Source organism: Bubalus kerabau, chromosome 19 (assembly GCF_029407905.1).
Source record: "Bubalus kerabau isolate K-KA32 ecotype Philippines breed swamp buffalo chromosome 19, PCC_UOA_SB_1v2, whole genome shotgun sequence".
NCBI lineage: Eukaryota > Metazoa > Chordata > Mammalia > Artiodactyla > Bovidae > Bubalus > Bubalus kerabau.
In genome coordinates, this window is record NC_073642.1 from 68,288,871 (window position 1) to 68,426,884 (window position 138,014).

Sequence of the window (138,014 nt, forward strand, 5' to 3'; positions counted from 1 at the left end):
GTACAGTAATACTCATGACCCGGTTACTTACAATTAAAAGAATGAAAACTAAAGTGTCCTTCAGTAGATAAATAGATACATAATGGTACCTCCAAAGTATGAAATTCCATGGAGCCACCAAAAAAATGAAACAGGGACTTCCCTGGCAGTCCAGTGGTTGAGACTCCATGCTCCCAATGCCGGGGGCAAGGGTTCTATCCCTGTTGAGATGCCACATGCCGAAGATATGGCAAGAGCTAAGACTGTCACCCAAGCGTCCTCTCTGGTCCAGGGAAAGATTATAGAGCAGCACACAGAGGAGTCAAAAGAGAGCATCTCAGAGAGTGAGGGCTTGGGAGGACGTGCTCACGGTGATGAGACAGGGGTCGGGGGGTTGCCTTGCAGATGGGGGCGACTCCTGCCACCAGGACACTGTCACTGAGAAGCGAACGGAGAGGAAGCAGAAGCAGCCCCATGAGGCTTCCTCGGCTCAGAGCAGGAACCGAAGGCGGCCAAGGCAGCCCAGGTGGCCCAGCAGAGAGGCAGGCAGGCCTGCATGTGCATGGCGGGTCTTGGCTGGTAGGCCCAGAGACTCCCTCTTCCCTGCCAGCCACCGCCTGGGTCCCTGGGCCACGGCGACCCCGCCAGGGGTTCCTGAGGTTTCCTACTTCCCGGCTCACTAGGCCACAGCTCTTCCTGAAGGGTGTTTCTCTTCCTTTTTCTCAGCCTCCCAGCTGATGACGTGGAGAACTTTGAAGGTCAGGGGCATGAACCCGTCCTCTGCCAAGGGTGGACCCGAAAAAAGTGCCCCCTGGATGTATGTGCAGGAAGCAATGGGGTGGGGAGTGGGGGCGCAGGGTGGGGCGGGGCAGCGACCCAGGCCTGGTTTGTGAGCCCCTGTGCTGGTCCCCCCAGGCACAGCCTTGCAGGAAACGCCTGGAATGTTCTCTGCATCCAGAAGCACCCGCCCCCACCAGCCATCCTCCGCAGCTGCCCACGCAGGATGCTCCGAGGGCTGGGTGAGGGCACGAGACCCGGGCCGACTCTGGGAGCCCAGCTCCCCATCTGAAAGGGGGCTGGAGACCCTGACTCGCAGTCACGGGTGCAACCTGCTGCCACACTGGGCGCCTGATGGCAGCTTGCCGGGTCACACGACCATGCCGGAGCTAACGACGGTGATGCTGGTGGGAGACGAGAGACGGAGGCGGCCCCCTCTCCCCCCGCCACCCGCCACTGGGGCCAGGAGTCCCCCACCCGCCACTGGCTGCCACGCATATCTTCCCGAAGGTGGGCTCTGGCCACAGCTCTCTCTTGCTTCCGTGGCTCCCCACTCCCTCAAGGATAAGGGTGCCCTCTTGAGCCTTTAATCTAGGAGCTTCCCTGGTGGCTCGGTCGGTAAAGACTCCGCCTGCAATGCAAGAGACCTGGGCTCCATCCCTGGGTCAGGAAGATCCCCCTGGAGAATGAAATGGCAACCCACTCAGTATTCTTGCCTGGGAAATCCCATGGACAAAGGAGCCTGGTGGGCTAGAGTCCATGGGGTCGCACAGAGTCGGACACGACTGAGCAACTCAACCACCCCCTCCCAGGGCCTACAGCGCTGCCCTGCCAGAGGGAGTTTACTCGCTGCTGGTGTGGAGGGCCGACCAGGAAGTCAGGGAGAAGGCGTGGGGTGGGGTGGGGTGGGGTGGGGTGAGGGTGGAGGGGCTTCGGGGGAGACTTCAAGGTGTCACAGCAAACACTACAAGCACTCTACATGCCCGATGCACAGCTCTTTACAGACTAACCTGCCAAGAACCCAATGAAGCAGGGGCAGGAGTCACCCCATTTTCCAGAGGTGCAAACTGAGGCTGGGTGAGGTGAAGTAACTGCTGGGACATGGCAGGGCCTGCTTCCGAGCCCAGACAGCCTGCCCTCTGCTGTGCTGCCTTCCCTGCCTCCTTCTAGCCCAGGCTGGGGTGAGGAATGCCAGCCCCAGTGCCGTCTGTGTCCAGCACTTCCCACAGGGCCTCGCACTTATCTGCACACAGCATGTCCTCTTCCCCACTGCAGACAAGGAGATCGCAGCTCAGAGTGGGTGAGAGGCCTGTGTGGGGGCACACGGAGTGGATGGAGGGGCCAGGCCTTCATCTAACCCCTGGGAACTTGCTACCAATGCATCCCAGACCTGAGGACCCAGAATCACCAGGCCAGGGGCCGCCACACCATTCTGTTCCACAATCAAGCCTGGGGACTGCCAGGAGCTGTTTTCCTCCCAGGGCCTCTGCCCTGGGCCCTGGTGGGCACTCACTTCCCACCTACTCCCCTCAGTCCCCCAGAGCTGAGTGAGAAGGAGAGGGGGGAGCCCCGGTGACCTCTGGGGGGACATCTAGTTTGGACACAGCCCAGCCAGTCCCCGCTTCACGTGATTGAGTCCGAGGGATGATCACACCTGACAGCCAATCCCTCCTCCCTGCTGCACGTCCCCACCTCCCAAAGTTGTGAGGAGTAAGGGAGGTAATGGGTGGAGTGGGCACAAAGGACTCCTCCTAAACCACCTCTCCATCACCATTGTTGGTGTTGCTCAGTCACTTAGTCGTGTTCAACTCTTTGTGACCCCATGGACCGCAGCACACCAGGCTTCCCTGTCCATCACCATCTCCCGGAGCTTGCTCAAATTCATGTCCATCGAGTCGGTGATGCCATCCAACCATCCCATCCTGTGTCGTCCCCTTCTCCTCCTGCCCTCAATCTTTCCTAGCATCAGGGTCTTTTCTAATTAGTCAGCTCTTGCATCAGGTGGCCAAAGTATTGGAGCTTCAGCTTCAGCATCAGTCCTTCCAATGAATACTCAGAACTGATTTCCTTTAGGATTGACTTGTTTTAGCTTCTTGCAGTTCAAGGGACTCTCAAAAGTCTTCTCCAACACCACAGTTCAAAAACATCAATTCTTTGGCATTCAGCCTTCTTTACAGTCCATCTCTCACATCCATGCAGCTTCCTCAGTTGGTAAAGAATCCTCCTGCAATGCAGGAGACCCCGGTTCGATTCCTGGGTTGGGAAGATCCGCTAGAGAAGGGATAAGGCTACCCACTCCAGTATTCTTGGGCTTCCCTTGTGTCTCAGCTGGTAAAGAATCTGCCTGCAATATGGGAGACCTGGGTTCAATCCCTGGGTTGGGAAGATACCCTGGAGAAGGGAAAGGCTACCAGTTCAGTATTATGGCCTGGAGAATTCCATGGACTGTATAGTCCATGGGATCGTAAAAAGTCGGACACTTCTGAGGGACTTTCACACTTTCACATCCATACATGACTACTGCAAAAACCATAGCTTTGAGTAGACAGACCTTTGTTGACAAAGTAATGTCTCTGATTTTGAATATGCTATCTAGGATGGTCACAACTTTCCTTCCAAGGAGCAAGTGTCTTTTAATTTCATGGCTGCAATCACCATCTGCAGAGATTTTGGAGCTCAAGAAAATAAAGTCTGTCACTGTTTCCATTGTTTCCCCATCTATTTGCCATGAAGTGATGGGACCAGGTGCCATGATCTTTGTTTTCTGAATGTTGAGTTTTAAGCCAACTTTTTCGCTCTCCTCTTTCACCTTCATCAAGAGGCTCCTTAGCTCCTCACTGCTTTCTGCCATTAGGGTGGTGTCGGCAGTATTACCATTAAAATCGCTATTTTTACGGTGGAGCTAACACCCGCACCCCCCACCTTCCGCGGCTGCTAGCGGATCTCAGGGATAAACTCCCTAGAGCAGCCTTCAGGACCCAGGGCCGGGCCCCCTGCTGACTCCCCTGAGTCTGGGGGTCTCAGCTCACGGGGCCTGCTGCCTGGTCACCCCTCCCAGCAGTTCTTCCGGCCTTCCCCCACCCTCCCGCCCAACTAAGGAAGGGCCAGGAGCGCGGGGTCCTGGGGCGCGGGGTTAGGGGGCCTCTGCTCCCACTGGCGAGGTGCGCCCGGAGCAGCGGATGTCACCCTGGCACTCGGTGAATGGACGCGGGAGGAAACGGTGGCCCCGCGGCTGAAGGACCAGCCGGAGGTGGGCGTGGCGTTGGGAGAGGGGAGACCGGTGTCCGGGCCTGGGCTTGCAGCTCCGCCGGGCCTCCGGGCCTTGAACCCTGCAGAGCTGGGTTCCAGAAAGGAGTCCGGCCCACACCTGCTCTCCACCAGCCCCCACCTCGGTTTTGCTCAGGACTTGCTCCGGCAGTCAGTGCTTTGCCCCCAGGCGAGTAGCGGGGGCAGTCACTCCGGGGCTATTTTTTTTTTTTTTTTAATTTTAAATTTTCTGTCCGCGCACCTTGTGGGCTCTTAGCCCCCTATCAGGGATTGAACTCACATCCCCTGCAGCGGAAGCGGAGAGTCTTAACCACTGGCCTGCCAGGGACATCTCACTGTAGTCGCTTTTAGAGTCCAGCTCCGGAGAACCAGTAAACTGAGGAGAGGGAGCCGGGAGTGGGCAGTTTCCACAAGGTCAAGGACTTAATGTCCATCCTGTTAGCCCGCAGTGACTGGTTGCCCCTGGGGCAGGGATGGTGGGGGGAAGCAGGGGGACTCCAGGGTTCCCCTTGGAAGGCAGGAGGGGCTGGGAAGACTCAAGTCCCGGCTTGGGTTCTGTGGTGGGAACCCTGAGGCAAGCCATTTCCTGCTCTGGTCTCTGGTCTCTGGTCTCGGTGTCTGAGCCCCTTGATTCCAGGCTGCTGCAATGTCTGGAGGACCCACCGGACTGGCCAGCCCCGACCAGCCTGTGGCCCAACAGTGTTAAATGGATGTGTGGGGAGAGGTGTGCCGCCTTGCCTGCTCGAGCCCCACACCCCAGGACAGCAGCCTAGCCCAGGGGTTTGCAGCAAGTCTCATGTGCCCACTCAAAGCAGAGCCCCGACTCGCAGCTCTGTGACCCCGGGCAGGTTCCTCAGCCTCTCTGTGCCTGGTCTTTTGATGTGTAGGATGAGGTCATAAGATACCATCTCACAGGGTTTCCGAGATTACATGAGCTTGGCAAAGCACCAAACCGTGCCTTGTACACAGGAAGAGCCAGGCAGGCTCAGCTAGAATATCGCTGGACTTGCAGAACATTTCAGTGCTGTACAAACATGTACATGCATAAAAGGGCACAGATTTTAAACTTTCTGTTTATTACACAAAGGGGCTCAGGACCGCAGGAGAGGCATGTTCGATCCCTGAGTCAGGAAGATCCCCTGGAGGAGGAAATGGCAACCCACTCTTGCCTGAAGAATCCCATGAACAGAGGAGCCAGGCGGGCTACAATCCGTGGAGTCACAGAGTCAGACTGAGCTTAGGAACTAAGCACACACCAGGCTCAGGACAGTCACTGCTCGTAGACCAGCGCGGCTGGGCTTCCTAGGTGGCACTAGCGGAACCCACCTGCTGATGCAGGAGATGTAAGAGACGCAGGTTGGACCCCTGGGTCGGGAAGATCCCCTGGAGGAGGGCATGGCAACCCATGCCAGTACTCCTCCCTGGAAAATCCCAGACAAAGGAACCTGGTGGGCTACACAGAGTCGGACACACCTGAGCCAGGTAGAACACACGCACCTGAAGAGCAATCTGCCCCTGACCTGTGAAGCAGAAACTGCAGCTGAGCTGGGGTGGCCACGTGGGGCAAGACCTGGAGCCTCCGGGGTGCAGGCCTGCTGCGTGCTGCCCTCTGTTCCTGGCCGTGGGCGAGCCCTTGAGAGGCTCTAGAGACTAAAACCCAGGACCAGGAGCCCTGCCCAACCCCATCCTCGCCCTGCGGACAGCGTGAAGAATTGTGGTGAGGCAGAAAGAGGGGCAGGCGCTAACACCGTCCCTTCTGCAGGCGGAGCACCGTGGCCGGGATGACCGGGTGGCCCCTGCGGCGGTGGCCTCAGTCAGCACCGCGGTGGCCCGGGCTCTGGACCCCCGCAGCGTCCCTTCGCCCCCTGGCCCGCGGTGCCTTCCCCTTCTTGCGTGGCCTCTCTAGCTTCCATCCCCCCGCCACCCCCCCCACGCCCCCCACCCCCGTCGCAGGTCACCTGTCCTCCAGGCACGGCGGTGGAGCCGGACCCCAATCGCCCCCTCTCCTCCCTAGCGGAGCTCCCTGCGCGGGTCGGGGGTGGGGGGCGGGGGCCGAGCAAGCACCCCAGGGCTCTGAAATAGGGAGCCAGCCCTTCCTCGGCCAGAGGGCGGGGTGTCAGGGCGCCGGGCCCTGGATCCCGTGCGGCTCCGCCTCGGGTTCCCAGGCGACCCGCGCTCCCGGAGCCTCGGTCTTTCCGGATGGGCCAGGGCGGCGGCGCTAAGAGAGGAAGGAAGGTTAGCCCGACCCCCGCTCTGGCTCCCGCAACCGGAATCCCCGCCCCGCCCCGTGGAGGGAAACGGGGGCCGGGACCCGGAGACACACGGGGAGACAGACTCCGGGCAGCCCACGTCCAAGCCGAGAGCGCGTGGCCGGCGGTGCTGGGCGCTTCCTCCGCCGCCCGCCCCCACCGTCGGAGGCGGGCCAGGCCCCAAGCCCACAAGCGAGCAGCGGGGGCCGCGCAGGGAGCCGGGTGGGAGCCCGCGCTCGAGAGAAGGCCCGCGGCCCCAAGGACCGCCCCGCCCGCACCCCAGAGCCTCGGGGCCGTCGGCCTGCTCGGCGGACGCCTGTCTCAGGACCCCAACCTGCCCGGACCCCGCTCAGGCTCGGGGCAGCCGCAGTGCAGGTCAAGGAGGGCAGCTCGGGTCTGGAGGCAGGCCCGGGTCCCCCCCACCCATCCCCACTGCAGCTTCACTGGGAGGACAGGTTCCCCCAGCCCCCACTTGTCCCCGGGGGATCTGTCCCCCACTTGTTCTGGCGCGGCTCTCAGCCTGGGTGGACACGTCACAGGCCTCGAGGGGTGCTGTGATGGGACTGATGGCCACGTCGGCAGCTCCTGGGGACCTTGAGCCGCAGGGAAGGGCGCCGGTGCCTCCAGGGGCTGCCTCTATTGGTGTGATTCCCTTATAACTGCATTTAAAAGGCTGAAATCGGATTGTTTACGTTAAAGAGAAACGTCCAGAAACATTGTGCAGTCAGCCAGTCTAATTTAGGGGCTGGGGATTCAGTGTTGGAGCTAGACAGTTGGAAATCCCTCCTCAGGGCCCTTCCCTCCAGCTCCGGCGAGGACCTGTCTCTTGCCTCATTGTCAACCCATCCCCAGGGCCGGTCCACTCCTCCCTTGGGGTCATTACTTAGGACCCTCCACCCAGCAGCCCACCGAGGGCAGAGGGACTCCGTCCCGGTCCTGCCTCTCACAGAGGATCAGCACCTGAGAAAAAGTATAGGAACAAGGTGAGAGTGAAGAGTTCATCACTCCATGGTATCTGACTCTTTGATCCCAGGGACTGTAGCCCGCCAGGCTTTTCCAGGCAAGAATACTGGAGTGGGTAGCCACTGCCCTACCCACAGGGGATCTTACCAACCCTGGTATCGAACTTGGGTCTCCTGCATTGCAGGCAGATTCTTCAGTCTGAATCACCAGGGAAGCCCTGGACCACGGTGCTCACTTTAAATTAACACCGGAATTTCCCTTTGCTCTTGTTTTGTGGTCTGGGGTGTTTTACTCCAGAATTGACACAAGAGGGCGCCAAGAGCAAGCCTCCCTGTCCCAGAGCCAGGCCTCCACCCACTCTGAGTGCCCCCAGCCACGCGGTGCCATCACCTCCATTCAAGCTTTGGAGGGTGCGTGTAGGGGAGGGGACCGGTAGGAGGAGAACTGCAGCCTCTCCGAGGCCAGGGAGCCTCAGGGATGGTTGGTCCTTACTCTTCATTTGCACAACATTCTCTTACTGCATTGGCAGGAACACCACGGCCCAGAGCAGGCAGGGCCTCCCAAGGGCACACAGCAAAGGCAGGGCGCCACCGGGACACACAGCTCCCGCCTCCAGATCTGTCTGTCCCTAGTGGAGAAGGGCCCACGTGGAGGGCAGCAGGGAGGGGGAGAAGCAGAAGTGGAGGCTGGAGGCAAAGACCGGCCCCAAAGATGGCCGCTGTGGGCTCAGCTCTGGGCCTCCAGGTGTGTCTTTAAAGAGGCTCCCCGTCCCCATTCCACTGCTCCTCCACCAGAGTTTGGAGCCTCAATGGCCCTGAGCACCTCCCGAGGGCCCTCTTAGGAGCCCTTGTTGGCTAACACCTTGGGTGAAAGGCAGCACCTTGGGTGACAGCTGACACCCTCGTTAACAAGGAGGGAGAGAAAATCCCGCCCAGGTGGAAAGGAAGTGACATGGCCTTTTGGGGGATAGGGTGGTGGCGGGGGCATGCCAGCAGGCACTCTCCTGACACAGGGTGCCAGGGTGTTGTGATGCTGTGGTTGCAGCCAGAGCCTGCCCCAGCATTGCTTCATGACCCTAAAACAGCACCCACCATCCTTGAGGTTCAAGTTCTGTCCAGTGAGGAGGTGGATGTGTGTATGGGGGTCCCGTCTCAGCACGTAGCTAACTGGGAGGCCTGCCTGCCTAAAACCCTCCCAGAGCTCCCTGCTGTCATCAGGGACCAGTCCCTCGGCTGCTCCTCCCAGCATCGCATCGTCTCTGCTGACCGCTTTTCGCACCTCACCTCTTTTCTCACCCACGTCATCAGGCGGCCCGTGCTGCAGCCGCCTTGCCCAGATCAGGCCTCTGCTGATCCTGCCCTGACGCCGTCTCCCTGGGCCTCCTCTTTGGAAACTTGTGCAAAGAGCTACGGCGGCCACCCCATGGCCAGAGGGGGGACACACCGAGATTCGGACACAATATACATTTTTACACTGATCATTCTCTGTCTGACCTGGTCCATTTTTTAAAAATTTTTTATTTTATTGAAGTATAGTTGACTTACAATGTTGTGTTAATTTCTTCTGTAGAGCAAAGTGACCCAGATATCCAGATGAATAAATATATATATATATATATATATATAGCATGGTAGGGTGGCAGAGAAGGCAATGGCACCCCACTCCAGTACTCTTGCCTGGAAAATCCCATGGACGGAGGAGCCTGGTGGGCTGCAGTCCATGGGGTCGTGAGGAGTCGGATGTGACTGAGTGACTTCCCTTTCACTTTTCACTTTCATGCATTGGAGGAGGAAATGGCAACCCACTCCAGTGTTCTTGCCTGGAGAATCCCAGGGACGGGGGAGCCTGGTGGGCTGCCGTCTCTGGGGTCGCACAGAGTCGGACACGACTGAAGCGGCTTAGCAGCAGCAGCAGGGTGGCTCAGACGGTAAAGCGTCTGCCTGCAATGCAGAGACCCAGGTTTGATCCCTGAGTCGGGAAGATCCCCGGGAAAGGAAATGGCATATATATATTTTTTCACCATGGTCTGTCACAGAACATTGACTGTAGTTCCCTGTGCTACATAGTATGGCCTTGTTTCTCCATCCCAGATGTAATAGTCACCTCTGCTACTCCAAGTTCCCAGTCCCTCCCTCCCCACCCCCACAAACACAAGGCTGTTCTCTGTATCTGTATTTTTGTTTCACACCTCTGTTGATTTGTATTGTATTTTAGATTCCACAAATAGGTGATATCATATGACGTTCCCTTTCCCTATCTGACTTACTTCACTTAGTATATAATCTCTAGGTCTATCCATGTTGCTGCAAATTACATTATTTCATTATTTTTGATGGCTGAGTAGTACTCCACAGTATATATATATGTTCTTCCAAGGTGGTGCTCATGGTAAAGAAACTGCCTGTCAATGCAGGAGATGTAAGAGACACGAGTTTGATCCTTGAGATGGGAAGAGCCCCTGGAGGAGGGCTTGGTCAACCCACTCCAGTACTCTTGCCTGGAGAATCCCATGACAGAGGAGCCTGGTGGGCTACACTCCACAGGGTTGCACAGAGTTGGACACGACTGAAGTAACTTAGCATGTGCACACGTGTGTGAGTGTGTGTGCGTCTTCTTTATCCATTCCTCTGTTGATGGACATTTAGGTTCTTTCTATGTCTTGGCTATTGTAACATTTCCCTTTTTTGAACCATCAGACTGAATTCATCAGACTGAATATAGATGGGATCTGTTTCATCTTGATGATTCCAGAATCCCGCACTAGCACTGAGTAATAAGTGTTTAATATTTATGTTTAATATTAACAGTTATTAATAAATAAATCTTAGTTTATGAATGCATGGACAGAAGACGAGTGAATGGGTGAAGGGAGGAGATGGGTGGTGGAAAAAGAGAAGTGAGAAAGATTTACTCATATTTATGTGTATGGATAACACAAATATAAGGATGATAGACAAATGCATGGCAGAGTGATGGATGGGTAAGTCACTCAGTGGATAGATGGCTGGTGGGGGATGAATGACTGGATGGGGAGGTGAGCTAAGGGATGGATGACGGAGGCAGAAAGTGTGTATGGGTGGGAGGCTGGTGTACAGATAGTGGTTGGCTGGGGGCTGGAAGCATGGTAGATCCTGGTGCTGATGCTCAGAAGATGGTGGATGGTGGATGCAGCTATAATGGTACTTAAGTGATAATGAGTGGATAGATTGATAGATGGAGGGCGGGTGAACTTGGACACTAAATTGGGACTGATTTATACTGAAATAATCTATAGATAGTGCATTATAGGCAATAAGTGGTGAGTGGTGGATGCTTGTTCAATAACTGAATCACGGGATTATGGATGGATGGAGGATAAATAGGGGATGCTGGTCAAGGATCTAAGCCACAGAGAATGGATGGCTAGATGGTATTAATACATACATGTGAATGGATACATGATTGATGGATGGACCGTGAATGGTAGAGAAGTAAATGGTGGCTGAATGGTGCATGGATGGCAAATAAATCGATGGTTGCTGGGTCAGCAGATAATGGGTTGTGTGCTGTGGACATGTAGATGGAAGGTGGATAGTGGACAGAGAGATGTCAATTAGGTGGTGAATGAATGACGGCTAAATGACAGATACATCTTGGAATATGGATGCATGAAAGCTGAATGGTGGATGGGAAGATGGTGGAGAGATTGCAGATGGATGGTAGGTGGTCAGCAGCATATTATAAGTCAATGGTTTAATGTATAGAGGGAGGAAGATTGGTAGATGGCAAATGGGTGGTGAATGGATGATAAATGAAGATGGTATTGAGTGAGTAGTGAATAATGAATGGGGGATGATGTGCAGATAATTACTGGGTGGTTTGTAATGGTGGATAGATCTCAGTGCTGTCTCTCTGCTCTGTCCCCAGCATCTAAAATAATGCTTGGTGTACAGAGGGCACTTGATGAATTCTTCTAGAATGGATGAATACGGATAGATGGTGGATGATACATGAATGGGTTTTGAATGAATAATGAATTATGGCTGGATGATGTATGGATGGATAGAGGATAGTGTGAGATGGGCAATGAATGGATAGATGGGTGGTGAACAGAGATAAGAAGTGGGTGGATGGTAGATGGTGGCTCATAGACATATGAATGGGTTAGGGATGGGGCGTGACTGGTGACTGAATTGTGGATAGATGGATTGTGACTCAGTGGCAAAGAATCCGCCTGCCAATGCCAGAGTTTGATCCCTGGTTCGGGACAATCCCCTTGAGAAGGAAATGGCAACCCACTCCAGAATTCTAGTCTGGGAAATCCCATGGAGAGAGGGGCCTAGCAGGCTATAGTTCATAGGGTCGAAAAAAGTCAGACAAGATTAGTGAGCAAACAACAACAAACTGTGACTGACCGGCTGGAGGCTAATGGGTGAGTGGTGAATAAATTCAGGCAAATGGACAGCAGCCGGAGATTAGTGACTGAGAACCAGATACGTGGGGAAGGAGTAAATCACCCATGGATGGATAGACAGTTGTTAAACACTGATGGAAAGCTGTTAGATAGTCAGTGATGGTGGGTAGATGGATGGTGAATTATTAGGACTGAAGGGTATTTTCCTGGTGTACTGATGCTTGTAGGTGGTGGGTGTGGTGGTGAATGGATGGATACATTTTGTTGTTGCTGACTCTGATCCCATGGACTGCAGCACGCCAGGCTCCCCTGTCCTTCACCATCTCCTGGAGCTTGCTCAAACTCATGTCCATTGAGTCAGTGATGCCATCCAACCATCTCATCCTCTGTCATCCCCTTCTCCTGCCTTCAATCTTTGCCAGCATCAGGGTCTTTTCACCCGAGTCAGTTCTTCCCATCAGGTGGCCAAAGTATTGGAGTTTCAGCTTTAGCATCAGTCCTTCCAGTGAATATTCAGGACTTATTTCCTTTAGGATTGACTTGTTTGATTTCCTTGGTGTCCAAGGGACTCCCAAGAGTCTTCTCCAACACTACAGTTCAAAAGCATCAATTCTTCGGCACTCAGCTTTTTTTATGGTCCAGCTCTCATATACATACATGACTACAGGGAAAAAACATAGCTTTGACTATACAGACCTTTGTCAGCAAGGTAATGCCTCTGTTTTTTAATATGCTGTCTATATGGCAACCCACTCCAGTATTCTTGCCTGGAGAATCCCAGGGACAGGGGAGCCTGGTGGACTGCCGTCTATGGGGTCACACAGAGTCAGACACGACTGAAGCGACTTAGCAGCAGCAGCAGGTTCGTCATAGCTTCTCTTCCAAGGAGCAAGCACCTTTTAATTTCACAGCTGCAGTTACCATCTGCAGTGATTGTGGAGCCCAAGAAAGTAAAGTCTATCACTGTTTTCATTGTTTCCCCATCTATTTGCCATGAAGTGATGGGACTGGATCCATGATCTTAGTTTTTTGAATGTTGAGTTTTAAACCAGCTTTTTCACTCTCTTTCACCTTCATCAAGAGACTCTTTAGTTTCTCTTTGCTTTCTGCCATAACAGTGGTGTCATCTGCATATATGAGGTTATTGATATTTCTCCTGGCAATCTTGATTCCAGCTTGTGCTTCATCCAGCCCAGCATTTCACATGATGTACTCTGCATATAAGTTAAATAACCAGGGTGACAATATACAGCCTTGATGTACTCCTTTCACAATTTTGAACCAGTCTGAACTAAAATGGACTGGAATGGGCAAATTTAATTCAGATGACCATTATATCTACTACTGTGGGCAGGAGTCCCTTAGAAGAAATGGAGTAGCTCTCATAGTCAACAAAAGAGTCTGAAATGTGGTACTTGAGTGAAGTCTTAAAAAATGACAGAATGATCTTGTTTCGTTTCCAATGCAAACCATTCAATACAAGTCTATGTACCAACCACTAATGCCAAAGAAGCTGAAGTTGAATGGTTCTATGAAGACCTATCGGAGAAGGCAATGGCACCCCACTCCAGTACTCTTGCCTGGAAAATCCCATGGACAGAGGAGCCTGGTAGGCTGCAGTCCATGGGGTCGCGAAGAGTTGGACGCGACTGAGTGACTTCCCTTTCACTTTTCACTTTCATGCATTGGAGAAGGAAATGGCAACCCACTCCAGTGTTCTTGCCTGGAGAATCCCAGGGATGGGGGAGCCTGGTGGGCTGCTGCCTATGGGGTCGCACAGAATTGGACACGACTGAAGCAACTTAGCAGCAGCAGCATGAAGATCTATAAGACCTTCTAGAACTAACACCAAAAAAAAGATGTCCTTTTCATCATAGGGGACTGGAATGCAAAAGTAGGAAGTCAAGAGATACCTGGAGTAACAGGCAAGTTTGGTCTTAGAGTACAAAATGAAGCAGGGCAAAGGTTAACAGAGTTTTGCCAACAGAATGCACTGGTCATAACAAACACCTTCTTCCAACAGCACAAGAGAAGACTCTACACATGGACATCACCAGATGGTCAACACCGAAATCAGATTGATTATATTCTTTGGAGCCGAACATGGAGAAGCTCTATACAGTCAGCAAAAACAAGACCAGGAGCTGACTGTGGCCCAGATCATGAACTCCTTATTGCAAAATTCAGACTTAAATTGAAGAAAGTAGGGAAAACCACTAGGTCATTCAGGTATGACCTAAATCAAATCCCTTACAGTGAAAGTGACAAATAGATTCAAGGGATTAGATCTGATAGACAGAGCGCCTGAAGAACTATGGATGGAGGTTCATAACATTATACAGGAGGCAGTGATCAAAACTATTCCCAAGGAAAAGAAATGCAAAAAGGCAAAATGGTTGTCTGAGAAGGCCTTGCAAATAGCTGAGAAGAGAAGTGAAAGGCAAAGGAGAAAAGGAAAGATATACCCATTTGAATGGAGAATTCCAAAGAATAACAAGGAGAGATAAGAAAGCCTTCCTAAGTGAACAATGCAAAGAAATAGAGGAAAACAACAGAATGGGAAAGACTAAAGATCTCTTCAAGAAAATTAGAGATACCAAGGGAACATTTCATGCAAAGATGGGTACAATAAAGAACAGAAACAGTATGGACTTAACAGAAGCAGCAGATATTAAGAAGAGGTGGCAAGAATACACAGAAGAACTGTACAAAAAAGATCTTCATGACCCAGATAATCACGATGGTGTGATCACTCACCTAGAGCCAGACATCCTGGAGTGTGAAGTTAAGTGGGCCTTAGGAAGCATCACTACAAACAAAGCTAGTGGAAGTGATGGAATTCCAGTTGAGCTATTTAAAATCCTAAAAGATGATGCTGTGAAAGTACTGCACTCAATATGCCAGCAAATGTGGAAAACTCAGCAGTGGCTGCAGGACGGGAAAAGATCAGTTTTTGTTCCAATCCCAAAGAAAGTCAATGCCAAAGAATGTTCAAACTACAGCACAAACCCACTCATCTCACATGCTAGCAAAGTAATGGTCAAAATTCTCCAACCTAGAGTTAAACGGTACATGAACTGAGAACTTCCAGATGTTCAAGCTGAATTTAGAAAAGGCAGAGGAACTAGAGATCAAATTGCCAACATCTGTTGGATCATAGAAAAAGCAAGAGAATTCCAGAAAAGCATCCAATTCTGCTTCACTGACTATGCTAAAGCCTTTGATTGTGTGGATCACAACAAACTGTGGATGGATGCATGGTGGATGGAACTTGCACGGTGGAAGTCAGGTGGTGGGTTGTATGGGACAGTTGGTGGTTTATTGGTGGTGGGAGACGCATGGCAGATGGCTGAGGTTGGCTGGTGGTTGGATGGTGATTGGATGGTAGAAGAGACATGAATAGATGGGCATAGTAGATGACAGTGCCTGGGTAGCAGATGCTGAATGGTGGATTGTGGGTGTGGGCTGGGTGCTGGATGTTGGGTAGATGATGGTGGATGTGAGGTGCGGATGGTGGAAGGCTGGGTGGACCAACAGGCGTGCATCCTGGCCTCAGGTGTCAGGTCTACACGCTGGGCTGAATGAGACTGTCCCTTTGGGGGACTGGAATCAGGGATGAAGAGGGGACTGGTGTGGTGACGCTCTCCCTACACACACACACTGGCCCTCACACTCGAGTGTGGTCCTTGTCCTCTACACTCCTCCTTCCAACTGGAGGGTGTCCTTGCTCTGATGTATCTAGTCACCCTGAATTCCACCCCCTCGAATTCCGGAACCTCAAACTTGAGGCTGTGTGCCTCGAGTGACCAGGATCAGGTTCTGGGGGGCTGCGGTTTTGGCAAGGGGGGAGATGGCGCAGGGTGCTACCTGGGAGCTGGACCTGGGTGCGCAAGTGTGGACGAGGGGCCGGGCGAGGGAGCGCCTGTGGGCGGAGAGCGCGCGGGAGGAAGGCGGGGACCCAGCCAGGGCGGGCGGACCGGCGAGCGGCCGAGCAGACAGTGCCGGCCCCGCGCGAGCACCCGCTGGCGGTGAGTGTGAGCGAGACGCGGGGCGCGCCCGCTTCCCACCCTCGTCCGGCCCACGCCCCACGGTTCGCGGTGTCTGGGAGAGCAGGAAGGGGCGAGGAGTGTGTTTGAGTCGGCGCTCCCTGGAGAAGGGGAGGTGTGGGAACCACAGCCAGCCCTTGGCTGCCGAACGCCGGGCTTTGGGCTGGAGCAGCGTCTCTGCGGGCTGGCCCGCCACACCTGGCCGCCGCTGCAGGTGTGGGTGGCCGAGCCTTCGCTGCGGGGATGCCCCACTGGTAGGGGCCCCTGGTGCCAGGCTGCGGGGAGGCAGCCCTCCGGCGTCTGCCCGCCGCCCCCTTGGCTCCACCGTCTGTCTCCATCAGCCGCCCTCTCTCCTCCTGCGTCTCCATCACCTCTCACCTCTTTCTGTCGTCTCTCTGAATCTCGCCCTCTAGTTCTGTCATCCCTCCGTCCTCTCTGTGGCCCGCGCGGTTCTTTCTGCGTCTCCCTCTGGTTTTTCTCGCATCTGGATCTCTGAGTCCACTTTCCTGGGATTGGTCCTGGCTGCCCTGGGCTCCAGTTGAGCTTCTGCGATCCTGGGGTGGAATCCCAGGAAGGGGTGACCCGGAGCCTTGGGGCTGGGGGAGGGCTCTCACGTGCTCTGGGACTCGGTGGAGGCTCGGGTGGGTATGTTGGCTGACCACTGCCCTGGAGGCCCCGGGCTGCACGTGGCCCACCCCCCACTCCCCAGAATCCCTGGGTCCCAGCGGGACCTGAGCTGACCCAAGCTGGGTTTTGGTCAAAGGAACTCATTTCCTGGAATAGCTGCCCCCCACCTCTTGCTGGGTGTGCACAGCACCCCTCCCCCACAACCAGCAGGGCATCGGGAGCCTTGCAGCCGGCTGGCCAGCGCCCTCCCTCTGTCCAGCGCGCTCCCAGCACTCCTGCCCCTTGTCGGAGGCCTCCTGCTGCCTCCCAGCCAGTGCCCAAGTTAGCTGCCTGCCCGCCAGACCTAGCCCAGCCTGGTGCAGGTGGAACGTCTTAGTCTGGTGCCCAGCAGTCCTGGCAGGGCCCCTCTTCCCAGCACCCTCGCTGTGTGGTCTCTGGCCGGGCTCCCTGGCGCTTGGGCCTGGCCTGAGGGGAAGTGGCCACAGGCAGGCAGTGGGTCAGTCTCCCTTCAGCTGTGGGGGTTGAAGGCGGGGCCTCGGGTGTGTGTGTGGGGTGTCTGTTCTCAGGGAGGAGTGGACCCTCCTGCTGCAGCCTAGGGCCCCCGACGTGGGGCCTGTCCAGTGCCTCCCTGATGGTGGCTTGGGCGGGCAGCTGCAGCGGTGGAGGCCCAGCCTGGGCAGTGGCTGTGGGCCTGGGGTAGGGTGGGTGCGGGCTGGGGCGGTCTGGGGCTTCCAGGAGTGGATGGGGCGCTACATCCGGGCCCTAACATGCACCCTGCTTCTGCTCCTTGTTTCCATGCAGCTGGACGGCGGCTGCAGCATGAGTGGCCCCCAGCCCGCTGCCGCGCCCAAGCTGGGCCCAGACAAAGAGGCCGGAGGCCCGGCAGCAGAGGTACGTGTGTGGTTGGGGACCTGCCGTCTGCCGCTCTCAAGCCCTGGCCTGTGACAGCACGTGCCTCAGTTTACCCATCTGGGTGGGGGAGGTGGTTGCCCCTCCGCAGGAGTCTGATGCACGCAGTCATTGAAGGCCCAGCTCTCCTGACTCAGGGAGCACCCCAGCCAGCCCTGGGGAGCCCAGGGCTTGCGCCAAGGTCATTCTGCTCTCTGCTGGGTGAGGCCATGCCAGGGTCTCCTGCTCTTGCCTCAGCTTCTCCAGAAGGTGTTGATGGAGCTAACAAGGGAGGTTCTTGCCCAAGAGGCCCAGGCCTGCCGCTCTGAGTCTGGAGTTGGGCTCTTCTCCTTGTCGGAGCCAGCGGGCCACTGAGGGGGCCCAGCCCAGAGCTGTACGAGGGCCTGTCTGGAACCTGGGGTTGCCCTCCTGGCAGGGGGTGGGGGGCGGACGGAGAGGCTGGACACCAAACTCCACTGGCAGATCTTCCCGTACCATCTGGGCAGAGGAGTGGCCCTGGGTGGGGCCCGGCAGGGCTTCCGGGAGGAGGGCAGGAAGGAGACTGGCAGGGTTGGTGGAAAGAGGGTTCCGGGTGGGGGACAGGGAGGAGCCCCTGGACAGGCAAGACCAGCAGTGGGGCCCAGGAGATCCAGTCACTGGGCCATGGTGGGGTCGCTGGTCTTGTCTCTCTGATCCCACAGAAGTCCCAGACTAGTGACACACTTCAGGATCTCTGTGGTACTTTGTTCAAAGGCTGACCAGACAGTGCACTGAAACACGTGTTCAGATGGTTCTGCTGGGCCGGGGGCGGGGAGGTGCGAGGGCCATTTAGCAAAGTCCTGCCAGCTGTGTCTTCCCCACCTCGACATGCCTTTGGGGAAGGCAGAATGCACAAGCAGCCGGCCTTTTGGGTAAGAGGTTGGGGACCAGCCCAACCGACTGGAGCAAAGGCACAGAGGTGGGTTGGCGCAGGAGAGTCAGGGCTGCAGGTCTGCGCGCAGCACAGGGCGCCTCGGGGCCTCTACCTTGGAAGGCCTTGAATGGGAGGCGGAGATGCCGAGGGCTCCAGGAGGGCTTGGGAAGGCAGCCCCCGCACGCTCTTGTGGGCACTGAACAATGAGCCCGGAGAAGTTGCTCAGGTTGCCATGGCAACAGCTTCCCAGCTCCCCTGAGCTGGGAGGAGGCCAAGGGCCTGTAAGAGAGACCCCAGGAAGGGGCCCGGCGGGATGTGGGAGGCTGCCTGCCGGGAAGGCGCAAATGCCCTGAGCTTGCTCACTGTGTGAACTTGGCCTTTCACACAACAGGCCCTTCTGTGAAACGGGCCTAAGGGCCGAGCCCAGGTGGGATCTGTGTGGCCCTGGCGCTGAGCGCCCCAGCTCCAGGGGTGGGAGGGGGAAGGCCGCGACCCTCTGGGGGATCCCATGGACAATGCAGGACAGGCGTGGCAGGCCGTGGGGAGCTCAGGCCTGCTGTTGCTTTGACCCCCTGCCCACCCTCCTTGCAGGCTATGGTGGGTGCCCGGGAGAAGGGCCCTCGGCTGGGCCAGCGGCTGCCCTCGATCGTGGTGGAGCCCAGCGAGCTGGGTGTGGTGGAGAGCGGGGAGCTGCGTTGGCCTCCAGAGGGCTCCCAGAGGGGGTCTGCACAGAGCCAGGCTGCTGCTGGTGAGTGAGGGGCGGCCCGTAGGGATCCCGAGAGAGGTCCGACACCCGGTCCTCCACCCCTCCAGCCAGCCTGCACCCCACCCATCCACCCGCCCCGTGAGCTTCTGCCGCCTGGGCACTGCCTGGCCTGGCCTTCCCTGCCACCCTCCCCACCATCTGCACAGGCGTCTCCCTCGTCCAGGTGTGTCCCCAGGCCTGGCACACAGGTGCACCCTTGCTCTCACCTCTCAACACCCGGTCCTGGCCCCTTTCCCCTTCCTCTCACGATTCATCACCTTTGGGACAAGTGTGCATTGCCCACTAGGGCCTGGAAGGGGTAAGGGTATGGGTGCAAGGCGGGGTGGGTAGGGGTGCAGAAGCTGGTGGCAGGCTTCTGTCCTGGTGTGGGTGCCCTGGTTAAAGGCCAAGGGGCTGCCAGGGCCATGGAGGTTTCTGGGAGGAGGATGTGTGGGCAGGAGAGGGATCAGCCAGGAGCCAGTCTGCCGCATAGGAGAAATAGCCGGCCGGGCCCCCGGGGAGGGTGCTCGAGGGGTGAGCCGTGCCCTGGGCAGTTTTTTCCCCTGAGCCCCGAAGGGTCAGTCCCGGGGGATTCGGCCTCAGATGGGGCTGCTCCTCCCTGCCTGCCCTCTTCTCCTCCGCCGTCGGCCCCTGGCCCAGCCCTGCAGCCCTCGTGGTCTGCCGCTCCCCGAGCTTGGGCCCAGAAGAGCTTGTCTGCACCTTAACCGCCACCTTTCCCAAAAGTCCCCTCAACCTCCGGCGGGTCTGCCCGGGGCCTGCCCCTTGGGTAACCACTGAGACCTGGGGTCTGGGAAGGACCCTGGGTCTCCACCCAGTCGGCCACCCCCGAACTGGTAGCTGTGCCGGGGCTCAAGGTTCTCCTGCTCCTGGAGCCTGGTCTTGCCCTCCCCCTGCACTGGGAACCGCGCACCCAGTGACCCCCCCTGCCCCCTCACCGGCGGGGAGCTTGTGGCCTGCCCACTCTCACACCTCTCCTGGCAAACCTGTCAGAAATGCCTGCCCCGCCGACACGGAGGCCTGCATGTTTCCTCAGCCCCCTCACCACGTCCACCAGGAGCACCGGGGGAGGCTCCAGCTGACGCCAATGGCGAGCATGCCAACTCCACGGGCCAGGCCCCCTGCGCCCAGCCGTAGGACAAGGACCGGCCGGATCCTGCCGTCGCCAGGCTCTGACAGCTGAGAGGGGGCCTCCGCCCCAGAGGGGCTAGGTTGACCCTTCAAGAGGCCTGGGCCTGCCCGGGCACCCAGTGGGCACAGCCGACCACCACCCCTCCTGCCTCACCAGGTCCACCGCCCACCCCCCCGCCCCCTCCTGGCCACGGCCCAGGGTTTGGGTCACACCCCTCCTGCTTCTCTGGAGGGAAGCACAAATAAAGGCTCTTCCTGGTGGTCAGTGGGCACACTGGGTGGGGATTCCAGGGGCTGAGGACAGTTTGGGTCCTGCCAGTGGCCTTCCAGGCGAGGGTCTCTGCTCAGAGCCCAGGCTGCCAGACCAGAGTGACCACTGGGTGTCCCACACTGGACGTGGGGGTGGCTGATGCGGCTGTCGTGTCCGCTCCTCTGGTGCCCTGCCGAGACCCTCCGCCCCGCTTCAGCTGAGGCTGAGACCAGCGTCCTCCAGGTGGCCTCCCCACCTCTCCTTGGGGCCTCCAGTCCTGGCTGGCCCCTGAGGGCAGGACTCCTCCTGTCACCCCTTACCCACTCTGGGTGCAGTAGGTCACAGGAATGGTACATGGGTGGGGTGCCCTGTCCCAGGTTGAATCTTGCATAGTCCCATTGTACAGATGAGGAAACTGAGGTGCCTGAGGCTAGTGCTGGCCTCAACTAGCGCAGGACCCCTGAAGTTGGGAAGCCCTTACCTACCCAGCCAGCCAGACAGTCCATGTGGGAGACCGGGTAGCACCTCTTCCTGAGCCACATGAGGGGCCTGTCCCTCCGAGGGGTCCAGCGACAGGGCTTCTTGGCTCTGCTGACTGGTCAGGGTGGACCTGGGGTGCGGAAACCTGATCACTGCCTGGGTTCACTGTCCAGGTGTGCCACCCTCTCTCCCATCACCCCAACCTAGCCCCCTGCCCTTGGCCAGCCTGACCCAGGCCTGAGGAAGCTCAGGGCCTGGCAGGGGGAGCCCTGAGTAAATGTTAGATCAGTAAATCCACAGGCCCAGTGGGTGGGTCAGGGTCAGCATGGAGGAGGCAGAGGGAGACACAGGCCCCTCTGTTCTCTCCCGGAGGCCTTGCTAACCTCCAGGATGAATAAAGCACTTTCCAACCCGCCTGCCTTCTAAAAATAGCCCACCCCCACCCCACCCCCCAAATGCAGGAGAGGTGGGAGGCGGAGGTGCAGAAGTTTGCCTGGCAGCCCGCTTTAATTTTAAACCTGTGGCCAGTATACAGGACCAGGCTGGCTCCTCTTGGGGTGGGGGGTTGGGGGGGTTGGGCTGTCCTTCAAGGTCCCTCCCGTCCTCCTCCGGCCCTTCCTGTCGCCTCCACAAGGGGGCAGGTGGCAGACATTTCACAGAAAGCCTTGCCAGGACTTGCGGACACGGGGGATTTGGGTCCAGGGCTCGAGCAAGCCGAGAGTCATTCCCAGGCGGGGGTTTCCGGGTGTGGAATGTGTGTGTGTGGCGGGGGATGGTGCTGAGATTTCATCCTCGCCCTTCCCGGGCAGGGTGTCACAGCGACTTTCTCGAGGTCCCGCGGCTGATAAAGAGCCGGGCTGAGGCGGAATTCCCGGTGCGCCTGGGACCTAAGCGCCAGCATGCCCGCAACGCCACCCTCGAGCTCACCACCGATCAGGGCAGATCTGGGGAAGAGACGCCGCCTCAACTGGGGGTCCCGGGACCCCGTCGTGCCCCGGGAGCAGGGGAACGGGGAAGTCAGGCCCAGGGAGGCAGCCCGGTGGGGCGGGGCAGAGCAGCCTTACCCTGTGGGCCTGCCCTGTAGCGACCAGAGCGGGCTGAGTCCACTCGCATGCCGACTGCCCCGAGAGAAGCCGTGATAGGTGCAGGGGGCGGTGCCAGGCGTTATGCCCCGTCCACCGGAAGCTCCGCCCCGTCCCCACGGTCCCGCCCACCGTCAGGCCGGGCCAGGGACACCTAAGCAACGCAGCGTCCGGCTTCGGCTCGAGAGATCCAGGCTCGGAGACAGACACTGTTCTTCGCGCAGGGCCACAGCCAGTGAGGGGCAGAGACCGGAGCCTCGGTGTCCTGTTCCCAGGCAGAGCTCTGTCCTGGGCCCCGCAGCAGTGAAGCTGGAATTCGGGCACTTTGGGCCTCTATATTCAACTTCACTTTGACTTTTCACTTTCATGCATTGGAGAAGGAAATGGCACCCCACTCCAGTGTTCTTGCCTGGAGAATCCCAGGGACGGGGGAGCCTGGTGGGCTGCCATCTATGGGGTCGCACAGAGTCGGACTCGACTGAAGCGACTTAGCAGCAGCAGCAGCAGCAGCAGCATTCAGCGTGCGCTAGCCTGGCTCCTCCCCAGGAGCCTCTAGGGCGCGGGCTAGGCCTCTGGTGGTGTGGTCCTTGTCCCTCCCCTTCCAGTTTTGGGCGCCAGGTGGCTCTGCCGAGGTGAACCTACTGGATCCCAACAGCAACCTCGTTTTATGGAGAAATAACCTGAGGCTGGGTGCTTCCCTGGTAGCTTAGCTGGTGAATCCACCTGCAATGCAGGAGACCCCAGTTCGAGTCCTGGGTGGGGAAGATCCCCTGGAGAACGGTAGGCCACCCACTCCAATATTCTTGGGCTTTCCTGGTGGCCCAGTCGGTAAAGAATCCGCCTGCCACGGGGGAGACCTGGGTTCGTCCCTGTGTTGGGAAGATCCCCTGGAAGAAGGCATGGCAACTGACTCCAGTATTCTTGCCTGGAGAATCCCCATGGACAGAGGAGTCTGGTGGGCTACAGTCCATGGGGTCGGTCGCAAAAGAGTCAGAAAGGACTTAGCAACTGAACAGCAACGACGACCTGAGGCTGACTCAGGATTGCCTCTCTGAAGGCGGTGCAGTCCAGCATGAGGCAGCAGGACTTGTTCTCATCGTTGGGTCCCCAGCTGTGTGCCCCTTTCCAACTGCCCCCTAAGCCCAGCCTTCTCCTGACCCAGGCCAGAGCAGCCCTGCGCCCCAGGCTCCTCTGAGACAAGGCTGGGACTTTGCTGAAGGGATTTTACTGAGAAAGTTGGGGAAAACCACCTAGAAATAGGACAGAAGAAACATCCCAGCCTTGTGCTGAAAAGTGGGCACAGGTTTGGGCAGGGGTGGGGTGCAGCTGGGAGCTGTCTGGGAGAAACCACCCCCCCCCATCCTGGGCTCTGAAGTGGAGGTGACCCACAACGGGAGGTCCCAGCACCCAGATGAGCCTCGTTGAGCTGGAGAACAGGAGGGGCGGACTGAGGACCTTCCAGTGCCCACGCGTGGCCCCATGGGAAGACCCAGGCCTCATAGGCAGAGACCTGGACTTGCCTGCCATGTAGCAGGTTCCTGTGCCTCTCTGAGCTGGTGACCCAGTGCAACATGGGTGGGGACCAGCTACCCCACAAAGTCCAGGGCCCTGGGTGGTCTCCTCGGGGACCCCTCCTTCTGTCAAGAGTTGTCCTTGGCCCTCTGATCTGTTAGCCTCCGACCGTTGGAGAGACGCATGGGACAGGAAGCCAGCAGGCAGGCTAGCCTGAGCTGGGGGATGGCTCACCCCAGTAGCCGGTGCCTCACAGGCTTGAGCTGGGACTCTGATGGCCTTACCTCACAGAGGGGAACCCAGGGATCTAGGATCTAATGACTCAAGAGGAAACTAAGGGCTTCCTGGAGGAGGTGCTGGCAGCTCCAGGTACAGCATGGTCTGTCTGCAGATGACAGCAAGGTCCTGCAGCATCTTGGGTGCCTTCCAGTCTGCTGTGGGCTGGATTTTGTCCTCCAAACTTCCTTCTGTTGAAGTCTTAACTCCCAGGACCTCAGAATGGGTTTGTATTTGGAGATGGGTCTTTAAAGAGCCACGGGGTCGCAGAGAGTCGGACACAACTTAGGGACTTGTCGGACAACCACGACAAGTTAAAACAAGCCCATTTTAGTGGGTCCTGGTCCAACATGTCCTATGGGAAGGGGCGGTCAGGACACAGACCCACAGAATGATGACCATGTGAAGACACAGGGAGAAGACGGCCAGCCGCAGCCCAGGAGAGAGGCCTCAGGAGAAACCAGCCCTGCCATTACCTTAATCTGGGACCTTGCAGCCCCCAGAACTTTGAGAAAATGAATGTCTGCGTTGGCAGCCTTGGGATGCTCCACAGGCTTGTGTCTGCTCTCTCCAGGACGCTATCTGGAGCACCTCCGCTGCTCTGTGCCATGGCCCTGTGGCTCCAGCCCGAGTGAACAGGCCTGGATCTGTCCTCCCTGGATTTTCCCTAAGTTTTTTTCCCTAGGACGCCAGCAGCGGAATCCCCCCAGGAAGGTGTGGGGCCTGCCTCTTCTGGGAAGTCTCAGTGACCCTTCCCACTAAATGTCTTTAACTGGAGCCACCGTGGGGAAGTGGGCCACATGCTCGTGGCTGATCAGTCTCAGGCCCACCTCCACGCCTTCCCTCACGGGCTGACCCCTGCCATCCCTCCTCGTCCCTGACTGCGAGCCTGTCTGTCCTCTGGGGCCCTGTCCTTCTCCCAGCTCCTGAAGAGTGGCTTACAATGTTCCTTCTGATGTCGCTGTGTCCCTTCCCTCTTTCTGGTCCCCCATGTCTGCCCTCGGGGCTCTTAGCACCAGGCAGGGCACAGGGGCTCTCAAGATGAGCTTGGCAGGGCATAGGGCTGGTGCTGGTAACTCTGCCCTGGAGGGAAGGGTCCTTCTGGGCTTGGACACCGTGGGCTGGGTGCCCACTTCCAGCCAGTTGGCGCCTGCTCCTTCGAGCCTCAGTCTGACCACAGGAGGGACAGGCTGTCCCAGCCGTCCCCAGCAAGGTCGGCTCCCTACAGACCCCAGAGTGCTGCCCCCTCATCCTCTCCTTTACCCTGAGAAATTGTTGTTGTTTAGTCGCTAAGTTGTGTCCAACCCTTTTGCAACCCCAGGGACTATAGCCTGCCAGGCTCCTCTGTCCATGGGATTTCCCAGGCAAGAATACTGGAGCAAGTTGCCATTTCCTTCTCCAGGGGATCTTTCTGACCCAGGGATTGAACGCGTGTCGCCTGCATTGGCAGCTTTACCACTGAGCTATGGAAGGAGCAATGGAATATTTCCTGCTGTATCAGTAAACAAGGGTGTCACAGTCGACAGGAATTGCAGCCCTCCAGTGTGAACCTGTGAGCCCTAAGGGGACACAGGAAGGAGAAAAATACCTGCTGTCTAGCCTACAGCTGTCAGACGACAGCCACCCCCAACAGTGAGTCCTGAGAAAAGGAAGGAAGCTCAGGATGTGAAGATGCAGAGGACCCTGACAGCTGAGGTGCAATGAAAGGAGTGATTTCAGTGACAGACTCTTGCGTCTTCCCACACACAGAAAAGTGCCGAAGTCTGTGACTTGAGATATCTGGTTTTCTTTGACAATAGTGTATTGGTGTTCAGACTACCACCTTTCATTGCAAAACTTCAATATAACCAGTCCCCCGCTCCCCTCCTCGGAGCAGTTCTCTCAGGGTAGTTGACGTGCTGCCTCCCAGGCTTGAAGTCCTAAAACTTCCTACCAAATGGCATGCAACTCTCAACTTTTAGGCTGTGAATATTTTTTAAGCCGACAGCCACCAGGGCCCCTGATCTGAGCCTGGGCTGGGCTCCCCACTGCTGCAGGAATCAAAGGTTGGCCTGATTGCCTCTGAGCAGGGCGGGGGTGGGGGGGGACATCTGAAAGTGAAAGCGGGGCTCCTGGTGGAGGGTGGGGCTGGGGGTGGGGCGGGGGCAGGCTGGTGTGACCGCAGCTGGAAAGCCCCAGCTGTGGGTCAGTCCCCCTGGCTGTTCCAGAGGCCCCATCACCTGGGTCCCACTCTGAGGGCCCGGCCCCGCCGGCTTCTCCTGGTGGCCCTGCTCTGCCTGGGGCCCAGCGTCTACTCACCCCGCAGGTATGTCCACGCAGGTAGAGGAGGAGGGCCTCTGGGGTGTTGTGGGCAGGAGGCGGGGATTCAAGGGCTTAGGGAAAATTCCGGTTCTGCCAGTGGCTTTCCAGGCTAATGGCTTCAGCTTAGAGCCCAGACCAGAATGCCAGCTCAAGTCATAGTGAACACGCGCACACACACACAGAAGCAGACAGACAGGGACATGAAGACACGCAGACAGATGGAGACGCACGGACACAGCCACTCACAGACCGTCTGAGGCACACACACCAGGGGACACCAGTCACAAAAGTGGCTGCACACCCACGGGCGGATGCGCCTACATGAAACTGCTTCTCTGTGTTCCTTGGGCACCTGCCATGGTTGGACGCTGGGTCAGCCCCACTCCCTGCCCTGGGGGGCTCCTGGTCAAGGGGAAGATGCCCCCGACCCTGGAAGTGCCCCTCCGTCATGGGAGGAGGCATGCGCAGGTCAGGAACCAGGCGCGGAGCAGGAGGTCCTGACTGTGGTCTGGGGCTCAGGGGGTCGGGGAAGGCTTCTTGCCGGAGGAGCCACCTGAGCTGAGCCGTGAAGGAGCCACGAAGCAGCTGGAGAAGGTGAGGGTGAGGTCGCTGTTGGCAGAGAGGACAGTCTGTACAAAGGTGCGGAGGACACGTGAGTGTATCCGAGTGATCAGAGTGGGTGAGCGAGTGAGTGAGAGACAGAGTAGAAGAAACTGGAGGGGCCAGGTACAGCCTTGCATGCCGAGCTAAGGAGGAGTGAGTGCCTCTCCTGAGGGGGATGGCAGTGCGGGGTGGGGACAAGGGCTCTATTTGGTGGCTGTACTAAGGGAAGCCTTTAAAGTTGGTATTTATTGATTTGTTTTTGGCTATGCTGGGTCCTCACTGCTGCAGGGCTTTTCTCTGCTTCTGGCCAGTGGGGGCTGCGCTCTCGTTGTGGAGGGCAGGCCTCTCCCATCTCAGTGATTTCTTTCCTTGTGGAGCAGAGGTTCTAGGCACGTGGGCTTCAGTACCTGCCGTTCAGGGCTCTGGAGCACAGGCTCAGTAGTTGGGGTGCAAGGGCTCAGTTGCCCCGCAGCATATGGGATCTTGCCGGATCAGGGATCGAACCCATTTCTCTTGCATTGGCAGGTGGATTTTCTCCCACTGAGCTACCAGGAAAGCCTCAAGAAGGGAAGGCTTTTACGTGCCTTTTTGTTGTTGTTGTTCAGTCGCTCAGTCGTGTCCGACTCTGCGACCCCATGGACCGCAGCACGCCAGGCCTCCCTGTCCTTCGCCATCTCCCGGGGTTTGCTCAGATTTATGTCCATTGAGTCGGTGATGCCATCCAACTATCTCATCCTCTGTCGTCCCCTTCTCCTCCTGCCTTCAATCTTTCCCAGCACCAGGGTCTTTTCTAATGAGTCAACTTTTTGCATCAGGTGGCCAAAGTACTAGAGCTTCACCTTCAGCATCAATCCTTCCAATAATTATTCAGGATTGACTGGTTTTGATCTCCTACAGTCCAAGGGATTCAAGAGTCTTCTCTAACACCACAGTTCAAAAGCATCGAGTCTTCCTTTTTGTGGTCCAACTCTCACATCCATATATGACTACTGGAAAAGTCATAGCTTTGAGTATACAGACAATTGTCAGCAAAGTAATGTCTCTGCTTTTTAATATGCTGTCTAGGTTTGTCATAGCTTTTCTTCCAAAGACCAAGCGTTTTCTAATTACACGGCTACAGTCACCATCTGCAGTGATTTTGGAGCCCAAGAAAATAGTCTGTCACTGTTTCCATTCTCCCCATCTATTTGCCATGAAGTGATGGAACTGGATGGCATGATCTTCGTTTTTTGAATGCTGAATTTTAAGCCAGTTTTTTCATTCTCTTTCACCTTCATCAAGAGACTCTTTAGTTCCTCTTCACTTTCTGCCATAAGGGTGGTATCATCTGCGTAGCTGAGTTTATTGATATTTCTCCCGACAATCTTGATTCCAGTTGTGCTTCATCCAGCCCAGCATTTCACACGATAGACTCTGCTTAGACATTAAATAAGCAGGGTGACAATATACAGCCTTGACGCACTCCTTTCCCAATTTTGAACCAGTCCATTGTTCCATGTCCGGTTAGAAGTTTTTGAAAATAGGCTTTTCTGGAGTTTCAGATAGCTATTTCTAAGCAGGTAATCATAGCATCTCCAAATAATGACATTCTTATCAGGTCCTTCCCAATATTTATACCTCTTATTCATTTTTCTTGTCTTATTGACTTAACTAGTTCCTTAGGCAAATGTTGAATGCTCTCAGAACACACATGCTTGTCTTCTTCCTTATTTCAGAAGAATCTTATCCAGCAGAGAAGGGCTTTAAGGGAGCTTTATATTTTGGCAAGACCCCCGACCCCTCTAAGGAGATGGAATCCAGGGGGTCTAGGAAGGAGTACGGTCAGGACCTGTGACCAGGTGATGGGGGGAGGTACGAGGGAGACGCCGTCCTCTGCCCCAGCTGGCTACTTTGGAGCTTTGAAGGATGGGGTGCTGGCCCAGGCCCTGGAGAGGTGGCAAGATTGGGACTGTGATGGGATACCTGGGAGGGGCTGCTATAGGAGGGCAGGCCTGGGAAAAGCAGGGGGAAGCTGGGGTGGAGATACCCAGTGCTGAGGGGAGCCCAGACCTGACTTGGTCACAGACAGGGTGGCCTCAGCTGGGAGCTTCGGGTAAGCATGGCTTCTGGATGGTGCTCTGCCGGGGACCAGCCCCAGCTGATCCAGGGTATTCGAAGGAGAGACGGCTAGGCGAGGGTCAGGGAACAACTGCTTAATTACACTTTAATTAAGGATACAAAGAGTAATAGAATAAGGATAGCTCAGTGAGGAAATTCAGTGGAGAAAAGCGGCTGAAATAAGGATAGCTCAGTAGGAAAATTCAGTGGAGAAAAGAAGCTGAGTGGCTTGGTTTACGCGGAAAATCAATATAACCCGTGACACCAGGTTAGCTCTGACCACGGAGGCCGCAGGCGCCCTCTCGAATAGCGGAAGGTGCCCCACCTTAGACACCTTCTCGAGTGGGTCTTAGAAGCCCAGGCAAATAAATGGTCGCAGAGGACATCCGCGCTCCAGATGGACACTCAGCTGGAAGTTAAAGGGAAGAATGACATGGGGAGACCAAGTTTCAGTGAACAAGGCCCGCACTTTATTTTCCAAAGTAGTTTTTATACCTAAAGGTATGCATAGAGGATAATGGGGGAAGGGGTAGAGCCATGCAGCAAGCCAGGCTTTCTTCCTTATCATATGCAAAAGTTCAGGTGATTGACATCATCTTCTGGCCAGGAGGCCTGTTAACATTTTAAGAAACTTATCTTTCTCTAAAGGTGATTATTCCAAAGTCAGGCGCCAGCCTTCCAAAAAGCATTAGACAAAGCTGCATTTTACATTTCTATACACCCATTATATCAATCAATACACTGCCAAGAACACAGTAGGTAAGGAGTATGGAGACTTAGCAGCAAACATTGGCCCAACAAGTGAAAAACCCTTCACCAATACAATTTCTAATCAATCTTTTAACTACTCAAAGGAATCTGTGTTTAGGCAGTTTAGAACATCTCCTGCCTCTCACAGTTGGGAGGCTCTGAACAATCACATGTGGCCGGAAAAACCCATTCAGGCAGGCTAGAGGATTTCCAAAGGAGTTTGTAGGTTGAAACACTGTCACATCCAAGAATTATTAACTGGAGCTGTAAGCTAACTCTTTTTTCAGAGAGAGGTAGTGGGAGACAGCCCCCCGTAAAGTCAGAGGTGTAGGTGAAAGCACAAAGCAGAAAGTAGGCAGACTCTGGTTTTGGGGGTAGATGCTCGAGAATTTCCAGGGGGACTCCTGAGGCTCGATCCCGCCTTTGCGTATGCCGAGCCTCCTTCCTCATGACCTTTGTCATGGGTGGAGTTCCTCACGCTGGCTCCAGGCAGTGATAGAATTCCAGTTGAGCTATTACAGATCCTCACTCAATATGCAATATGCCGGCTCCCGGCAGTGCTCCCACCCCTGCTCCTGGCCCTGCAGTGGGCGCAATGCCCTGACCTGGAGAACCTCATGGTTCTCCATGAGGCCCTCATGGGTCTCAGGGCGCAACCCAGGCCTGCGTCTCCTGGCTCCTGAAGCTCAGCTGAGGCCAAGGTGCAGGGGCCAGGGCCTCTGAACACTCAGGGCAACAGAACAGAGAGAAAGAGAGCCAGGAAGAGGCCCCATGGGTGGGGAGGCAGGCCCGGGGCAGGGGCCACGGCAGAGTCAGCAGGGAGTCTGCAGCCCAGAAGACACCAGCCTGATGCCCGAGAGGGCCCACACAGGCAGGGGTGACCCTCACACTGAAGGCTCACTGCCCCCGCAGGCTGCCTCCGGGGAGACGGAGGGGTGGATGGGCAGAGGTCCCCAGGCCAGTGAGGAGGCCCCATCGCCAGGGGCCAGTCCGGGGGCCTGATGAGCAGGCAGGTGCTACAGCACAGCCCCAGGACTGCTCGGAGGTGGAGGCAACTGCACCCTAGCCTCTGAAACCCAGGTCAGCTGTGGGGAGCAGAGGAAGAGGCTGGGAGAAGGAGCTGCCTGAGCAGAAGCTGGGAGACTGGCTGGGTGCAGGCCCAGGAGGCCCGGGAGTGAGGCTGGAGGAAGTACAGACCATGATGGGGGGCGAGGGGGCTTCAAATGCCAGGCTGTGGGGAGCCACGGAAGGGTTTAAAGTAGGAGAGTGACCTGATTGACTTGTGCCTCGTGAAGGTCAAGAATGACTTGGGAAGCTGCTGAAGCAGGATTCAGGGAGCAGGGGACAGAGGGAACACCAGGGGGGCCTCGATGGGCTTTGAGACGAGGTGGTCAGGCAGGGTGGCTGGGTTTCAAGTCTCTGCCTCTGTTACCTCCCGTGAGACCCAGCCAGCAGCTGCCCCTCTTCCCCCAGAATTTTCCCCTCGGCTTCCTGGGAGAACTCAAGTCTGATGCTACTCCTGGCATCAGGCAGCCTGCCCACCTTCGAACCCTCTGCCAGAAGAAAGGGTTCCCTGGGCAGCAATGCTGGGCTGCTGGTATTGGGAGACAGGGTTCAGCCTCTGCTCCCAGCTTCCTAGCCAGACCTGGGCTGATCCTGATTCCCCGCCCCTGAGCTGTGTGGCTTAAGGCAAGACCCTGCCCCTCTCTGAGCCTGTTTCCTTATCTATGAAGTGGGGTGAATGACACCCTGTCACTTTGTTGTCATGGAGATCTGACACGTGCCAGGCATTGGACCGAGCATACAGTAGGTGCTTCCTAAGTGTGAGCTCTTGCCAACCAAGGTAGGCTGGCTCGTCTTGCCCCCACACTCCCTGGAGACAGAGCCCAGAGCGGGGCAGGCTGGGCCCGGCCAGAATGGATCCTTCATCACCACTCCTGCCCCTGCTGGGCGCTTGGGGGCACAGTGGGGGGTGGGGGCGGAGGGGGGGACAGACGGCCGCTGGCACGATGCTCCCTGCTGTGTCGGGGCTGATCTGAGGGCACGGTCCCTGAGTCCTGGCATCTGGGAGAACCACGACCTGTGGCCGGGGCGGAGCTGATAAGGCCCGCATAGAGCACCTGGGCTGGCCCCTCCCTCTGGGCAGCCTCCTTCCAGCTGCTCAGCCACCTCTGGGAGAGGAAGGTAGGCCTCGGTGACCCCCTGCATGTCTGTCCCCTGGATGGACAATCTTGCTGGCAGGTGGGGGGAGGGGGGTGGGTTAGGGGCTGGGCCCTGCCCGTCCTGGTGTCAATCACCCCAGGCACACAGAGACCTGGGGAGAGGCCGCTCCAGCCCAATATCACCCAAGGGTCAGGTGCTGGCTCCAGCCTGGCCTTTGTCCCCATGGTGGGGGTGACCGGGGGATGGGGGCTGCTCAGCCTCTGGTTGGTCAGTGATTTCAGCAGATCCTGCCCTCTTTTGGGCCCTAGTTCCTTAGACTGAAGTGAGAACTTGCTGGCCCCCACCACCTTCAACTTGTCTTTACACAGTGGGGTGGGTGGGAGGTCCCAGCAGGCCAAAAAGTTTCTCTTCTTTTTCCCCAACAGCCAGGCGGGGCTGAAAGGGGGTGGGGAGTGAGCAGAGCCTGGGGGTGGTGAGGGCCCTGCGCCCAGGCCCCCAGGCCCTGGAGACCCCCTCCCTGTCCTCTACGCAGGGGGCAGAGGGGAAGAGAGTTGGGAGCCTCCAGCCCCTGGTTAAATATAGAACCAAGGCCCCTCCCACAGCCTTCCTTGTGGGCTGCAAGGCCTCGATAAGCCCCCGGTGGCCTGGGCCAGCCCCCTCCAGCCTGACCCCACCCCCGTCCAGTGCTGGGACACCCAGGGAAAGGGGTGGACGTCCTCCTCCGGGGCCGTTGAGCTCCGCTTTGAGCAGAAGCAGTGAGCCTGATGGCTGAAAGGGGGTGAGCTGAGGGTTGAGGGGGGCATGAAGGGGCTGTGGAGGGGGTGGATACGCTAGGCCTCAGGACTCGTGGTTCAGGAAGCCCTGGACGTGGTTGCTGGGCCCACTCTGGGGACTGTGGGCTGTGGGCTGGGCTGAGACCCAGAATCTGCACCTTTGTTTCCCTCTCCAGCTCTGGTGGGAGGGTCTGGCCTGGCAGACCCAGCGCGGGTGGGTACTCAGGGGAGATCGTCATGGAAAATGGTGTCAGGGGAGGCTTACTGATAGAAGTAGCTGTCCGTCCTGTCTGCAGAAGTAGCTGCATCCTGGCACAAAGACGGCTCAGGCCACGGGAGCTGCCTCACAACAGTTCCTTTTGACAGCTTTGGGGTTACCTCTGGCCCGGGGAGGTGGGGGGAAGCTTCCCTGACCAGCGCCTGGGCCCCCACCCCCCCCCGGGGTCTCATGGGGTTTCGGTGTGTGCTCCCGGAGACTGGTCGCCCCACCACCACCCCGCCCCAGCTTCCTGAGCTTCCCTTTCACCCCCAGCTCCGCTGCCGCCAAGATGCCGTTGCCACAGACAGAGACCTCTGGGCTGGAGCCGCACCGTCCCCAGGAGCCGGCGGAGCCGCATACCCCAGCCCAGGGCGCCCGGCGGGCGAGTAGCGAGGACGCACCCGGCGCCGGGCACGAGGGCTCCAGGCCTGGCCTGGGCACCTTGCGGCGGGCCTTCTCGAGAGCAAGCCAACGGGCCTCGGTTCGAGCCCCCCGGGGGGATGCAAGGCTGCTCAGGCTCAGCGGCCGCTTCCTGTTCGGGTCTTTGCGGCGCACTCCAGACAACAGCCCTGCCGGGGACCAGACCGGGGCGACCTCGGAGCCAGGGCCGGCCTGCGGCAGGAAGGGGTCCTCCAAGGCCAAGGAAGGTGTTGGCCGGCGGTCGTCCACGGGGGAGGGGCCTGCGGAAGCCGAAGGTGAGGGCTCCCCAACCCCCCTCACTGAGCAGAGGAGGAAACCAAGGCCAGAGAGGTGGGGGCGTGGCCCAGGCTTCTTGATGGGTTACCCTCCCCAGCCACTCCAAACCCCTGCCCCGGCACAACTGCAGGGTAAAATTCTTCCAGCTTTTCAACATGCGCAGTGGAGAAAAGTGAGGCTCAGAGAGGTTAAGTAACTTGCCTCACATCTCACAGCTGGGAAGTGGAAAAATGAGATTTGAACCCAGATCTGCAGGGCCCCAGAACTCCATGGGCTTCCACAGCCTGGCTCCTGGCCAAACCGGACTGGTGGACAAGGCACTGGCCCAGTTAGATCACACGATCACGGAGGGTGCCTGGGAGCCAAGACCTGCCGGAGGCGAGATTAGGGGGCCACCCAGGACATGAGCCCTGAAGAGGGCGTGCAGGCGAAGGTAGAGGTCTCCCGGGGGTGGAGGCTGGCCCAGAGAGGGGAACAAGAAATGCTGAGGCTGGACACCGCGGGCAGGAGCCTGGGCATCCAAGGGCACGCCCAGCCCAAGCTCTGGTGCCACCAGACCTGAGTCAGGACTGCGCTGGAGGCCACCAGGTCCAGCTCCATGCAGGGAGCAGCGGCTGATGTAGGGGCAAGGGGAGGTAGGACCCATCCCAAGCACAATCTGAACCAGGCTTGGGACCTGGGATCTGCCTCTTCAAAGGCAATTCCGAAGGACATAGGGCAGTCGGGTCCCTTGCTCCTGGAGCAGGCCTTCCGTAGCGCTCTGGAGCCAGGCAGCCCAGCCCGGGGTGTGTAGGGTCGGGGCCGACAGGCCTACCTGGAGCGCCCCCTTCACTGGCCCTCTTCTCGCCCGACCTTGCAAAAGGCACGTCGGTGGCTGACCTCATCTCTGAGCGGCAACTCCTGGCTGCCTTCGAGCAGCTGCGGCACCTGGAGACGGGGCTAGTGGCCGAGAAAGCCTCGTGCACCTTCCAGCAGGACCCCACGGGCTTCGCGCGGCGTGCCATGGACGTGTGCCTGCACTACGACGGGCTGGCCGCGGAGATCGGTGCTATCGTGCGCGAGACGCTGGGCCCGGATGGCGTGGACGCGGCCGCGCTCGAGGAACTGGCCCGAGTGGTGCGTGCGGAAGAGGAGGCCCACCCGGAGACCCCCGCAGACGGCGACTTTCTGCGCACGCCGCGGCGCTGGCGCCAGTACTGGGAGGACGCCGTGCGGCGGAGCGCGGAGGAGCGCGTGCGGCAGGCGGGCGCGGGGGAGGCCCCGGGGGCGGCCGACGCTGCCCCCGACTTGGCGCGGCTCCTGGCCGAACTCGGCGCTTTGGTTCGCCACGACCTGCAGAAGGTGCAGCGGGAGGTGCACCCCGCATACGCGGCCGCTGGCTTCCCGGCGTGGGAGGCCTACCTGCGTGCCTTCCACGGCGCAGTGGCCGGGCGCCTCCAGGAGCTCGCGCACGACGCCCGCGGCTGCGAGCAGCTCTACGTGCTGCTGGACTGGGCCGCCAACGTCTACAGCAGGTGAGGCCCGGGCCGGAGGCCGCGGGGTGGGGCGAGGGCAAGGAGGGGCTGGCACTGCCCGCGCGCGAAGCCTTCAGGAACCTGCTCTGAAGGGCACAGGGCACCTTTTCCTCCCCGGGAGAGTGCTGGCTGTTAGGCACCCAAGATCCGAGATCCGGGAGCCCTTTGACATTCTCTCCTCCCCATCCCAGACCCTGGTGCTCTCCCTCTCGGGTTCCCGAAGCTGGAAAGCGCTCCGGGCGGGGTTGCTTCCGAGGCGGTGAGCCCAATGAGTCCCCCCTAGTCCACGCGGGGCCTTTGAGTGAACTGGCCAAGGGCGCCCCCTCCAGGCTGGACACAACCACGGGCTCACCGCGCTCCTTGAGGGCTGGCTTTCACCCCCACTCTTGCTTTGGATGGACACCTCGGTTCAGGGCTCTGCAGAACGTGATGGGGTGGATCTCCCGTCCCCCTGAACGCTCCCCAGCTCCCCAGGACGACGGGCAGTTGGAGGGGGCGCCAAAGTGCTGGGCTCCTTAATATTCTGTGTGGCTGCAGACAGGCACCCGCCCCGGTGTGGGCTGGATCCTAGCTGGACCCTGAACTGCAAGGTCCTGGGGGCATTTAGAGCTCAATCTTGGGTGAACCCCGAGCGAGAGGGTGGAGGTCACTCCCGAAGCAAGCGGGTCGAGGTCCATCCGGACTGCCATCTTTATGCTTTCGGGGCACGCTCCACCGACTGCTTAGCCAGGAAATCCTGAGGTGGGAAGTCAGGCGAAGGGGCGTTTGGCACGGAATCCTGGAGGGCGGGGTGGGGGGCCGGGCGTGTGAACGGAAGCCCAGATTCCGGGCCTCACAGCGATGGCCTTAGGCTTTGAGCCAAGGCAGAGGGCAGTGGGGGCAGCCGCGGCCGCATCAGAGTCCCGCCCCGACCTTCAGGCCCCGCCCTGCCTTCCAGTCCTGATTTCCTGGGCTCCCAGAACCAGGCTCTGTCCTCAGAGCCGCTGCCCCCTCTCCTGGCACCGGAGGTCTGGGCCCGACTGGAGGACGACTACACCAGCTTCCTGGAGGTGAGACCGGGGCGGGGCTGGGCCGGAAGGGGCGGGGTCCAGGTAGAGGGTGGTCAATACCAGCGGGCTAGGGAGGCGCAGTGCCCAGGGCCCTAGCCTCCCTGCGCCCTGCGGCCTCGTGCATGGGCCTGTGTCCCGGCAGGGTTGCTCTTGTCTCCAAGGGCGCGCCCTAGGGCTTGGAGGTAGGGGGGGCCTCCCTCCTGGGAGGGTCTCACTCACCGTGGCCCCTTCGCTGGCCCTCACAGACCAAAATCGCAAGCTGCTTCGATGGCATCCTGCAGCTGGAGCAGAGTCGCTGGGCGGCTGCGGAGGCCCCCGACGTGCTGCAGGGCCTCTACCACACGTCGCTGTCCTTTGACGTCTGCATGGTGCGCTGGAGGGAAAGACGTGTGTTTGGGCCTCGGGCAGTGGAGACTCTCTTAAAAGTCACAGTCACAACCGCCTCTCCCAATCGCACAGGAGCCTGAGGCCCCACGTGGGGACGCGGTCAGAGGTCCTCAGGTCTCATAGCCAAGCTGGGAGAGCGAGGCCACAGCTCCCAGCTTAGCAGGGGGGACCCTGTGGGTGTGCGGAGCTGGGAGGGCTGACCCCCTGGAAATCGGGGCCCCTGGAAGTCGGAGCCGAGACGGGGAGGCAGAGCGGGGAGGTAGAGACGTCCTTGCGCCACGAGGTGGGCGCTGGGGCCATCGGGACCTAGAGCTCAGACGCGCTCGTTCGCAGCTAGTGGCGGAGCACGTGAAGGCGGCCGGCGCCATCTCCGCAGAGCTGGAGGCCACCACGTTGGGGATCTGCGCGCGGGCGCTGGGGCTCTTCCTGCACAGGTGCGGGCGAATCCTGGGCCGGGATGTGGTGGGCGGGGTGGCCAGGGTGTGGACGCTGGTTGTCCCTGGGGAGGAACCCACACATCCTGTTTCCTCGGAATCCGAGACTCTGGACGACTGGGAGGGAGAAGCCTGGAGGGCGGACTCGGGGTCTTAGCAGCCAGGGAGAGTCTCCAAGGCCCCTGCGTACCCCGCCCCCCAGGTTCGAAAAGGCTTTTCTGGAATCGGGGGCGGTGAGCGAGCCTAACCTGTGCGCCAGCATCAATGCCTGCCAGGAGCTCAGGTGGGTTTGTCCCGCGGTGCCCAGCGCGACCGGCAGGGGGCGAGAGAGCACTGGAAACCGCGACGCAGACACAGACCCTGCGGCCCCTTGGTGGCCTTGCCTGGAGGCCTCCCAGAGGGGACCCCCTCTCCGTGCTCGTCCCCGTCCCTGTCCCCCCTGTGGGGTCCTCCCTTGGCCCCGCAGAGCTGAGGCCCTGGCAGGGACATGGGGAGCTTCAGGGCTGAGCAGAGGCCAAGGTTCCAGCCACCCTTGCCCGGCTCATCCCTGCCACCCGGGGCTCCATGCTCTCCTCCCTTCATCCTGCTCAGCCTTCTTCCTTTTAGGGACCCTCTCTCTTCTTGGAAGCCCTCCCTGACACTCCCCCTTCCCCAACCCCCAGGGCCTTGCTGGTGCCGGGGCCTGGGTTCCTCTGCCTCCAGGGGGCAGTGGCCCTCCGCTCTGGGCTGCCAGAGCCTTCACCCAGGCCAAGCCGTAGTGTCCCCCAACTGAAGATGCATCAGCTACTGCTGATGGTGTGATGTCCCCACGGCCAGACGGGACTGCAGTGTGGGGGCTCAGAGAGGCATCGCCGCTGCTCCACAGTCACGCAGGCAGTACTTGCTGCATCTGGGAACCCAAAGCACGACCGTGATAAGGTGCTGGCTCTCGAACACTCTTTTGTCCCTAGACTGTGCCAGGCTGGTCCTGGGCACAGGGGACTCTGGTGTAGGCCGTCTCTGGTCAAGCCCCTGGTAGAAATTTAGCCTGTCTTTCTGGAGAAGGAAATGGCAACCCACTCGAGTACTCTTGCCAGGAAAATCCCATGGATGGAGGAGCCTGGCGAGCTACAGTCCATGGGGTCACCAAGAGTTGGACTCGACTGAAAGACTTCACTTCGGTGTCCCTGGGCTGCAAACTGGGAGAGCCTAGCCCTGCCTCCTCTATGATGAAATGGGGACATTGTGATATTTGGAGAGGCAGTTATGAGGCTCAAAGGGCTTCCCTGGGAGCTCAGAGGATAAAGAATCCACCTGCAATGTAGGAGGCCTGGGTTAATCCCCGGGTCGGAAAGATCCTCTGGAGAAGCGAATGGAAACTCACTCCAATATTCTGGCCTGGAGTATCCCGTGGACAGAGGAGCCTGGCGGGCTACAGTCCACGGGGTCACAAAGAGTCGGACACAACTGAGCGACTCTCACGGGCGTCTGAGCAGGGCCTCTGGGCCAGGAAGGGCTGTGCTGCACTGTTCTGTCACCAGGAGGGATGGAGGTCTGGCTCAGCCCTGCCACAGGGGGTTCCTGCCATGCGGTGGGACCTCGATCACTCCCCTGGCCCACCCCCCTGTGCTCGGCTCCCGGACTCAGTGCTGCCCCCTCACATGACCACTCCCAGGGCTTCTCCACTGTGCCGCCCCAGGGGGCTGCCCTTCACACTATAGTCTGAGTGATCGGAGCTGGGGTGGCACCCAGCCTTCACGGCTGTATGCCAGGCCGTGACCCCTTGCATACTTTGCCCCCTCCTGACCCCTCCCCCTCCCCAGGACTCACCTTCTGGCCAAGTTCCCAGAAAGCTTTGGAGAGCTGGAGAAGGCCCTAGGGGCTGCTGCCCGTGCCTTTCAGAAGCGGCTGCTCCAGGGCTTGCAGGGCGCTGTGCAGGTGAGGGGGCGGGCCCTTTCTCCCCACTTTCCTTGCCCAGCAGGTGCACCCTGTGTCCTGGAGCCTGGGGGCCCAAGTCACAGCACTCATTTACCATAGGGGCATGTTCGGGTGGTGTTTTGGGCGCAGGCAGGGAACCCAGACATATTCCCAGCTGAGCAAGAACAGTTGGGAAACAATGACCTTCGTCCTTCACTCTCCTTGGGCTTCTCTGGTGGCTGAGATGGTAAAGAATCCATCTATAATTGCAGGACACCCAGGTTCGATCCCTGGGTGAGGAAGATCCCCTGGAGAAGGGAATGGCAACCCACTTTAATATACTTACCTGGAGAATCCCATGGACGGAGGTACAGTCCATGCGGTCACAAAGAGTCAGACATGACTAAGAGACTAACGCTTTCAGTCTCCTCCTCTCAGAGACAAACTCTGAGACTCTCTGAGGACTCTCTCCTCAGAGAGGGTGCATCCAGGGAATGGCGCCTCATCCAGCCCCTCAAGGCGCCCCCAGGACTCCTGAGGCAAGGCCTGGCTAGAGGCTCAAACTCCAACCTTGCCCTCGGGGCCTCCGGGCCTGGAGGAGGCAGTCTCAGGCAAAGGTCTAGAGCCAGGAGAGGGGCTGTCCCCAAGATACCTTAGAGAAGGGGGTCAGCTCCCCAGACTTTCTTTCGGATGCCAGCTCGACCTTTGGCCTGAACCGCCCCTGTCTGGAGCCATGCCCTGGGTGCCCAGGGAAGGGTCTAGTGGGTGCTGGGGGTCAGCTCTCGGCAGACTGCCCACCACTCTGCCCCCAGCCGCTCTTCAGGGACCTGTGCACCAAGGCCTGGCTGACCCAGGACCTGCTGCAGCCTGTCATGGACAAGGTGGTGGCCTTCTCGGGCCTCCTGGAGCACATGGCCCCACCCCTGGCCCAGGTATCCGGGGGCGGGGCGGGTGCTGGTGGGGGCGTGCCCAGGGCTCCTCCCTGTGACCCTGCGTCCCCCCTCAGGAGACTCTGCAGGAGGTGCACCGCTGTGTTGTCCGCGAGTACCTGGAGCAGGCCCTGAGACCCCGCGAGCGGCTCCGGGGTGCCGACCGCCGGAGCGGCTCTCAGAAAATGGGCCTTGAGGCACAGGCAATCGGCAGCACCTTCCAGGGCTTGGTAGGAGCATCGCCCAACTGCCCCGGGGCGCTGGCCTTCTTGGGGGTTCTCCAGCCCGCGGACCCTCCAATAGCGCCCCCTTCAGTCTGGTTTCATCTCGCCCCGTGTAAGAGACCCCCGGTGTGCGGGCTTTGGCGTGCGGTTCACCCCACTCTCCGCGTGCTGGGGCGGGGCCAGGTGGGGAGGACACGTTGCATATATTTGCGTTGATTTGCATGTATTTTGTGGGCGGTGTAGGGGAGGGATGAGGGTCGCAGCCTCATCTGATGGGCGGGGACTGTGTCGGACCTCTCCTCCACCCCACCCCCAGCAGAGCGAGCTCAGGCATGTCCTCCCCACACAGACACCCCTCATCTGGGCCGCTGGTCCCCGACTCCCCGTCTGATGCCAGGCAGGCCTTCCCCGCGGGGCCTGGGCTCACCCACCTGAGCAGACACGGAAAGCCTCCTCTGCGCCGTGTCGTGGGGAGGGAAAAGGAACCCTGAGCCCGGCCGCGTCCCTTTCCGCGGGGCCGGAGGCGGTCCCGGTGGGGCCGCGGTTGTGGCTACAGGAGGGCTAAACCAGGCCCTAACCGAGGGGATGCAGGCGGGGGCGGAAAGAGGGCTGGGGGTGAGGGTGGCCCACCGCTCCCGCGTCTCCGCAGGGCTCCGAGGCCACGTGGCTGGGCCAAGCTATCCCGTGCGTGGCTGACATACTGGGCGAGACTTACAAAGACGACATCGGGCGGCACCTGGAGACGCTCATCAGAAGCTACCCCGACATCAGGTTCGTACCCCGGCGCTAGTTCTGGGGACAGGAGACGGGGAGGGAGCCTCCGGGCGGGGCTCGGACTAGCCCCGGCCTCCGTGCGCAGGTGCGGGCTGCGCAACCTGCGGGCCCGGACCCTCAGGCTGCGGGGGCCCTGGTGGGATCGTCTCTGCCCTTCCCCGATGTTCTAATCTCGCCGTCCTCATTCGCTCTTGTGGTCCCTGGAGTCTGAAGGGAGCCGGAGCCCTTCCTCCAGCGAGTCTTAGGGGAAGGCACAGGCCCCCAGCTCCGGGAGAAAGCCCTTTCTGGAAGCCCCGACACCTGCCAGAAGGAAGAAGGCTTTGATCCTAGGGTGTGTGTTTGGGGGGTGCTGAGTCATCACGCACGTGGAAATCCCAGCTGAATCTCTCCATGGCCTTGGAGATTCCAGGATGGGGAGGCTACAGAAAGCCCGGGCCTAGCCCCTTCCCGGTCCCCTGCCTCGCCCCGCCCCACCGGAGAATCCTCAGATCCCAGCCTGCGCCTTCTGTTTGGAAGGTTTCCCTTTGGACCCTCGGGGTTTCCCTGCGCAGGCTGGCCGGCCCTCCCTCGCTGCGGGAGACAGTGCTTCCAGCTCCTTGGGGTGCTCGGGGGCGGGAAGGGCGGCACACTGGGCCAAGCCTCCCACCCGCACGTGCCTGTCTGTTGCCGCTGGGCCGGGGCGGCTCTGACTCCCCTGCCTGCCCCCTCCGGCATCGCGGCATCGGCACCGCGGCCCCCTGCTGCCTCCCTCGGTGCACTAGTTTTCCGGAACCTCTGCCTGGGCCTCAGAGGCCGTTCCCATCAGGCTTGCTTCTTCCCGTCTCCGCCGGGCTTTGCACCCTTCAAGACCCAGGCACCCCCCAGGAATGCTGGGTGCCCTAACGCTTCCAGTCCGAGCCCCGGGGTCCCCCTCGCCCTGGGGTCCGGGGTGTCACTGGAGCTGTTGAGTCTGCAGCGGGGGCCCGCGTGTCTCTGCAGGCGGGACCACGTGCTGGCCATCCTGGCGCTGCGCCGACTGGGCCGCCGTCGGAACCAGCACTTCCTGCGCCACGCCCAGGCCCTGCTGAGGGCTGCGGCCAAGGCCAGTGTCTCCGGGGCCGCCGGGGGCCGCGTGCTCTTCGAGGAGATCGAGTTGTCCACCTCCATAAACGTGCTGGTTACCTGCATATAGTGCTGCTAGCCTGAGAAGGGGCTGACCCCAGTGGACGGAGGGGCGGCCACCTTCCCCTGGCACCGAGCCCCAAGCTGGGACACCTGGAAGGCGCCTCAGCTCAACCCCAGGCCTGAAGCCCCCAGTGGTGGACCGTCCATCCTCCTCCTTCTGATGGCCAGGAGGAGGTCATGCCAGGCATGCCAGCAAGCCTGAGAGGCATTCCAGGCATTTGGAGGGGGATTTGGCACAGAAGTTCCCTTTGGTACTGCCCACCCGGGAAGGCCTCCCTGCCTAACTGTCCCGCCCATCCCATTGTGAAAATGAAGAACAGAGTATTTATTTTTTAAATAAACATAAATTAAAATGGTATCTCTCTAAGGAGGGGCGGGGCCAAGTTGACTTCAGACAGAAGGTCTGTGTCCCCACGCACCCAGGGGCCGGCCAGAGGTTCCGTGGTGACTCCCTTTTCCTGCCCACTGTACCAACAGGGAGACTGAGGCAGGTCTGAACCGGGAAGACCCACCGCTGTGGTTACAGAGCAAAACAAACTTCGACCCCGGATCCCCAGGGGCCCTGGCCTCACGTGCCAAGTGAGCCTCGCCCCGCAGGGGTGGGCACTGCTCTGTCCTGTTCTAAGCAAGCCTGCGCCCTGGCAGACAAGGAAAGGCCAAAGCTTGTTCTACAGCTTGAGGTATTTGGGTTAGATGTGCGAGGGACTTCCCAGCAGTGAAAGTTGTGTGCTGCTGCAGGGCAAGTGTCAGCCTGGACTGCGTGTGTGGAGGTGGACCCTGCAGGTCCTGGCTCTGGACGTGAGGCTGCAAGGAGCTTACTCCGGCCTGACCCCTGCAAACCTCCCTCTTCATCTTTCTCTCTCGAACACGTGGCACTGGAATTTGGCTCCAGCCTGCAGGCAAACCTGCTAGGAAACCCCGTTTGCATTGGCAACCTGGGGCTTTCCAGGAAAGCAGAGCGCTGAGATGGGGATTGACAGCGAGGCGCTGAGGGAGGCCGCACCAGCTGCCTCTCCCCCACCCTTCCCCCTACAGATCCTGGGGGGTCAGGAGCAAGTGCCAGGCACAGCCTGCCCGGGCACGGGGCCAGAAGGAAGAAGAGGAGGGGTTTTGGTTCCAGGCCCCATGATCAGGGGTGGGGTGGGGGCAGGGCGTGTGAGTGCTGACGCTGGCGGCCAGCCCTAGTGTCAGTGGGGAAACTGAGGCCAGCACTGGATGGAGGTCTGCGCTGCTTCACACCAGGCCCCAGCACGGGTGGCCTGAAGTCCTATAGCTGGCGGGGCGGCGGGAAGGTATCCAAGGGGTGCCTCTTTCCCTGGGAGCGACAGGGGACTGACAGGCCAGCCTGACCCCACAATCAGCCCGGTGGCCGGCAGAGGTCGGGTAGGGCCGTGCTACAGGAAGCCTTGCCCTGGTTTGGTCCTGGCCAGCTTCTCCACAGGGAGCCCCTGCCACCCCCGACACCTTTGCGTCCCCGGCCCCTCAAAGAGACCCCTCCTGCAGCCCTGGCCGCGGCCCTGACTGACGGGCCTGGCCCTGCCTGAGCCCCTGGGCTGCAGGCAGAGGGTCCAGGCTGGTTTCTGAGCCAGGCGTAGTCCTTGTTGTTGTGCTTGCTTTCCAGTCAGGAGACTGTAGGCAAGTTTCTTCACCTCTCTGCACCTGTTTTTTCCAGCTGCGAAATGGGGGTGCTGTCTGTGCCTCCCAGGCCAGGAGTGAAGCAAGGGCCTGCCATAAAGCCAGGTTTGCGGACCTATGACCCCATGTTCCACTGGGCCTGGCATCAAAAAGCAGCAAAGACCCTGGATGTGGAGGTGGGGGGTCTACCAGTGAATCCTGAAGTGGGTGGGGCGTGCGAGTGGGGAACAGCCCCAGGGGAGTCGGGGAGGAAGGAGGGGCTAAGCAGCCTCTGAGTGGCAGCGGGAAGGATGTAGGCAGAGACCCAGGCCCAGAGCCAGAAAGGCAGGGTTTTCCTGGCTGGACCCTCTGTGCCCAGGTGGCTTGTGTGCCCCGGCTGTGTTCCTGTGAGCCCAGCAGAGCGTGAGGGGCTGGGGTCAGCTTCCCAAGGCCGAGTTGGGGTGAATAGGAGGCCAGATGGCAGCTCATATGAGGGGTGCAGCCAGGGAGGCCGGGGACTGCAAGGAGGGCTGAGGCCAGGGCACCCCGGCTGGCTCGGGTCCAGGGCCCTGGCCATTGGCCATTCTGTCCCGGGCTGGGGGGCTGTGCTCAGGACCCTGCCCACCACCAGGTCCCAGGAGGCCTCGCGAAGAGCCAAGTGTTTCCCTGGCCATGCTATTGTCTGGGCCAAGCACGGGTGGGGGAGAGGGCTGGCTCTCTGAGCTGCTTCCGGACTTGAGGACCAGGTTGTCTGGCTGATAATGAAGCGTGTGTGCGTGTGTGTGTGTATGTGTGTGTGCGTTCACATGTGTGTGTGTTCACGTGTGTGTGTGTTCACGTATGTGTGTGTTCCTGGAAGGTGCCAGCCCCTTTCAGCGCCCAGGGATGGGGGGGGGCCTGCCCAGTGTCTGTTCCTCTGCGTGCCCCCAGAGCTCGGGTCCCAGGCCCCACCTCTGCCTGGCCACCCCCTTCTCCCTGTGCCGCCCCCTGTTCTTCCCCCTTGGGCTCAGCTTGGCTTTGCCATTGCCCACATTTCCTGGGGCTCCTTTGTGGATGGAGTGTCATCTCTTGCCCTGAGCCTGTGGCTCCTTGATGAGGCTGGGGGTGAGAGGGTGCGGGGGCCAGCCTGCCCAAGGCAGGATGCTCAGCTTCAAGGACAGGAAACCCAACCTGCTGACCCAAGACAGCCTGGGCGACAGGAGGGACCTGGTGTCCCCCTCACTCCACCTGGGCACGTTCCCTCTGTGGCCCTTCGCCCAGCCTGGGGCCAACCCTGCTCAAGGGTGTTCAGGTCTCAGCTGCTCTCTCCCACAGCAGGTGAGCCGGCCCGGACGTCTCTGAGGCTCTGTCCCCTCCTCTGTGACACAGGAGATGCTGGGAGGCTGTGTCCAGCAGGAGCGGAGCTCAGGGGTAGGTGGGATCGGCCAGAGACCCTGCAGCTAGCCGCCGGGAGGGGCAGCCGGCCTGCCACCTCCGTGCCCGCGCAGCCGCTCCCTCCTCCTCCCTGGTCTGCTGACCGTGGCCCCTTCCTTCCTGGACTTCATGGGGCCCCTGGACACTTGGGCGGCCCCCTTGGCGGCCGGGCTGCAGTCCTTACAGAGCCCCCATCGCTGCCCCAGGGGGAAGAAGGGGCTGCAGGGTGCCCAGGGCCGCGCTGTCCCCTCTCTCACCTCCTCCTTTTCTACCTCAGAGTCCTTTAGGGACCTCCAGCAGGTCAAAGGGTCCCCCTCCCACCAAGGTCAATGTCTGCCCACCGTCCATTGGCCCGGGGGGAGGAGCTAGGACTGGGTCGCCCTGGGCTAGATGGTGCTTCTCCAGCAGTCTCCCAGTGTGGAGCGCTGGGTGGCCAGCCTGTGCCCCTGTACTGGGCAGGGTGATCAAAATTAATATAGATTAGTTGATTGCAGATCAATTGTAAATCAACTGTATTTAAATTTTTTATTTTATTTATTTATTTTTTAAGCCTCCAGCACCCGGTATTCCCAGGTGCTCTCCCATCCAAGTACTAACCAGGCCCGACCCTGCTTAGCTTCCATGATCACAGGAGATCTGGCGCCTTCAGGCTGATATGGGCGGAGACTAAATTAAAAAAAAAAAAAAAGGATTAGGCTGTGGATTCAGACACCTCTGGGCTGGGAGCCCAGCTCTGCACCTTGCTAGCTGTGTGACGTTGGGCAGGTTACTCCACCTCTCTGGGCCCCAGCTCCTGGTATAATGTTGGGAGCATTAGGGGAGAAAGTGCAAATGTGCAGGACCAGGGCCGGCCTGCCTGTTTGCACTCCCTCAGGATGGCAATTATTGCTATTTACGTGCTCCCTCTCCTTGAAGCCCTTCTGGCAGCCCCCTAAGCGAGTGTCTGCTCTGTTTCCAGAAAGGATTGAGGCCACAGGGGTGAAGCAATGTGTCTAAAGCCCCAGCTGGGGGACTTCCCGGCAGTCCAGTGGTTAGGACTCTGCTCTGTCACTGCCAAGGGTTCCATCCCTCCTCAGGGGAACTGAGCCCCCCACAAGCTGCTCAGTTCAGCCAAAAACAGGAACCATAGATGGAGGTGGTGGGATGCCCCAGGGTCCAAGTGGTCCGTGCCCAGGCCCCACCATCGTGCCTTCCTTCTCCAAAGTGTAGAGGGCAGAGCTCCCCGGATGAGGAGGTGTTCCAGCACCCGGACTGGAGGAAGGGGAAGGCGCGGTGGTGGTTTGGGGCAGGTTCTCTCTGCCCTCAGCCTTGGCCGGCCCTGCGCAGCACTGGGATTCCCCTCAACTCCTGCCACGTGACCCGCTGTGTCCCAGGTGGGACTGTATGTGGAGCAAGACTATTTTCCCGGAAACTGTGCCTTGGAGGAGAAGAGCCAGTTTGCCGGGTCGGGGCAGCCCCGGGTCTAAAGCAGGTCATCTTGCATCACCACCAAAAACTGCTGCCAAAAACTGCTGTGGAAAGTCTGACGGGCCTAATCCCAACACCCCCCACCTCCTGCCGCCTCAGTTTCCCTTTCTGCAGGGGTGGATCACCCTGTGTGCCTTGCAGGACTGCTGCAGGGGCAAGTTGAAGTCATGCTGTATGAGTCACGACTTGGTGTATTTACTCATGGGTGGTGGGGCAGGCCCTGTTATGGCTCACTCAAGTTACCAAGGAGGCCCATTCCCCTCTGCTCCCCTTTCCAAGCCCTGCCCCGCTCCCTCCTTTCGATTCAGCCGTGTTCCCCTCCACCGGTCCTGGCCTGTCTTCCCCCGGGGTCAAGGCGCTGGGGAGGGTGCTGCTTCTCTGGATGGTGGGGAAGCCTAGTGCCTGGTGAGCTGAGTTCCAAGCTGTTGACCATGGGGGCATTTTAAGCCTCTCTGAGCTAGTTATGGGAGAAGGCAATGGCACCCTACTCCGGTACTCTTGCCTGGAAAATCCCATGGATGGAGGAGCCTGGTGGGCTGCAGTCCATGGGGTTGCTAAGAGTCGGACACGACTGAGCGACTTCACTTTCACTTCTCACTTTCATGCACTGGAGAAGGAAATGGCAACCCACTCCAGTATTCTTGCCTGGAGAATCCCAGGGACGGGGGAGCCTGTTGGGCTGCCGTCTATGGGGTTGCACAGAGTCGGACACGACTGAAGCAACAGCAGCAGCAGCAGCAGAGCTAGTTATGTGAGATGAGGAAAATAACACCCTTCCTGGAAGGCAGTGTGGCAGTGATGGAATGGGCACTCAGGAAATCCCAGCTTCTGTGGTGGTGATGTCACCCAACTTGGGGAGGAGGCAGGGTGGGGTGCAGCGAGTTTCCTGTGTGAGCTGCTGTGTGACCTCAGACAGTCCTGTGCCTCCTTGGGCCGCTTGTCCCTCCAACCTGGGAAAGGGCTTGAGGGGGCGCTGTGGTTTCTGTAGACCTGAGACCCCCAAGGTCATAATAGGGGTCTGGCCCTGCCTGCCTCGTGGTCCCAGTCCTGTTTCTGCTCATCGCATTCCTCTGGGACCCCAAGGCACGCGAGTCAAGAAAAGAACCCAGCAGAATGGAGGATGGAGCTGGGGCCGGATTCCTGCCACAACCCAGCCTCTAGCGCCCTGTGACTGTTCTGGACCTCGGTTCTCGCCCTGTGCAGTGGGCCAGCAGCCCAGCTCTGCCCCCTCCCCCAGGGTTCCCAGGGAGGTGGCCCCGGACATGGAGGAAGAAGAGGCCAGCAAGAAGAAGAAGTCGAAAGGCCTGGCCACAATGTTCAGCGTCTTCACCAAACGCAGGAAGAAGAAGGGTCAGCCCAGCTTAGCAGAGACTGAGGGCGAGTCTGAGTCCAGTCTGCAGCCGCCTGCCCAGCTGCCCACAGGTAGGCGGGAGCCCCTCTCCAGGCGGGCAGGGTCTGGGCAGCATGGGGGCTCATTGGAGTGGATGCCCCGCTCAGCCGGGACAGAGGGAGCAGGGCACGTGGGCGTGAAGGGCCTCCCCTCCCTGCTTTCACCTGCTGCCCCTGATCTCAGGATCTGAGCCTGGTGTGCCCTGCCCGGGCTGGGACACCCCGCATGTTTTGGGGGGTCTCGGTCGCCGGGAGGTGACCGGGGCGGGGGGCGGGTCTCAGAACCCCAGGCCGCGCTAATGCCGCGTTCTGGCCGCAGTGGAGGAGCTCAAGGCCGACCTGGAGCGCGGGCGGCTGGAGGCGGCGCGGCCTCTGCTGGGGCTGGAGCTGGAGCTGCAGGAGGCCGCGGCGGCGGGTCGCGCGAGCGCGGAGGAGCTGGTGCGGCGCCAGAGCAAGGTGGAGGCGCTGTACGCGTTGCTGCGCGACCAGGTGCTAGGGCCGCTGCGCCGGCCGCTGGAAGCGGAGCCCGAGCGGCTGCGCCAGGCGCTGGCCGTGCTGGCCGAGCAGGAGCGCCAGGACCGCGCGACGGCGGCGGCGGCGGCGGGGCCCCCGGGGTGCCCGGGGCTGGCGGCCACGCGGCCCCGGGGCTGGCTGCAGCTGTGGCGGGACGGCGTGGCGCAGGCGGCCGCGGAGCGCCTGAGCCAGCGGCCGGCCGCGGACGCCGAGGGCCTCACGGAGGCCGAGCGCGCCTTCCTGCACATGGGCCGCACCATGAAGGAGGACCTGGAGGCCGTGGTGGAGCGCCTCAAGCCGCTCTTCCCCGCCGACTTCCGCGTGGTGGCCACCTACGCCGAGAGCTACCACGGAGAATTCGCGTCCCAGCTGGCAGCCCTGGCGCAGTTTGAGCTGTGCCCGCGAGACACCTACATGCTGCTGTTATGGGTGCAGAACCTCTACCCCAAGTGAGCTTGGGCGCGGGGTGCTGGGCTGGGGTTCCCTGGGCGGGCAGGGCCTGGGTGTCACCAAGAGCAGGGAGTCCCCTGGGAGAACGGCCCAGGCCGGCCTGGAATCAAAGGGGCAGGGCCTCTTCTGGGCCTGCTTTGCCCCAGGAATCCTTAGTCTCTCCGGCCTCAGCGGCATCCCACAGCTGGGGAAACTGAGGCACAGAGAATGGGGGCACGGACCTCATCTTTCATTCCTGAGTTTCCAGTCTGGGTTAGGGGGTGAAGCCACCTGTGATCCAGAGTCAGGAAGGGCTGTGGCCAGGAGCAGGGGCCCTGGCTTGGCCTGGGTCAGCCCAGGAAGCCAGCTCGGAGGAGGAGGTGCAGGATTCTACAAGCCGCAGGAGGCAGCGGCCCTGCTCTGGGGCTGCTGACAGTCTAATAGAAGTAAGGGAGTCAGGCGGGGGGGAAGCGAGGACAGGCTGGGAGAGGCAGCGGGAGATGGTGTTCCTGGCAAAGGGAGCCGCCCTACAGGGCCCAAGGCTGGGCTGGGAGGCCTTCTGGGAGCACTGTGGTTCAACACCCAGCAGGCCTAGGGAGCACTCCCAGGCAAGATGGGGGGCACTGGGCCTGTTGGGGAAATTCCCATTGTGCACGGTCTCCCCTAGTGGCAGAGCTGAGTTCTGGCCACCAAGGCCTGGAGCTCTCAGTTTGGGAGGCGCCTGGTACTGCCATGGAGAATCCCTGGTACCAACTGTATTCAGATCCGGGCATCCCCTGATACACTCAGACCCCATGCATCCCTGAGCATGTTGCTGCCAGTATCTTGGCTTTCTCTGCCCACCGAAGCTGGATAAGAAAATCCGGAGACAGAGGCAAGAACACAGCAGGCTCCTGCCTCAGAACTGTGTCCCTGCCTCCATGAGGAACCTAGGGGATCGTATAGCTGGGGGCTCGCAGTCTGGGGTTGGAGATGAACAGAGGAGTAAGGATCCTGCGTGCTTCTCCTCACGCTGTTTCAAAAACAGTCATCAGGCTGGCGTTGGGTAGCCTGGTAATCTGGGTCTGGCAGTCTGCTTATTGCCATTTTGGTCCAATTTGGGTCCGTTGTCTTTTGTGGACTGTACTGAGACTTTCTTTCTATAATGCAGAAGGAGAGAAAAACTCAAAGGGGTGGTTTGCAGAGAGGGTGCTATGAAGCTGAGCCCCAGATACAAAATGTTTTGAGGGGACGATAGGTGCGGCATGTAATTCTCAAATCAGGTTTAATCTTTTGATAAAAAAACTTAGTTACAGACTGCAGATCAGGAACAGGTAAAGAACTGGAGGAAAAAAACAGCACAACACCTCTTTTTTCTTCTTTTTTCCCTTATTTTACTGCAATAAGCATGTCTGTCATTCGTACAAGCTGGTTGGGGAGAGACTTAAACTGCAGTGTGGATCGGTTCAGGGTTTCTGTTAGGGGCTGACCCCGGCCTGTAGCATAAAGCCTGCAGGAAGACTGGAGGTGTAGACCCTGTGAGCGATGTCTGAGGCTCTCAGGGATGTCAGTGGTCTCGGTTGGTGCTGGTGGGTCAGCCTCCAGCAGGGGCCCAAGGAAGGACCAGGCAGGGGTGGTGGGTGAGGAGTCAAGGAGAGCAGGGAAGCTGGCCCAGGGCAGGGGATGCCGGAGAGTCCCGCCAGCTGAACCAGTTCCTTCTTGTTGGTCCTGACTCACCAGGAAGTGCCGGGCCTGTCCCCTCTGCCCCTCCACCTTCCTGTCCCGGTGACCTCTGGGGCTTTGACCTGGGGCCCCCTGGGGTCAGTGCAGCGGGACGCTGAGCCCTGAGAGGGGGACCAGGGTGGCTCCATGGAGGCCCGTGTGGCCAAGAAGTCTGGGGAGCAAAGGGACACAGCGCATCCAGGCTGGGGTGGGGGGGTGGGTGCCAGGTGGCAGAATGGGCTATTCTTGAGCCTCTGGGCAGACAAAGGCCCTGAGGAAGTGCCAGGGCTGGGCAGTCCCCAGGAGGCTCTGGGACCCAAGGGAAGCCCCACAAAGATGGGTGGATATGCCTCCATCCAGGGTGAGGTCAGGGAGGGGCAGACAGCCCTTCCTGCTGGGACTGGCCCTCCTCTGGGGGCAGCATAGCCGGTCTGGGGGTGGGGGGAGGCGGGGCAGGGCTGGTGGGATGCAGTGGGAGCACTGTGGGGGATGGTGGGAAGGAGACAGAGGGTGAGAAGGGGAGTGGAAGCCCTTGGAGCAGGGAGCCCTTGGAGAAGGGAGATCAGACCGGAAATGTGGTTCTGCCCGCCACAGTGGGGAGGGGGGACTGTTGGAGTCAAGGCAGGGAGCCCGGGAGGAGGGTCCTTGGTGTGCCAGGCGGGAGATGGGGGCTGGGCCGTGGGGTGCCTCTGGAGGCGTGGCTCGAGGCTGATGGGTTTCGGGAGCATAACCTGGAGTAAGAGTGGACGCGGCTGAGAGAGTGAACGGAGGCAGGGTGATTCCGGGGTTTGGGCCTGGATCGAACTGAGATGGAGAGGCAGGGGTGGTAGGCACAGGAGGGAAGGCGACTGAGCTGTGTGCAGGGCTCTGGCTGGGGCGGGGGCCGGGGGTGGGGGGACAGTGCTGGTTTTCCTCACGCCAGCCCGTTTGCCCACAGCGACATCCTCAACAGCCCCAAGCTGGCGCCTGAGCTGCAGGGAGTCAGACTGGGGCCCCTCCTGCCCCCGACCCAGATCCAGCTGCTGGAGGCCAGGTTCCTCTCCAACGAGGTGGTGAGTCCAGGGCCAGTGCTGGGCGGGGCTGAGGGCAGGTGGGAAGGAATAGGACGGGTTGGGGGGCTGGCGGGGAGCCTGGCAGCGACGCCCCCATGGGCTTCACCCTACCCTGAGCGGGCCCCTCCTCCCCCCCAGGCCACCGTGAGGAAGCTGATGGCCCGAGCTCTGGAGCTGGAGTCCAAGCACTGGACCAAGGATGAGGCCCCGCAGAGGCTGGATGGCCGCTGCCACAGTGAGCTGGCCATCGACATCATCCAGGTAGCGCTCACTGCCCCGCCCGCACCGGCTTCCTGCCTGTGGGCAGACGTGCCTGCCGCTAAGCACACACCCCCTTACTCCTTGTCTTTTCCACGCCCACCCCTGCCTCAGCCCTAGAGCAGGCGGGCTTCTGCTCAGTTTCACCCCCTACCCCTGCAGATCATCTCCCAGGGCCAAGCCAAGGCCGAGAGCATCACCCTGGACCTGGGCACGCAGATAAAGCCCTTGCTGTTGGAAGAGCTGGCCAGGTTCCTCAGGAGGTGGGTGATGGGCATGCATGCTGGGAGCAGGGCTGGGGGCTGAGGGGTCCCTGCCGCCCCCTCTCTCAGAGCCCCAGCCCCTCCCTTGGGCCCCAGTGTTTGTGCTGCTCCTACGTGTGCCCTTTCCCTTTCACCAGCTACCAGGGTGCCTTTGATGGGTTTCTGGAGAGATGCAGACAGCTGCGAAATTACAGGGCCAATGTCATCGCTAACATCAACAACTGCCTCCCTTTCCGGTAAGGGCGCTGGACAGTGGGGGGAGTCGCTGCGGCTGCTTGCCTGTATTGGTGGGGGGCGCGGGGAAGCCGGCAGGGGGTGGGGAGGGTGGGTGGGTGGGGTGCAGAGGAGGGGGGTGGTGCCTGGGATGGGGGAGGGAAGAGGAACAGCCTAAGTAGAGATGTTGAATTAAAATGAGCAGGGTGGAAAGGAAATACCCGGGCTTACAGCTGCAACAGCGAACATTTGTCTAGTGCTGGTGGGTCAGGCACTCACGCACAGGGTTTCATTCATCCTGTTAGCAACCTCTTTAAGTAGATACAGTGACTATGTCCATTGAACCATGAGCACCCTGAGCTATGGAGAGGCTGAGCCACTTGTCCTCAGTTAGAACAGGATGTGGTGTTAGGCGGGTGTTAGGTGGGAAGGCTGGGTACCGCCTAGGGAACCTGGATGGAGTGCCTTGGTCTTGCTCCCACCGGGCCTGGGGAGCCAGGGAGGGTTCTAGAGCGATGGTTTAAGGGGATTGGCCTGGGGCTCCCGGGCTCTCTGGGTTTAGGGCTGCAGGCCGGGCAGGGCTGGGGCTGGCGTGACCTCCCTGCCTCCTGTACTTCCAGGACATCCGTGGAGCAGCAGTGGCAGACACCGCCAGACCTCCGGAGCTCCCTGCTGAGCCCCCTGAATGAGCTCAAGAGCCATGGCTTTGATACCCTGCTCCAGAGCCTGTTTGGGGACCTGAAGGTAGTCCAGCCTCCTGCCCCGCAGGAGGTGCTGAGTCTACTGCTGGAGGCTGCGGTGGCTAAGCAGTGACCCTGGATGACTCGGCAGGGCCATCATCATAGGCCCAGCCAAGCCCAGGGCTTTGTTTATGCAGGAATGTATTTATTTAAGGAGGGAGATGCTGGAGAAGGCCTCAGGCAGGCAGATGGCAGTCCTGGCTGGTCAGCCTTGGAGAAGGGGACCCAGACCCGGCCTCCACTTCCTGCTAGAGCGCCCGGGGAGTCTTTAATATAACCCGACTCCTGTCCCGGCCCGTGTGTGTCTGTGTGTGTCTGTGCGTGCATATCTACTGGGCTGGCCCTTCCTCTGCCAGGTGTGGCCACACAGCCTGACCCTCTCTCGCAGCTGCTGTTCAAGAGGTTCACGCAGACCCGCTGGGCTGCCCCCCAGCAGACCCTGGAGGAAATCGTCTCCGCCGTGGCCGAGAGGATGCCCGAGTTCTCAGAGCTGCAGGACTGCTTCCGGGAGGTGAGGGGGTGCTGGGCTGCTGGTGGGGGACACGCAGGCAGACGTGTGTGTGCGCACACCCGGATGCGCTTTTTGCTCTGGCCACCGCCCCTCCCTGGACCCTGGCCTTCAGGGAGGTGGTGGGTTCCCATGGCCCTGCCCGCTCGCCCACCCAGGAGCTCCTGGAGGCGGTCCATCTGCACCTGGTGAAGGAGTACATCGCCCGCCTCTGCAAGCGGCGCCTGGTCCTCCAGACGGCGGAGCAGCAGCAGCAGCTGGCGGGGCACGTCCAGGCCAACGCCCAGCTCATCCAGCAGTTCTGCACCCAGAACGTAAGCCCCCGCCCCCTCTCCCAATCTCCCATGGCGGTGGGCTGTCCTCCTGCTCCAAGCTCGTCACGGGCTAGGACATCCTCTCTGGGCCTCTCCAGACTTGATCAGGTCCAACCTGAGTCTCTCTGGGCCCTTGGGAGCACTTCCGGACAGGGCCTGCCTCTCTCAACAAGCCTGTGCCTGCAGGGCTCCCCGGCCACCTGGCTGCAGGACGCCCTCCCCACGCTTGCAGAGATCATTCGCCTGCAAGACCCCAGTGCCATCAAGATTGAGGTGGCCAGCTACGCCAATTTGTACCCTGACTTCAGGTGAGAACCGGGGCCTCCGAGCACCCGGGGAAGGCAGCGTGGCCCTGTGGTTACCTGCTGCGGTCAGAGCCTGTGGGGGATGCAGAGTGAGTCCCTGCAGGGTGGGCAGAGCGCAGATAGATACTGGCTACTGTGCCCAGATCTTTACAGCAGCTGTTCACTCGGTCCTCGCTGCTGCCTGCTGGGGCTGACACTCTTCATCCCCGTCATGCAGATGAGACCTGGGGGGTGTGAGGAATGTGTCCAGGGTAACGCAGCTGGTCAGTCCTAGAGCCGAGACAGCAAAGCCAGGCATTCGGCTCCACACTGCATCCTCTGAGAATTTCCCTAAGAGGGGGATCCGAGACCAGAGGGACCACGGACCTGCTGGAGGCCCTGGCACATCCGTAGTGAAGCTGGGGTCTGCCAGTCAGCCTAGGGGTCCTCAGAGGCTTGACCTGTGTCCTGGGGCCTCTGTTCTAAACTGGAGGCTCAATCACTGAGTGCCTGAGGATCTTGTAAGCCAGGGCAGCAGTCTCTGTAGGTTGAGTCCTCTGGTGTGAACGTCCTGTCCCAGCATAGCCTGGTCCAGCCACTGGCTGGTCTAGTCCACCTGTTCAGCTACCCATCCACTTACACACTCACCCGTCCATCTACCCATCATACAGGCACCCGCTTACGCATCTGGACGCCCATCTAGCTATCCAGCCATCTGGTCACTCACTCATCTACCCATCTGTCTGTCCTTCGATCTATCCATCCATCCACCTATCTAGTCATCCACCTGCCCACCTATCTGTCTATCCATTCATGGATCCTTGTATCCACCCAGCCTGCCAACAGTTATCAAGTGATCTCCTACTAGCTACCCGGCTGTGTTTAGGCACCAGGATGGGAGGAGGTACAAGACAGACCAGGCCTTCTGACAGACAGATAGTCAGATGAGGGTTAGCGATGATGAGGTCATCCGGCGAAGGAGTACTATTTGCAAGTTTTAAAGACTGTTTAACCAAGGTTGTGAATGATGGGAGGTGCTGAATTTAGAGCTGGAAAATCCTCTTTTGGGAGGTGACTTTTTAAAACAATTTTTATTGTTTACTTTTGGCTGTGCTGGGTCTTTGTTGCTGCGCGAGCTTTTCTCTAGCTACAGCAAGTGGGGACTGCTCTCGAGTTGCAGCACACGGGCTTCTCATGGTAGTAACTTCTCTTATCACAGAGCGCGGGCTTTAGGGCTTGAGGGCTCTTGAGCACAGGCTCAATAGCTGTGGTCCATGGGCTTAGTTGCTTGGTGGTATTTGGGATCTTCCCAGATCAGGGGTCGAACCCGTGTCTCCTGTACTGGCAGGTGGCTTCTTGATGGGGAGGTGACATGTTAGCTAAGCGCTAAGGGGTGAGAAGGAGCTGGTTCCCTCAAGGGCCTGGGGACGAGCATTCTGGGAGGAACAGCCAGTGCCAAGGCTGGACTGGGCAGGAGCTTGGCACCTTCTGGAGGCACTGTGGCCGGTGCCGCCCGAGCACAGTGGGTTAAGCAGAACGGGGCACCCTCGTGGGCAGGGACATTGGCTGCCGGGCCCTGTGGCTCCAGCCAGGAGTCTGGGAGCTGGGGAGGGGTGTGAGCAGGGTTGTTGGTGAGCGGGCCGGACTGACGGGACCCTCTCTTTGCCAGCAAGGGCCACCTGAGTGCCATCCTGGCCATCAAGGGGAACCTGTCCAGCAGTGACGCCAAGAGCATCCGGAGCATTCTGGACATCAACACGGGGGCACACGAGCCCTCCAAGGCCCTATTTTCGCTTATAAAGGTTGGTTATGTTTTCCTGTGTATTGACCTACTGAGGAGCGCCTGGCGAGCATGGGGCACCACTCCATGTCGGGCCCGTCAGACCAGCACCAGCGTCACAGCCCCACGTGGCCCCTCCCGGGGTCCTGCCTTCTGCTGCTGCTTCTGCCCAGGCCTGGCTGAGGAGTGGGCCCCTGAGCCGCTGGAACTGGAACAGCTGTGTCCTGATGACCCCTCCTGTGGGGCAGGAGCCGTGGGGGGAAGCTCTGTGGATGAGAGTGCAGCTTGCACGCCCTGAAGGAGGGGTCAGGAGGGTGTGTGGCTCGGGGACCCAGCTCCGGGATCACCGCCTGTCCGCGAGGTCCTGCCACACCTGCCTGAGGACCGCCCTGCTCAGGCTGGGTCTCCGGCCTCCCCAGCTCCTGACCGGGGCCCGAGCCTCACCCCTCCTGCCTCCTGTGGTGCAGGGTCGCGTCGAGCCGGCCTCAGCCTCTGAGTAGAACAGAAGGAAGAACTGGAGGAGGAAAAAGGGAAAGATGAGCTCTTATCTTGAAGGCGTGGGGGGACTGGAAAAGGGCCTGTGGGATGACAGGCAAGTGGGGGCAAAGCCAGTGTCCGAGCCCCTAACCCCCTCTCTGATTCCCCTCGGGTGTCCCCTGAGGACGGGCCTGGGAGGGCCAGGACCTGCTGGGTTTTCTCGGGCTCTGCCTCCCCCGACAAGGGGCAGACCCGGGGATGCCTCTGTGGGTCCTGCCCTGGAAGTCAGGCTGAGGTCCGGGCAGGGCCATCTTGACTCCTGACCCCTGGGCTCTGGGTCAGTTCCGTGTTGCCAGGCTAACAAACTTCCACAGCTTGGGAGCCTAAAACGAGAACTTGCTTTCAGTTCTGGAGGTCAGCAGTCTGATGTGGGTCTGGTGGGCTGACCCAGGCGGTTCTTCTGGAAGCTCTTGTGGGGAAGTTCCTTGCTTTTTCCAGTTTTTAGAGGCCAGCCTCCCATATATCTTGGCTCATGGCCCCCTTCCATTTCCAAAACCAGCAACGGCCAGTCAAATCCTTTTTGCATTCAGCACTCCCCTCCTACCTCCTTCTTCTGGTTTAAGGCCCCTGGTGGTGACCTTTAACCCACCGGACAATGACCTTTGACCTACCCAGGCACTCCAGGATCCTCTTCTGATGTTAAAGTCAGCTGATTTTTAATTCCACCTGACAACCTTAATTCCTCTGCCATGGAAACTAACATAGTCACAGGCCCAGGGATTAGGATGTGAGCATCTTTATGGGGTGGACATTATTTTGCCGCTCACAGCCTTCACCCATCCCCTGCCCTGTGGAGTGCCTTATCCTACCCAGGAAAGCAAAGGTTCACTCGTCCTCCTTGGCCTGGGGCAGTTGAGATGCAGGCGTGACCCACCCAGCCTGTGCCTGCGGGAACGCCCCTCTGTGACTGGGTTTGTAGCCGGCTCTCGTGGACTTGTCCCCCTCTTTCCAGGTACTGTGGCCAGAAATTGGCCCGAGTAGATGGTTCAAGAAGGCCTTTGTACGTTTGTAGAAGTTTGCATGTTTGATGTTATTATTATTTTTTGATAGTATGCTTTTGTATGTTTGTTAGGAACAAACTGTCGGTTTTTATAGCTTAATATAAAGCTGATTTCAAAAGTGGCTGTGGAGTGATTTCTCTTGGGAGAGGCTTTCTCAGCCTCTTGGGGTCTGGCAGACTCTGTCCCCCAGCGCCTCCTGCCCACCTCTCACCTGTGAGCGTGACCGTTGGGAGGGTCTGCTGTGGGCCAAGGCCCCTCACTCCACCCTTCAGTTTCCTCACCTGGAGGTGGTGATCACGAACCTGTCTGACTTCCCCCGCAGTCCTTCACAGAAGAGGGGGATGGCGACATTTCAGCTCCATGCATCGGGCCCAGCAGGAACTGGCTCTTGTATTCCTGGAACTGACCTCGAAGGGCCCAGCTGTGATTACAACTGGCCCCAGCTCTCCTCCACACCCATCCTGGCCAGGATTTGGAGAAGGGCAGAGTCCCTGGGAGGCAAAGGGGAACCTTGGTGAACTCATTCCACAGAGCTGGAGGCATGTGGGGTGGGGGGCGGGGGAGGGATGACTAAGCGGAGGGTGGGCGGAGTCTGGGGTCCAGCTGGAAAGGCATGGACATCAGCGGCTGGAGCGGCTGGAGCTGGAGGGAAGGCCCTTTGGGATGAGATGTGGGAGGGATGGACCCACTGATCCTGGGGAGCATCCAGGAGAGGGAGAGGGAAGGGCCGCCCCAGGCTGAGCTCCAAGTGTGGGCCCTGGGCAGGTTGGAGCCTCGGGGTAGGGGGATGGCTGGTGGGTTTCCGCTGAGTTCCCCCTGCAGAGCACGGGAGGAGGGGGCAGGGGGAAGGGGGAGCTCATGGAAGCTGAGGACCAGATGGAAAGTTTCTGATCCAGGCAGATATTCATGGACCAAAGAGAATGGACTTGGGCCCCAAAATGCAGAGGGTGCTGAGATGCACCCCCCAGCCTCCCTGCAGCAGGGTGGGCCAGGGTCCAAGAACAGAGGCAGTCAGAGGCGGGGCCCTGGGGTCGGGGAGCCGGCAAGGTGGACTCCATGCTGGCGCTGTGGGGGCCGCCATCCATGCTGTCCCTGTAGGAGGGGGAGAGCCGCTAAGGTCCCGCGGGGTCACCAGCTCCGGCCCCTCCACCAAGGGCTCTGCATCAGTAACTTCCTGGTCACAGAAGGAAAATTCCTTTAAGGGAAGGATTCACCCCAGAGGCGCGGAGTGGGTCGCTGGGCAGAGGGGACAGAGGGCAGGTCGTGGGTGAGGGCCCCCGGCCCCGGCCCCCATCCAGGCTCCTGTGAACTGGGAGGGAGGCCATGGTCAGCGGTGGGACAAGCGTGGATGGGACCCTCCAACCCTGCCCTGTCCCTGCAGGGAAGCAGTGGGGAGGGCAGGCCGGGCTCTCCCTGAAGGGCTCACATCCCTGGGAGGCCCGGAAGGAACAGGGAGCAAGTTAATAAACAGTCCAGGTTCAAGTGCCCAGCAGATGGCATGGAGTGATGCAGCGGTTATGGGGTGGGGCAGTCGCGCTGTGGCCACGGGCAGTACTCACTGGGGGGTGGGGACTGTGGCAGGGGACAGGCATGTGCACAGAGCGGGGAGGGGCAGCACCGGAAGGGAAACAGCCTAGCACCTGGGAAGGGCTCAGGTTTTAGGGAAAGAAAGAGCTCAAGGCAGGGTTGGCCGGGAGTGGGGAGTCAAGCAAGCCCCCCCGAAGTGGCAGGCTGGCACCGAGGGGGCCTTGGTTGGGGCTGGGCCTTGGGGTTCACTCATTCCACTCCACTCACTGTAAAGGGGGGAGCACTAGAGACTCTGAAGAGGCAGTTTGCTGTGATCTGTGACTGGGAAAGAACTCTCTGGCTGTTGTAGGGAGAGTGGGGATGCCACAGGGAGGACAGGGAGCCCTTGAGAAGTGCCAGGGTGCCCAAGAAGAGGCCTGGTCTGTGAGGGCTGAGACGGGGAGGTCAGCCTGGCCCAGGGCAGGGAGGCAGGGGAAGCCTCATTTCCATCCCAACGGGGACCGCGGGGCCTCGGGGCCTCCTTGCAGCCAGGGGAGTCCTGGGGGGACGCCTGGGGTTTCTGGTTTGAAAGATGCGCAGGAAGGGAGGGTGGCTCATTAGGCTGCCCAAATCTCCCGGGTCTTCCCTGGTGGGCCAGTGGTTAAGACTCAGAGCTTCCACTGCGGGGTCACGGGTTTGGTCCCTGGTTGGGGAACTAGGATCCCGCATGCCACATGGCATGGTCAAAAAATTAAAAATATTTAAAAAGAATAGACTGCCCAAACCCCTAGTGTGTGGGTGACGACAGTGTCTGGCGAGGCTGACAGTCACCAGGAGCCACCCCCAAAACTGCTCTGGAAGTGTGATTTCACAGCCCCCACGGAGGGCCACTCAGCAAGATCAGTGAAACCCACAGAGATTCCTGGGAACCATTCTGCTCCTATGAATGAATCTTATCAACTGTCTAACATCCATGAGAAACGACAGGCAGCAGGACAGTCACTTCCCTTGTCGTAGCAAAGCACTGGGAACCCCCTGAGTGTGCATCAGTAGACGCCAGGGAAATTACTGCCGTGGTGCAGACAGTGGAGTGCTACGCGGCACATGGTGAGGGACCCGGCGCCTGTGTGCGGGGCCCGCGTGACGCGGTCCAGGAGGGGCCCCCGAGGCGCGAGGCGATGCCCACGGGCTCTGGCCTGCCCGGGGGCTTCGGGGTTGGTGCGCTGAGGCGAGCGTCAAGGCTGCCCTGCTGCCGCAGTGCTGGCGACTTCGACCTCACGACGGGGTGTTTTAAAGCCGGGCCTCCTCTGAGCTGGGAGCGGCCTTTGGGAAAAGGCAAGCCCTGCTCCTACTTAACGGGCTGAAGACTGAGGCCCGGGCTGGGTGGGGTTGCCGGAGAGGGGCCACCCAGCGCCCCATGAATTCGTGATGCACCCGCTTCAAACTCTACTGCCCACCGTCCCCTCCTTGCAGATAGATGCCTTGGGGTGGCAGTTTGGTAGGAAGCGGCCTGCCGTTCCCTCTGGGCTGGTACTCAGATTGCGGGTTTATGCGTGTGTCTGGGGAAGGAGGGTAATGGTGAATATCTGCACCCAGAGAAACCCTTGGCGTCGGAAGAGGAGGGGCAGCCTAGAACTTGTGGGGGGTCACTGAGGCGTGGGGATGATCAGGCAAGGGCTGGGGAGCCAGGATGTAGGGTTCAGTTCCGTTCAGTCACTCAGTCGTGTCCGACTCTGCGACCCCATGGATTGCAGCACGCCAGGCTTCCCTGTTCATCACCATCTCTTGGAGCTTACTCAAACTCATGTCCATCGAGTCAGTGATGCCATCCAGCCATCTCATGCTCTGTCGTTCCCTTCTCCTGCCTTCAATCTTTCCCAGCATAGGGTCTTTTCCAATGACTGTGTAGGGTTCAGTTCAGTTCAGTTCAGTTCAGTCGTGTCCGACTCTTTGCGGCCCCATGAACTGCAGCACGCCAGGCCTCCCTGTCCATCACCAACTCCCGGAGTTCATCCAAACTTAGGGAATCCCTGAAGTGGGAGGAGGGGCGAGCGGGCAGCTTCAGGAGGAGCCGGGCCAGCCAGGCCGAGCAGATGGCGTTGCAGATGGTGTTGCAGACGGCGCACTAAAGAAGCCTGTGAGGAAACGAACCTAGGGACATAAAACCAAAATAGCGGCTACCTCTGTTGGGGAGGCATTGAGTGCCCTGGGTAGCAGGGAGCCTTGTGGGCTTCTAGGAATGTTCTGTAATTTGACTTGGATGGTGGTTATGCAGGACTCCATATAAAGAACAGTCTTAAACTGTACACTTGAGTAGGGCATGTCACTGCTATTATACCTTAATTTTTAAAAAGCAGGCATAAACAATCTTTGGTGTTAAAGGTCAGAGTAGTGGATACATCAGGGGAAATATGTGCTGCAGGACTAGGAACATTCTATATCTTGATCCATCTTGCCATATGGGTCTATACATACATAAAGTTTAATCAAGAAAAAGGAAAAAAAAATTTTTTTTAGAAGTCACTGAGTCCTGTCCCACCCTTTGTGACCCTATGGACTGTAGCCTACCAGGCTCCTCTGTCCTTGAAACTCTCCAGGCAGGAATATGGGAGCGTGTTGCCATTTCATTCTCCAGGGGATCTTCCTGACCCAGGGATCGAATCCAGGTCTCCCATGCTAAAGGCAGACTCTTTACTGACTGAGCCACCAGGGTACAAAACAAAACAAGAAACCATGCTCTTAAATATTTGTACTCTTGTGTGTGTTATGGAGCTTCCCCAGGTGGCTCAGTGGTCAAGAATCTACCCTCCAATGCAGGCGATGCGTATTCAATCCCTGGGCCAGGAAGACCTCCTGGAAGAGGGCACGGCAACCCACTCCAGTATTCTTGCCTGGAGAATCCCGTGGACAGAAAAGCCTGTCAGGCTACAGTCCACAGGGTCACAAAGAGTTGGACATGACTGAAGCAACTCATCACACAAACACATGTATTATACCTCAGTTAAAAAAAAAAAAGGCCAAGCCAACAAAAGTGCCCCAAAACCAAAGATGCCCCACTGGTTTTAGGGTAAAGACCAAATTCTTCAGTTTACCTTGTTTTGTTTGTTTGTTGGAGTAGAGTTGAATTAAAATGCTGTGTTAGTTTCTGCTGCACACTTTACATTTTAAGTGATCAAATGTCTGAATTTGTCTGGGACAGTCCCAATTTTTTAAGCCAACAGCCACCAGGGCCCCTGACCTGAGCCTGGGCTGGGCTCCCCACTGCTGCAGGAATCAAAGGTTGGCCTGATTGCCTCTGAGCAGGGCGGGGGGCAGGGGGCGGACATCTGAAAGTGAAAGCGGGGCTCCTGGAGGAGGGTGGAGCTGGGGGTGGGGCGGGGGCCGGCTGATGTGACCGCAGCTGGAAAGCCCCAGCTGTGGGTCAGTCCCCCTGGCTGCTCCAGAGGCCCCATCGCCCGGGTCCCGCTCTGAGGGCCTGGCCCCGCCGGCTTCTCCTGGTGGCCCTGCTCTGCCTGGGGCCCAGCGTCTACTCACCCCGCAGGTATGTCCACGCAGGTAGAGGAGGAGGGCCTCTGGGGTGTTGTGGGCAGGAGGCGGGGATTCAAGGGCTTAGGGAAAATTCCGGTTCTGCCAGTGGCCTTCCAGGCTAATGGCTTCAGCTTAGAGCCCAGACCAGAATGCCAGCTCAAGTCATAGTGAACACGCGCACACACACACAGAAGCAGACAGACAGGGACATGAAGACACGCAGACAGATGGAGACGCACGGACACAGCCACTCACAGACCGTCTGAGGCACACACACCAGGGGACACCAGTCACAAAAGTGGCTGCACACCCACGGGCGGATGCGCCTACATGAAACTGCTTCTCTGTGTTCCTTGGGCACCTGCCATGGTTGGACGCTGGGTCAGCCCCACTCCCTGCCCTGGGGGGCTCCTGGTCAAGGGGAAGATGCCCCCGACCCTGGAAGTGCCCCTCCGTCATGGGAGGAGGCATGCGCAGGTCAGGAACCAGGCGCGGAGCAGGAGGTCCTGACTGTGGTCTGGGGCTCAGGGGGTCGGGGAAGACTTCTTGCTGGAGGAACCACCTGAGCTGAGCCGTGAAGGAGCCACGAAGCAGCTGGAGAAGGTGAGGGTGAGGTCGCTGTTGGCAGAGAGGACAGTCTGTACAAAGGTGCGGAGGACACGTGAGTGTATCCGAGTGATCAGAGTGGGTGAGCGAGTGAGTGAGAGACAGAGTAGAAGAAACTGGAGGGGCCAGGTACAGCCTTGCATGCCGAGCTAAGGAGGAGTGAGTGCCTCTCCTGAGGGGGATGGCAGTGCGGGGTGGGGACAAGGGCTCTATTTGGTGGCTGTACTAAGGGGAGCCTTTAAAGTTGGTATTTACTGATTTGTTTTTGGCTGTGCTGGGTCCTCACTGCTGCAGGGCTTTTCTCTGCTTCTGGCCAGTGGGGGCTGCGCTCTCGTTGTGGAGGGCAGGCCTCTCCCATCTCAGTGATTTCTTTCCTTGTGGAGCACAGGTTCTAGGCACGCGGGCTTCAGTACCTGCCATTCGGGGCTCTGGAGCACAGGCTCAATAGTTGGGGTGCAAGGGCTCAGTTGCCCCGCAGCATATGGGATTTTGCCGGATCAGGGATCGAACCCATTTCTCTTGCGTTGGCAGGTGGATTTTCTCCCACTGAGCTACCAGGAAAGCCTCAAGAAGGGAAGGCTTTTACGTGCCTTTTTGTTGTTGTTGTTCAGTCGCTCAGTCGTGTCCGACTCTGCGACCCCATGGACCGCAGCACGCCAGGCCTCCCTGTCCTTCGCCATCTCCCGGGGTTTGCTCAGATTTATGTCCATTGAGTCGGTGATGCCATCCAACTATCTCATCCTCTGTCGTCCCCTTCTCCTCCTGCCTTCAATCTTTCCCAGCACCAGGGTCTTTTCTAATGAGTCAACTCTTTGCATCATGTGGCCAAAGTACTACAACTTCACCTTCAGCATCAATCCTTCCAATAATTATTCAGGATTGATTTCCTTTAGGATTCACTGGTTTTGATCTCCTTACAGTCCAAGGGATTCAAGAGTCTTCTCCAACACCACAGTTCAAAAGCATTGAGTCTTCGGCACTCAGCCTTTTTTGTGGTCCAACTCTCAAATCCATACATGACCACTGTAAAGTCATAGCTTTGAGTATACAGACCTTTGTCAGCAAAGTAATGTCTCTGCTTTTTAATATGCTGTCTAGGTTTGTCATAGCTTTTCTTCCAAGGACCAAGCGTTTTCTAATTACACGGCTACAGTCACCATCTGCAGTGATTTTGAAGTCCAAGAAAATAGTCTGTCACTGTTTCCATTCTCCCTATCTATTTGCCATGAAGTGATGGAACTGGATGGCATGATCTTCATTTGTTGAATGCTGAATTTTAAGCCAGTTTTTTCACTCTCTTTCACCTTCGTCAAGAGACTCTTTACTTCTCCTTCACTTTCTGCCATAAGGGTGGTGTCATCTGCGTAGCTGAGTTTATTGATATTTCTCCCGACAATCTTGATTCCAGTTGTGCTTCATCCAGCCCAGCATTTCACACGATGGACTCTGCTTAGACATTAAATAAGCAGGGTGACAATATACAGCCTTGACGCACTCCTTTCCCAATTTTGAACCAGTCCATTGTTCCATGTCCGGTTAAGAACTTTTTGAAAATAGGCTTTTCTGGAGTGTCAGAAAGCTATTTCTAAGCAGGTAATCATAGCACCTCCAAATAATGACATTCTTATCAGGTCCTTCCCAATATTTATACCTCTTATTCATTTTTCTTGCCTTATTGACTTAACTAGTTCTTCTAGGCAAATGTTGAATGCCCTCAGAACACACATGCTTGTCTTCTTCCTTATTTCAGAAGAATCTTACCCAGCAGAGAAGGGCTTTAAAGGAGGTTTATATTCTGGCAAGACCCCCGACCCCTCTAAGGAGATGGAATCCAGGGGGTATAGGAAGGAGTACAGTTAGGACCTGTGACTACGAGGGAGACGCCGTCCTCTGCCCCAGCTGGCTACTTTGGAGCTTTGAAGGATGGGGTGCTGGCCCAGGCCCTGGGGAGGTGGCAAGATTGGGACTGCGATGGGATACCTGGGAGGGGCCACTATAGGAGGGCAGGCCTGGGAAAAGGGGGGGGGAGCTGGGGTGGAGATATCCAGTGCTGAGAGGAGCCCAGACCTGACTTGGTCACAGACAGGGTGGCCTCAGCTGGGAGCTTCGAGTAAGCATGGCCTCTGGGTGGTGCTCCCACCCCTGCTCCTGGCCCTGCAGTGGGCGTGATGCCCTGACCTGGAGAACATGGGCCTCAGGGCGCAGCCCAGGGCTGCGTCTCCTGGCTCCTGAAGCTCAGCTGAGGCCAAGGTGCAGGGGCCAGGGCCTCTGAACACTCAGGGCAATAGAACAGAGAGAAAGAGCCAGGAAGAGGCCCCATGGGTGGGGAGGCAGGCCCGGGGCCGGGGCCACGGCAGAGTCAGCAGGGAGTCTGCAGCCTAGAAGACACCAGCCTGATGCCCGAGAGGGCCCGCACAGGCAGGGATGACCCTCACACTGAAGGCTCACTGCCCCCGCAGGCTGCCTCCGGGGAGACGGAAGGGTGGATGGGCAGAGGTCCCCAGGCCAGTGAGGAGGCCCCATCGCCAGGGGCCAGTCCGGGGGCCTGATGAGCAGGCAGGTGCTACAGCACAGCCCCAGGACTGCTCGGAGGTGGAGGCAACTGCACCCTAGCCTCTGAAACCCAGGTCAGCTGTGGGGAGCAGAGGGAGAGGCTGGGAGAAGGAGCTGCCTGAGCAGAAGCTGGGAGGCTGGCTGGGTGCAGGCCCAGGAGGCCCGGGAGTGAGGCTGGAGGAAGTACAGACCATGATGGGGGGCGAGGGGGCTTCAAATGCCAGGCTGTGGGGAGCCACGGAAGGGTTTAAAGCAGGAGAGTGACCTGATTGACTTGTGCCTCGTGAAGGTCAAGAATGACTTGGGAAGCTGCTGAAGCAGGATTCAGGGAGCAGGGGACAGAGGGAACACCAGGGGGGCCTCGATGGGCTTTGGGACGAGGTGGTCAGGCAGGGTGGCTGGGTTTCAAGTCTCTGCCTCTGTTACCTCCCGTGAGACCCAGCCGGCAGCTGCCCCTCTTCCCCCAGAATTTTCCCCTCGGCTTCCTGGGAGAATTTCAAGTCTGATGCCACTCCTGGCATCTGGCAGCCTGCCCACCTTCGGACCCTCTGCCAGAAGAAAGGGTTCCCTGGGCAGCAATGCTGGGCTGCTGGTATTGGGAGACAGGGTTCAGCCTCTGCTCCCAGGTTCCTAGCCAGACCCAGGCTGGTCCTGACTCCCAGCCCCTGAGCTGTGTGGCTTAAGGCAAGACCCTGCCCCTCTCTGAGCCTGTTTCCTTATCTATGAAGTGGGGTGAATGACACCCTGTCACTTTGTTGTCATGGGGATCTGACACGTGCCAGGCATTGGACCGAGCATACAGTAGGTGCTTACTAAGTGTGAGCTCTTGCCAACCAAGGTAGTCTGGCTTGTCCTGCCCCCACACTCCCTGGAGACAGAGCCCAGAGCGGGGCAGGCTGGGCCCGGCTGGAATGGATCCTGCATCACCACTCCTGCCCCTGCTGGGCGCTGGGGGGCATGGTGCAGGGTGCAGGGGGAGACAGATGGCCACTGGCACGATGCTCCCTGCTGTGTTAGGGCTGATCTGAGGGCACGGTCCCTGAGTCCTGGCATCTGGGAGAACCAAGACCTGTGGCCAGAGCGGGGCTGATAAGGCCCGCATGGAGCACCTGGGCCGGCCCCTCCCTCCAGACAGCCTCCTTCCAGCTGCTCAGCCACCTGTGGGAGAGGAAGGTAGGCCTCAGTGACCCCCTGCATGTCTGTCCCCTGGAAGGACATCTTGCTGGCAGATGGGGGGAGGGGGGTGGGTTAGGGGCTGGGCCCTGCCCGTCCTGGTGTCAATCACCCCAGGCACACAGAGACCTGGGGAGAGGCCACTCCAGCCCAATATCACCCAAGGGTCAGGTGCTGGCTCCAGCCTGGCCTTTGTCCCCATGGTGGGGGGTGGCCTGGGGATGGGGGGTGGCTCAGCCTCTGGTTGGTCCGTGATTTCAGCAGATCCTGCCCTCTTTTGGGCCCTAGTTCCTTGGGCTGAAGTGAGAACTTGCTGGCCCCCACCACCTTCAACTTGTCTTTACACAGTGGGGTGGGTGGGAGGTCCCAGCAGGCCAAGAAGTTTCTCTTCTTTTTCCCCAACAGCCAGGCGGGGCTGAAAGGCGGTGGGGAGTGAGCAGAGCCTGGGGGAGCTTGAGGGTGATGAGGGCCCTGTGCCCAGGCCCCCAGGCCCTAGAGACCCCCTCCTGGTCCTCTACGGGGCCGAGGGGTTGGGGGGGGGCATGCAGTGGGGAAGAGAGTTGGGAGCCATCAGCCCCTGGTTAAATATAGAACCAAGGAGAAGGAAATGGCAACCCACTCCAGTGTTCTTGCCTGGAGAATCCCAGGGGCAGGGGAGCCTTGTGGGCTGCCATCTCTGGTGTGGCACAGAGTCGGACACGACTGAAGCCACTGAGCCGCAGCAGCATCAGCAGCAAGGCCCCTCCCACAGCCTTCCCTGCAGGCTGCAAGGCCTCGATAAGCCCCCGGTGGCCTTGGCCAGCCCCCTCCAGCCTGACCTCACCCCCGTCCAGTGCTGAAACATCCAGAAAAAGGGGTGGACGTCCTCCTCGAGGGCTGTTGAGCTCCGCTTTGAGCAGAAGCGCCAGTACTGGGAGGACGCCGTGCGGCAGGCGGGTGCCAAGGAGGCCCCGGGGGCGGCCAACCCTGCCCCCAATTTGGCGAGGCTCTTGGCCTAGCTCGGTGCTTTGGTTTGCTGCAACCTGCAGAAGGTGCAGCGGGAGGTGCACCCCACTAATGCGGCCCATGTCTTCCCGGCTTGGGAGGCCTATCTGCGTACCTTCCACGGCGCAGTGGCCGGGCGCCTCCAGAAGCTCGCACACGACACCCGCGGCTGCAAGCAGCTCTACGTGCTGCTGGACTGGGCCGCCAACGTCTACAGCAGGTGAGGCCCTGGCCGGAGGCCGCGGGGTGGGGCGAGGGCAAGGAGGGGCTGGCACTGCCCGCGCGCGAAGCCTTCAGGAACCTGCTCTGAAGGGCACAGGGCACCTTTTCCTCCCCGGGAGAGTGCTGGCTGTTAGGCACCCAAGATCCGAGATCCGGGAGCCCTTTGACATTCTCTCTTCCCCATCCCAGACCCTGGTGCTCTCCCTCTCGGGTTCCCGAAGCTGGAAAGCGCTCCGGGCGGGGTTGCTTCCGAGGCGGTGAGCCCAATGAGTCCCCCCTAGTCCACGCGGGGCCTTTGAGTGAACTGGCCAAGGGCGCCCCCTCCAGGCTGGACACAACCACGGGCTCACAGCGCTCCTTGAGGGCTGGCTTTCACCCCCACTCTTGCTTTGGATGGACACCTCGGTTCAGGGCTCTGCAGAACGTGATGGGGTGGATCTCCCGTCCCCCTGAGCGCTCCCCAGCTCCCCAGGACGACGGGCAGTTGGAGGGGGCGCCAAAGTGCTGGGCTCCTTAATATTCTGTGTGGCTGCAGACAGGCACCCGCCCCGGTGTGGGCTGGATCCTAGCTGGACCCTGAACTGCAAGGTCCTGGGGTCGTTTAGAGCTCAATCCTGGGTGAATCCGAGCATGAGGGTGGAGGTCACTCCCGAAGCAAGCGGGTCGAGGTCCATCCGGACTGCCATCTTTATGCTTTCGGGGCACGCTCCACCGACTGCTTAGCCAGGAAATCCTGAGGTGGGAAGTCGGGCGAAGGGGCGTTTGGCACGGAATCCTGGAGGGCGGGGTGGGGGGCCGGGCGTGTGAACGGAAGCCCAGATTCCGGGCCTCACAGCGATGGCCTTAGGCTTTGAGCCAAGGCAGAGGGCAGTGGGGGCAGCCGCGGCTGCATCAGAGTCCCGCCCCGACCTTCAGGCCCCGCCCTGCCTTCCAGTCCTGATTTCCTGGGCTCCCAGGACCAGGCTCTGCCCTGGGAGCCGCTGCCCCCTCTCCTGGCACCGGAAGTCTGGGCCCGACTGGAGGACTACACCAGCTTCCTGGAGGTGAGACCAGGGCAGGGCTGGGCCGGAGGGGCCGGGGTCCAGGTAGAGCGTGGTCAATGCCAGCGGGCTAGGGAGGCGCAGTGCCCAGAGTCTGAGCCTCTCTGCACCCTGCGGCCTCCGGCGTGGGCCTGTGTCCCGGCAGGGGTGCCCTTGCCTCCAAGGGTGCGCCCTAGGGCTTGGAGGTGGGGGGGGGGCCTCCCTCCTGGGAGGGTCTCACTCACCACGGCCCCCTTCTCTGGCCCTCAAAGACCAAGGTCGCAAGCTGCTTCGATGGCATCCTGCAGCTGGAGCAGAGCCCTGGGCGGCTGCAGACGCCCCCGACGTGCTGCAGGGCCTCTACCACACGTCGCTGTCCTTTGACGTCTGCATGGTGCGCTGGAGGGAAGGACGTGTGTTTGGGCCTCGGGCAGTGGAGACTCTCTTAAAAGTCACAGTCACAACTGCCTCTCCCCATAGGACAGGAGCCTGAGGCCCCACCTGGGTGCGCGGTCAGAGGTCTTCAGGTCTCATAGCCAAGCTGGGAGAGCGAGGCCACAGCTCCCAGCTTAGCGAGGGTGGTGGTGGGGTGGACCACGTGAGTGTCCGAAGCTGGGAGGGCTGACCCTCTGGAAATCGGGCCCCTTGGAAGTCGGAGCCAAGACTGGGAGGCAGATCAGGGAGGGTAGAGACGTCCCTGCGCCACGAGGTGGGCGCTGGGGACATCGGGACCGAGGGCTCGGAAGCGCTGGCTCGCAGGTCATGGTGGAGCACGTGAAGGCGGCCGGCGCCATCTCCGCAGAGCTGGAGGCCACCACGTTGGGGATCTGCGTGCCGACGCTGGGGCTCTTCCTGCACAGGTGCGGGCGAATCCTGGGCCGGGATGTGGTGGGCGGGGTGGCCAGGACGCTGGTTGTCCCTGGGGAGGAACTCACACATCCTGTTTCCTCGGAATCCGAGATTCCGGACAACTGGGAGGGAGAAGCCTGGAGGGCGGACTCGGGGTCTTAGCAGCCAGGGAGAGTCTCCAAGGCCCCTGCGTACCCCGCTCCAGGGTACGAAAAGGCTTTTCTGGAATCGGGGGCGGTGAGCGAGCCTAACCTGTGCGCCAGCATCAATGCCTGCCAGGAGCTCAGGTGGGTTTGTCCCGCGGTTCCCAGAGCGACCGGCAGGGGGCGCGCGAGACCTGGGAACAGCGACGCAGACACAGACCCTGCGGCCCCTTGGTGGCCTTGCCCGAAGGCCTCCCAGAGGGCACCCCTTCTCCGTGCTCGTCCCCGCCCCTGTCCCCCAGATGGGGTCCTCCCTTGGCCCCGCAGAGCTGAGGCCCTGGCAGGGACACGGGGAGCTTCAGGGCTGAGCAGAGGCCAAGGTTCCAGCCACCCTTGCCCGGCTCATCCCTGCCACCCAGGGCTCCATGCTCTCCTCCCTTCATCCTGCTCAGCCTTCTTCCTTTTAGGGACCCTCTCTCTTCTTGGAAGCCCTCCCTGACACTCCCCCTTCCCCAACCCCCAGGGCCTTGCTGGTGCCGGGGCTTGGGTTCCTCTGCCTCCAGGGGGCAGTGGCCCTCCGCTCTGGGCGGCCAGAGCCTTCACCCCAGGCCAAGCCGTAGTGTCCCCCAACTGAAGATGCATCAGCTACTGCTGATGGTGTGATGTCCCCACGGCCAGACGGGACTGCAGTGTGGGGGCTCAGAGAGGCATCGCCGCTGCTCCACGGTCACGCAGGCAGTACTTGCTGCATCTGGGAACCCAAAGCACAACCGTGATAAGGTGCTGGCTCTCGAACACTCTTTTGTCCCTAGACTGTGCCAGGCTGGTCCTGGGCACAGGGGACTCTGGTGTAGGCCATCTCTGATCAAGCCCCTGGTAGAAATTTAGCCTTTCTGGAGAAGGAAATGGCAACCCACTCGAGTACTCTTGCCAGGAAAATCCCATGGATGGAGGAGCCTGGCGAGCTACAGTCCATGGGGTCACCAAGAGTTGGACTCGACTGAAAGACTTCACTTCGGTGTCCCTGGGCTGCAAACTGGGAGAGCCTCCTCTATGATGAAATGGGGACATTGTGATATTTGGAGAGGCAGTTATGAGGCTCAAAGGGCTTCCCTGGGAGCTCAGAGGATAAAGAATCCACCTACAATATAGGAGGCCTGGGTTCAGTCCCCGGGTCGGGAAGATCCTCTGGAGAAGGGAATGGAAACTCACTCCAATATTCTGGCCTGGGGTATCCCGTGGACAGAGGAGCCTGGTGGGCTACAGTCACGGGGTCACAAAGAGTCGGACATGACTGAGCGACTCTCACGGGCGTCTGAGCAGGGCCTCTGGGCCAGGAAGGGCTGTGCTGCACTGTTCTGTCACCAGGAGGGATGGAGGTCTGGCTCAGCCCTGCCACAGGGGGGCCCTGCCATGCGGTGGGACCTCGATCACTCCCTGGCCCACCCCCCTGTGCTCGGCTCCCGGACTCAGTGCTGCCCCCTCACATGACCACTCCCAGGGCTTCTCCACTGTGCCGCCCCAGGGGGCTGCCCTTCACACTATAGTCTGAGTGATCGGAGCTGGGGTGGCACCCAGCCTTCACGGCTGTATGCCAGGCCGTGACCCCTTGCCCACTTTGCCCCCTCCTGGCCCTCCCCCCTCCCAGGACTCACCTTCTGGCCAAGTTCCCAGAAAGCTTTGGAGAGCTGGAGAAGGCCCTGGGGGCTGCCGCCCATGCCTTTCAGAAGCGGCTGCTCCAGGGCTTGCAGGGCGCTGTGCAGGTGAGGGGGTGGGCCCTTTCTCCCCACTTTCCTTGCCCAGCAGGTGCGCCCTGTGTCCTGGAGCCTGGGGGCCCAAGTCACAGCCCTCATTTACCATAGGGGCGTGTTGGGGTGGTGTTTCGGGCGCAGGCAGGGAACCCAGACACGTTCCCAGCTGAGCAAGAACAGTTGGGAAACAATTACCTGCATCCTTCACTCTCCTTGGGCTTCTCTGGTGGCTGAGATGGTAAAGAATCCACCTATAATTGCAGGACACCCAGGTTCGATCCCTGGGTGAGGAAGATCCCCTGGAGAAGGGAATGGCAACCCACTCTAGTATACTTACCTGGAGAATCCCATGGACGGAGGTACAGTCCATGCGGTCACAAAGAGTCAGACATGACTAAGAGACTAACGCTTTCAGTCTCCTCCTCTCAGAGACAAACTCTGAGACTCTCTGAGGACTCTCTCCTCAGAGAGGGTGCATCCAGGGAATGGCGCCTCATCCAGCCCCTCAAGGCGCCCCCAGGACTCCCGAGGCAAGGCCTGGCTAGAGGCTCAAACTCCAACCTTGCCCTCGGGGCCTCCGGGCCTGGAGGAGACAGTCTCAGGGAAAGGTCTAGAGCCAGGAGAGGGGCTGTCCCCAAGATACCTTAGAGAAGGGGGTCAGCTCCCCAGACTTTCTTCCTGATGCCAACTTGCCCTTTGGCCTGATTCGCCTCTGTCCGGAGCCATGCCTTGGGTGCCCAGGGGAGGGTCTAGTGGGTGCTGGGGGTCAGCTCTCGGCAGACTGCCCACCACTCTGCCCCCAGCCGCTCTTCAGGGACCTGTGCACCAAGGCCTGGCTGACCCAGGACCTGCTGCAGCCTGTCATGGACAAGGTGGTGGCCTTCTCGGGCCTCCTGGAGCACATGGCCCCACCCCTGGCCCAGGTATCCGGGGGCGGGGCGGGCGCTGGTAGGGGCGTGCCCAGGGCTCCTCCCTGTGACCCTGCGGGCCCCCCACAGGAGACTGCAGCAGGCACACAGCTATGTTGTCCCCGAGTACCTGGAGCAGACCCTGAGACCCCGCGAGCGGCTCCGGGGTGTCGACCAACTGAGCGGCTCTCAGAAGATGGGCCTCGAGGCGCAGGCCATCGGCAGCACCTTCCAGGGCTTGGTAGGAGCATCGCCCGATTGCCCCGGGGCGCTGGCCTTCTTGGGGGTTCTCCAGCCCGCGGACCCTCCAATAGCGCCCCCCTCAGTCTGGTTTCATCTCGCCCCCTGTAAGAGACCCCCGGTGGGCGGCTTTGACAAGCGGATCGCCCCACTTTCCGCGTGCCAGGGAGGGGCCAGGTGGGGAGGACACGTTGCATATATTTGCGTTTATTTGCATGTACTTTGAGGGCGGTGTAGGGGAGGGATGAGGGTCGCAGCCGCGTCTGATGGGCGGGGACTGTGTCGGACCTCTCCTCCACCCCACCCCCAGCAGAGCGAGCTCAGGCATGTCCTCCCCACACAGACACCCCTCATCTGGGCCGCTGGTCCCCGACTCCCCGTCTGATGCCAGGCAGGCCTTCCCCGCGGGGCCTGGGCTCACCCACCTGAGCAGACACGGAAAGCCTCCTCTGCGCCGTGTCGTGGGGAGGGAAAAGGAACCCTGAGCCCGGCCGCGTCCCTTTCCGCGGGGCCGGAGGCGGTCCCGGTAGGGCCGCGGTGGTGGCTGCAGGAGGGCTAAACCGGGCACTAACCGAGGGTCTGCAGGCGGGGGCGGGAAGGGGGCTGGGGGCGAGGGTGGCCCACCGCTCCCGCGTCTCCGCAGGGCTCCGAGGCCACGTGGCTGGGCCAAGCTATCCCGTGCGTGGCTGACATACTGGGCGAGACTTACAAAGACGATATAGGGCGGCACCTGCAGACGCTCATCAGAAGCTACCCCGACATCAGGTTCATACCCCGGAGCTGGTTCTGGGGACAGGAGACGGGGAGGGAGCCGCCGGGCGGGGCTCGGACTAGCCCCGGCCTCCGTGGGCAGGTGCGGGCTGCGCAACCTGCGGGCCCGGACCCTCAGGCTGCGGGGGCCCTGGTGGGATCGTCTCTGCCCTTCCCCGGTGTTCTAATCTCGCCGTCCTCATTCGCTCTTGTGGTCCCTGGAGTCTGAAGGGAGCCGGAGCCCTTCCTCCAGCGAGTCTTAGGGGAAGGCACAGGCCCCCAGCTCCGGGAGAAAGCCCTTTCTGGAAGCCCCAACACCTGCCAGAAGGAAGAAGGCTTTGATCCTAGGGTGTGTGTTTGGGGGGTGCTGAGTCATCACGCACGTGGAAATCCCAGCTGAATCTCTCCATGGCCTTGGAGATTCCAGGATGGGGAGGCTACAGAAAGCCCGGGCCTAGCCCCTTCCCGGTCCCCTGCCTCGCCCCGCCCCACCGGAGAATCCTCAGATCCCAGCCTGCGCCTTCTGTTTGGAAGGTTTCCCTTTGGACCCTCGGGGTTTCCCTGCGCAGGCTGGCCGGCCCTCCCTCGCTGCGGGAGACAGTGCTTCCAGCTCCTTGGGGTGCTCGGGGGCGGGAAGGGCGGCACACTGGGCCAAGCCTCCCACCCGCACGTGCCTGTCTGTTGCCGCTGGGCCGGGGCGGCTCTGACTCCCCTGCCTGCCCCCTCCGGCATCGCGGCATCGGCACCGCGGCCCCCTGCTGCCTCCCTTAGCGCACTAGTTTTCCGGAACCTCTGCCTGGGCCTCAGAGGCCGTTCCCATCAGGCTTGCTTCTTCCCGTCTCCGCCGGGCTTTGCACCCTTCAAGACCCCGGCACCCCCCAGGAATGCTGGGTGCCCTAATGCTTCCAGTCCGAGCCCCGGGGTCTCCCTCGCCCTGGGGTCCGGGGTGTCACTGGAGCTGTTGAGTCTGCAGCGGGGGCCCGCGTGTCTCTGCAGGCGGGACCACGTGCTGGCCATCCTGGCGCTGCGCCGACTGGGCCGCCGTCGGAACCAGCACTTCCTGCGCCACGCCCAGGCCCTGCTGAGGGCTGCGGCCAAGGCCGGCAGCTCCGGGGCTGCGGGGGGCCGCGTGCTCTTCGAGGAGATGGAGTTGTCCACCTCCATAGACGTGCTGGTTACCTGCATATAGTGCTGCTGGCCTGAGAAGGGGCTGACCCCAGTGGACGGAGGGGCGGCCACCTTCCCCTGGCACCGAGCCCCAAGCTGGGACACCTGGAAGGCAGCCTCAGCTCAACCCCAGGCCTGAAGCCCCCAGTGGTGGACCGTCCATCCTCCTCCTTCTGATGGCCAGGAGGAGGTCATGCCAGGCATGCCAGCAAGCCTGAGAGGCATTCCAGGCATTTGGAGGGGGGTTTGGCGCAGAAGTTCCCTTTGGTACTGCCCACCCGGGAAGGCCTCCCTGCCTAACTGTCCCACCCACCTGAATGTGAAAATGAACAGAGTATTTATTTTTTAAATAAACATGAATTAAAATGGTATCTCTCTAAGGGGGGGGTGGGGCCAAGTTGACTTCAGACAGAAGGTCTGTGTCCCCACACACCCAGGGGCCGGCCAGAGGTTCCGTGGTGACTCCCTTTTCCTGCCCACTGTACCAACGGGGAGACTGAGGCAGGTCTGAACCGGGAAGGCCCACCGCTGTGGTTACAGAGCAAAACAAACTTCGACCCCGGATCCCCAGGGGCCCTGGCCTCACGTGCCAAGTGAGCCTCGCCCCGCAGGGGTGGGCACTGCTCTGTCCTGTTCTAAGCAAGCCTGCGCCCTGGCAGACAAGGAAAGGCCAAAGCTTGTTCTACAGCTTGAGGTGTTTGGGTTAGATGTGCGAGGGACTTCCCAGCAGTGAAAGTTGTGTGCTGCTGCAGGGCAAGTGTCAGCCTGGACTGCGTGTGTGGAGGTGGACCCTGCAGGTCCTGGCTCTGGACGTGAGGCTGCAAGGAGCTTACTCCGGCCTGACCCCTGCAAACCTCCCTCTTCGTCTTTCTCTCTCGAACACGTGGCACTGAAATTTGGCTCCAGCCTGCAGGCAAGCCTGCTAGGAAACCCCGTTTGCGTTGGCAACCTGGGGCTTTCCAGGAAAGCAGAGCGCTGAGATGGGGATTGACAGCGAGGCGCTGAGGGAGGCCACACCAGCTGCCTCTCCCCCACCCTCCCCTCTGTTGGGATCCTGGGGGGTCAGGAGCAAGTGCCAGGCACAGCCTGCCCGGGCACGGGGCCAGAAGGAAGAAGAGGAGGGGTTTTGGTTCCAGGCCCCATGATTAGGGGTGGGGTGGGGGCAGGGCGTGTGAGTGCTGACGCTGGCGGCCAGCCCTAGTGTCAGTGGGGAAACTGAGGCCAGCACAGGATGGAGGTCTGCGCTGCTTCACACCAGGCCCCAGCACGGGTGGCCTGAAGTCCTATAGCTGGCGGGGCGGCGGGAAGGTATCCAAGGGGTGCCTCTTTCCCTGGGAGCGGCAGGGGACTGACAGGCCAGCCTGACCCCACAATCAGCCCGGTGGCCGGCAGAGGTCGGGTAGGGCCGTGCTACAGGAAGCCTTGCCCTGGTTTGGTCCTGGCCAGCTTCTCCACAGGGAGCCCCTGCCACCCCCGACACCTTTGCGTCCCCGGCCCCTCAAAGAGACCCCTCCTGCAGCCCCGGCCGCGGCCCTGACTGATGGGCCTGGCCCTGCCTGAGCCCCTGGGCTGCAGGCAGAGGGTCCAGGCTGGTTTCTGAGCCAGGCGTAGTCCTTGTTGTTGTGCTTGCTTTCCAGTCAGGAGACTGTAGGCAAGTTTCTTCACCTCTCTGCACCTGTTTTTTCCAGCTGCGAAATGGGGGTGCTGTCTGTGCCTCCCAGGCCAGGAGTGAAGCAAGGGCCTGCCATAAAGCCAGGTTTGCGGACCTATGACCCCATGTTCCACTGGGCCTGGCATCAAAAAGCAGCAAAGACCCTGGATGTGGAGGTGGGGGGTCCACCAGTGAATCCTGAAGTGGGTGGGGCCTGCGAGTGGGGAACAGCCCCAGGGGAGTCGGGGAGGAAGGAGGGGCTAAGCAGCCTCTGAGTGGCAGCGGGAAGGATGTAGGCAGAGACCCAGGCCCAGAGCCAGAAAGGCAGGGTTTTCCTGGCTGGACCCTCTGTGCCCAGGTGGCTTGTGTGCCCCGGCTGTGTTCCTGTGAGCCCAGCAGAGCGTGAGGGGCTGGGGTCAGCTTCCCAAGGCCGAGTTGGGGTGAATAGGAGGCCAGATGGCAGCTCATATGAGGGGTGCAGCCAGGGAGGCCGGGGACTGCAAGGAGGGCTGAGGCCAGGGCACCCCAGCTGGCTCGGTTCCAGGGCCCTGGCCATTGGCCATTCTGTCCCGGGCTGAGGGGCTGTGCTCAGGACCCTGCCCACCGCCAGGTCCCAGGAGGCCTCGCGAAGAGCCAAGTGTTTCCCTGGCCATTCTATTGTCTGGGCCAAGCACGGATGGGGGAGAGGGCTGGCTCTCTGAGCTGCTTCCGGACTTGAGGACCAGGTTGTCTGGCTGATAAGGAAGCATGTACGTGTGTGTGTGTGTGTGTGCGTTCACGTGTGTGTGTGTTCACGTATGTGTGTGTTCCTGGAAGGTGCCAGCCCCTGTCAGCGCCCAGGGATGGTGGAGGGTGGGGCTTGCCCAGTGTCTGTTCCTCTGTGCAGCAGACACCCTGCATGCCCCCAGAGCTCGGGTCCCAGGCCCCACCTCTGCCTGGCCACCCCCTTCTCCCTGTGCCGCCCCCTGCTCTTCCCCCTTGGGCTCAGCTTGGCTTTGCCATTGCCCACATTTCCTGCGGCTCCTTTGTGGATGGAGGGTCGTCTCTGGCCCTGAGCCTGTGGCTCCTTGATGAGGCTAGGGGTGAGAGGGTGCGGGGGCCAGCCTGCCCAAGGCAGGATGCTCAGCTTCAAGGACAGGAAACCCAACCTGCTGACCCAAGACAGCCTGGGCAACAGGAGGGACCTGGTGTCCCCCTCACTCCACCTGGGCACGTTCCCTCTGTGGCCCTTCGCCCAGCCTGGGGCCAACCCTGCTCAAGGGTGTTCGGGTCTCAGCTGCTGTCTCCCGCAGCAGGTGAGCCGGCCCGGACGTCTCTGAGGCTCTGTCCCCTCCTCTGTGACAGGAGATGCTGGGAGGCTGTGCCCAGCAGGAGTGGAGCTCAGGGGTAGGTGGGATTGGCCAGAGACCCTGCAGCTGGGGCGCCAGGAGGGGCAGCCGGCCTGCCACCTCCGTGCCCGCGCAGCCGCTCCCTCCTCCTCCCTGGTCTGCTGACCGTGGCCCCTTCCTTCCTGGACTTCATGGGCCCCTGGACACTTGGGCGGCCCCCTTAGCGGCCGGGCTGCAGTCCTCACAGAGCCCCCATCGCTGCCCCAGGGGGAAGAAGGGGCTGCAGGATGCCCAAGGCCGCGCTGTCCCCTCTCTCGCCTCCTCCTTTTCTACCTCAGAGTCCTTTAGGGACCTCTAGCAGGTCAGAGGGTCCCCCTCCCACCAAGGTCAATGTCTGCCCACCATCCTTTGGCCCCGGGGGGAGGAGCTGGGACTGGGCCACCCTGGGCTAGATGGTGCTTCTCCAGCCATCTCCCAGTGTGGAGCGCTGGGTGGCCAGCCTGTGCGCCTGTACTGGGCAGGGTGATCAAAATTAATATAGATTAGTTGATTGCAGATCAATTGTAAATCAACTGTATTTAAATTTTTTTAATAAAGGATTAGGCTGTGGATTCAGCTGGGAGCTGGGAGCCCAGCTCTGCACCTTGCTAGCTGTGTGACGTTGGGCAGGTTACTCCACCTCTCTGGGCCCCAGCTCCTGGTATAATGTTGGGAGCATTAGGGGAGAAAGTGCAAATGTGCAGGACCAGGGCCAGCCTGCCTGTTTGCACTCCCTCAGGATGGCAATTATTGCTATTTACATGCTCCCTCTCCTTGAAGCCCTTCTGGCAGCCCCCTAAGCGAGTGTCTGCTCTGTTTCCAGAAAGGATTGAGGCCACAGGGGTGAAGCAATGTGTCTAAAGCCCCAGCTGGGGGACTTCCCGGCAGTCCAGTGGTTAGGACTCTGCTCTGTCACTGCCAAGGGCTCGGGTTCCATCCCTCCTCAGGGGAACTGAGCCCCCCACAAGCTGCTCAGTTCAGCCAAAAACAGGAACCATAGATGGAGGTGGTGGAATGCCCCAGGGTCCAAGTGGTCCGTGCCCAGGCCCCACTATCGTGCCTTCCTTCTCCAAAGTGCAGAGGGCAGAGCTCCCCGGATGAGGAGGTGTTCCAGCACCCAGACTGGAGGAAAGGGAAGGCGCGGTGGTGGTTTGGGGCAGGTTCCCTCCTCCTCAGCCTTGGCTGGCCCTGCGCAGCACTGGGATTCCCACAACTCCTGCCACGTGACCTGCTCTGTCCCTGGTGGGACTGTATGTGGCTGTTTTCCTGGAAACTGTGCCTTGGAGGAGAAGAGCCGGGTTGCCGGCTCAGGGCAGTCCCGGGTCTGAAGCAGGTCATCTTGGATCACCACCAAAAACTGCTGTGGAAAGCCAGGCCCTTTTAGGAAAGAACCCAGGGCACTGGGGCCGGTGTGGAGATTCCCTGGTGCCCTGGAGGTGGTGTCTTCCTTAGCAGGCCACTGGGATTGGGGTCCTTATGCCCAGCGGGCCCTGCTTTGTCCCATGTGGCCCCACCCACCTCTAGCACCTCCAGCCCTTTCTCCTCAGGCCTCATTTTCCCCATCAGCCAAACACAGACGGGAGTGCAGGGCCTGGCTTCCTCCCTGGAGGAAGGGCGGGCTATTAACAAGGAGGCAGCTTTGTGGGCTGCCTGTCGCGTGCACTGCCCCGATGGGGCTCTCCTGGGGTGGGCTGGCCTGGGAGGCTGGCTCCTGGTCAGCTGGCCTGACCACTCGTGGTCCTCGGGGTGGTCAGGAGACTCGGGCCGAGGTCAGGTGCAGCTGCCAATGACCCTGAGCAAGTGACTTCCCCTTTGGGGGAGGCTGGGTGGCAGCAGAGATCCCAGCCTCAAGGCCTCAGCGTTTTGCGTCTACTTGTTGCCTCCAAGGCTCGGTTTCCTCACCTGTCAACAGAGGATCCGATGGCTCTGCCCAGCGCACTTCGGGAGCGAAGGGGGACAGCCCCGAGAAACTGGAGGCCCCAGCAAGGGTCCCGGGTCACCTGACCCTGCGAAGTGCGGGGTGAAGCAGCGCGCGAGCCGGGCTGGGGCCGTGGGAAGTGCAAAGTCATCGCCCGGAGAGAAGTGGGCGGGGCCGTGCAGGAGCCCCGCCCCCGGCCCTGCCCTCCCGGCGGTCGTCCAGGGGCGGCCAGACCCAGCGACCCACAGGCCCGTTTGTTCCAGTCCCATCTCTCGCACGCACCGGGCTTTCTGGCACCTGCCGAGCCCTGTGGCAGGATGCGCGCCCTTCTGCCGTCTCCTCCCCCTCGTCCTGGGAGCTCCGGGAGTGGAAATCGAGGGAGGACGTTCAGCACACACCACCCGCGTTATATTCTCTGGCCCGCATCAGCCCCTCTTGCTGCCGCGCAGGCTGAGGGCGAAGACTCAATTACCCGACCGCAGGGTTAATTGAGGTCATGAAACAGATTGGGAAATACTTCTTTTTTTCAAAGATGAAAAAGGAGTAGAGGGCAGTAAAAAAAAAAAAAAAAAACAACAACAACAACAAAAAACCCTTCCATTTCTGCATCTAAGCCAGGCGGACAGTCCTTCCTTGCGGCTGGCTTAAATGCATCAAGCTGTATTTCAGTTGATGTGTGTGTGTGCGCGTTCTCAGCCCTATCTGACTCTTTGTAACCCAATGGACTGGAGCCCGCTAGGCTTCTCTGTCCATGGGATTCTTCAGGCAAGAATCCTGAAGTGGGTTGTCATTTCCTCCTCCAGAGGCTTATCCTAACTCAGGGAGCAAACCCATGTCTCCTGAGTCTCCTGCATCAGCAGGTGGATTCTTCACCGCTGAGCCACTTGGGAAGCCCTGATCAACATTAGGGGATAAGTAACAGCAGGAAGTAGATGGGGAAACAGTGGAAACAGTGCCAGACTTTATTTTTGGGGGTTCTAAAATCACTGCAGATGGTGACTGCAGCCATGAAATTAAAAGACTCTTACTCCTTGGAAGAAAAGTTATGACCAACCTAGATAGCATATTCAAAAGCAGAGACATTACTTTGCCAACAAAGGTCTGCTAGTCAAGGCTATGGCTTTTCCTGTGGTCATGTATGGATGTGAGAGTTGGACTGTGAAGAAGGCTGAGCGCTGAAGAATTGATGCTTTTGAACTGTGGTGTTGGAGAAGACTCTTGAGAGTCCCTTGGACTGCAAGGAGATCCAACCAGTCCATTCTGAAGGAGATCAGCCCTGGGATTTCTTTGGAAGGAATGATGCTAAAGCTGAAACTCCAGTACTTTGGCCACCTCATGCGAAGAGTTGACTCATTGGCAAAGACTCTGATGCTGGGAGGGATTGGGGGCAGGAGGAGAAGGGGACGACAGAGGATGAGATGGCTGGATGGCATCACTGACTCGATGGACGTGAGTCTGGGTGAACTCCGGGAGTTGGTGATGGACAGGGAGGCCTGGCGTGCTGCGGTTCATGGGGTCGCAAAGAGTCGGACACGACTGAGTGACTGAACTGAACTGAACTGAACTGAACAGCACACTCATTGGAAAAGAGCCTGGTGCTGGGAAAGATGGAGGGCAGGAGAAGAGGGTGACAGGATGAGATGGTTGGATGGCATTATTGACTCAATGGACATGAGTTGGAGCAAATTCCAGGAGATAGTGAAGGACTGGGAAGCCTGGTGTGCTGCAGTCCGTGGGGTTGCAAAGCGTGGAAAACGAATGAACGACCGAACCACAATATGTTTAGTGCGGGCTCCCAGCTCCACCACTGAACGTCACGTGACTGGACCTATCTGTGCCTTGATTTCTTCATCTGTGGTAAGGAGATAATTAAGAAGCACCCATTTCATCAGATTGTCTGATGCAACCAGTTAACGCATACAAACACTTAGGAAAGAGCCTGACGCCTGTGGAGGGGGACAAAAGTCAGCTGTCTACTCAAAAGAACCAAAAGCAGGGTTTGGCAGGGCTGGTTGAGTTCCCAGGCTCACAGCAGCATTATTCACAACAGCCAAGAGGTGGCAGCAACCCAGGTGTCTGGGGACAGATGAAAAGATAAACAACTAAACGCTATTCAAGCTTTAAAAGGAAGGACATTCTGACACATGCCGCAACATGGGTGACCCTTGAGGATATTATGTGAAGTTATGTAAGCCAGTCACAAAAACAAACACTGTCCCTTTGATTCCACTTGTATGAGCTACTTTGAGTGGTCAAGTTTAGAGAGATGGAAAGTCGAATGACGGATGCCAGGCTGGTGGGAGGCTGAGAAAGGGGAGGTGGTGTTTAATGAGTATGGAGTTTCAGTTTTGCAAAGTGAAAACCATCCTGGGGATGGATGGCGGTGCTGGCTGCATAACAGCGTGTAACTCAGCGCCGCTGCACTGTGGGCGGACAATAGTCCCAACGCGGCATGTGGTTACGAGAATTTTACAACAATGAAAAAAAAGTCACCTGTCATTTCCAAGCAGAAATGACAAGTCCTCCCAAGTCCTGGGTTGCATGCAAGGAGCCGACCACAGCTCTGGGCCAGGTGTGGGGGCACTTGATGTCTGGGCTGGACTTAGGGGGTCTGCTGCCAGTCCACCCCTGCCTGCTGCCCTCCTGCCAGGTGGAACCGGCCTGCAGCCTGAGGCCCAGTCCCCTGGGGAGGAGGGTAATGGGACAGCAGCTGACCAGGGACACTCCCAACTCGCATCTGATGCTCATTTCCTGCTGAGGGTGGAATTCTTGGCTGGCCTGTGGCTCCTTCTGGAAGTGTCTGGTCTCCTGAGGACTGTTTCCTCATCTGTCAAGAGCAGGTAAGAATAGCTCCTGCCCCCTGGGCCCCACTGACGGTCACACCCCTTGGCTCTCCACGCAGCCCTATTGTTAGAGGGTTGCCCTTGAGCTGGGGGCTTCACAGAAGTGACCCTTGACCCTCATGCCGGAACTCAGGGAAAGGGGAAGTGACTGGGGCAACCACAGGAGGGCGAGGCAGCATCTCCCATGCCCCAGTTGCAGCCTGGAGCTTGGGTGAGGCCCCGGGGAGGGAGTGCAGGCATCATGGCAGCTGGGTAAGGGGGTGCCTAGCCTGCCCGGGTGCGTTCTTCCTGCCCCTGCCCATCAGGGTCTGGGGCTCTGAGGGGGCGGTGGGTCTATGAGCCTGACGCTGTCCCCTCCTCCATGACCCAGAGCACTTTGGATTCTCCAGCGATTTCCCAATCTGGAGTTAGAAGAGGAGGCTGGCAGGGAGGACTGAGGATTGCACAATGAGGCCACAGCAGACAGCCACGGAGGCAGTGGGCCAGGACCCCTTGGATCATGTCCTCATCACCCTCTCTGGCTGGATGAACTTGCTGTGGTGCGGGGGGCAGTCCTTTAATCTTCCCCTCTATGCACTGGGAGCAGCTGGAATGACCCCCTGTGACCATTGGTTCAGATCTGAAAAATGTCACCCCTGAGGCCACGAGGCGAGAAGGGGGTAGAGTCTGTCTTACTGCAGCCTCCTGAAGCCCCCTCTTCCCACAACAACCCCCCCACCCCCCTCCTACCCTGTCCAGAGACAGGATCAATGTCCAAGCCCCAAACTGGTCCCCGGCTGCCTTTCCCAAGGAGGAAGAGGAAGTTTTCAGTTCCAAGGGGCACCCCCATCTCCCCCCTGCCTTGCCCACTTGGCTGTGCCTCCCAGGCTGCAGAGCTTTGTGCCCAGTTTCCAGGGGGAGCAGGGAACAAGAGGAGAGGGGGGAGGGGGGCACACAAAAGGGAGGGAGGAGCAGAAGCTCTATTAAGGAGCAAAAAGGAAGCCGGTGCCCAGACGGGAAATTCCTGAGCTGCAAGGTCCTTTTCAGAGGGCAGGAATTTCTAGGATGTGAAACAAGGAAGAGGTCCTCTTCCCCAGCTCCCCTCCGGCCCCTTGACTGACCCAGAGAAACAGGCCTCAGATGGGAAACTGAGGCCCAGAAAGCAGTGTGACCTGCTCAAGGACGCGTTGAATGAGGACAAAGCCAGGCCAAGTGAGACTCAAGCCTGAGCTGTTGGGATCCCCACCTGGTGCCTTTAGGAACCTGGCCTGACCCAGCTTGGGTCCCAGAAAGGGAAAGCGCTTCAGTGGGAGTCCTGCAGGCCTGGGTGTGGGTTTGGACCCTCTGTGAGCCGTTTCCCCTTTTTAAGGAAGGCTGGGTGATGAGAGTGTATGCCAGGCACCAGCGCGGGTGCTCTGGCAAAGGCTGACCAGCACCCGGTCCCTTAGGGAGCCTCTTCCATGGGGGCCACCTCCCCAGGGATGTGTGTGGCCACAGTGACCCCCAGGGTGGGAACACTCTCTCCCGAAGGGGTGATCCTCTGAGCGGTCAGCCTCAGAGTTAGGCGGGACAGTCCCCAGCACCTCGCGGGAGGAAGGGGACTCCCCACAGTTAGGGGTGAGCTGGGTTGCTAGGAGGTCCTCTGAGCTGCCCGAGGTGCTGGCTCTGTGACGCTCGGAAAGTGGTCCTGAGTGCAGGGCCCCTTCCAGTCAGCCAATCAGAAGCTGTTGTCGGACAATGGGTCAGCACCGAACCCATCTTGTCCTCTGGGGGGTGCGGGTCTGGGGCCCCACTCAGGCCTGGCAACAGCCAGCCCCGACACCCCGCCCAGGCTGGTGGGAGAGAGTGAGCCCTTCCCGGACACCCCAGCTTGGCAGTCTTCGCCTCGATCAGGGGGTGCGCGCGCGCGGCACCGTACGCGGGGACCCGGGCAGCCTGCCGTCACACTCTCTCGGCTTTGGCCTCCGCCCGGGGGTTTTCCGCGGGGGCGGCGGGCGGGGCCGGCCGGCCCGACGGGGGTGGAGCCTGCGTCTATTTCAGGCGGCGCCCGGCTCTACGGCGACAGGCTCGGCCCGGACACAGTAAGTGACCTGCGCTTGCGGTGCGTCCCGTGCTTCCGTCCCCAAACTCTCCGCGCGGCCGCCCACCCGCCCCGACGAGACCCGCCTCTCCGGCCGATCCCGGTAGGGAGCGGCTGGCGCGATGGAGGGTACCCCGCGCGGAGAACCCCAGGTCTTCCGCAGTCCCCCTTCTAGGGAAACTGAAGCCCTATGGCTGAGCTGCTGTGTCAGGGTGCAGAGGGTCGGGTTAGATGCTCCCAGCGGAGGGCTCTGTCCTGGGGAAGCCGGGAGGAGGGGCTGTGGGAAGGGGCCCTAGTGTCCCTTCCTTTGCAGTAGGAGGGGCGGAAGTGGCCCAGGGCGGGTTGGGGGGGCGGCTGGCTGTATGACAGAGGCCGAGTCACTTCACCTGCCTGAGCTTGAACGTCTTCATGTTCAGGGACCAGGGAGGCTGGCGTGGACTTCAGCCCTGACCCGGGCAAGGAGAGTGAGAGTGTGTGTGCCCGCATAGAAACTGGGGGAGCTGGGTGGACCAGGGAGGTGCCCCAGGCTGTGGCCACACGGTGTGACTCGGAGCATACCCCTTCCTGTCCAAGTGTGCCCAGCCACCGGCCTCGGCTGAAAGGAATGCCTCTCCTGCCCTCTTCTGCTGTGTCCGGCCACCAGGGTTAGCCTGACAGACACTGGGACACAAGACTCAGACCCTTACTGAGGCCTGGTGGGGTGGGATTAGGCCCATCAGCTTCCCTCACATCCTGCTTTCGGCAGCACTGTGAGGTGGGGTTCTCCTCCCCATTGCACAGATGGGAAGACTGAGGTCTATGAAGGCAGGGTGGGGTCTGCTCTACACCCTAGCGGATGGTACAGCCAAGCCCACAATGGTCTCTCTTTCTGCTGCACCAGCGGCCTCAGAGTGAAGGCCTGGGTGGGGGCCAAAGGGGCTGCTGCGGACCTTGGCTGGGGAGGAGATTTTGTGCCCCAGAGGTGAGGAGGAGGCGGCTATGCCCTGCAGTGACCTGCAGGAACCAGGTCTGGAGTCTAGCGGGAGCCTCGCCCGTGGGGGATGGAGGAGGCGGGGCAGTGAGGGCAGAAGTGAGGAAGGTGGTCCGCAGCCACTCAGGAGGGCCCTCCCCCTCCTGTGGCAGCAGAGGGGAGGGTGTGCGGGGAGAGGTGGGGCCTGGGCCCAGGGTGAGGCTGAGCGGCCCTTGCCAACCAGCCGGACCAGCTCCTGTGGGTGTCCGGCATGAAAGCGAGATGGATTGGGAGGGATGCTGGGGGAAGGGATGGGCAGGGCAGAAGTGCCCAGTGACCTTGCACCTGGGGACCCTGGCTTTGGGGCTCCCCGGAGGACCCTCAGCTTGGTTCTGGAGGGGAACTTGCAGTTCAAATGGCACCGGATGGCAGCTGAGACCCAGCAGTGTAGGAATCTGCCCCGGTATCTGGTGAGGCTGTGGGAGGGGAGAAAGCCCGGCTTCCTGGCCACTGAGTGGCTCTGGTCAAGCTCGGGGCTTTGGGAAGCATTCCTGGGAGGATGGGCGAAGGTGGCTGGGCTGCTGGGAGGGCAGCAGGGGATGTGGAAACTCTGACAGGCCTAATTCCACCCCCCCACCTCCTGCCGCCTCAGTTTCCCTTTCTGCAGGGGTGGATCACCCTGTGTGCCTTGCAGGGCTGCTGCAGGGGCGAGTTGAAGTCGTGCTGTATGAGTCACGACTTGGTGTATTTACTCTTGGGTGGTGGGGCAGGCCGTGTATGGGTCACCCCAGTTACCAAGGAGGCCCGTTCTCCTCTGCTCCCCTTTCCCAGCCCTGCCCGCTCCCTCCTTTCAGGTCAGCCATGTTCCCCTCCACCGGTCCTGGCCTGGCTCACCCCACGGTCAAGGCGCTGGGGGAGGTGCTGCCTCTCTGGATGGTGAGGGTGCCCAGTGCCTGGTGAGCTGAGTTCCAAGCTGTTGACCATGGGGGCATTTTAAGCCTCTCTGAGCTAGTTACGTGAGATGAGGAAAATAACACCCCTCCTGGAAGGCAGTGCAGAAGTGATGGGACAGGCACTCAGGAAGGGCCCAGGAAATGGAAGCTTCTGTGGTGGTTACGTCACCCCACTTGGGGAGCAGGCAGGGTGCGGTGGAGCTGGGAAGCTCGTTTCCCGTCTGAGCTGCTGTGTGACCTCAGACAGGCCTGTGCCTCCTTGGGCCTCTTGTCCCTCCGACCTGGGAAAGGGCTTGAGGGGGCACTGTGGTTTCTGTAGACCTGAGCCCCCCAAGGTCATAATTGGGGTCTGGCCCTGCCTGCCTTGTGGTCCCAGTGGGAGCAGCCCTGTTTCTGCTCATCGCGTTCCCCTGGGACCCCAAGCCACATGAGTCAAGAAAACAGAGCAGGATGGAGGATGCAGCTGGGGCTGGATTCCTGCCTCAGCCCAGCCTCTAGTGCCCTGCGACTGTTCTGGACCTCGGTTCTCGCTTTGTGCAATGGGCCAGCAGCCGAGCTCTGCCCCCTCCCCCAGGATCCCCAGTGAGCCTGTGGTCCCCCTCCCTGCCCAGAGGATGGGCTGACAAGGAAGGATTTGCCAAAATGAAGTCTCCTTCTGTCTGGAGATTCTGGGAGGGCCTGCGAGTTCTGCGGAAGTGGTGTCCCAGGGGGAAAGTTGAGTTGTTGGTATCCATCTGGGCCAGGAGACAGCCAGAGCCCTGGTGGTCATACAGGTGAAAAGAGATCAACCTGGCTGCATGCTTGGGCTGGGGAGCCAGGGGCCAGTCCCCCGCGACCACTGACCCTCTCATTCCCTCCGCTTGTCAACCTGTAGGCCTGAGTCGGGGTGATGCTGAAGATGCTGACCTTCTTCCAAGGACTTCCAGGCCAGCAGCCTGTGTCCGGGGCCCCTGACTTCCCCAGAAGCGCCCAGAAGTTGCCCTCTACCTCAGAGGCAGAGTCTGAGGCTTCCATGTCGGAGGCCTCCTCCGAGGACCTAGTGCCATCCCTGGAGGCCGAGGTGGCCACAGACAGGGATGAAGAAGAGGCCGGCAAGAAGAAGAAGAAGTCGAAAGGCCTGGCCACCATGATCAGCGTCTTCACCAAAGGGAGGAAGAAGAAGGGTCAACCGAGCTTAGCAGAGACTGAGGGCGAGTCTGAGTCCAGTCTGCAGCCGCCTGCCCAGCTGCCCACAGGTAGGCGGGAGCCCCTCTCCAGGTGGGCAGGGTCTGGGCAGCATGGGGGCTCATTGGAGTGGATGCCCCGCTCAGCCGGGACAGAGAGGGCAGGGCACGTGGGCGTGAAGGGCCTCCCCTCCCTGCTTTCACCTGCTGCCCCTGATCTCAGGATCTGAGCCTGGTGTGCCCTGCCCGGGCTGGGACACCCCGCATGTTTTGGGGGGTCTCGGTCGCCGGGAGGTGACCGGGGCGGGGGGCGGGTCTCAGAACCCCAGGCCGCGCTAATGCCGCGTTCTGGCCGCAGTGGAGGAGCTCAAGGCCGACCTGGAGCGCGGGCGGCTGGAGGCGGCGCGGCCTCTGCTGGCGCTGGAGCTGGAGCTGCAGGAGGCCGCGGCGGCGGGTCGCGCGAGCGAGGAGGAGCTGGTGCGGCGCCAGAGCAAGGTGGAGGCGCTGTACGCGTTGCTGCGCGACCAGGTGCTAGGGCCGCTGCGCCGGCCGCTGGAAGCGGAGCCCGAGCGGCTGCGCCAGGCGCTGGCCGTGCTGGCCGAGCAGGAGCGCCAGGACCGCGCGACGGCGGCGGCGGCGGGGCCCCCGGGGTGCCCGGGGCTGGCGGCCACGCGGCCCCGGGGCTGGCTGCAGCTGTGGCGGGACGGCGTGGCGCAGGCGGCCGCGGAGCGCCTGAGCCAGCAGCCGGCCGCGGACGCCGAGGGCCTCACGGAGGCCGAGCGCGCCTTCCTGCACATGGGCCGCACCATGAAGGAGGACCTGGAGGCCGTGGTGGAGCGCCTCAAGCCGCTCTTCCCCGCCGACTTCCGCGTGGTGGCCACCTACGCCGAGAGCTACCACGGAGAATTCGCGTCCCAGCTGGCAGCCCTGGCGCAGTTTGAGCTGTGCCCGCGAGACACCTACATGCTGCTGTTATGGGTGCAGAACCTCTACCCCAAGTGAGCTTGGGCGCGGGGTGCTGGGCTGGGGTTCCCTGGGCGGGCAGGGCCTGGGTGTCACCAAGAGCAGGGAGTCCCCTGGGAGAACGGCCCAGGCCGGCCTGGAATCAAAGGGGCAGGGCCTCTTCTGGGCCTGCTTTGCCCCAGGAATCCTTAGTCTCACCGGCCTCAGCAGCATCCCACAGTTGGGGAAACTGAGGCACAGAGAATGGGGGCAAGGACCTCATCTTTCATTGCTGAGTTTCCAGTCTGGGTTAGGGGGTGAAGCCACCTGTGATCCAGAGTCAGGAAGGGCTGTGGCCAGGAGCAGGGGCCCTGGCTTGGCCTGGGTCAGCCCAGGAAGCCAGCTCGGAGGAGGAGGTGCAGGATTCTACAAGCCGCAGGAGGCAGCGGCCCTGCTCTGGGGCTGCTGACAGTCTAATAGAAGTAAGGGAGTCAGGCGGAGGGGAAGCGAGGACAGGCTGGGAGAGGCAGCGGGAGATGGTGTTCCTGGCAAAGGGAGCCGCCCTACAGGGCCCAAGGCTGGGCTGGGAGGCCTTCTGGGAGCACTGTGGTTCAACACCCAGCAGGCCTAGGGAGCACTCCCAGGCAAGATGGGGGGCACTGGGCCTGTTGGGGAAATCCCCATTGTGCACGGTCTCCCCTAGTGGCAGAGCTGAGTTCTGGCCACCAAGGCCTGGAGCTCTCAGTTTGGGAGGCGCCTGGTACTGCCATGGAGAATCCCTGGTACCAACTGTATTCAGATCCGGGCATCCCCTGATACACTCAGACCCCATGCATCCCTGAGCATGTTGCTGCCAGTATCTTGGCTTTCTCTGCCCACCGAAGCTGGATAAGAAAATCCGGAGACAGAGGCAAGAACACAGCAGGCTCCTGCCTCAGAACTGTGTCCCTGCCTCCATGAGGAACCTAGGGGATCGTATAGCCGGGGGCTCGCAGTCTGGGGTTGGAGATGAACAGAGGGGTAAGGATCCTGCGTGCTTCTCCTCACGCTGTTTCAAAAACAGTCATCAGGCTGGCGTTGGGTCACCTGGTAATTTGGGTCTGGCAGTCTGCTTGCTGCCATTTTGGTCCAATTTGGGTCCGTTGTCTTTTGTGGACTGTACTGAGACTTTCTTTCTATAATGCAGAAGGAGAGAAAAACTCAAAGGGGTGGTTTGCAGAGAGGGTGCTATGAAGCTGAGCCCCAGATACAAAATGTTTTGAGGGGATGATAGGTGCGGCATGTAATTCTCAAATCAGGTTTAATCTTTTGATAAAGAAACTTAGTTACAGACTGCAGATCAGGAACAGGTAAAGAACTGGAGGAAAAAAACAGCACAACACCTCTTTTTTCTTCTTTTTTCCCTTATTTTACTGCAATAAGCATGTCTGTCATTCGTACATGCTGGTTGGGGAGAGACTTAAACTGCAGTGTGGATCAGCTCGGGGCTGGCCCCAGCCTGTAGCATAAAGCCTGCAGGAAGCCTGGAAGTGTAGACCCTGTGAGCGATGTCTGAGGCTCTCAGGGATGTCAGTGGTCTCGGTTGGTGCTGGTGGGTCAGCCTCCAGCAGGGGCCCAAGGAAGGACCAGGCAGGGGTGGTGGGTGAGGAGTCAAGGAGAGCAGGGAAGCTGGCCCAGGGCAGGGGATGCAGGAGAGTCCCGCCAGCCGAACCGGTTCCTTCTTGTTGGTCCTGACTCACCAGGAAGTGCCGGGCCTGTCCCCTCTGCCCCTCTACCTTCCTGTCCCGGTGACCTCTGGGGCTTTGACCTGGGGCCCCCTGGGGTCAGTGCAGCGGGACGCTGAGCCCTGAGAGGGGGACCAGGGTGGCTCCATGGAGGCCCGTGTGGCCAGAAGTCTGGGGAGCAAAGGGACACAGCGCATCCAGGCTGGGGTGGGGGGGTGGGTGCCGGGTGGCAGAATGGGCTATTCTTGAGCCTCCTGGCAGACAAAGGCCCTGAGGAAGTGCCAGGGCTGGGCAGTCCCCAGGAGGCTCTGGGACCCAAGGGAAGTGCCACAAGGATGGGTGGATATGCCTCTGTCCAGGGTGAGGTCGGGGAGGGGCAGACAGCCCTTCCTGCTGGGACTGGCCCTCCTCTGGGGGCAGCATAGCCGGTCTGGGGGTGGGGGGAGGCGGGGCAGGGCTGGTGGGATGCAGTGGGAGCACTGTGGGGGATGGTGGGAAGGAGACAGAGGGTGAGAAGGGGAGTGGGAGCCTTTGGAGCAGGACGATCAGACCGGAAATGTGGTTCTGCCCGCCCCAGCAGGGAGGAGGGACTGTTGGAGGCAAGGCAGGGAGCCCGGGAGGAGGGTCCTTGGTGTGCCGGGCGGGAGATGGGGGCTGGGCCGTGGGGTGCCTCTGGAGGCGTGGCTCGAGGCTGATGGGTTTCGGGAGCATAACCTGGAGTAAGAGTGGACACGGGCGAGAGCGTGAAGGGAGGCAGGGTGATTCCGGGGTTTGGGGCCTGGATCGAACTGAGATGGAGAGGCAGGGGTGGGAGGCACAGGAGGGAAGGCGACTGAGCTGTGTGCAGGGCTCTGGCCGGGGTGGGGCTGGGGGTGGGGGGACGGTGCTGGTTTTCCTCACGCCAGCCCGTTTGCCTACAGTGACATCCTCAACAGCCCCAAGCTGGCACCTGAGCTGCAGGGAGTCAGACTGGGGACCCTTCTGCCCCCAACCCAGATCCGGCTGCTAGAGGCCACGTTCCTCTCCAACGAGGTGGTGAGTCCAGGGCCTGTGCTGGGCGGGGCTGAGGGGTGGTGGGAAGGAAGAGGAGCGGGGGAGCGGGCAGGGAGCCTGGCAGGGATGCCCCCGTGAGCTTCACCCTACCCTGAGCGGGCCCCTCCTCCCCCCCAGGCCAGCGTGAGGGAGCTGACGGCCCGAGCTCTGGAGCTGGAGTCAAACCGCTGGACCAACGATGAGGCCCCGCAGAGGCTGGACGGCCGCTGCCACAGTGAGCTGGCCATCGACATCATCCAGGTAGCGCCCGCTGCGCTGCCTGCACCGGCCTCGTCCCTGTGGGCAGACGGGCCCGCCACTGAGCACACACCCCCTTGCTCCATGTCTTACCCATGCCCACCCCTGTCCCAGCCCTAGAGCAGGCGGGCTTCTGCTCAGTTTCACCCCCTACCCCTGCAGATCATCTCCCAGGGCCAGGCCAAGGCCGAGAGCATCACCTTGGACCTGGGCGCGCAGATAAAGCCCTTGCTGTTGGAAGAGCTGGCCAGGTTCCTCAGGAGGTGGGTGATGGGCATACGTGCCTGGAGCGGTGCTGGGGGCTGAGGGGTCCTTGCCACCACCTCTCAGAGCCCCAATCCCTCCCTTGGGCCCGAGGTGGGGATCTTAGCCAGACCAGCACCCCCTCCCTGCCCCTAGGGTGTCTGTTATTGTGAGCAGGAGTCCTTGTCCCCCTGCACCACAAACCTGGGCGCTTTGAGCCTCAGGTCATCTGACCACCCTGCCCCCACCCCGCTCAGCAAAGCCCCTGGAAGAGCAGCCTCCAACTGCAAAGATGCCCCCCGAGGGACTGAGGCCCTGGCCCCCTCTTCAGGTGATGGCCCCAGTCTGCGACCCCAGAGTTCTCATGGCTGCCAGCCTCCCCGCCTCTGCCTGCAGCTCTAGAGGGGCCTGGGGGCTCTGCCGCACCCTCTCCAAGAGCTCTGCAGGGGCCCTGGCCCCTCCTGGCTGAGCGCTGAGCGTGTGAAGCCAGTTCCGGAATGCCTACTGCGTCCGCTGTTTGCCGTGGGGCCCACGTGTGGAGCAGGAGGGTGATCGGGCAGCCGCCGAGGCTGCCACTGCCCCAGTGTTTGTGCTGCTCCTACGTGTGTCCTTTCCCTTTCACCAGCTACCAGCGCGCCTTTGATGGATTTCTGGAGAGATGCAGACAGCTGCGAAATTACAGGGCCAATGTCATCGCTAACATCAACAACTGCCTTCCTTTCCGGTAAGGGCGCTGGACAGTGGGGGGAGTCGCTGCGGCTGCTTGCCTGTGTTGGTGGTGGGGGCCGGGAAGCTGGCAGGGGGTGGGGAGGGTGGGGGGGTGGGGATGCAGAGAGGCGGGGGGGTAGGGGGGTAGGGGGGGAGGTGCCTGGGATGGGGGAGGGAGGAGGAGCGGCCTAAGCAGAGATGTTGAATTAAAATGAGCAGGGTGGAAAGGAAATACCCAGGCTTACAGCGGCAACAGCAAACATTTGTCTAGTGCCGGTGGGTCAGGCACTCACGCAAAGGGTTTCATTTATCCTGTTAGCAACCTTGTTAAGTAGATACAGTGACTGGGTCCATTGAACCATGAGCACCCTGAGCTATGGAGAGGCTGAGCCACTTGTCCTCAGTTAGAACAGGATGTGGTGTTAGGCGGGTGTTAGGTGGGAAGGCTGGGTACCGCCTAGGGAGCCTGGATGGAGTGCCTTGGTCTTGCTCCCACCGGGCCTGGAGAGCCAGCGAGGGTTCTAGAGCAATGGTTTAGGGAGATTGGCCTGGGGCTCCCGGGCTTTCTGGGTTTAGGGCTGCAGGCTGGGGGGGGGCTGGAGCTGGCGTGACCTCCCTGCCTCCTGTGTTTCCAGGACGTCCGTGGAGCAGCGGTGGCAGACACCTCCAGACCTCCAGAGGTCCCTGCTGAGGCCTCTGAATGAGCTCAAGAGCTGCGGCTTTGATACCCTGCTCCAGAGCCTGTTTGGGGACCTGAAGGTAGTCCAGCCTCCTGCCCCGCTGCACGTGCTGAGTCTAGTGCTGGGGGATGCTGCGGGAGAGACTGGAAGGGTGGGGTGGAGGGGTCGGTGACAGAAATGAAGACCTGGCTCGAGGAAGGCGCGGCACAGGGCAGCTGCAGGGAGGCTGGTGGCCCCCATGATGGGGCCGTGATCCGTCCTTGACATCACCCCCCCTTCAGCCTCGGGCTTGGCCTCAGAGGGCCGCCTTGGGCCCTGGGGTGCAGAAGAGAAGCCTCAGTGCCCCTCCCTGTTGGGACTCCACCTAGTCCTCAAGTTTGCCTGTAGTTTCCCCTGACGCCCCCAGGCCCTCCTGCCAGACCCTGCCTCCCAGCCAGGAAGCTCAGAGCCTCTGGCGGCTCCCGCCATATCTGTGGGGGCCAGGGCATCCCCAGAAACCCTTAGTGCCTGTACCGCAGGAGGAGGCGGGGGTCCTAGGGGAGGAACGGGGGCACTCCCTGCCTGCCCCCCGGGGGAGCCCCCCTTGACCCTAGTTCCCGGCAGCTGTGGGTGGCCAGGCCGTGACCCTGGATGACTCGGCAGGGCCATCATCATAGGCCCAGCCAAGCACAGGGCTTTGTTTATGCAGGAATGTATTTATTTAAGGAGGGAGATGCTGGAGAAGGCCTCAGGGCAGGCAGATGGCAGTCCTGGCTGGTCGGCCTTGGAGAAAGGGACGCAGATCCGGCCTCCACTTCCTGCTGGAGCACCCGGGGAGTCTTTAATATAACCCAACCCCTGTGTGTGTGTCTGTGCGTGCCTGTCTACTGGACTGGCCCTTCCTCTGCCGGGTGTGGCCACACAGCCTGACCCTCTCTCGCAGCCGCTGTTCAAGAGGTTCACGCAGACCCGCTGGGCTGCCCCCCAGCAGACCCTGGAGGAAATCGTCTCCGCCGTGGCCGAGAGGATGCCCGAGTTCTCAGAGCTGCAGGACTGCTTCCGGGAGGTGAGGGGGTGCTGGGCTGCTGGTGGGGGACACGCAGGCAGACGTGTGTGTGCGCACACCCGGATGCGCTTTTTGCTCTGGCCACCGCCCCTCCCTGGACCCTGGCCTTCAGGGAGGTGGTGGGTTCCCATGGCCCTGCCCGCTCGCCCACCCAGGAGCTCCTGGAGGCGGTCCATCTGCACCTGGTGAAGGAGTACATCGCCCGCCTCTGCAAGCGGCGCCTGGTCCTCAAGACGGCAGAGCAGCAGCAGCAGCTGGCGGGGCACGTCCAGGCCAACGCCCAGCTCATCCAGCAGTTCTGCACCCAGAACGTAAGCCCCCGCCCCCTCTCCCAACCTCCCATGGCGGTGGGCTGTCCTCCTGCTCCAAGCTCGTCACGGGCTAGGACATCCTCTCTGGGCCTCTCCAGACTTGATCAGGTCCAACCTGAGTCTCTCTGGGCCCTTGGGAGCACTTCCGGACAGGGCCTGCCTCTCTCAACAAGCCTGTGCCTGCAGGGCTCCCCGGCCACCTGGCTGCAGGACGCCCTCCCCACGCTCGCAGAGATCATTCGCCTGCAAGACCCCAGTGCCATCAAGATTGAGGTGGCCACCTACGCCACCTTGTACCCTGACTTCAGGTGAGAACCGGGGCCTCCAGAACCCGGGCAAGGCAGCATGGCCCTGTGGTTTCCCATTGCGGTCGGAGCCTGGGGGGGCGGTTAGAGTAAGTCCCTGAGGGTGGGCAGAGCGCAGATAGATACTGGCCACTGTCCCCAGATCTTTACAGTGGCTCTTCACTCGGTCCTCGCTGCCGCCTGGTGGGGCTGACACTCTTCATCTCCATCGTCCAGATGAGACTTGTGGGCTGTGAGGAATGTGTCCAGGGTAACGCGCTGGTCAGCCGTAGAGCCGAGACAGCAAAGCCAGGCATCCGGCTCCAACTGCATCCTCTGAGCCTTTCCTTCATAGGGGGATCCGAGGCCAGAGGGACCACGGACCTGCTGGAGGCCGTGGCACATCTGTAGTGAAGCTGGGGTCCGCCGGTCAGCCTAGGGGTCCTCAGAGGCTGACCTGTGTCCTGGGGCCTCTGTTCTAGAGTGCAGGCTCAATCCCTGACTGCTTGAGGATCTGGTGAGCCAGGGCAGTGGTCTCTGTGGGTTGAGTCCTCTGGTGTGGCTGGCCTGTCCCAGCATAGCCTGGTCCAGCCGCTGGCTGGTCTAGTCCACCTGTTCAGCCACCCATCCACTTACACATTCATCCGTCCATCTACCCATCATACAGGCACCCGCTTACCCATCTGGACGCCCATCTAGCTATCCAACCATCTGGTCACTCACTCATCTACCCATCTGTCTGTCCCACCCATCTAGTCATCCACCTGCCCACCTATCTGTCTATCCATTCATGGATCCTTGTATCCACCCAGCCCGCCAACAGTTATCAAGTGGTCTTCTACTAGCTACCCGGCTGTGTTTAGGCACCAGGATGGGAGGAGGTACAAGACAGACCAGGCCTTCTGACAGACAGATAGTCAGATGAGGGTTAGCGATGATGAGGTCATCCGGCGAAGGAGTACTATTTGCAAGTTTTAAAGATTGTTTAACCAAGGTTGTGAATGGCAGGAGGTCCTGACTTGAGAGCTGGAAAATCCTCTCTTGGGAGGTGACTTTTTAAAACAATTTTTATTGTTTACTTTTGGCTGTGCTGGGTCTTTGTTGCTGCATGAGCTTTTCTCTAGTTACAGCAAGTGGGGACTGCTCTTGAGTTGCAGCTCATGGGCTTCTCATGGTAGTAACTTCTCTTATCGCAGAGCGTGGGCTTTAGGGCTTGAGGGCTCTTGAGCACAGGCTCAATAGCTGTGGTCCAAGGGCTTAGTTGCTTGGTGGTATTTGGGATCTTCCCAGATCAGGGGTCGAACCCGTGTCTGCTGTACTGGCAGGTGGCTTCTTGATGGGGAGGTGACATGTTAGCTAAGCGCTAAGGGGTGAGAAGGAGCTGGTTCCCTCAAGGGCCTGGGGACGAGCATTCTGGGAGGAACAGCCAGTGCAAAGGCTGGACCGGGCAGGAGCTTGGCACCCTCTGCAGGCACTGTGGCCGGTGCCACCCGAGCACATTGCGTTAGGCAGATCGGGGCACCCTCGTAGGCAAGGGGATTGGCTGCCGGGCCTTGTGGCTCCAGCCAGGAGTCTGGGAGCTGGGGAGGGGTGTGAGCAGGATTGTTGGTGAGCGGGCCGGACTGACGGGACCCTCTCTTTGCCAGCAAGGGCCACCTGAGTGCCATCCTGGCCATCAAGGGGAACCTGTCCAGCAGTGACGCCAAGAGCATCCGGAGCATTCTGGACATCAACACGGGGGCACACGAGCCCTCCAAGGCCCTATTTTCGCTTATAAAGGTTGGTTAGCTTTTCCTGCGTACTGACCTGCTGAGGAGCGCCTGGCGAGCATGGGGTGCCACTCCATGTCGGGCCCGTCAGACCAGCACCAGCGTCAGCTTCATGCGGCCCCCCTGGGGGTCCTGCCTTCTGCTGCTGCTTCTGCCCAGGCCTGGCCTAGGTGTGGGCCCCGGGGCCACTGGAACTGGACAAGCCATGGCGTGTTGACCCCTCCTGTGGGGCAGGAGCCGTGGGGGGAAGCTCTGTGGATGAGAGTGCAGCTTGCACGCCCTGAAGAAGGGGTCAGGAGGGTGTGTGGCTCGGGGACCCAGCTCCGGGATCACCGCCTGTCTGCGAGGTCCTGCCACACCTGCCTGAGGACCGCCCTGCTCAGGCTGGGTCTCCGGCCTCCCCAGCTCCTGACCGGGGCCCGAGCCTCACCCCTCCTGCCTCCTGTGGTGCAGGGTCGCGTCGAGCCGGCCTCAGCCTCTGAGTAGAACAGAAGGAAGAACTGGAGGAGGAAAAAGGGAAAGATGAGCTCTTATCTTGAAGGCGTGGGGGGACTGGAAAAGGGCCTGTGGGATGAAAGGCAAGTGGGGGCAAAGCCAGTGTCCGAGCCCCTAACCCCCTCTCTGATTCCCCTCGGGTGTCCCCTGAGGACGGGCCTGGGAGGGCCAGGACCTGCTGGGTTTTCTCGGGCTCTGCCTCCCCCGACAAGGGGCAGACCCGGGGATGCCTCTGTGGGTCCTGCCCTGGAAGTCAGGCTGAGGTCCGGGCAGGGCCATCTTGACTCCTGACCCCTGGGCTCTGGGTCAGTTCCGTGTTGCCAGGCTAACAAACTTCCACAGCTTGGGAGCCTAAAACGAGAACTTGCTTTCAGTTCTGGAGGTCAGCAGTCTGACGTGGGTTTGGTGGGCTGACCCAGGCGGTTCTTCTGGAAGCTCTTGTGGGGAAGTTCCTTGCTTGTTCCAGTTTTTAGAGGCCAGCCTCCCATATATCTTGGCTCATGGCCCCCTTCCATTTCCAAAACCAGCAACGGCCAGTCAAATCCTTTTTGCATTCAGCACTCCCCTCCTACCTCCTTCTTCTGGTTTAAGGCCCCTGGTGGTGACCTTTAACCCACCGGACAATGACCTTTGACCTACCCAGGCACTCCAGGATCCTTTTCTGATGTTTAAAGTCAGCTGATTATTAATTCCACCTGACAACCTTAATTCCTCTGCCGTGGAAACTAACATAGTCACAGGCCCAGGGATTAGGATGTGAGCATCTTTATGGGGTGGACACTATTTTGCCACCCACAGCCTTCACCCATCCCCTGCCCTGTGGAGTGCCTTATCCTACCCAGGAAAGCAAAGGTTCACTCGACCTCCTCGGCCTGGGGCAGTTGAGATGCAGGCGTGACCCACCCAGCCTGTGCCTGCGGGAACGCCCCTCTGTGACTGGGTTTATAGCTGGCTCTCGTGGACTTGTCCCCCTCTTTCCAGGTACTGTGGCCAGAAATTGGCCCGAGTAGATGGTTCATGAAGGCCTTTGTACATTTGTAGAACTTTGCATGTTTGATGTTATTATTATTTTTTGATAGTATGCTTTTGTATGTTTTTTTAAGAACAAACTCTTGGTTTTTATAGCTTAATATAAAGCTGATTTCAAAAGTGGCTGTGGAGTGATTTCTCTTGGGAGAGGCTTTCTCAGCCTCTTGGGGTCTGGCAGACTCTGTCCCCCAGCGCCTCCTGCCCACCTCTCACCTGTGAGCATGACCGTTGGGAGGGTCTGCTGTGGGCCAAGGCCCCTCACTCCACCCTTCAGTTTCCTCACCTGGAGGTGGTGATCACGAACCTGTCTGACTTCCCCCGCAGTCCTTCACAGAAGAGGGGGATGGCGACATTTCAGCTTTATGCATCGGGCCCAGCGGGGACTGGCTCTTGTATTCCTGGAACTGACCTCGAAGGGCTCAGCTGTGATTACAACTGGCCCCAGCTCTCCTCCACACCCACATCCTGGCCCAGGATTTGGAGAAGGGCAGAGTCCCTGGGAGGCAAAGAGGAACCTTGGTGAACTCATTCCACAGAGCTGGAGGCGTGTGGGGTGAGGGGTTGGGGGAGGGATGACTAAGTCCAGCTGGAAAAGCCTGGACATCAGCGGCTGGAGCCAGAGGGAAGGCCCTTTGGGATGAGATGCGGGAGGGATGGACCCACTGGTCCTGGGGAGCACCCAGGGGAGTGGGAGGGATAGGCTGCCCCAGGCTGAGCTGCGAGTGTGGGCCCTGGGCAGGTTGGAGCCTCGGGGTAGGGGGATGGGGATGGCCGGTGGGTTTCAGCTGAGTTCCCCCTGCGGAGCTCGGAGCTCGGGAGGAGGGGGCAGGGGGAGGGAGGAGCTCATGGAAGCTGAGGACCAGATGGAAAGTTTCTGATCCAGGCAGATATTCATGGACCAAAGAGAATGGATTTGGGCCCCAAAATGCAGAGGGTGTTGAGATGCACCCCCCAGCCTCCCTGCAGCAAGGTGGGCCAGGGTCCAAGGAGAACAGCGGCGGTCAGAGGCGGGGCCCTGGGGTCGGGGAGCAGGCCAGGTGGACTCCATGCTGGCGCTGTGGGGGGCACCATCCATGCTGTCCCTGTAGGAGGGGGAGAGCCGCTAAGGTCCCGCGGGGTCACCAGCTCCGGCCCCTCCACCAAGGGCTCTGCATCAGTAACTTTGTGGTCATGGAAGGAAAATTCCTTTAAGGGAAGGATTCACCCCAGAGGCGCGGAGTGGGTCGCTGGGCAGAGGGGACAGAGGGCAGGTCGTGGGTGAGGGCCCCCAGCCCCGGCCCCCATCCAGGCTCCTGTGAACTGGGAGGGAGGCCATGGTCAGCAGTGGGACAAGCGTGGATGGGACCCTCCAACCCCGCCCCGTCCCTGCAGGGGGGCAGTGGGGAGGGCAGGCCGGGCTCTCCCTGAAGGGCTCACATCCCTGGGAGGCCCGGAAGGAACAGGGAGCAAGTTAATAAACAGTCCAGGTTCAAGTGCCCAGCAGATGGCGTGGGGTGATGCAGCGGTTATGGGGTGGGGCAGTCGCGCTGTGGCCACGGGCAGTACTCACTGCGGGGTGGGGACCGTGGCAGGGGACAGGCATGTGCACAGAGCGGGGAGGGGCAGCACCGGAAGGGAAACAGCCTAGGACCTGGGAAGGGCTCAGGTTTTGGGGAAAGAAAGAGCTCAAGGCAGGGTTGGCCGGGAGTGGGGAGTCAAGCAAGCCCCCCCGAAGTGGCAGGCTGGCACCGAGGGGGCCTTGGTTGGGGCTGGGCCTTGGGGTTCACTCACTCCACTCACTCCACCCCACTCACTGTAAAGAGGGGAGCACTAGAGACTCTGAAGAGGCAGTCTGCTGTGATCTGTGACTGGGAAAGAACTCTGGCTGCTGTAGGGAGAGCGGGGATGCTGTAGGGAGGCCAGGGAGCCCTTGAGGAGTGCCAGGGTGCTGAGGGAGAGGCCTGGTCTGTGAGGGCTGGGACGGGGAGATGAGACTGGCCCAGGGCAGGGAGGCAGGGGAAGCCTTATTTCCATCCCAACGGGGACTGCGGGGCCTCGAGGCCTCCTTGCAGCCAGGGGAGTCCTGGGGGGACGCCTGGGGTTTCTGGTTTGAAAGATGCGCAGGAAGGGAGGGTGGCTCTTTAGGCTGCCCAAATCTCCCGGGTCTTCCCTGGTGGGCCAGTGGTTAAGACTCAGAGCTTCCACTGCGGGGTCATGGGTTTGGTCCCTGGTTGGGGAACTAGGATCCGCATGCCATATGGCATGGTCAAAAAATTAAAAATATTTAAAAAGAATAGACTGCCCAAACCCCTAGTGTGTGGGTGACGACAGTGTCTGGCGAGGCTGACAGTCACCAGGAGCCACCCCCAAAACTACTCTGGACGTGTGATTTCACAGCCCCCACGGAGGGCCACTCAGCAAGATCAGTGAAACCCACAGAGATTCCTGGGAACCATTCTGCTCCTATGAATGAATCTTATCAACTGTCTAACATCCATGAGAAACGACAGGCAGCAGGACAGTCACTTCCATTGTCATAGCAAAGCACTGGGAACCCCCTGAGTGTGCATCAGTAGACACCAGGGAAATTAGTGCCATGGTGCAGACAGTGGAGTGCTATGTGCCTGCGAGAGAGAATGAGGAAGTTGTCTTGGTTCCAATTTGAAAATTGTCCCAACATATAATGTTGAGAAAAATAACCAAAAACACACAGTGTAGAAGAGTTGATGGTGTGCAGCCATGGATAAACAAAAGTAGAAAAAAATAGACATTTGTGTCTGCCTGAAGCTCCAAGAATACACAGAAGAATTATACAAAAAAGATCTTCATGACCCAGATAATCACGATGGTGTGATCACTCACCTAGAGCCAGACATCCTGGAATGTGAAGTCAAGTGGGCCTTAGGAAGCATCACTATGAACAAAGCTAGTGGAGGTGATGGAATTCCAGTTGAGCTATTTCAAATCCTGAAAGATGATGCTGTGAAAGTGCTGCACTCAATATGCCAGCAAATTTGGAAAACTCAGCAGTGGCCACGGGACTGGAAAAGGTCAGTTTTCATTCTAATCCCAAAGAAAGCAGTGCCAAAGAATGTTCAAACTACCGCACAATTGCACTCATCTCACACACTAGTAAAGTAATGCTCAAAATTCTCCAAGCCAGGCTTCAGTAATACATGAACCGTGAACTTGCAGATGTTCAAGCTGGTTTTAGAAAAGGCAGAGGAACCAGAGATCAAATTGCCAACATCCGCTGGATCATGGAAAAAACAAGAGAGTTCCAGAAAAACATCTATTTCTACTTTATTGACTATGCCAAAGCCTTTGACTGTGTGGATCACAATAAACTGTGGAAAATTCTGAAAGAGATGGGAATACCAGACCACCTGACCTGCCTCTTGAGAAACCTATATGCAGGTCAGGAAGCAACAGTTAGAACTGGACATGGAACAACAGACTGGTTCCAAATGGGAAAGGAGTTCAACAAGGCTGTACACTGTCACCCTGCTTGCTTAGCTTACATGCAGAGCACATCATGAGAAAGGCTGGGCTGGAAGAAGCACAAGCTGGAATCAAGATTGCCGAGAGAAATATCAATAACCTCAGATATGCAGATGACACCACCCTTATGGCAGAAAGTGAAGAGGAACTGAAAAGTCTCTTGATGAAAGTGAAAGAGGAGAGTGAAAAAGTTGGCTTAAAGCTCAACATTCAGAAAACCAAGATCATGGCATCAGGTCCCATCACTTCATGGCAAATAGACAGGGAAACAGTGGAAACAGTGGCTGACTTCATTTTGGGGGGTTCTAAAATCACTGCAGATGGTGACTGCAGCCATGAAATTAAAAGATGCTTACTGCTTGGAAAGAAAGTTATGACCAACCTTGATGGCATATTAAAAAGCAGAGATATTACTTTGCCAACAAAGGTCCATGTAGTCAAGGCTATGGTTTTTCCTGTGGTCATGTATGGATGTGAGAGTTGGACTGTGAAGAAAGCTGAGCACCGAAGAATTGATGCTTTTGAACTGTGGTGTTGGAGAAGACTCTTGAGAGTCCCTGGACTGCAAGGAGATCCAACCAGTCCATCCTAAAGGAGATCAGTCCTGGGTGTTTGTTGGAAGGACTGATGCTGGGGCTGAAACTCCAAACTTTGGCCACCTCATGTGAAGAGTTGACTCATTGGAAAAGACTCTGATGCTGGGAGGGATTGGGGGCAGGAAGAGAAGGGGACGACAGAGGATGAGATGGCTGGATGGCATCACCGATGCACATGAGTTTGGGTGAACTCTGGGAGTTGCTGATGGACAGGGAGCCCTGGCGTGCTGCAATTCATGGGGTCGCAAAAAGTCGGACACGACTGAGCGACTGAACTGCACTGAAGCTCCAATACTTTGGCCACCTGATGCAAAGAGCCAACTCACTGGGAAAGACTGTGATGCTGGAAAAGATTGAGGGCAGAAGGAGAAGGGGGGAACAGAGGATGAGATGTTTGGATGGCATCACTGACTCAATAAACATGAGTTTGACCACACTCTGGGAGATAGTGAAGGACAGGGAAGCCTGGCGTGCTGCAGTCAGACACGACTTAGCGACTGAACAACAATGTATGTGCCTTAAGGTGGCCTAGAAGAACATACCAGGAACAGAGCGTGCCTGCTGGTGAGTGTGTGTGTGCACGTGGGTGGAGGGGAGAGGGTGGGGAGGGGATGGGGAGGGAGGCAGAGGTTTTGGAGGAGATACGTCACTGTGTGTCCAACTTTAATTTTTTCAATTATTGAGACATGTGAATGTGTTGCACATTTTACAATCTAACATCTCATTGAGATGCTGTAGTTTCCAGGAGGAGATGAGACTTGTGAGTCTCGAGTGTGAGGTGGTCCAGCGATGCTGAGACTGTGGAAGTGGTTTTGTCAGTGGCCGGTGATTTTGTCCAACCAAGCTCAGTGCTCAGGGGCCGGTTGCAGTCACAGAGTGGGCTTCAAAGGAGAACACGGTTTGGGTCGGCGTCCCTGGCGGCTCAGCGGTAAAGAATCTGCCTGCAATGCAGGAGACCTGGGTTTGGTTCCTGGGTGGGGAAGATCTCCTGGAGAGGGAAATGGCAGCCTACTCCAGTATTCTTGCCTGCAGAATTCCCTGGACAGAGGAGCCTGGTGACTCCAGGCCATGGGGTCGCAGAGTTGAACACGACTGAGCAACTTTCTTCCATGGTTCAGGTCCTACGGTCACACAGAGGGTGAGCAGAGCTGAGATGTGAGGGTACCCCCACGAGAGGTTAGAACAGTGAACTGGGGTCTCAGAGGGTGGAAGGGTTGGGGGGTGTGAGAGGGGAGGGGCTGGGTCAGAGGATGGGGCCCCAGGGGGCTGGGGTGCAGGCACAGGGGTGCGGCACCCTCGAGCATCCATTCTTCTCATCAGCTCTGGACTCCACCATCTCTCTGCTCATGGTCTGCCCTCTGAGCAGCCTTCCGTGACATTGGCTCAGGCTTGTAGCTGAGCACCTTTGTGGTCTCGGATCATTCGGGGTCCAGTCAAGGACCACGCTGTAATTGGGAGGGGGCCACTTAGGGACGGCAGCAGGGATCAGAGTGTGGAGATGGCTACTGAGGATGGAGAAGCCACAGCACAGGCGGAGCCGGGGTGCTGAGGGTTGAGCAGTGCCCCAAGGAAGGAGCGAGTCTGGAAGAGCCCCTCTTCCCACCCCGACCCCCGCACAAGCTCCTGGCCTGGATTCAGGCCTCAGTGGGGAGGCTTCAGCCCCAGGAAAGTTCAGTGAGGCGCTCCGCCTGCAGAACTTGCTGGAAAGGCAGGCCCTGGGATGCTAGGTGAGCCAGGCACTGGTAGGTGCTCCGCTCGGAACCTGCTGCAGAGCCTCCTGGGAGGTGGTGGGGGCAGCGGTCCAGGGCGAGATGCGCCAGGTGGCCGCCAGCAGGTGGGTGTGACACAGACGATCCCCTTCCTGCTTCATGGTCCCTCCGGCACCCGCCACTGATGAAGCTTAGCACTCTGCAAGGGAGAAAATTCCAAAATCCTCACGTAGGGCAATGACAGAGGAGTTTGGAGCTGGGGCACATGGACTGATGACAGGCGATTGGCTTCCAGATGCACCTCCTGCGGACTCAGCCTCCCGTGAACGCTTTCACTCAACGCCATCCACCCAGCCTTCCCACAAGCGGGGGTACTCTCTCTTCCCCAGAATGAGGATGTGCTGTCCCGGCTGTGCTAAATGCTTCCCACACTCAGTCACAGCCCCCTGGATGCTCTGTTACCTGCAGTCTGAACTGTAGAGTTAACCTCCAACAGACGGCAGGTACAATCACAAAGCCAAGGAGAGACAAGAGGGAAACAGTTCGCAAAACAGACAAACACATTAAACTAGCGAAGACTTGGAGAAGGAAATGGCAACCAACTGCAATGTTCTTGCCTGGAGAATCCTGTGGACAGAGGAGCCTGGTGGGCTATTGTCCATGGGGTCTCACAGAGTCGAACACAACTGAAGCGACTTAGCATGCATGCATCCATTGGAGAAGGAAATGGCAACCCACTCCAGTATTCTTGCCTGGAGAATCCCAGGGACAGGGGAGCCTGGTGGGCTGCTGTCTATAGGGTCACACAGAGTCGGACATGACTGAAGCGACTTAGCAGCAGCAGCAGCAGCAGCAAAGACTCTCAGGCGAAGCTCTCACAGCCCTAGTTTCTGTAACAGCTGGGAAGCCATGTCTCCTTCTCCCGTTACTCATTCTTCTTTCCTTACTCAGCCTGGATTTCCCCCACCCGCAGCCAGAACCTTAGCTGGTGGGCTGGCTGCAGAACAAGGAAGTGATGAAATGACCTGAAGGAAGGTCCCCGAGGGGTCTGAGTCCTGGCTCTCCTGCCCTGCTATGGTTGATGTGGTTTTCCATTAGCCCTTCCTGCAGGTTGTAGAAATTGTCAGAAGAGCTCCAGAGAACACCCTGCTCTGCAGGCCAGCCCTCCCGTCCTCACTGCAAAGTGGCCACACAGTGGACCCCGGGAACAGAATTGATCACGCCAGCCATAGAGCAATCTCTTGCCGGCCTTTTGCATAATGAACCCCAAAGAGCCAGGTGGTAGTATTGCCTTTCAATTTGATAAAGCGGCTGGGTGCCCCGTGGCTGCAGTATTCCCCATGGAGGACTGAGACCCTCAAGTCAGCAGAGCTCAAGGTTGGGGGTAAGAGAGGGTCCACTGCAGCTCCACTCCCTGGCCCTGGACCTGTGCGTTTTGAGTACTTATTTATTTATCTGGCTGCACCAGTTCTTAGTGGTGGCATGTAGGATCTAGTGCCTCCACCAGGGATCGAGCCCTGCCTCCTGCATGGGGAGCTCAGAGTCTTAGCCACTGGACCACCAGGGGGGTCCCTGGACCCATGCATTTTGCCACGGCAGAAACAGACCCATGTAACTGTCTCTGACCCAAACCCTTATGGAAGCCTGTGAAGCAGAGAGAGCCTTGTCCTTCTTGGATGTTGTCGCCCATCTGGCACCACAACTGAATCTTCCTTAAGTCACTCAGCCCCTCCATTGGGCTGGTCACTTCCAGATGTGCAATGAGACCAGTGAAGTCCATGGCCGGGAGCCCACACCGCTGCACCCCCTTGGCTGTGACATGAATCCCTCCCTGAGAAGCCATGCAGCATGGAGAACCATGATGGCAGATAAGGCATTTTGTGAGTCCGTGAGTCGTGGTGCTGATGAGTTACAGTCAAGGAAGCCAAGCCACATCTCTGTCCAGAATGCATCTATTCCAGGAGGATGAATCATGGCCCTTGCATGATGGGAGAGGGCCAGTGTAAGCCACCTGCTGCCAGGCAGCCGGCTGCTGTCCCTGGGGAATGGTGCCACCAAGAGCCAAGTGCTGACCTCCGCCACTGTGAAGATGAGGCACTGGGCAGTTGCCAGAGCTGCCTGGGAAGAGGAAGTCTGTGCTGCTGACCCCAACAGAGCCCGCATCCCTGTCACCATAGCTGCTGTGTTCATGGGGCCATAGCGAACCCACTGGGGTGACTGGGGGGAAAGAAGCTCTTCTGGTTTGATTTGTGTCCCCCTCCCCACTTCATATTGAAGTCCCGATGCCCAGTACCCAAGAAAGTGACCTCATTTGGAGACACCTAATCAGCTAAAATAAGGTCATTACGGTGGGTCTTAGTCCAATATGACTGCTGATCTTATATCAGTAGAAAGGTGAGGGACTTTTCTGATGCTCCAGTGGTTGAGAATATGCCTTCCAATGCAGGGGACATGGGTTCTATCCCTGGACCGGGAACTAGGATCCCACATGCTGTGGAGCAACTAAGCCCTACACAGTGCAACTGAAGAACCTGCATGCCGCAACCATGACCCAGCACAGCCAAAAATAAATTAATTAATATATATATTTTAAGAGAGATTTGGAAACACACACACACATACACAGAGAATACATGTGAAGATGAAAGCAGAGGCTGGGGCAATGCTCCTACAAGCCAGGGAGCACCAAAGGTCCCCAGAGAGCCTCCAGAAATGAGGTGAGAAGCATGAACAAATTTCTTGTCAGCACTCAGAAGGAAGCACCCTCGCAACAACTCCTGGACTTCTAGCTTCCAGAACCGTGAGACACACACTTCTGTTGTTCACCCAGTTTGTGGTACTTCGTCAAGGAAACTCGAGCAAACTATCACAGAGGTTGATGACAACCACACAGACCTGAGTCCTCTCACCTGATTAACGAATCGCTTCCGAGGTGGATGCCCTCTGATACGCTTTCATGCGGGGAACAGATCTGTCTGCCCACTCTGAGAGGTGGTCCATCTACACACTTCTTCCCCAGGCTTTCTTGTCAACAAACCCCCAATTCTGTGTGGTGTCCTCCAACCAAAGTGTTAGCCGCTGTCTAAATCAGTGTAAATCCGTCTCTCTGGCCATCTCTCCCTCTACACATAGTAGACAGCCAAACATGTTGCTCCAAGCTCTGCAGCCTGGGCGGATGCCGCTTCTCCAGCATCCTTCAGGGTCGCTGCTGAGTGGGGCTGCAGAGCAGCAGCCGTCCACTTCCAGGGAGACCCAGCGTGTCGACAGACGCTCAGACAATCAGACTTGAGTTTTTCTTACTCAACAGCCCAAGAGGCCTTAGGCATAGGCTGAGAGAAGGGAGGCGAGGCGATGCAACAGGAATTGGTGTTGGAGTCACTTTCTACTCTTGTTACTAGGTTGGCCAAAGAGTTCATTTGTAGCATCTTCCAGGAAAGCCCAATGAACTTTTTGGCCAGTCCAATGCTTATACCTCCTGGGCCTGCCTGAGCTTGAGTCTTTCATTCAGACCATGTGATGATGGAAAAGCTACTGGACACATCAACCCTTCTGGCTAAGTGGGTCTAATAACACTTAGCTCCTGATGGGAAACTCATGCTGAGTGGTCACTGGGTGTCCATGGATGGGGATTCAGTCTCCACTGAATCCCAAATGCAAACCAGAAGCTGTTTCTCAGAAGGAAAATAGTCAGCTGAAGAAGACAGCAGAGGGTTGCTCCAGAGATCTGGCTGCGCTTTTCCTACAGATGCTGTCATGGGTATTTTGAGCATCACTGGATCTGCTGGATTATAGGTGGTAATCTATACAACAGGCAGAACGGCCTGTGTGGAAGAGTGGCCTGAACCTGCAGAGCCTTCCCTTGCTCTGGTCTCTTCTTGAAACCAGCTACCAACAGGGAACTCTGCAGATGGGTCATCTCACAGCACACCAAGATGTGTTGCTTCCAAAGTCTAAAAAGACCTACCAAGAATTTGCCTCTTTTTTTTTCATGAAAGTGAAAGTCGCTCAGTCATGTCCAACTCTTTTCAACCCCGTGGACTATCCAGTCCATGGAATTCTCCAGGCCAGAATACTGGAGTGGGTGGCTTTTCCCTTCTCCAGGGGATCTTCCCAACCCAGGGAAAAAACCCAGGGCTCCACATTGCAGGCAAGTTTTTTACTAGCTGAGCCACAAGGGAAGCCCATTTTTCATGGTAGCTGGTAAAACATGCAGCAATTTGCCTTTCATCTTAGAGGGGATGTTTTAAAATTCTCCAGACCAAATAATGCCCAGAAATTGAAAATCACAGGCCCCTAAATTTTTTTGACAGGGGAGGGGTTATAACCCATCTTATAGTTCACATGTATTTTATTAAGGTATCTGAAGTACTTCCTATTTCCTGTTTATCAGACCTAATCAGCATGATGTCATCAATGTGGTCGACCAGTTGTAATGTTCAGTTGAATAAGATCAATTCATAGGGATGAAAAATAGAATGGTGGTTGTGAGGGGCTAGGATGAGGAGGGAATGGGGAGTTATTATTTAATGGGAACTGACTTTCAGTTTTGCAAGAGGAATTCTCAAGATAGTTTGTGGTGATGGTTGCATAACAGCATAAATGTACTTAGTGCTACTAAACTGTATACTTAAAATTGGTTAAAACGGGAAGTTTTATGTTATGCATCAGTTCAGGTCAGTCGCTCAGTTGTGTCCGACTCTTCGCGACCCCATGAACCACAGCACGCCAGGCCGCCCTGTCCATCACCAACTCCCGGAGTTCACTCAGACTCATGTCCATCGAGTCAGTGATGCCATCCAGCCATCTCATCCTCTGTCGTCCCCTTCTCCTCCTGCCCCCAATCCCTCTCAGCATCAGAGTCTTTTCCAATGAGTCAACTTTTCACATGAGGTGGCCAAAGTACTGGAGTTTCAGCTTTAGCATCATTCCTTCCAAAGAAATCCCAGGGCTGATCTCCTTCAGAACGGACTGGTTGGATCTCCTTGCAGTCCAAGGGACTCTCAAGAGTCTTCTCCAACACCACAGTTCAAAAGCATCAATTCTTCAGCGCTCAGCCTTCTTCACAGTCCAACTCTCACATCCATACATGAGCACAGGAAAAACCATAGCCTTGACTAGACAAACCTTTGTTGGCAAAGTAATGTCTCCGCTTTTGATTATGCTATCTAGGTTGGTCATAACTTTTCTTCCAAGGAGTAAGAGTCTTTTAATTTCATGGCTGCAGTCACCATCTGCAGTGATTTTGGAACCCCAAAAATAAAGTCTGACACTGTTTCCCCATCTATTTGCCATGAAGTGATGGGACCAGATGCCATGATCTTCGTTTTCTGAATGTTGAGCTTTAAGCCAACTTTTTCACTCTCCTCTTTCACTTTCATTAAGAGGCTTTTTAGTTCCTCTTCACTTTCTGCCATAAGGGTGGTGTCATCTGCATATCTGAGGTTATCGATATTTCTCCCGGCAATCTTGATTCCAGCTTGTGCTTCATCCAGCCCAGCGTTTCTCATGATGTACTCTGCATAGAAGTTAAATAAGCAGGGTGACAATATACAGCCTTGATGTACTCCTTTTCCTATTTGGAACCAGTCTGTTGTTCCATGTCCAGTTCTAACTGTTGCTCCCTGACCTGCATATAGGTTTCTCAAGAGGCAGATCAGGTGGTCTGGTATTCCCATCTCTTTCAGAATTTTCCAGTTTATTGTGATGCACACAGTCAAAGGCTTTGGCATAGTCAATAAAGCAGAAATAGATGTTATGCATATATCACCACAATTTAAAAAAGAATTTCTTTCTGAAAAAGTAAGCTAAGCATAGATTAAAATAGAAAATTTTTGTGTTTTTGTGTGACTGTATTTTTAAAAGTCAGTGTGTTAAGACCTTGATACTAGTAGAGTGGCCAAAAGAGTAGCAGCATGGCATTCCCCTGAACATTTTTAGAAATGCAGAATGCCTGCTTTAGACTTTCTGGATTAGAATTCATAAAGGAAGAATTCCTAGGTGACTCATATGCAAATTAAATATTTTCCTCAGCTTTTAAGCAAGCACCGGTTACAAATAATAAGAAAGGTAGTAGAGATCTCAGTGGGATATATTGTGGCAGAGAGCAGAAGAATTTCCATAGTTAAGAGGGAACATTGTTAAGGTATACTGTTGGCCCTGCCAGGTAAAAGCAAACTGTTTCTGATGGTCCTTGATAATTAGTACAGAGAAGAAGACAATAACGAGTCTAATAGTCACATGCCTAGTGCCAGGGCCGTTTTGATTTGCCCCAGTAAACCCACTACATCTGGGACAGCAGATACAAGTGGAGTCCCTGCTTGATTCCATTTATCACAGTTCGGAGTCCTTCTCCAAGATCCATTCAACATTTTCACAGGCTAAGCTGGCTAGTTCGGAGTGCTGGAATGAAATATGCATTCCCATTCCTGCTTCTTTCAAGTCTCCAGTGGTGGCAGTAATCTTTGCAATTGCCCAGGGACACAATGAGGGGTAGAACTAGGATCAAACAGGGAAGCACCAGGGCACAAAATTTAAAGAGCTGCTCATCTCAGGATCACACAAACACTAAGCCAGCACATAAAACTGGTGCCCTGGGTACCTCACTCCTAAGATTACACTCATTCCCAGGGTTACATGAGAGAAGTGTTGGGAATTAAGACATGCACCCACCATTGGTGTGACTGTAACTTAGCACAAAATTTCTCAAGGACATTGGAATACTTATTTTTAAAAATCTAGTTCCAAGGTTTCAAAATTATCTTGTAACTTCCTCACCAGATTTGTTCTGTCTGGTGAAATTTTTAAGTTTCAATTTATATTTTTACCAGGTCAGCAATGCAACTATTGTTCAAAAAAATCAAATAACAGTTCTAAGCTTATAATTAAAATGTCAGTTCTCCACCCCCTGCCACCCCCACTGCCGCAGGCAGCCCTTTTCACTCTATCGGTGAATTCTGGTCCTCCTCCTTGATTTTTAGTTTTAAGTGTTCTCTACTGAGTTGCTATCATATAGGTCTTAAACAATTCTTTTCAAACTTGTTACTAGGCTTTTCATGGTTTTAGCCAATATTGTGAAGCAGACCGTTTCCTATAAAAATTATTTTATAAGGTCCTGGGCAAAAAGTGTTAACCTAATGAGTTTTGTACAGACATTTGTTTTCTAATCAGTGAACTTAACAGATTGTATTATTTGTTCTAAAGGGCTTTTAGTTTCTTTGATTTTCTGAGTGAACAATACTGTCATCTGGGGACATTATACACGTATATGTGCATTGTGTAACCTCTATACAAAATACACCTTGGAGAAGATTCTGGGAAGATGATAGAATAAGAAGAACAAGAACTCTGTCTCCCCACCTAGACAACAATCACACAGACAGAGTCTTTCTGATGCAATTATTTTGGAACTCTGGAGTCTGTTGAAGGTATCCAAGTTCTAGGGGAATATTTGGATGATAAATTTTGGTTGGTGATTAGTTTTGGGAAATTTCAGCTCTTAGCACAGTAGCGGCTACCCATCCTCCTCTCTTAGCCATTCAGCAGCTAGCTATTTACATGTTCTTGGAGCAGCCTGCACATAGCACGTGGGAGCTTAGGTGGGCAAAAAGGACTCTGCCCTGCAAACACTGGGAACCTGTGCTCTCATCACGGATGCTATCTGATCAGAGGTGCACAAAGAGGCAGCAGCCATTGTTGCACGCCTCCCTCTCCATTGCTGTAAGACCTGCCCCACTAGCTGAAGTGACTTGCAGAGGACTCAAAGAACCATTGCCCTTCCCACCTTCATTTTGTGCTTTTTCCCCTTTTAGGAGCCTGAACTGCATAGTTGGGGGAAATTCGGAAGTGACAGCACATACCCAGGAAAGAATCAGACAGATATTATATCCACACCTCGGGCTAATCCGCTGCGCAGAGACAGCTGGCAAGAATAAAAATAAAAACAATAACAAAACCCAGCACACCCTGGGGAAGGAGGAAAATCTGATTTCCAGAGTTACTACATTATGAAATGGAAATGCCCACTGTACAACCAAAATATCACAAGACACACAAAGAAACAGGAACATACGGCCTATTCACAGGAGAAAAGCAAACCAACAGAAACTACCCCTGGAAAAGACCCGATAGCAGATAGACTAGACCAAGACTTTAAAACAATTATCTTAAAGAAGCTCAAAGATAGGAAGATGTGAAGAAAGTCAAGAAAACAATGTGGGAACAAAACGAAAATATCAGTAAAGAGAAAACCTAAAAAGAACTCCCTCCTCCCCAAAACTCTGGAGCTGAAAAGTACAATTTATTGTTGTTCAGCTGCTAAGTCATGTCCACCTCTTTGCAACCCCATGAACTACAGCAGGCCAGGCTTCCCTGTCCTTCACTATCTCCCAGAGTTTGCTCAAATTCATGTCCAGTGAGTCAGTGATGCCATCCAACCGTCTCATCCTGCGTCCCTTCTCCTCCTGCCTTCAGTCGTTCCCAGCAGCAGGGTCAGTGAGTTGCCTCTTCACATCAAGTGGTCGAAGTGTTGCAGCTTCAGCTTCAGCGTCAGTCCTTCCAATGAATATTCAGGGCTGATTTCCTTAGGAGTGACTGGTTTGATCTTGCTGTCCGAGGGACTCTCAAGAGTCTTCTCTAGCACCACAATTTAAAAACATCAATTCTTTAGCACTCAACCTTCTTTATGGTCCACTTCTCACATCTGTACATGACTATTGGAAAAACCATAGCTTTAACTATACAGACCTTGTCTGCACAGTGATGTCTCTGCTTTTTAATACACTGTCTAGGTTTGCATAGCTTTCCTTCCAAGGAGCAAGTGTCTTTTAATTTCATGGCTGCAGTCACTATCTGCAGGGATTTTGGAGCCCAAGAAAAGAAAATCTGTCACTGCTTCCACTTTTCCCCCTTCTATTAGCCATGAAGTGATGGGTCCAGATGCCATGATCTTTTTTTTTTTCCATGTTGAGTTTCAAGCCAGCTTTTTCACTCTCCTGAAAACAGCAAGAGAGAAGTGAATCATCACATCATCACATACAAGGGATTTTCAATAAGATCATCAGCAGATTTCTTATCAGAAGTTTTGGAGGCCATGGGACTTCCCTGGTGGCCCTGTGACTAAGACTGCATTCCCAATGCAGGGGGCTCAGGTTCCATCCGAGTCAGGGAACTAGGTCCCACATGCCACAGCTAAAGGTCCTACATGTTGCAACTAAGGCCTGGCACAGCCTAATATATATATAAAGTTTTGTAAGCCAGAAGACAGTGGGCCAATATATGCAAATGCTAAAATTTAAAAACTTGTCAACCAAGAATCGTATATCCAGCAAAACTGTCCTTCAAAAGAGAGAGAAATCAACATGTGGGTATGTGCTAAGTTGCTTTAGTTGTGTTGATGCTGGGAGCTAGCATATTGCATATTGAGTGCATATTGCATATTGAGTGCAGCACTTTCACAGCATAATCTTTCAGGATCTGGAATAGCTCAACTGGAAGTCTATCACTGCCAGGAACCAGCGTGAGGAACTCCGCCCATGGCAAAGGTCATGAGGAAGGAGGCTCGGCATACGTAAAGGTGGGATCAAGCCTCAGGAGTCCCCCTGGAAATGCTTGAGCATCTACCCCCAAAACCAGAGTCTGCCTACTTTCTGCTTTGTGCTCTCAGCTACACCTCTGACTTTAAGGGGGGGGTGGCTGTCTCCCACTACCTCTCTATGAAAAAAGAGTTAACTTATAGCTCCAGTTAATAAAGTTCCTGGGTGTGATAGTGTTTCAACCTACAAACTCCTTTGGAAGTCCTCTAGCCTGCCTGAATAGGTTTTTCCGGCCACATGTGATTGCTCAGAGCCTCCCAACTGTGAGAGGCATGAGATGTTCTGAACTGTCTAAATACAGAGTCCTTTGAGCAGTTAAAAGATTGAATAGAAATTGTATTGGTGAAGGGTTTTTCACTTATTGGGCCAATGTTTGCTGCTAAGTTTCCATATCCCTTAACTGCTGTGTCCCTGGCAGTGTATTGATTAATATAACTGGTGTAAGTAGTAGCTTTAATGTTTGTAATCTTGGACCCTTGAGTTAATTCTTTTTTGTTGTAGCCCACCACACCTTTGCCCTATAGGAATGCAACTCTAATGCTTTTGGAGGGTGGCACCTGCCTAATCACCTTTACAGAAAAATAAGTTTTCTGAAGAAAGGGTCTTAAAATGTTAACAGGCCTCTGGGCCAGAAGATGATGCAAATCACCTAAACTTTTGCATATGATAAGTTTGCAGGAAGAAAGCCTGGCTTACTGCATGACTCTATCCCTTCCCCCATTATCCTCTATGCATAACTTAAGGTATAAAAACTACTTTGGAAAATAAAGTGTGGGCCTTGTTCACCGAAACTTGGTCTCCCCATGTCGTTCTTTCTCTTACCTTCTGGCTGAATTATTCAGCCTTTTTTCTCCACTGAATTTCCTCACTGAACTATCCTCATTCTATTACTCTTTATATCTTTGATGAATATTTAGATAAATAGGTCGCCAATGCCGTCTCTCCTTCGAATACCCTGGATCAGCCAGGGCTGGACCCCGGCAGGTCGGACTCTTTGTGACTCCATGGTCTGTAGCTCAGCAGACTCCTCTGTCCACGGGATTATTCAGGCAAGAATACTGGAGTGGGTTGTCATGGCCTCCTCCAAGAGATGTTCTTGACCCAGCGATCAAACCTGCTTCTTTTATGTCTCCTGCATTGGCAGGCAGATTCTTTACCAGTAGTACCACCTGGGAAGACCAGGAATGATCATATTCCCTAATAAACAAAATTGAAAGACTCCATGACCACTAGACCTGACCTGCATGAACTGCTCAAAGGAGTCATCCAAGACGAAGTGAAAGGGCTTTAGACAGTAACCTGAAGCCACATGGGAAAATTCAGATCTCAATAAAGATAAATACATGAGCAATTATACAAGCCAGTATTATTGTAAGAATGGTTTGTGCCGGTACCTTTGCTTGTTTTCTACCTAATTAAGTGATGGATACACTAAAAACAAACAAACAGTTTCTAGCATAAAGCTAGTATTACTGTAACTTTGGTTTGGAACTCCAAATCTTGTTTTCCATGAAATTTAGGAGAATAATGCATTTAAAAGAATTAATGGTTTATATTACTGGAATGGGTGAATTTAACTCAGATGACCACTATATCCACTACTGTGGGCAGGAATCCCTCAGAAGAAATGGAGTAGCCATCATGGTCAACAAAAGAGTTCGAAATGCAGTACTTGGATGCAATCTCAAAAACGACAGAATGATCTCTGTTCGTTTCCAAGGCAAACCGGTCAATATCACGGTAATCCAAGTCTATGCCCCAACCAGTAACGCTGAAGAAGCTGAAGTTGAATGGTTCTATGAAGACCTACAAGACCTTTTAGAACTAACACCCAAAAAAGATGTCCTTTTCATTATAGGGGACTGGAATGCAAAAGTAGGAAGTCAAGAAACACCTGGAGTAACAGGCAAATTTGGCCTTGGAATACAGAATGAAGCAGGGCAAAGGCTCATAGAGTTTTGCCAAGAAAATGCACTGGTCATAGCAAACACCCTCTTCCAACAACACAAGAGAAGACTCTACATATGGACATCACCAGATGGTCAACACCGAAATCAGATTGATTATATTCTTTGCAGCCAAAGATGGAGAAGCTCTATACAGTCAGCAAAAACAAGACCAGGAGCTGACTGTGGCTCAGATCATGAACACCTTATTGCCAAATTCAGACTGAAATTGAAGAAAGTAGGGAAAACCACTAGACCATTCAGGTATGGCCTAAATCAAATCCCTTATGATTATACAATGGAAGTTAGAAATAGATTTAAGGGCCTAGATCTGGTAGATAGAGTGCCTGATGAACTATGGACTGAGGTTTGTGACACTGTACAGGAGACAGGGATCAAGACCATCCCCATGGAAAAGAAATGCAAAAAAGCAAAATGGCTGTCTGGAGAGGCCTTACAAATAGCTGTGAAAAGAAGAGAAGCGAAAAGCAAAGGAGAAAAGGAAAGATATAAGCATCTGAATGCAGAGTTCCAAAGAATAGCAAGAAGAGATAAGAAAGCCTTCCTCAGCGATCAATGCAAAGAAATAGAAGAAAACAACAGAATGGGAAAGACTAGAGATCTCTTCAAGAAAATTAGAGATACCAAGGGAATATTTCATGCAAAGATGCGCTCGATAAAGGACAGAAATGATATGGACCTAACAGAAGCAGAAGATATTAAGAAGAGGTGGCAAGAATACACAGAAGAACTGTACAAAAAAGATCTTCATGACCCAGATAATCACGATGGTGTGATCACTCACCTAGAGCCAGACATCCTGAAATGTGAAGTCAAGTGGGCCTTAGAAAGCATCACTACGAACAAAACTAGTGGAGGTGATGGAATTCCAGTTGAGCTATTCCAAATCCTGAAAGATGATGCTGTGAAAGTGCTGCACTCAATATGCCAGCAAATGTGGAAAACTCAGCAGTGGCCACAGGACTGGAAAAGCTCAGTTTTCATTCCAATCCCAAAGAAAGGCAATGCCAAAGAATGCTCAAACTACCGCACAATTGCACTCATCTCACACGCTAGTAAAGTAATGTTCAAAATTCTCCAAGCCAGGCTTCAGCAATAAGTGAACCGTGAACTTCCAGATGTTCAAGCTGGTTTTAGAAAAGGCAGAGGAATCAGAGACCAAATTTCCAACATCCGATGGATCATCAAAAAAGCAAGAGAGTTCCAGAAAAACATCTATTTCTACTTTATTGACTATGCCAAAGCCTTTGACTGTGTGGATCACAATAAACTGTGGAAAATTCTGAAAGAGATGGGAATACCAGACCACCTGATCTGCCTCTTGAGAAACCTATATGCAGGTCAGGAAGCAACAGTTAGAACTGGACATGGAACAACAGACTGGTTCCAAATAGGAAAAGGAGTTCGTCAAGGCTGTATATTGTCACCCTGCTTATTTAACTTCTATGCAGAGTACATCATGAGAAATGCTGGGCTGGATGAAGCACAAGCTGGAATCAAGATTGCCGGGAGAAATATCAATAACCTTAGATATGCAGATGACACCACCCTTATGGCAGAAAGTGAAGAGGAACTAAAAAGCCTCTTAATGAAAGTGAAAGAGGAGAGTGAAAAAGTTGGCTTAAAACTCAACATTCAGAAAATGAAGATCATGGCATCTGGTCCCACCACTTCATGGCAAATAGATGGAGAAACAGTGGAAACAGTGTCAGACTTTATTTTTTTGGGCTCCAAAATCACTGCCGATGGTGACTGCAGCCATGAAATTAAAAGACGCTTAGACCAACCTAGATAGCATATTGAAAAGCAGAGACATTAACTTTGCCAACAAAGGTCTGTCTAGTCAAGGCTATGGTTTTTCCCGTGGTCATGTATGGATGTGAGAGTTGGACTGTGAAGAAGGCTGAGCGCTGAAGAATTGATGCTTTTGAACTGTGGTGTTGGAGAAGACTTTTGATAGTCCCTTGGGCTGCAAGGAGATCCAGTCAGTCCATTCTGAAGGAGATCAGCCCTGGGATTTCTTTGGAAGGAATGATGCTAAAGCTGAAACTCCAGTACTTTGGCCACCTCATGCGAAGAGTTGACTCATTGGAAAAGACTCTGATGCTGAGAGGGATTGGGGGCAGGAGGAGAAGGGGACGACAGAGGATGAGATGGCTGGATGGCATCACTGACTCGGTGGACGTGAGTCTGAGTGAACTCCGGGAGTTGGTGATGGACAGGGAGGCCTGGCGTGCTGCGATTCATGGGGTCGCAGAGTCGGACACGACTGAGCGACTGAACTGAACTGAACTGATTTGGGGGAAGACAAGTGTAGTGTAAGCACGTAACATTAAGCTTTTGATTGCAATGTAAGTGCTGAGGCATCCATTTCGGAAGACACCCATTTTAAGTAAACATATTACCAGCTGTGTGAAACAGCTACTATCAAAACAACAAGCTAAGGCACTAGGCCTCCCACACTCAGGAAGTTCCCCTTTCGGAGCCCTGTGGGAAACTAGAAAACCGACAACTTGGAAGAAAACTAAACCGTAACTCCTGCTCTCACGTTTCAGCGACGAGTGACCCATACAACCCCAGACACCATCTTCAGACGACAACAAGGGCAAGGCCCCAAGGTCTCTGTCTCTGTTTCTCTTTCGCTCCCACAACCTGTGTGGTCCTCGGTGTGCTATGCAGCCTCCAGGACCTGTGAGTAATAAAGCTTGTTCCTCAAAGTTCCCTGGTGGGTTTTTGCTGAAGTGTGTCCTCCAATTGTAACAAGAAACACAAGGCCAGCCCACTCACAACACTGGTCCTGGTGACAGAAGGCCTGTGGTGTTCACTGTAGCACAGCCCCCAGCCAGTGCCCCAGATCCTCCTGGCCAAGAGCGTTAACAGCCTGGGACAGACACAACAACCTTTAATGATGTAGTTTTGTGATACTGACCATGAAAGAAGAGCTGTAAGGGAGCAGAGCTCCGTATGTTATTAAAGTTAAGCTGGTATACATTTAAATTTGGGTGTTATAACTTTAGGATGTTAAATGTAATCCCCATGGTAACCACAAAGAAACCAGCTATATAATATATGCAAAAGGAAATGAGAAAAGAATGTAAACATTTCATTATAAAAAAAAAATCAACCAATCATAAAAGAAGACGGTAGTGCAGGAAATGAAGGACAGACGAGCTACGAGACATCTAGAAAGTTCTTAAGCATTTACCTAACCTAGGAGGGGTACAGTGAAAACAACAAAACACCGTCAAAAGAAATTAAAGAAGAAACAAATAAACGGCAACGCATCCCATGTTCATGGATTGGAAAACTTAACATTGTTAGATACGAATACTATCCAAAGTGATCTACAGAGCCAACGCTATCCCTACCAAAATCTCAAATTCTTCAAACTAATGACACTGTAGAATATGCAGAAATAGAAAAGCCCATTCTAAAAAGCGCATGAACGCTCAAGGGAGCCCAAATGGCCAAAATAACCTTGAAAAAGAACAAAACCGAGAACTCACACATCCTGATCTCAAACTTTCCTACAAAGCTATAGTAATAGCCGTGGCTCTGGCATAAAGACAGACATAGGTCAGTGGAATAAAATGGAGAGTGCGGATAGAAGCCCTCTGTGGGGAAATTAAGACGATGGTGCCAGTCATGCTCTCTCACCCACGCTCTCACACCCTCTGTAAACGGTGACTTTGCATGGTTATGTAACAGCCAAGCTCACTCACAGCACTATGCATGCGTGTCATGAGGCACCCACTTGCTCACAGGCTGCTTTGTGCGGTTCGCCTGTATGAGTTTCACCATGAAAGCCCTGGCTGGTGCTGCTGCACTGGGGCTGCACGGGAGCGACACCGTGGTTACGCTACATGAGCCTGCGTCGTGGCTACCTTATTGCTACATTATGGTTAAGCTATGGCTGCTGCTACCACTGCTGCATCAGCCAGGAGAGAGGCTGCATTATGGCCGCCGTGCCAGCCAGGGGAGAATAGACATTCCTATGGTTCCTCCAGTCTCCTTCCAGTCTCTTAGTTTGAGCCTGGCCTACGCTGGGTTCAGCGAACAGTGCAGACAGTGTGAACAGCAAAACAACTGGCATCATGAAAAGGATCAGTGATACATCCTCATATATCAAATAATTTTTGCCGAGCGTGCCAAGACCATTCAACAGGGAAAGGACAGTCTTTTCAACAAATGATGCTCAGAAAACTGGATACCCACATGCAACAGAATGAAATTATACCCTTCAGTTCAGTTCAGTCACTCACTTACCTAACACTATTTACAAAAATTAGCTAAAAATAGATCAAGACCTAAATGATGGACCTGAAACTATACATCTGTTAGAAGGAAGCACAGGTCAAAAGCTTCATGGTACTGGATTTGGCAATGATTTCTTGGCATATTACCAAAGGCATAGGTAATGAAATTAGAAAGAGACAAGCTGGACTTCATTAAAATTTTAAAATTTGTCTTTCTTCAAAGGTCACTATCCACAGAGTAAAAATACTACCATAGAATGGGAGAGACTATTTGGAAACCATGTATCTGGTGAAAAAGTGAAAGTGTTAGCCACTCAGTCATGTCCAACTCTTTGCCACCCCATGGACTATAGCCTGCCAGGGTCCTCTGTCCACAGAAATCTCCAGGCAAGAATACTGAAGTGGGTAGCCATTCCCTTCTCCAGGGGATCTTCCCCACCCAGGGACTGAACTCCGGTGTTCTGCATTGCAAGGGATTAATATCCAGGATATGTCAAGAACTTCTAAACCTCAACAATAATAGAAATAACCCCCCTGCACACACTAGCTGGTTCAAAAGTGGGCAAATGGCTTAAACAGACATCTCTCCAAAGAAGATATATAAATAGCCAATAAGCACATGAAAAGACGCTCAATATCACTAATCCTTAGTGATGATGCAAATCAGAGCTACAATGAGATATCAACCTCATACCCACCAGGATGGCTACTATCAAAAAATCAGAAAGCAGCTGGTGAGGATGTAGAGAAATTGGAACCCCTGGGCACTGTGGGTGGGAATGTAAGTGTACTGGGGGAACATATGGTGGTCCTTAAATTTTTTTAAAGACTACCCTGTGCTCCGTTATTCTACTTCTGGGTACATGCTCTGAAGTGAGAGGAGGGGCTCAGAGAGACTCTCACACTCACGTTCACAGGACCAGCATTCACAGTAGCTAAAGCATGGAAGCAACCCCAGCCCCACTGATGGACGGATGGATAAGCACAGTGCAGCACACCCACACAGTGGAATTAAAACTGAATTCGAAGGGGTTCCATTGAATTAAAGCAAAACTAATTATTCAGTCTTAAAAAGGAAGGAAATTCCGACACATGCTACAACATAGATGAACCTTGAGGATATCATGCTGAGTGAGAGAAGCCAGTCACAAAAAGACAAATATTGTGCGATTCCACTTAGATGAAGTACTTAGAGTATTTGAAAGAGTCAGGAAGAATAATGGTGGTTGCCATGGGCTAGGGATTGAGGGAGAGAATGGGGAATTATTGTTTAGTATAAAGTACCCGTTTTACAAGACGAAAAGAGTTACAGGAATGGATGGTGACGATGCTTGCGCAGCAATGTGAGCATATGTATCTAATACCACAGTAACCTTAAAATGGTTAAGATGGTAAGTTTTATGTTATGTGCATTTCCCACATACATGAAATACACACACGCCTTGTAGGATGCATGCATGTCATGTGTATACCCTGCTGGCACACAACCTCATTGTTGGGGGTGACCTGCCTGGGCTCAACCTGAGTCTGGCAGGCAGGTGAAGATCATCCTCATGACCACTGAAAAAGCTGGTGGGGAGGATGTGGCTTTCAGTTCAGGCTGTGGGCTGTACAACACTGACCACCACTCCTGGACACACAGAGCCCCTTAGACATGGGCAGTGGTGCTTCCCTCCAGGCAGATTCCCCGCTTGGAGACAGAAGGAGACAGTGGAACAAAATTAATAAACATCAGAGAGAAAGAGGCTTAATACCACTACCCTACTGCCAGCCAGGTAAGTGCTTCCTCTTTCTCCAGAGGCAAGGGACAGGGGAGGGTGAGAGGCGAGGTCAGGGTCATAGCTCTCATGATGGTCCACAAAGAATGAAGACCCACCGCTCTGCACACACACTTTCCCCTTTACATCATATCTGGGGATAATTTCTGCACCAGAACTAATAAAGCTTCCTCATTCTCTTTCACGGCTGCATATTATTCCATTGTTTGAGTCACTGGATTATTTCCCTGGTGTCTACTGCTGGACATTTAGGGAGTTTCCAGTGTTTTGCTACTACAATTGAAGAGACTATCCTGGCACCTGTGTCGTTTTCGATGGATATTAGAGTGCTCATAAGATTCATTCCTAGAATGGCTCGTTCAGTTGTGCATGTGTTACCTTGACTGATATTGTCAAAGGGCCCTCCACAGAGGGTTTGAAATTACACTTCCAGAGCGGGAGGGGAAGCTCCTGGTTGCTGTCAGCCTCACTGCTGGGAAATGGTAGCTGATCTTGCTAAGAAGGAATCTGTCCTCGCCCAAGGGTGGTGAGCAGGGTGGGCGAGGAGAGTGATGACAAAGGGCATGAAGAAGCTTTTAGTGGTGCTGGATGTGTTACCTTTATTGCCATGACAGTTTCATGAGGATACATATGAAAGGTTACTCAACTGTGAACTTCAAATATGTGCAGTTTGTTGCATGTCAGTTACATCTCAATAAAGCCCCCTTTTAAAATGCATGAAAACATGCATATTTGGTGTGTTTGTGTCCCATCAGATTGTCCAAAAATAAACTAGATAATTGCCTCCAGTTCCAGCAAAATTGTGAGGAAACTGGCTCCCTATTGGTGGAAGAATGAATTGGCCTTAGTCTTTTTTGAATTAATTACTGCAGTATCCACTAAAAAGCTTTTCTATTCTTTGATGAAGAGAAATCGTGTGTGCTCCTTATTCAGCTGTTATTAATTAATATCTTATTCATTTATTTCTCTTTTTCGCTCAGTAAAATGGAGCTCCACACATCTGATTTTTGCTTCTCAAAGGCCGACTAGTTAATTTCCAGAGCCTGGCCTGAAAAACGAAAGAGTATATAGTCAACAAAAGGAAGCTGAGAAAGAGTTAAAGATGTCTCCTTTCCCCCGGAATCATGAAGGGAAGGATATAATTCTGAATTTTAAAACTTCATGGAAGACTTCCATTTGATAAAGTGTTGAATTCAGACCTCTTACACATGTGTAAGTCTTGATTTCTGGTATAAAATGGGACTTGTCTGAACATTTATACTGTTACCAGCTTCTCATTTCTCAGTTACAATGAATCTGTTATTTAAACAGAAGGATCTTAGAATGTTTCTAAGACTTTAGAATTTGTTGCCATGACTCATGAGAACAACTTTCCATAGAAAACTGAAGGCTGCTTGCTGATCTTAGCTGGTAACCGTGTGTAATCACATTTCTGGATTCCAAAACAGTGTTAAGTACTTAAGACATTTCTCAGACAAACAGTAGACTGCTTGCCTCTGCTAGATTTCTTATCTTAATAAAGAGATTAAGACTCTCATCTTACCTTCAACAAGATCTTTGAGGTAAGGATTCTACTTCTGGAAAATCTATGTATCAGAAATAATATGCACAAGGATTCTTGCTGTAGGATAAACTGGAAAATCTCAAAATATCCAGCAAGAGAGAAAGAGGAAAATAATCACATGACAGTGTGGCCATTTTGTAGAAAATGAGCTGCGGTCCAGTGGGTAGGACTCTGCACTTCCACTGCTCGGGGCCTGGGTTCGATCCCTGACCAGGAAACTAAGATCCTGCAAGCCGCAGAATGAGCTAGGTCCACTTCCACTCATCGAAGAAAACATCCATAACCTGACCTTAAGTGACAAATGTTTATTTGCCGCACAGTATCTGTGGCAGGAGTGCCGCCTGGGGAGGGGTTAGAGGAGCAGACGGGCTGAGCGGGGAGTGGGTGCTGTCCAGTGTGTCCTTCACATAATCCTTTATTTTTTTTATTATTATAGAGTCTTCATTGCCGCGTGCAGGCTTTTCTCTATTGTGGCGAGCTGGTTACTCTCTCTTGCGGTGCATGGGCTGCTCATTGCACTGACTTCTCTTGCTGCAGAGCACAGGCTCTAGGGTTAGGGTTAGGGTTAGGGTTAGGGCTTCAGAAGTTGCGGTGCAGTGGCTTAGCTGCCCCACAGCACGTGAGATCCTCCCAGACCAGGAATCCAAACCATGTTCCCCATTGGCAAATTAAAAAAAAAACAAAAAGTAGTTTGTACAAACATAGCTTGGATAAGAGTTTGTTTAGCACGTACCCAGGACTTCCCTGGTGGCTCAGATGATAAAGAATCCGCCTGCAATGTGGGAGACCTGGGCTCGAACCCTGGATTGGGAAGATCCCCTGGAGAAGGGAACAGCTGCCTACTCCAGTATTCTTACCTGGAGAATTCCATGGACAGAGGAGCCTGGTGGGCTACGGTCCGTGGGGTTGCAGAGAGTCGGACAAAACTGAGTGACTTTCATATATATGTGTCATGTCTGCAGTGCCTGAGTCTGTTGGCATTATGTGTGATTTTAAATTTCTTATTTGCTATTTTAACTTGAATATTTTCTACAGTGAAATACTTTTGAAACTAGAAAATGGGTTTTTTTTTTTCCTTCTGGAGTAGGAAATGGCAACCCATTCCCGTATTGCCTGGAAAACCCCAGGGACAGAGGAGACTGGCAGGCTACAGCCCACAGGGTCACAGAGTCAGACATGACTGAGAGACTAACACTTTCACTTTCAAGTCTGCATAATAGAGGAAAGGATGCCTGAGGTTTTACTTAAAAATGAGACTGGTCACACTGGCATGTTGTGTGAGGGCCCAAGGCTGGGGCCGGAACTCCGCCCCCCCTCCCCCGAGTGACTGGCCAATGCCTCCTCCAGTTATTCCATGAGAGTGGATCCAGGTGGAGGACTGAGGGGCTGGGAAGCCCAGGTGGGGGGACTGGGGGCCAGGGCCCCCCTAGAGCTTGGCCAGACCCCAGGGCTGCAGCTTCCCAAAGTGCAGCCAGGAGCAGTTGGAGGGGACCCGGTTTGGGCCCCCAGAACAGACAGGAATCTCACCCCTCTCCACCAGGCCTGGGCCCTGGGCTGGGGGTGGGGGGTTAAGAGCAGACCCCTGAAGGAGCTGCCAAGCGAGGGGCTGCCATGCTCCCCCGGGGTGTGGGGCGGGGAGAGTGTTTGCCAGGAAGCTGTCCTTGGGGTCACAGGGTGAAAGGACGGTGGGGTCAGGCTTGGTCAGCAGAGGGGCTCCTGGACCCGGAGGGCAGCTGCTTCTCATCCCCGGGGGAGGGTGTCCGTCACTGCTTCTGCCCCTCAAGCCTTTCCCCGAGGGCAGTGAGCATCCCAGTCCACACCACTCTACCAACAAACGGAATCAGGGAGGACGAGAACTCGGATTTTTTTCCAAAGTAATCCAAGGACTCCTCCCGAATGTTTAGCAAGGGCTGAGAGGGACTTACGGAGGACACAGGGCACTCCGAGCTGGGGGGAGGCGAGCCAGGTGGGCTGCAGGGTGTCTGCAGAGGGCAGGGGCTGCCAGGCCCAGGCCAGCCCCTCCCCTTCACATTGTGAGGAGGGGGCGTCAGCGGGCAGGGTCATTCCCGGGACACGGTGGACAGAGGACCGGGTAGGGGGCTCGCCGGGCCCCGCTTCGTTGTTCCCCCCCACGTGCCTTCCCCGCCGCCCAGCACGCCCCCTACTGGCCAGTGGCAACAACACCCTGTCAGTCCCCGGCTGTCGTTACTCTGAGCCCCCTCCAGAAGCCACCGCGGTGACATCTGGTGACACGGGTCCGCCCTGTGCCCACTCTGCTCCCATGACCCACCCCTCAGATCCCTGGCCCTGGGGACGAGGGCACACAGTTCATGCTGCCCAGCCTTTCCTGGGTGCCGTGTGTGGCCCAGGGGCGGCCGGCAGCCCTGGCTGCTCTGAAGTCCCATGACCCCAGTGATGTCCCGGAAAAGGTGGGCCAGCCTCGGGGCCAGAGAGCTGCAGGGAGGGGGACCAGCAGGCAGTGGCCCCTGGGACTACCCGGGACGGCGGGACTCTCAGCTTCACAGGCTGGGTGCCTTTGGATGCCATATGTCAGTCAACAGGGACCAGGACTGGAAAGAAGGCCCTGGGGCATGGGTGGGGGACCTCTAGAGCAGAAGCGCCTCGGTGAGCAGGGCCCCCTGAGGGAGAGGACAGCAGCCCGCTTGGGCTTCGCAGGAGGCTCCCTGGGATTGCGGACTCCAGCCAGGAGCCAAGATCTGGAAGCTCCTCTTCCAGCGAGCTGGCTGTGCCCCCTCGTGGTGGCACCTAGGGATGGACCGCTCCTGGGCGCATGCCTGCTCAGGCCCTCCGTGGCCACCTGAGTTACTTCTTTTCTCTCTTTTTTAATTATTAATTGGAGGATAATTGCTTTACAAGGGTGTGTTGGTTTCTGCTCTACAACAATGTGAATCAGCTATAGGTATACACATATCCCTTGGTATCTCTAATTTTCTTGAAGAGATCTCTAGTCTTTCCCATTCTGTTGTTTTCCTCTATTTCTTTGCATTGATAGCTGAGGAAGGCTTTCTCATCTCTCCTTGCTATTCTTTGGAACTCTGCATTCAAATGGGTGTATCTTTCCTTTTCTCCTTTGCTTTTCGCTTCCCTTTATTTCACAGCTATTTGTAAGGCCTCCTCAGACAGCCATTTTGCTTTTTTGCACTTCTTTTTCTTGAGAATGGTCTTGATTCCTGTCTCCTGTATAATGTCAAGGACCTCCATCCATAGTTCATCAGGCACTCTGTCTATCAGATCTAGGCCCTTAAATCTATTTCCCACTTCCACTGTATAGTCATAAGGGATTTGATTTAGGCCATACCTGAATGGTCTAGTGGTTTTCCCTACTTTCTTCAATTTAAGTCTGAATTTGGCAATAAGGTGTTCATGATCCGAGCCACAGTCAGCTCCTGGTCTTGTTTTTGCTGACTGTATAGAGCTTCTCCATCTTTGGCTGCAAAGAACATAATCAATCTGATTTTTATGTCAACCATCTGGTGATGTCCATGTGTAGAGTCTTCTCTTGTGTTGTTGGAAGAGGGTGTTTGCTATGACCAGTGCATTTTCTTGGCAAAACTCTATTAGCCTTTGCCCTGCTTCATTCTGTACTCCAAGGCCAAATTTGCCTGTTACTCCAGGTGTTTCTTGACTTCCTACTTTTGCATTCCAGTCCCCTATAATGAAAAGGACATCTTTTTTGGGTGTTAGTTCTAAAAGGTCTTGTAGGTCTTCATAGAACCATTCAACTTCAGCTTCTTCAGCGTTACTGGTTGGGGCATAGACTTGGATTACCGTGATATTGACCGGTTTGCCTTGGAAACGAACAGAGATCATTCTGTCGTTTTTGAGATTGCATTCAAGTACTGCATGTGGGACTCTTTTGTTGACCATGATGGCTACTCCATTTCTTCTAAGGGATTCCCGCCCGCAGTAGTAGATGTAATGGTCATCTGAGTTAAATTCACCCATTCCAGTCCATTTCAGTTTGCTGATACCTAGAATGTCAATATTCACTCTTGTCATCTCCTGTTTGACCACTTTCAATTTGCCTTGATTCATGGACCTAACATTCCAGGTTCCTATGCAATATTCCCAGCACCACCTGGGAAGCCCCTGGCTTGAGGCTGATTCAAAAGTAGCACTTTCATTACATTACAGATGGCTCCTGGGCCTGCCTCCCGTGACTCTCTTATGACTCAGTGGGTCAGGTAACAGTTCATGACAGGGAGCTCTTCTGCCCAGTCCTTGTGGACGTGACCCTCCGCTGTCAGCCGACCAGCGCTGACAGCTTCCAGAAGCTGTTGTGTAAGTTCTGGGAAGGCGTGGACCCCCCCACCCCCCATGCTCTGAGGGGGCTTTGCCGCGTCTCTTACCAGAGAATCCAAGTAGCATTCAAGTCCAATCCTGATGCTTTTATTTCCACTGGATGTCCTGGGTCTTGTGGCTCAAAAAGCATCCTGAATGTGCCGCAAAGCCTGCTTTGGCTCTGGGTCCTAGTCAAAGCCGGAAGTCTATGGCCATAGCACCCTGAATGTGCCCATCTCCTCTAGTCAAAGCTGGAAGTCTATGGACCACTCAGTGAGGGGCTGCAGTATCTGTAGCCTCCGAAATACAAAGAGCCCCTGACCCAGCTGTACTTCTTCCTCGGCGGTGGAGACACAAGAGGCACAGTTTCCCCTCCCCTTGTCTTCCCTGAGAGAGTGTTTCGGCTCAGACTGGACCTGGCCGGCGGCTCATGCGCCAATAGCAGTCCTTGCGCTCCCCTATCTGGCGCACAGAAGGCCCACCAGAATACCCAAGCCCCGCCTCTGCCTGTGCAACAGATCCAATTAGCACGGTGTCGTCTACGTACTACTGGATTAGCTTATGAATTATGAATAATTATGAATTATCTGGCGCACAGAAGACCCACTAGAATACCCAAGCCCCGCCTCTGCCTGTGCAACAGATCCAATTAGCACGGTGTCGTCTACGTACTAGTGAATTAGCTTATGAATTATGAATAATTATGAATTATCTGGCGCACAGAAGGCCCACCAGAATACCCAAGCCCCGCCTCTGCCTGTGCAACAGATCCAATTAGCACGGTGTCGTCTACGTACTACTGGATTAGCTTATGAATTATGAATAATTATGAATTATCTGGCGCACAGAAGACCCACTAGAATACCCAAGCCCCGCCTCTGCCTGTGGAACAGATCCAATTAGCACGGTGTCGTCTACGTACTAGTGAATTAGCTTATGCGTGCATGTTCAGTCGCTAAGTTGTGTCCGACTCTTTGTGACCCCATGGACTGTGGCCTGCCAGGCTCCTCTGTCCATGGGATTTTCCAGGCAAGAATACTGGAATGGGTTGCCATTTCCTTCTCCAGGAACCACTGTGACATCATGCAAAATATCAAGAGGATTAGAGCTCTCCTGACCGTGGAACAGAGGGCAGCAGAGTTATTAATAACATGGAGCTGAGGCGAGATGAGGAGGGGTATTGATTTCCTTGGCGCATAGAGTTGAACTGCTTTTGCTTCTCTGTCTTCATAAGTATTGAGACTAAACCACTCACTGAATCAATAGCTGTGTATCACATTCCAGAGAGTTGGTCAGTCTGCTTCAGCTGAAAACTAACCATGCCCAGCACATCAGCTGGTATTGGAACTACACCTGTCTGAGTTCCCATTAGCCCATCAGCATCTGCCAAGATTGATCTAGGCTATGTGTGCTGTAGATGCCAGAAAGGTGAATCAAATAAATGTTTTGAAGAGACCACCATCCATGCATCTTTTAAGTGTTTGGTGGTGGTGATTTTACTTGACTCTTCCGACTATATTGGCCTATAAACCATCAGTTCAGTTGCTCAGTCGTGTCCGACTCTTTTCGACCCCATGGACTATAGCACGCCAGGCTTCCCTGTCCATCATCAACTCCCGGAGGTCACTCAAACTCAGGTCCATGGCGTCGGTGATGCCATCCAGCCATCTCATCCTCTCATCCCCTTCTCCTCCTGCCTTCAATTTTTCCCAGCATCAGGGTCTTTTCCAGTGAGTCAGTTCTTCACATCAGGGGCCAAAGTACTGGAGTTTCAGTTTCAGCAACCTATACACCATAGGTACAAAATTATTAAAAAGTTAAATCACAACAAGCAAGGAGTGTTCAAGCCTCGATTGATGATGTGTTGGCTAATATCAACTCAGCCAAAGCAAGCCACATGTCCAGCCTGAAATCAAGGAGCAGAGAGATGTGCTTTTTGAAAAGAGGAGCATGAAAGACTTTGTGGTCATTAAAAAAAAAAACAAAAACCTCAACAGCAACTATTCCAGGGCTTCCCTGGTGCTCCAGGTGGCTGGGACTCTGTACTTCCAGTGCAGGGGGAACAGGTTTGATCCCTGGTTGGGGAACTAAGACCACACATGCCACAGAGCATGGCCAAAAATAAAATAAAGTACTTTTTAAAAAGTCTTCCCCACTAGCTCAGTAGTAAAGAATCCACCTGCAAGGCAGGAGCCACAGGAGACGTAGGTTCTCTCCCTGGGTCGGGAAGATCCCCTGGAGAAGGGCATGGAAGCCCACTCCATATTCTTACTTGGAGAATTCCATGGACATAGGAGCCTGGAGGGCTGCAGTTCAGGGGATTGCAGAGAGTCAGATACAACTGAAGCGACTTAGCACGCACAGCCTTGTTATAAGAAGTGGATAAGTTGCATGGTACCCACTTGACTTGGGATGCTATCACCCTGAGCTTGCATGGAACTGCCTGTTACACTTCCAGCTGAAGACAGAGGGGCTGATGGTGGGACACAGGGCATCAGAGGGGTCAGCTACGTACGGTCAGCCTCTTGTACCACTCAGACCCTCTCATGCCACATTTGAAGTCTGATTTTTCAGTTTCTTTCAATCTCCACAAAAGGCTAACTGCACAAAAATTAGGGGATGATGGCCAAGTCACTGGTGCAACTGGACTAGAGATGCAATTGAAAGTCATCTTCCTCCTCCACCACTCCCACGTGATTTTCCTCACCTTCAACAATCATTTATATTGGCTCAGGTCGCTCACTTCGTAGGGTGACCAAGACTTTCAGACTTGAGTCGTAGTCACCTTTCTTTTGTCAAAATATGGTTGCTACAGTTAGCCATTCTCCATTTTCCCTTAGGATATAAGCACCCAGAGATACCCCAGAGAATGCCCTGAGTTCAGATATGTTCCTCTCTGTCTTCATTGAATAGCAGCACTGTACCTTCTCAGGATAACCAGGGTCAACTACCCCCACCAAGAAAGTAACTCCTTTCTTTGCTGGTCCATCAGAATACAGAGCTCAAAGTGACCAGATGGTGTTCACAGGTTTAAGTTCAGAGGAACACTGTTCCTGGGGGAAGACTTCATCCCCTGGATAACAGTGTAGGGGGACCTAAATGTTCGGGCACCAGAAGTAAAAGTGCTTCCCTTGGGTTTCCAGGAGTGATGAGAGTGGCTGTTCCCACCTCCCCACAGTGCCTCTAGCTACTTGGATGTAGTATCATATATGGGCCATCGGTTCAGGTCTTACCCCACACGCTGGGGGACAGAGCCTCAACCCTGCAGGGTGACATCCCCAGCCCCATGTCTTAGCTGAAGGTAATCCTGATCTCTCTGACCGGCTGCTTCAGCGATATGATCTGTATCAGAACAGAAGAGCCTGCAGTCACACCCCGATGTCACAGCTCTTCTGACTCTGAGGTGATGTTACAAAAGATCAATCAGATGTCGGGTAACCTGGCAGAGCAACTGTGGGCACAGAAAAAAATCTATATCCAGAATAGGCATTGCTTCTGTTGAGGAAGCATTTCTCCGTCTCCTGCTTGGAAGAGGTCTGATGTAATAAACTGGCCAAGTGAGTGGCTTGTCTTCTCAAGGGACAGTGTCACACTGAGGGCCAGCAGCTCTTATGATGACATGTCGGCCTTTGGAGGGGTCATCGGTAAGTTAAGTCTCAGGGAGAGGAAGCCCCCACCCAGCCTCCAGCCTGGCTGCCATTGTCCCTGGTCATGGCCCCCTGTGTAAACCCTGGTGTGGCTGAGGAAAGAGGCCCCTGACGACTATTGGACAAGCCATCTTGTCTACCACGTGGTCAAGTACTTCCTTAAAAGAGGGGAGGGGTCTCAGGCGGGCTCGGGTGGCACAAAGATCTGCCTGCTTTCCGCCCAGCCCCCTCACACTTGTATGCCTCTTCCCCAGGCCTCCTCATCACTAGTCTTCCAGTCTCGCCCCTTTCTTATCCCAAACCAACAGCCAGCCATTCACCACCGCCCAGGAATCAGTATATCCTTACCGCAGACCTCTCCCTCTCCCCTCCAGCCCTGCTGGGAGAGCTTCACCTCACCACTAACTGTCTCCTGGGGACAGTCCTGAATACAATGATCTACCAAAGACGTGAGGAACGCTAAAACCAGTAGGTGAAACTGCTGAGGAACGGAATCTTGGCCAATGCGATGTTTGCGGGCTTCCCTGGTGGCAGCTCGTCCCCGCACGAATGGCTGCCCACTCCCTGCCCTGGCAGGTGGCCGAGATAACCTGAGCGTCTTCCTCAACTTGAATAACCTTCAGACATTTCAAGGGGGCAGAGAAAGGGTGTACAATGACAAGACTTCCAGAGCAAATACTCTAAGGAAAAGAAGGTCACGGGTCTCTCTACAGGCCTGTCCCTGTCGTGCCTCGTTACCTCCAAGCGGATCAACTGGACTAACCTAGCGTATGCGTGCGCATGCGCAGACGTGTCCAACTCTGTGCGACCCCGTGGACTGTAGCTCGCAGGCCCCTCTGCCCATGGAATCCTCCAGGCAAGAACACTGGAGCAGGTCACCATGCTCCACTGGAGCGGGTCTCCAGGGGATCTTCCCGACCCAGGGATCGAACCTGCGTCTCCTGCACTGGAGGCAGGTTCTTTACCATCTGAGCCACCAGGGAAGCCCAGATAAACAGGGTCAGCTTTGAAAGCAGCCCATCAGGGAAGCATCATCTCTGGGAGCAAACTGCTTCCTGACCAAAGGGGCCGAGGCACCCGAACTGCAGAAAGAGGACTCTGGGAGCGGAGCTTGAGAGCAGTGAGACTCTCAGGGGGAGGGGAAGGGGACATTTACAGATGGATAGACATGAATGACTCACACGGAGTCACTCACCCGGGACTCAGTTCAGTGCCTGGCAAGGACACAGTCAACATTCACCGCTGGGAGGGCGGCTTGAAGCCTGTGACAGCAGCCTTCAGTAAGGAGGTGGAGACGCCGGGGCCTCCTTGGCGGAGGACTGAGTGCGGGGCGCTGAAGGCCCTGCAGGACGGGCTGCAAGGAGAGGCTGGAGAGCTTCCACCAGACCCGGGGTCCTGGAGAAGGCTCTGCATCAGGCATTGAACTGGACGGGCTTCGGCACCCGTTAGATGGCTGTCGTCTGCAGACCGCGCTTGGCAAGAGAGGCTGCCCTGGGTTCACCATTGGAGACAGGATGGACACGATTACTGAGATGAAGAGCAGGCCACAGCGGCAGTCAGGGCGCGGTGGGGCCCCCAGTGATGTCCAGGAGAGTGTCGTGCCAGCGATGAGGTAGCATTTTGGACAGTAACAGCTTCCAGAGCCGGCAAGCAGAAGGCTGATGGTAACTGGCTTGTCCTTGGAAAAATCATGGTTCCTCGCAAGCTCTGGATGTAGGACATTTCTCAGGTCCAAAGGCGGCAGGTAGACGCACATCTGGGGCCCTTGACCAGGGGCCCTGGGGCTCCCTGCCCAGCATCCTCCAATGGGCTGGGGGAGGGGGCGGGTCCAGACTTTGAGGACGGGGCGTCCAGAGCTTGTCCTGCTGCTCAGTTCTGGAGGAAATGCCACCACAACCCCAGCTCCAGGGGGCTCTGGAGCAGGGGCCCACACAGGCTCCTGAGAGGTTGACGGGCCATTTCCCCGGTGCCGGACGTACACTTGCCCTGGGCCCATCGTGACCAGAGCAGTAGGAGCCCTTAGGGCTTGTCAACTAAGAAACACACAGCTTGAAAGTTGGGAGTGAAGTTTTACTTGGGGCACAATGAGGATGGCAGCCTGGGAGCCAGCACCTCAGAGAGCTCTGAGAGACTGCTCCAAGGAGAAAGGGGGAAGGTCAGGATGCATGTGATTCTGCTGAAGGGGGATACACGCCATGGCGCACGTATGTTCCCGGAAAGTCTCTACAGGTCTCGTGAAGCCTTGCGCGTCACGCGGAACAGTGGTCACCATGGAGGACTTTAGTGCTTTTCCACATACGGGGAGATACAAGAACTGGGCTCGTAAAATCGGCTCCGGAAAATATCTAACTATGTGAAGACCTGTCCTGGCAGTTCCCCCAACCGCAGCAGAGGGTGCCACATTTCCGCTCTGCACCCTGAACTCCTTCAGGTCAGCAGGTTCAGCAGGGCATGACTTAATCCTTAGAGAGGCAGACTGTGGCCGTTTAGTTGCCAAGTTGCGTCCAACTCTTTGTGACCCTTTGGACTGTAGCCCACCAGGATCCTCTGTCCATAGGATTCTCCAGGCAAGAATACTGGAGTCGGTTCTTTACTTCCACAGGGCATCTTCCTGACCCAGGCATCAAACCCGGCTCTGCTGCATTGCAGATGGATTCTCTGCCCTCTGAACCACCTTGGCAAATGCCAGTTGGTAGTTGACGGGCTGGAGCTGTCAAGTGGGAGGTTTGAACGTGCCCCTTTCCCTGCTCAAGGCAGAAAATGGACACCTTCCCAGATATCAAAGGGAATAGGTGTCATTTTAAAAGCTTCGTTTGAGGTGCCAACAGCACCCAGGGCTGGAGCTCTGTGTCACCCAGCCGACCACTGCCTCAAGATCATGGGTCAGTCCTTGTGCCTTATTTATGCTGGGAAATCTGTATCTTGTTTACACGCAGAATTCTGGTCACCGTGGTGCTGAGGGTAGCATCATAGCGTGTGTTTACTAGTTACTCAGAATTCCCTGGACTTCCAGGAAAGTCCCAGAAGCATGACTTTCATTACCAAATATTTGAGGATTGTTTTTGTCCAGAGATCTTCCTGTTATTGCTTATTAATTTAATTCCACTGTGGTTAGAAAACATGCTTTGTATGACTTAAGTATTTGTAGCACTTTAAAAATTTTTGACAGTTGTTTTATGGCCCAGAATATGATCTCTCTTGGCAAATGTTCTGTGTGCCTTTGCCAATAAGGTGTATTCTGCTGTTGTTGGTAATAATGTTCTATAAATGTCAAATTTGTTGATAGTGTTAGTCATATCTTCTATTTCCTTCCTGAATTTCGGTGTCCTTGTATTGAAAGAGGAGTGCTGGGATGTCCTGCTGTAAGTGTGAATTCATCTCTTTCTCTCAGTAGCTCCATCAGTTTTGGCTTCATTATGCCATATTTTGCAGCTCGCTGGCAGGTGCACGTATGTTCAGAATTGTCATGTTCTCTAATAGACTCCTTTGTCCTCTGTCTCTGATAATATTCTTTTCTCTGAAATCTATCTTGTCCGATGTTGTAGGAGTCACACCGGTTTTCTTTTGATTTGATGTGGCTTATCTTTCTCCCTCCTATTATTTTTAAGCTGCTGCGTCTTTACATTTAAAGTGGGTTTCTTATAGGTAGCATACTATTGGGTCTTGTTTCTTTAAACCAATTCCACAATTTCTACCTTTTATACAGGAGTGTAGACCACTGGGGTTTTTTTTCAAAGAGTATGTAGCTGCTTGACACTGCCGTGTCAATGTCTCCTGTACGGCAAAGTGAATCAGCCACAGACTCACAACAATTCCCTCTGTTCTGGATTCCCTCCCCTTCTCGGTCACCACTGAGCACTGAATAGAGTTCCCTGTGCTTTACAGTAGGCTCTCATTGTTATCAACTTTTTGGGTTTTTAATGTTTAAATTTTTTCGTTAGTTATTTAATTTTGTTGGTGTTCGGTCACTAAGTCGCGTTCAGCTCTTCGGGACCCCATGGACCGCAGCAGGCCAGGCTTCGTCAGTATCTCCCCGAGCTTGCTCAGACTCATGTCCATGGAGTCAGCGCTGCCATCCAACCATCTCATCCTCTGGCGCCGCTCCTGCTCCTGCTCCCACGTCCTGAGTGTTGTAAATAGTGCTGCAGTGAACTCTGGGTGTATGGGGGGGCGTATATCTTTGACAATTGAGTTTTATGTGACAACATCCTTATCGACTAATTCCTTCAACTGTATTATTTATGGGTCTATCTTGATGGCTGTTTTTTCTCCTCCTTATGGTTCTCTTTTCCTATTTCTTGCATGCCTGATACTTTCTGATGGGAAATCAGACCTTATGAAGTTTATCTTTTGGTGCTGGATATTTCTGCTCCTGCAAATATTCTTGGTATTTGTTCTGTTTGCGGTTGAGTTACTTGGAAACAGTCTGATCTTTTTTGGGATTTGCATTTAAGCTCTGTTAGGTGGGGTCCAGGGCTTCCCTGGTGGCTCAGATGATAAAGAATCCACCTGCAATGCCGGAGACGCTGATTCGATCCTTGGGTCAGGAAGATCCCCTGGAGAAGGGAATGGCAACCTACTCCAGTATTCTTGCCTGGGAAATCCCATGGACAGAGGGGCCTGGGGCCGCAAAGAGTCGGACCCGACTGAGTGACTAACATTTTCACTTTTCACAGGTGGGGTCCAAGAAGCGTTTGGTCGGGGGTAATTTCCCTGCTCCTGAGTTGAGACATGCCTACTCTGGCTGATGGTACAAACGACTACTCCCCACCTTGTGTGAGCGCAAGCTGCGCTGTTTCCAGTCCTCGTGGTGGTTCTTTCCCAGCCTCGGGTGGCTCACCGGCCCCTCACCCCCTGTCCTGAACCGGCCTGTGCTCACTGGTGCTCGGCCGACACTGCAGGGCGCCGTCTGCAGGCCTCCAGAACTCTCTGTGAGTCTCTCTCCTCTTCAGCACTCCGCCCTGTGGGCTCCGCTCAGGAGACGCTGGGTCCCGGGCTTGGTTCCTGGGCTCCGCTCACGAGACGCCCGGTCCCGTCCTTGCCTCTCGTCCTGGAAATACTCCAGCTGGCGCTCGTTCGCACAGCAGAGGGCGCACCTCCCTCGTTTTCTGTTGTCCTTCACGGCGTGCTGCCTGGTGTCTTAAAAGCTGTTGTCTGCTAGCTTTGCTGAGGTTTTCGGTTGTTTGGTTCAGAGCATAAACCTGGTCCTTGTTCTTCCATCTTAAATAAGATTAGATGTCCTCTTGCCTGTTTTTTTCTGAAAGAGTTCTTTACTGGTTTTGCTGACTTTTACTTTTTGGCAGCTCTGGATCTTCGTTGCTGGGCGGGCTTTCTCTAGTTGCAGCGCGCGGTGGCTCCTCTCTAGTTGCGGTGCTCAGGCTTCTCGTCGCAGTGGCTTCTCGTTGCAGAGCAGGGGCTCCAGGCACTCGGGCTTCAGTGGCTGTGGGATCAGTAGTGAGGCTTCTGGATTCTAGAGACTGGGCTCAGGAGTTGTGGTGCACAGGCTTAGCTGCTCCGAGGCGTGGATGATCTTCCCAGAACAAGGATGGAATCCGTGTGGCCCACATGGGCAGGTGAATTCTTAACTACCGCATCACCAGAGAAGCCAGCCTGTTTTTAAACAGAGTCTGGGAGCCTATCTTCTTCTTTTTTTTTAAATTCTAGTTCACTTACAACGTTGTGTTAATTTCTGCTGTACAGCAAAGTGATTCAGACACACACACACACACACACACACACACACGTGTGTGTGTGAGAGACCCTTGGACAGTAAGGAGATCAATCCAGTCCATCCTAAAGGAAATCAGCCCTGAATATTCACTGGAAGGACTGATGCTGAAGCTGAAGCTCCAATACTTTGGCCACCCAGTTTCAGTCTGTCTGCCCTCTGATGCCCTCTCTCAGTGCCTACCGTCTTAAAACTGACCTTTTCCAGTCCTGTGGCCACTGCTGAGTTTTTGTACAAGGGTTCCCTTTTCTCCACCCTTTTCTCTCTATCATCTGTTATTTGTAGACTTTTTAATGGTGGCCAATTTAACTGGCGTGAGAAGCTATTTCATTGTAGTTTTGATTTGCTTTTCTCTAATAACTAGCAATGTTGAACATCTGTATGTCTTTTTTGCGGAAATGTTTATTTCATTCTGCCCATTTTTCAATTGAGTTGTCTGCTTTCTGTCATTGTTGAGTTGTATGAGCTGTTTATGTATTTTGGAAATTAAGCCCTTGCTGGTTGCGTCATTTTCAAAAATTTTCTCCGAGTCTGTAGATGGCCTTTTTGTTTTGTTTATGGTTTCCTTTGCTGTGCAAAAGCTTGCAATTTCTTTTTTTTTTTTTTTTTTTTTACAGGCAGACATATTTTTATTAGTAAAAGTCAGGTTCCATTTGTTTATTTTTGCTTTTCTTTCTATTGGCTTCAAGACTGACCTAAGAAAACATTTTACAATTTATGTCAGAGAATGTTTTGCCTATGTTGTTTTCTAGGACTGTTATGGTGTCTTGTCTCATGTTTAAGTCTTTAAGCCATTTTGAGTTTATTTTTTTGCATAGTATGAGGGAGTATTCTAACTTCATTGGTTTATATGCAACTGTCCAACTTTCCCAGAACCACTTGCTAAAGGGACAGTCTTTCTCCATCATATATTTTTGCCTCCTTTGCTGAAGATCAATTGATCAGAGGTGTCTGGATTTATTTCTGGCCTCTATATTCTCTTCCATTTATCCTCATGTCTGTTTTTGTGCCAATACCATGCCATTTTGATTACTGTAGCTTTGCAGTATCATCTGAAGTCTGGAAGAGTTATGCCTCCTACTTTGTTCTTTCTCATCAGGATTGCTTTGGCAATTCTGGGTCTTTTATGATTCCATATAAATTCTAGGATTATTTGTTCTAGTTCTGTAAAAAAATGTCATGGGTAACTTCATAAGAATCACAATAAATCTAGAGATTGTTTTGGGTAGCATGGCCATTTTAACTATTTTAATTCTTCCAATCCAAGAGCATGGGATATCTTTCCATTCTTTGAATCATCTTCAGTTTCCTTTATTAATATTTTAGAGTTCTCAGCATATAAATCTTTCACCTCCTTGGTCAGATTTATTCCTAAGTTTTTCGTCTTTGGTGCAATTTTTAAAGGGGTTGGGAACCTGTCTTTTAAAATTTGAATTGACTCTGTTCAACTCTTAACTGGCAGAAATTACTGATGACTTCTGCTTCAAAAG

General features: G+C 56.6%; 5 protein-coding genes and 1 pseudogene across 6 annotated transcripts; 5 read left to right on the top strand and 1 right to left on the bottom strand.

The window, feature by feature from the left end:
- The first annotated feature begins 17,120 nt into the window (after positions 1-17,120).
- On the top strand, positions 17,121-20,002 carry LBHD2 (LBH domain containing 2). Its single transcript, XM_055555908.1, has 3 exons — positions 17,121-17,192; positions 18,694-18,850; positions 19,902-20,002. The coding sequence occupies exons 1-3, from the start codon at positions 17,121-17,123 to the stop codon at positions 20,000-20,002; spliced, it is 330 nt and encodes a 109-aa protein (XP_055411883.1).
- Positions 20,003-32,831: 12,829 nt separating this feature from the next.
- EXOC3L4 (exocyst complex component 3 like 4) lies at positions 32,832-41,931 on the top strand. The gene is made up of 11 exons (XM_055556141.1): positions 32,832-33,237; positions 34,101-34,752; positions 35,690-35,801; positions 36,047-36,169; positions 36,522-36,622; positions 36,825-36,905; positions 38,425-38,539; positions 39,331-39,450; positions 39,525-39,677; positions 40,321-40,442; positions 41,424-41,931. The coding sequence occupies exons 1-11, from the start codon at positions 32,832-32,834 to the stop codon at positions 41,614-41,616; spliced, it is 2,178 nt and encodes a 725-aa protein (XP_055412116.1). The 3' UTR covers positions 41,617-41,931.
- A 644-nt stretch (positions 41,932-42,575) lies between these two features.
- Positions 42,576-57,134, top strand: LOC129633958 (tumor necrosis factor alpha-induced protein 2-like). Its single transcript, XM_055555909.1, has 17 exons — positions 42,576-42,661; positions 43,282-43,420; positions 43,603-43,646; positions 44,484-44,540; positions 44,711-44,862; positions 46,412-46,508; positions 47,341-47,525; positions 47,812-48,454; positions 51,073-51,187; positions 51,326-51,448; positions 51,608-51,708; positions 51,846-51,944; positions 52,542-52,665; positions 53,050-53,172; positions 53,328-53,483; positions 53,670-53,791; positions 55,437-57,134. The coding sequence occupies exons 1-17, from the start codon at positions 42,576-42,578 to the stop codon at positions 55,843-55,845; spliced, it is 2,775 nt and encodes a 924-aa protein (XP_055411884.1). The 3' UTR covers positions 55,846-57,134.
- On the bottom strand, positions 45,185-45,303 carry LOC129634669 (uncharacterized; annotated as a pseudogene).
- A 1,274-nt stretch (positions 57,135-58,408) lies between the features above and the next one.
- Positions 58,409-74,506, top strand: LOC129633959 (exocyst complex component 3-like protein 4). Its single transcript, XM_055555910.1, is given in 15 exon segments — positions 58,409-58,418; positions 59,609-59,805; positions 60,065-60,163; positions 62,648-62,728; positions 67,300-67,655; positions 68,592-68,700; positions 68,949-68,994; positions 68,997-69,070; positions 69,436-69,538; positions 69,731-69,812; positions 71,317-71,431; positions 72,223-72,342; positions 72,416-72,568; positions 73,211-73,332; positions 74,314-74,506. Coding segments are annotated over 15 exon segments (1,860 nt in total).
- Positions 74,507-84,233: 9,727 nt separating this feature from the next.
- Positions 84,234-98,027, top strand: TNFAIP2 (TNF alpha induced protein 2). 2 transcript variants are annotated; one of them, XM_055556140.1, is made up of 12 exons: positions 84,234-84,323; positions 87,099-87,459; positions 87,746-88,385; positions 90,974-91,088; positions 91,224-91,346; positions 91,506-91,606; positions 92,212-92,310; positions 92,930-93,053; positions 93,897-94,019; positions 94,175-94,330; positions 94,517-94,638; positions 96,261-98,027. In XM_055556140.1, the coding sequence occupies exons 2-12, from the start codon at positions 87,114-87,116 to the stop codon at positions 96,400-96,402; spliced, it is 2,091 nt and encodes a 696-aa protein (XP_055412115.1). In that variant the 5' UTR covers positions 84,234-84,323; positions 87,099-87,113; the 3' UTR covers positions 96,403-98,027. The 2 variants fall into 2 exon arrangements, with proteins under 2 accessions (XP_055412115.1, XP_055412114.1); XM_055556139.1 differs by having other exon boundaries at positions 84,311-84,425.
- Positions 98,028-138,014: the final 39,987 nt, after the last annotated feature.

Coding starts and splice junctions, on each gene's coding strand:
- TNFAIP2 (XM_055556140.1), top strand. CDS start 87,114: ATGCTGAAGATGCTGACCTTCTTCCAAGGACTTCCAGGCCAGCAGCCT. Junction 87,460..87,745: donor GCCTGCCCAGCTGCCCACAG/GTAGGCGGGAGC, acceptor TTCTGGCCGCAG/TGGAGGAGCTCAAGGCCGAC. Junction 91,089..91,223: donor CGTTCCTCTCCAACGAGGTG/GTGAGTCCAGGG, acceptor CCTCCCCCCCAG/GCCAGCGTGAGGGAGCTGAC.
- EXOC3L4 (XM_055556141.1), top strand. CDS start 32,832: ATGCCGTTGCCACAGACAGAGACCTCTGGGCTGGAGCCGCACCGTCCC. Junction 36,170..36,521: donor TGTCCTTTGACGTCTGCATG/GTGCGCTGGAGG, acceptor GCTCGTTCGCAG/CTAGTGGCGGAGCACGTGAA. Junction 40,443..41,423: donor AGAAGCTACCCCGACATCAG/GTTCGTACCCCG, acceptor GTGTCTCTGCAG/GCGGGACCACGTGCTGGCCA.
- LBHD2 (XM_055555908.1), top strand. CDS start 17,121: ATGAGTGGCCCCCAGCCCGCTGCCGCGCCCAAGCTGGGCCCAGACAAA. Junction 17,193..18,693: donor CCGGAGGCCCGGCAGCAGAG/GTACGTGTGTGG, acceptor CCCTCCTTGCAG/GCTATGGTGGGTGCCCGGGA. Junction 18,851..19,901: donor ACAGAGCCAGGCTGCTGCTG/GTGAGTGAGGGG, acceptor ATGTTTCCTCAG/CCCCCTCACCACGTCCACCA.
- LOC129633958 (XM_055555909.1), top strand. CDS start 42,576: ATGGGGATTGACAGCGAGGCGCTGAGGGAGGCCGCACCAGCTGCCTCT. Junction 43,421..43,602: donor CAAAGACCCTGGATGTGGAG/GTGGGGGGTCTA, acceptor CTCTGTGCCCAG/GTGGCTTGTGTGCCCCGGCT. Junction 48,455..51,072: donor GTGCAGAACCTCTACCCCAA/GTGAGCTTGGGC, acceptor GTTTGCCCACAG/CGACATCCTCAACAGCCCCA.